Source organism: Drosophila persimilis, unplaced genomic scaffold (genome assembly GCF_003286085.1).
Source record: "Drosophila persimilis strain 14011-0111.01,24,50 unplaced genomic scaffold, DperRS2 tig00000124-arrow-pilon, whole genome shotgun sequence".
Lineage (NCBI taxonomy): Eukaryota > Metazoa > Arthropoda > Insecta > Diptera > Drosophilidae > Drosophila > Drosophila persimilis.
In genome coordinates this window covers 1966179-2110357 of record NW_020825294.1, presented here as the reverse complement: position 1 = coordinate 2110357, position 144179 = coordinate 1966179, and the positions used below count along the sequence as shown (strand labels likewise).

Genomic DNA, 144179 nt, shown 5'->3' with positions numbered 1-144179 from the left:
GCTTCTTCTTCTGCTTATTTTTGCAATGCGCGGGTGCTTCTCTGTGTGTGTGTGCGTGTGTGTGTGTGGGCTGCAGAGGGAATGACAATGTAAAACAGCTAAATAAATAGCGGTAATAGAAGCGAGTGGAAGAGAGAGAGGGAGAGTGGGTCGAGGGACCAGCTTCCAAGTTGTTGCTTTTGAGCTTTTCGTCCTCGTCAATTTGAAGCGTGACTCTCTCTCCATCTCTCTCTGTCGTTCTCTTCTCGGATAGGACTGGCGGCGGCTCCTTCTGCATCTTCTTCTGCTGATTGTCATCCCCCATCCCCATCCCTTTCTGCAGTCACTTGACATGTCACTCTTTGTTTTGTCTTTTTTCTCTCACTGCAGTTTTCTTTTGTCTCCTTTTCGTCGTCGTCGTCGTCGTTGTCGCTCAAGGGGTGGTGGTTGCCCCGGGGTTGGGGGTGTGTTTTTCTGGTGCGTGTGGCACTGCACTTGGATGGAAAAAAACTTGAAGAAGTTTTTCCCTTTTTGGCTTTTGGCTGGAAAAACAATTAAATTAGCGGCACTTGGACTTTGGGCATGAGGGCTGTAATTTTCTTTTGAGAGGCTGAATCTGTAAAATGTTACATTTTTACGAGTTCAAGATGGATTCTATGGGTCGAATTTCGTTTTCAAAAGTTGCTGATGTGATTTATGAGGAAATTATGTTGCAATTTATGCTTTAAATATGTTTTTTCGAGAGGGAAAATCAGGAAATAGGCCTTTGGAGGGCAGAAGAGTATGGGTTTGCTTTAAAATTATGATGGGAAATCAAGAAACTCAGAAGAACTGGGGCTATTCCATCGTATTATTATGCTACAGCGCTTCCTCCTCCTCCAATGACTATTCTAATTGTGTTTATTCTAATGGGTATTCCTCTATTCCCCACTCAAGACAATCCCCCATAATGCCAAAATTATGATCCATTAAGAGAGCTGCTTGAAAAGCTTACATTTATCTGGGACTTAGAAGCCATCGAATGATGCCCGGCTTGACGAATGCCTGGAGAGCCATAAAAATGGATGCCATCGATGACGAGTGGAAAATGGTGGACAGCTCTCGTGTGTGCTTCTTCAACGGCTGTCCGGTGTGATTTTATTGGCTGAGAGCGGGAGTCCTGGCCTGCTGACTGCACTTGTTGCTCCCAAAAGGAGCCATCGTCAGCCCCAGTCCCACTTAATGCCCCCGACGGTCGAGGGGCGAATGAATCGTAAAAGTTTTTACGATTTACCAATTAACCGATAATAATCAAATCACTTGGAACCCACTTGACAGACAGAGACGGGGCCCAAGGAAAGAGAAAGAGCACAGCACAGCCATTGCTTCTGACGGTTCTCGCCTGCCAACACTCCTGTAAAACTGAGACAGAGAGAGAGAGAGAGAGGGAGAGGGAGAGCCCCCCACTGATGAGGTCCCTGGTGGTAATAAATACTTTTACGATTCTATAATTTGATTTGGGCATTTCCTTTTTTTATTTAATATTTCTTCTTCTTCTGCCACTTTGACAGAGAGATCTCTCCTCGAGAAGGCCTTCGGTCTATCGCATCTTTTGTCGCCGCCGCCGCCGCGGCCGCTCTCGCAGAACATTAATTTTTTTATGTGTTCGAGATCGTAAAATTCCGTTTGATAAATTATTATTTGGAATTCTTCTTCGATTCGATGCTAAAGGTATCCGCTGGATACGCAGGCATCCACGAGCATAATCTCTGTGTGGATTCTGCATATTTTAGAATGCCACAAATCTAGTTTTCCCCCGTCCGCCGGGAGAGGTTTTGATTAGTAGAGAATTATGATGATTGCTTCAGTGTATAAATATTGTTTGAATAGAAATTGTGTGAAGTTTTCCGAACATTTGGGAGGGGAAAAGCAGAGGAGGAAGCCTGAGAAACTACCTTAATTTTACATGAAAGCTTTCTTTTTCTTCAAGCCAAAAATGACCAAAAAAGAATTGCACGCTTTTATTTTTCAAATTGATGGCAGAACACAGACAATCAAAAAGCTTAAAAACTCATTAAGCAGATGCTTAAATGCATAAGGAAAAAATTTGAATATCCAACAAAAAAATATATACACAAAAAAGATCCCCGAGAATCGCGAACAAAACGTATTATAAAAGAGACTTTTTGGTGAACGGCATTCGTCATTGTCCGAGTGTCAACGCTTCCGTTCCAAGCAGAACCCAAGCAAAACCAGAACACAGATACAGATATACTATATCTGCAAGATACGTATCTGTATCTGTCGCCCACGAAATGGCGCGGGCTATGAGTTATTTATTTGGAACGATCTGCCCAAAGATTTTGATCGCAGCATTGCCTTGGATTTATTTTTAATGGCGGATTTCATGGGGCCAAGGGATTAACCCGTACCGTTGAAATTTTGATTCATGGACCAACCGTAAATCTCCAGGCTGATATATCACAAAAGATATTTCTATATATATATATTATTGATCCCCATAAAGCGGTGACCACACGTGGGGGCACTCTTTTTCGGGTTTATTATTAAACTAAAATCCAATTCCAATTTTTGCGCCAAAACTCGTCTGCGATTGGTATTTATTAATTCGATAAATCAATCAAATAAATTACAATTAACAAAAACTCATAAAACTGAATGGCATACAAAAAAAAACAAAAATCAATATATGAATATGAAGAAATCCAAGATCCAAAGCGAAGAGACGCGAAACGAACAACTTTAAGAAGTTGTTAATTATAAATGTGAAATTTATGGCGCCACTCAGAGAGCCATAGAAAAATTCTACAGATTGATCATTCCGCCGCTCTAAGCTCTCCCCCGACAATAAAAAAATTCCACAGACGGATTCTCTCGATGACATCTAGAAATCGAATCGAAAACGAAAACGAAATCTGGTTTCAAACAATTCAGATCGTAAAACATTTATTCAAATTATGACAAAGAGACGCGCAAGATCGCAAAGATTTCATTCCGTTTCGAATGTCGATCGGTGGCATTAATTAATGCACACACACTCTAAACAAAAGATCATTAAAAGACATATATCTATATAGTATTTCGTTTTTGGTCAGAAATGTGTTTCGGTTTAAATGGACGGACATTAATTTCCAGCAAGAAAGAGAGCGAAAGATAAACCTAAAGTTTCGCATAAACGGAGATCATTAAATAGAAATTTGTTCCAAGTATCGGGTTTTTATGGTCCCCGAAATCGTGGCTAATGGTTGGTTATCAATTCACGATGAAATCGAGAAGGAATCAAACATTAAATGTGGGCCAAATGCTGAAAGGTAACTGTGGCATTGATATATAATATTTTTCTTGACAAATAATTAAAATCATGAATAAATCTATGAAAAAAAACCGTTCTTGTCGAGGCACAGGTAAACTATTAAAATGTCCAGTGTATAAATGTTTTACAACCAATAAATTGATATATTTTAAGCTCTGGTTTTACGCCCACAATTAACCCAAAAAAAGCTTGCAAAATATGTAAATGTTAACCACGAAAATGACGACAAAAATCGACACGAACAAATGAATTATTCGTACTTTATGCCTCCGGCTTTAAGGTCTTACAACATGCAAAATGTTGACCAAAAAAATAGTAAAACCATAGCCTATAAAAAAGAAATATCCACTGAGCTTTAAAGTTATGAGCGGCACTGTAAAGCTCTGCGGATCAGTTGACAGGCGAAACGGTAATTGAAGCGGAAGCCCAGCCAGAAAAAGGCAGAAAAAGGGATTTAGGATGCTTCCAATTTTTATAGTTTTGGTCTCGAAAGCCGGGACGAAAACTTACGACCTTTTCGCATCGATTATAATCGATGCGGGAAGGGAGCCCCCGGGCGTCAGAGAAGTGACTCTTGACCAATAAACAATCTTAATTTAATGCAAACGATTTCGATTTCGGACTAAATGTAAAGCCGGTTCAATATTTGTTGACTTACTTTAAGGCACAGCAGAGACGGAACATGGACATTCAATATATTGTGATGCCTCGTTGTTTTTTTCCAAGCAGAATTTATTACTTAAATCTATTTTGAGGGGCATTTGTGAGTCACTTTTAAGTGGGAGATGGGAGCACGTGGAGGAGACACTCTTGGGTGTCGTAATTGAAAAAGAAAAGAAGTTTTCTTTCTTTGACTGACTATTCTCAGTCCTCTCTTTCTATTTGTTTTTAAAGCATTTTTGGTTATTCCAACATGTAGAGCATTGACCACGTAATAAGGATAACACAGTGTTGGAAGGTTTGGCGTAGTGTTGGAAAACCAAGTGATCCTCACTCTATTCCCTGTTTCTTGACTTTCCAAAGCAATAATTGTTTGGTTATTCTAATATGGACAGCATCGACTCATGAAGTAAGGATACCACAGTGTTGGAAAGCACAGTGTAGTGTTGGCAAACTTAGTAATTATATTTATTCGTATTTTTCGTAGTTTTTCGTAGTCTCTTGATCGGAAAGGAATCACATTTCATGTTTTTATTATAAAAAAAATAACATAAATAGAGACGGATTTTATGAGTGACATTTTAGTGCTGGAAAACGGAGTAAAGATTACGGTAATGTGTTGGAAAAAGACGCGGATCTTCTTTTGTTGAAATAATGTTGAAATATAACCTATTTCTGGTACGTTCTTCGTTAATCCTCGTACTTTTAGTTCTTTCCAATCCAAAAACCATCTTTCTTTCACTGCTTAGCAATCACCTTATACAGCCTTCCTCCACATGAGCGAACAATCAACAACCAGATGCACATCTCAGCAGTCAGCATTCAGCATTCGGCATCCAGATTCACATCCTCAATGCCATACATCGTTGACATGATGTTGTCTTTGTCTGTGACTGCGCCTGCGCGCCTTCGTCTTTGTCATCCTCTCTGGATCTTCTTCGGGATTGAGGCTCCCTTTCTGGCTGTTTGAGGCTTTTGTTCTTGGGGTCGCAGCCACAGCGTTATTTATGTGCATCATTATAAAGTTGCCCATTTTATTGGATCGCCCTCGAATAAATAAGGTTCAATAAAGTTGTTACTTTATATTGACACTTGCAGGCGGCAATCGCTCGTCACTTTCGGTTGTCCCTTCGCTCGGGCTCGGTCTGGTGTTCTCTGGTGGATTTGGCTGCAGTTCGGTTCGGATATTTATGTGGAAGTCTTGGGAAAGTATTTCCCCCCTCCGATGGCTGCTGTCCGATGATCGTGTTTAGTGCGGTCGTAAAATCTTGAAATGTCTCCAATATGTTTAACTTTTTATCAAAGCCCCCTCCATCTGGCTGCTACGCCCCGAAATTGGACATGCTATGCCCCATGCCCCATGCCCCAAGCCCCAAGCCGCAATGCCCCATGCCTATGGCCATGTAACTCTGATTTTTACGATCATGTTCATTTGGCTCGGGACTAAAACAAATACAAAAATTGTGAAATGTTTTTATTTAGTGTTCAGCTTTATGATTCTCCCGCTTAAATGCTGTAAAAAGAACCTATAAAAAAACGCCATGATCTCTGCCAACTATTTGATCTATCAAATATTCGAAGATAGTTAGTTCTTGATGTTGATGTTTTTGGTGGACATTAAAATGTCTTCAAGTTTCTCGAATTAGAATTCCAGTTTCGTCAACGTTTTATGACTTTATCAAATGGTGGCGAGGTATTTTATGTGGTTTCAAAGTTCAGTAACACTTCGAAATGGTTAAATATTTATGGGAAGTTTAACCTGTGTATCGAATGATCAAATATTTATGCTAAAAATGCCATTAGACTAAGGTTCAATATAGGAAATATAGACTGGTAACCTTTAGAACCCGACAAGCCTTCTACCGAGCGAAAACCAAGCAGAAAGGCAGCCCATCCGACCGAGGAGTGTTGCTGCATGACCCTATAATTGGTACTTTCTTTAAAATGTCACTTGAAATGCATTAAAATTTCCCCCTTGAGAGTTTTAGTGTCTGGCATACATATCGCATATCGAATTCTCGGTTTCCCCATGGTCTTCCCCTCAATTCCCACTGCTATACCATACGTTAATAATATGTATTTCACAATCTACTCGCACTGTACTTTTGGGCCGATGTCGATGTCGGAAAGTATGCGGCAATAATAACTCAGATTTTGTGGTTGTTAATTTTTGACACCGCCGCCATCAAGCCGCAAACACAACAATAACTTCGATCGGGGAGTATCGGCTGGGGGTCGGGGAGTGTGGGAGGGGCACGGGTTTGTTTATTTTAAATCAACGCCTAGCGCCGCCAATTATCGACAGAACGATAAAAATTGTTGGCAGAGAGAGTGTGAGAGGGGGACACAGAGGAGTGGGTGACAAAAACTATGAAGTAGTGACCCGACACAGCCATAATTATGACGTCAACTGTTGTACTACTTTGTGTTTGAGTACACTTCGTTTGGGAGGGGCATAACGATATTTCAAAGAGGTTTGGTATGCTAAAAATGATGACCTTTTCTAAGGCCATTCATGATATTTATATGATCATTAACAGCCACAAGAATTCAAATCAGAGACGGCGGTATTTCTGAAAGGTATATACACTCTTGACTTTTTGATCAGCTTCATAGCTGTGCTTTATAGCCCTTTCATCTGTTTAACAATCGATGGATCTTAGCGATCTTTTTCCATAACAAGTATTTCCTTATATATAAATCTATATATATTCCTACCACAAAAAATAATATTCCTGATAATATATATTTAAGGGGCTCTCAATAAAGTTCCTGCTGTTGTACAGAGCCTTATTGTTGTCGCAGAAAAAAATAAAAATATTTACATATGTATAAATTCAAATGAAATAATTTGCCGAAAGAGACTTTTTGGAAAGAAAACCCTGTTCTGTTCCTGAAGATAAATAAAATATACTCTAAAATTTCCTTATACCATGGATTGATTTTGAATTAACGCTTAGGATTTCATAGAAACATACTTTCCCAAGAGAGGTTTTCATGTATAAAATGTTGTCTATGAGAATAATGCAACCAATATTCATGGTTCTCTCCATGACACTGCCGAAATACGAGTATGATCTGAGTGAAACTTTCTTATAGTAAAGCTTTCATAAGAACAATGTTTTAAATTTCTACTAAAAGTCCAATGACACTTCAGATAGTGTACTTATTAGAATATATTACTACAGATTCCTGCTAAGAATACTTTCTAGAATTTTTGTTATAATAAGCTACTGCATAATCCTTCTACGATTTCCCAACACTAGACAATTCTATCTCTATTTGCCATAGAAAATATCCATCTTTAAGTGTATCTTCCGCTGCGGTCTTCCCCATCTTTCTTCAATCTTTTTGCTGTGGATGTTTTTTGGCTGTTGCGTGTGTGTTTTCGTTGTTGCGGTTTTTTTGGTTTTTCTGGTCAAAATGCAAATTGCGCCAGATGCAAATCCACACACACCAAAAAAGATGAGGGATCTCCCGAAAGTATATTCCGGATTATGCGGCACACGACACACACACTGGGCGCTGGGGTTGGGTGGGCGCCAGGCGGTGCGGCATTGCATCAAAGTTGAAGTGCGGCACGAAACCCTTTGATCAATGGTTGTCCGCCCTGACTGCCCTGACTGGCTAATTGCCACGATTGTGTGGGCGCTGCCTCTTTGTAATTGATAAAAGATAAAAAAGAACTACTCCTACTCCAAAGTCCGGTTGTCTAGTGCGTCCGGTGGTCTTTTGCCTGTGGTCTGTGGGATCCATCCATCAATGGTCTTAGCGTTTAAATCACTTAATTTTCTGACCAATGTCCGAGGTCTGGCCAGTGGGCCACCGGGCGGCGACTCATAGATCTGCTGACCGTCCCCAAAAAAATACCGTTTACCGCCAAACCAAATGCCCATTGATCGATTGTGAATTTGGCAACAGTCGGTGGCCCAGCAGTGGGCCCCACCGTTCAACCTTTTTGACGGATTAATTCTCGATTTGGGCCTAAACCGCATTATGATAGATGGATCACCAGACGATCGCTCTTTTTTCCTGGGCTTAAGTTTTCGCTTACGAGGAAAATTGATTGAGCAACGTGTGTCGCGTTTAGTTTTTCCAAATGCCGCACCGCACCGCACCATCCCCATACCCCCCCCCACTTGATTGATGTCTCAACAAAAGGAAACCTGTGGCACCGAGTAGTGCGAATGGGAATTAAACAAATAAACTGTCTTCGGGAGTGACGAATGGGGAATGGGGCATGGAGAGGGGGTTATTGTTTTAAGGTTTCTTTCTGCCCCGTGATTTGTGGTTCTTTGTGGTTGATAGTGGGTGGTTGCCTCTGGCATTGATCAATTGATTTTTGGAGCCCAATTGCCATCGGATGTATTAACAAATCAATTAATTTATTGCTGGCTTTTTTCGGTGGTTTCTTGAGAATTATTTGCTTTAACCCTTTCCTTAGGAAATTCTCTCTCAGTCTCACTCTCACTCTAAAAACAATTATTTCACGATTTATTGTGTTCCGTTGAACGAAAATAATCGAAAAGCCTCTCCAAAAACAATTAATCTCTTAGCAAATCAATCGATAAACATATCCATTTCTCATTTAAATAAAATGCCCAAAGAAATCTTTCAAATTCATGTCCGATTCCTGTTTCGGTTTGGCTTTCATTCGCAATGGGTGTTCCACCATTTCGTTGGCGTTAATTGGTTCAACAAAATATAATTATATACCCATTATTATCCCCAGAATCTTCGGCTAGGCTTCTCCGCTCTTCAGGTATTTTTTTTCTGTAGCTTTGCAAAAAGAAACAAACATGCAACATAATGTTTTTGTTCCCTCGTGTTTTATGCGCTTTTAATGGACCTAGGGAGGGCCCTAGAGGGGCAGGCCCCAGTGGGCTGTAAAATAATTTAAGAGTGGGCCATAAATACCAGAAGCATTGCTCATAAATCTATCAATGATTTCGCTGGCTAGCCAACCAATTGGATGCTTAAGTATTTTATTTTTTCAATATTTGTGGGGCCCTAAAGCAAGGGGTATATGGATTTGGAGGAGACCTAGAGAAAGAAGTGGCTCTAAGCGAAGGAAATATATAAATAAATAGGGGGATCTCTTTATTTCCATCCAAAAACAATCCCTCTTTAAGAGTATCTAACACTTCGTCTTTGACTTCCCATCGTCCCTGCCTTTGTTTTGATTTGAGAATGCCTTGGTATCTGCCAGATACCAGATACACTCTCGCACTCGCACTCGCTTGCCTAGTTGAAAGATGCCCCCGCACAAAATGGGGCCAAAACATCTGTCAGTCAACGCTCGCAGCCTGACAACAATGTTGAGATACAAATTATCTAAATTGTATCTGCTCTCGCCCAAGCCAAATGCATCTTGTGGGTCGGATCGGATCGCAGCGGATTTGTATTGTTTGTTTGTTTTCTCTGTTTTGCCTCTTTGCTTGGGATTTTCTTGTACTCGTTGTTCTGATTGGCCCCAGTCCCAGTTGAGTTTTCATTTTTCATTCCCCGTCGCGTGGCAGGGAGAGGGCAGATGGGGGGTAGGGAGAGGGTAGGGCACTTCAAGCCTCTGTGGCAGGCACCGTGGTGAGAGATTTCAATTTAAACATTAAACTGACAGATTTATCAGGTATTAGACGATACATGCGTCAACAGAGAAGGCCCCCGCCCGAAGGCTGAAGAATGTATAAGAAAACCCGCAAAAAGTCACACTGTTTTATAGTGTTGGTTAATGGCTACAAGTGTTGATGAACATGTGCATATGTATGTGCGTGCTTTCAATTACAGATAGCTTTTTGAGGTATGAGTATTACTATATTTCAAGAGATACTTTAGCAGTCTTAAACGTTCTTAAATCTTCTTCGTAACTCTGGTATTTCTGCGTTAAGTTTCGCTCGTTTTCTCTCGAAACAATTCCCAAAACATTGCGGTTCTATCAATCACAAAATAACTGCGCCAAATGCTTCCCATTGACGCACTGCCTCCGGGTTTTTAGGGGGCTCTGGCGACCCACTTTATGTTGGAGGCTATCTCAATCTCTCTCTCTCTCTCTGTGCGCCTAGTCCAGCAATCGTCATCATCCATCAATCAAAAAAAAAGCCCTGGCGGATGTCCAAATGACTAACTGCGTGGCTAAGCTGAATGCCGGGGCTGACTGACTGACTGACTGACTAAATGGCTGACTCTTGCGGCATTGCGTGACGCAGCGCACTTGCTGGCACACTCCCTCCCCTCCCCCTCTGGAGCGGTAACCCTTTCGTGGGTTAATCAGTCGTTGTAGGCTCTCGGACATTCGATCGATCAATCAGCCATCCATCAGTTTGGAAACATCACAGAAACTGTTGCTGCTTTTTTGTGTTTTTCTGTGGTGATTGATAGCTCAACGCAAAATTTACTTAACCGCATTTTGTAGCGCATTTCGGTTATTATTTTTTTCTATTTCTGGATCATTGTCCCCCCTCTCAAGATAATGAAAGCGTGGAATCAAAGGTGTCGCAGTTTTTAATTGTTGATATTTTTATTTTTATTGCTAAAAAGTGAATGAAAGGGAAACTTGAGCTACGAATTTTATGGGATAATTTTTGCATGAATGTTGGATTATTATATTACAAAAGATCTTTATTTTTATAAGAAAGATGTGAAGAGCTCTCTCTGAATAAAAGAGTTGAGAAAAACGCTTTTAAAGGGTTCTTTTGAATCAATTTAGATACAATTCCTACAACAAATATCAATAAATATTATCAAAAATAGGAAATTTCATTCATAAATCAAGTAGAATTTAATTTATCACACTCTTAAAGACATGTATTCCATTTCCTGAACGATAAAACTCTGCCAAATGTTCCATACATCATATGATATATCTTTTAGCAATCACTCATCCGCCAATCATATCCAATTGGTTATACAAAACCCCTTAAAAACTCAATTTAATTTCCTTAAAAAATTCTTTGATTGATTCACAATCATTCAGTGACTGCCAAACATTATCATTAATGAAGAAACAAAAAAAAAACTGACCAAAAAGTAATTTGATGACCGCTGACACACCTCCGCACACAAAAAAATCGATAGCCCATAATGAATTGATTTTACATAATATATCATCAAAAATATATATAATTTTTGACAAATGACAGATCATTAGAGCTAATGACAGTCCATTAATAATATGGAAGAGTGTCCAGACCATTGAAAATTAAGAGACAGTGTGAAAATGTTACTCAAAGTGAGTGGACGTCTACTGTATCGCATTGGTTGGGTCTTGAAGTTGTGTTCCTTTAGATACTGCCCACAAAAGAATAAATATGTTGTCCATAGATTTGTGTACTATCATATATTCCTAAGTTTGCTGAAGGTTCTGCTTTTGGGCTTTGATATACCCCTATTGATACTCATATTTTACGGCCTATACTCTGCCAAACTGGTGGATAATATTACGGTTATATTGATTGTGGGTCAAATTGTATTATGGCTGAGTCGTTTGTATGGATTAGTGGCACTGATATGCCTCACACATGTGCCCTACTATCAAGAAAAAATAGTACAATTACTGAATGCAATATTGCATATAGACAAAGAGTTGGAAAACTGTTTTCTAGATGAGAATTCGACAAAGAAAAAGTCTGGGGCATTAGTTCTGCTATTTGCAGTGACTGTACTTCGTGTTGCCTCCGATTTGCATTCAACATTTGGTCGTGTGGTGCATCTTGTGGCAGCACTCTACTACAATACCCTGCTGCATCTGTGCTATCTGGCTGTGGCCTTATATCTAGCAAAACTTATGGAGTGGCGGAGAGATCTATCCTTATTTATGACGGAATTTATGGAGTGTCTTCAGGAGGATGATTGCTACTTTGGCATTCAAAACGAGCGTCTCATCTGCTGTCTTCGCTTGAACTTTGCCATCACACAACTCCAAGGAAGTTTCTATGGCATTTTTAATACATTTTCCTTTGTGATACCTTTGCTGATCTTAAATTTTGTTTGCCTTTGGGATTTTGCTTTGATTTCGCACTTTTTGAGCATATTTTTATTGGGTTTTCTGAGCGATAAAGTTAAAAGAAAGGAAAATGAGTTCCTAAATCAATTGGTGGATATAGATCTGCTTTTAAATAGGAAATGTATCAAGGAACCAAAGGAATATAGATGTATGGTGAGTGTTTTTATTTCATTAAACTTCTTTCATTAAATATATTCCCCTTCTTTAGGCATTTCTAACCATTTTGAATCAACATTTGAACTGTGCAAAGGATCCCTACCATCGCATATTGAGTAGAAAATATGCCCTTTATTTAATCACCAGTTTTCTTATATATTTTATTGCCTATTGGTTTGGTATATTTATGAACAATAATCGCTTTTCATTTCTGCGTAAAATGAATATAACTTTAGTTTCATAGAAATTAAATATTATATATGGCCATAACAATCTCGAAAAACATCGTTTAGATCTAATACTATACGTAGTATACTATATTATTTCGCATCAAATTTAATGAGGCAGCAAATGTTGCATAAATGCTCGCTGCAGGGTGGGGGAGGCGTTCCCCCGATGAGAATAATTTCACATGTTGCACGCATAAAATAAAATTTTATTTTATTCATTTCTCAAATGCAAAAAAAAAGGAGAAAAAGAACAATTTCACTGACGAAATGAATGAATGAGGGAGAGAGAGAGAGAGAGAGTTGTATGCGTACAGCACAGAACATAACTTTAAATTTGTATTACCACCCAAGAGTCCAATGAGAGCGGGAACAAAGGAGCCCGCCCGCGTCCTGGAAAAAAACCTGAATATTTTCCACTCTTCCACACCCACCCACTCTCAACCGCTCTCCCCCTTCTTTGGCTCTAAATGAAATGCTCAAGTGTGCCTGGAATTTTGATTTTTTGCCAAAAGAAAAGCCCTCTTTCCCTGCCTTTCTTCCCTCTGCGTTTCTTTTTTGATAAGAAATTTTCCCTCAGTTTGTTCCGTTCGTCATGTCGCTGGCTTGCAAATCAATTTAATGTCAGTCATTTTCCTGCTAAGTGGGAAATTTTTTTGAAATTTCATCAAAAATCTGCCTCTGTCAGGGCACGCCCCCAAAGCCTTGCCCCATCCGCACGTCGAACATATGCTGCTCGGGGGAATTGGCTGCTGCACGGAGGTACTTCTTTTTCCCAGAGAACGATACGATACGGGGGTTTTCTCGCATCTAAAGCGAAACACATTTGAATGTAAATTTCCTTCAGACGCGCACGGCGCAAGGCATTGCATGTCCATGAATTCTCTCTCGCTCTCGCCGCCCCCGCAGGACCTTCTCTGTAGTGGAAAAAAACGAACAAATATTGTATTAAAATGCTGGAAAGCAGCTAAAACGCATAATAGTAAAATTTTATGTTATTGCCAGTGTGAGGAAAACACGTCAGGCAGTTAGTCAAATAACGCAGCGGCAGCAGCAACAGCAACGCAAAAGCAGAAGAAATGTGGCTGCTGGGGAAACTCAGACTCAGACTCGGAGAGGGGGGGAAAACTCGGAGAGCCAAGGAAAAGCGCACACAGAAGGACAATGAAAATTTAGATGATGACAGGCCACGGCACATGAAGAACTCTGAATGCGAAGAACGAAAAATGGTAGAAGATCTGTGAACAAGGTAAGAAAGTGCTGAGAAAGACCGAGAGTTGTCAGTGGAGTAGGTTACAGTATCTTTGGGTTTTGGCAGGGATTTCTTATGGAGATAGTTTATAATGATTGGCAGAAATTAGCTATTGAATCTACAAATTAGTTCTTGAAAGAGTATCTATATCTAAAAGGTAAAAAATAAATTTCTAGCTAGTATGGTTTAAGGGAAAATTGGCGGCATAAGGCCTTAATTGAGATAAAGTATTAATTAATAATTTTAAAATATTTTGTATAGTACTGTTAAATTTTATTTTAGTCTTAACTTTAAAAAGGGTTATGTGATTATTTTCTTATAAAATATGAAACTTTTACACAAAAAAGATTTAGTTAAACAACTTAATACATGGGAATTCCTGTATTGTGTTCTTAATACTCCTTAAAAGAAAGTTTTGGGTGCTGTTTGCGAATTGTGCGATATTGTGCCTGTGTCTGTGCCTCGACAAAAACGTTTCTACAGGTTGTGTTGTATGAAAACTTTAAAGAAAAGATTTAGTAGGCTTGGAAATGTAGAAAGTTATATCTTCGTCTTCGTGAATAAATTTGTTCCATCAACGTATCTGTAAAAATCTGTTTAACCATCTAATAAATTTATGTTTTAGGTGCAAAATTCTCCTTGATCCAAATACCAAAAGTTTTTTAAATGCATTTAAAAATGAACCGCGAAATTGAAACTAAAACTTACGTAAATCTAACGATTTTTAACCCGAATTCTAGCCACTTTTTATGGCAATCGATTCTTATAGCATAACCCCATAAGAAACCATTCAGAAGAAACCCACGCATAAACCTCATGTCAAGCATATGTAACACAAAAACACGCATATACATTGGTCGATTCTCAAATCATTTGCGTGCCATTGAACAGAGGATATTTCCTCCTCCTGCCGCTGAGAAAACTCCGAATGCAATTGGGGGAGAAGCGGAAAAAGGGTCGCTTAAGGAAAATAAAAAGGAACGCACATCAAATAAAATCAAACGCAAAACAAGCGAGAAAACATTGTTTCAAATTGACCAGCGCCAAAAACCCCCCCCACCCAGGCGCCTGGAGGTGGGCGTGGCAAATGTCCGCCAATTCAGGCGCAACTAATTCCCCCTCTGCCCTACCCTCTCTCTCTCTCTCTCGACAACCCATTCAGAGAGCTGTGAAACTATTGCCGGAACAACAACAAAAAATGTGGGGTTCAGGGTTCGCTTTCAGTATTTTATTGTGCGAAAAATGATTTTTTATTTTCAATTTTCCTGCCTCTGCCTCTGCCTGGCACTGTGTTTCCGAAATGTTTCCGAAATGGAAAGTAAAAGTTTTCGTGTGTTGGCCGAATGACGGGCCAAAAACCAATTTGATTTTGAATACGTTATGAGGCGCAAAAATAAGAAGAAAACAGAGTGTGAAAAAAATCCGGAAAAAGATCGTAAAAATAAACACCAAAAATGGTGCCCAGAAAACGCAACAATTCCGCAAAGAAAAAAAAAAGGGTTTGTGGCAATTTTCTGATTGTTTGCCAGGCGCCTCGCCACTAAAAACTAATGATTTTTCATATGTTTGTTCAATGAATCGTACGCGGGGGATCACAGGGCCCTCGAACGGAATCAGACGCTAGAAATACGAGTGCTTATAAATTGACCGAAATACGTACGAAAACCTTTTTACATTAAGTACAAACAGATTATACGACGAGGAGGGCTATGCCTATGGCCTGATGGCTAGTGAAAGGTTAACAATTGCAAATGTCCATTGGTTGAGGGAAAAGTTTGGCCTCATTGATTTTAATCTTGGATGTCAGCTGCTGCTAGTCATTCGAAGGGTTAGCATATGAATGCCGGTAGCTAGAAGGGCTCTTAAGCAGATTGTTGTAGACCCCATGAAAAAATATTTATTCAAACATCTTAAAATTTAAAATAAATTACAAATTTAGACCAATAGATTTGCTTGGGGTTAGTAATTAATTAATATGAAAATATACTATTTATATACATATACTTCATATTTGAAATAAATATTTAAATTAAATACATTTAATATATTAATTGAATTTGTTCTTATTTGGATAGAATATATTTCCTACACATTAAATTTATCACATATACATATTTATTTTCATATTTTATATTATCCATATTTAATTTAAATGTTTTATTATTTAAGCGAAATATATTTCGTAAAAATTAAGTTTTTATATTTTTTTTATTTAGATTAAATATGGGTCATATTAAAAAACCTTTTTAATACATTTATGCTTAAATCAAATTAAATTATATTTAATATAATTAATTATACATTTATTTAATTTTTAATTTATTTATGGGTGTGGTATGATTTTCTTTAATATATAATATATTTTATTTTTAATTTAATATGTTTAAATATATATTATTATGTGATTATATTATTTATATAGGAGAATTTATATTCCTTCTTCTAATCATCATTTCAAATGAGTAATTATAACCCTTTAAAAGCCCATCTTGTGGATAAATAACAGCGCTGAATGTCAGACAGAGAAGCCTCATCGGAATGCGTTGCATGTGGCATGTTGCCCTGCTGCATGTCTCATAATTCGCGCTCTTGGCCGTTATCGAACATTTCGCACAATTCGCATATTATTTCACGCACTTTTCGCCGCCGCGTCTCCGACCTCTGACCCTAGCCATCGTTCATGGCTATCTACCACGTCCCCCCCTTTGTGCTGACATGGTCGCGCTGGGTAGTGCATTGAAATCCACTTCATTTCATGGCGATGGCCAATCCGATTGGCCATGGCCAAAATCAGAGACAGAGTCAGAGTCACTGCCACATTCAGTGGCAGTGGCAGTGGCAGAGAGACACAGCAGCCGCCTCGTACTGCTGCCACACCACATTGAAGGGTATTAACAGTCATTATTCAATGATATCTGACTGCGGACATTGCAGGACAGGGACATCATCATTCGTGCGGAATATTCGGCTTCTCTTTGGGCTCTTTGGCGCCCGCCCTGTAAATGGATCGATTTTCCACCCCCACTGAATCGTTGAGAGGATCAAGGCCTGCCTGTACCGCCCGCCGCCCGCTCGTTGCATCTGCATATCCTTAATTATGATTATTGTTATTTTCGACTCTGAATGTCGCATTTAATGCCCAGGCTACAGGCTTGCAGGCCGAGCCCCAGCCTTTTCATCTACCCCCAGTGAGTGTCCATCGTCTGGCTCGTTATGTTGTCATAAATTTTGCGCTTTGGTGGCAGGCAGTCGCTCTCCAAATGGCGGACGGCCCCCCCAAAATGACGTCTGGCCCATTAAAATATCGAACGCAGTCAGTCGTCAGTCGTTCCAGTCCCTGGCATATCCCCTCCCCTCCCCACTCTTTGCCCATTTTTCGTATTGCATTATGACGCCATTTCAGGCTTTTTTCGCACTCTTTCCCTTTGGTATTCTTTCTCTCTCTCTCTCTTTCTGCCTTTCTGTCAGTTGTTTTTCACACAGAAATTCACATGTTTTACTGTTATTGATGGGCGCCATTTTGTTCGATTTTGTGTTCGAAGGAAGGACATGAACAGCACCCAAAAGGCCTACATGTTTGGGGAATTTCATTCTGAATATTTACTTAAGAATCTGATCCACAACAAGCCCCAAAAATACAGATGTTTTGGTGGATTTTACTGAGGAATTTCATTGTGCAAATCTCCTTAGGAATCTCTGGTATAGACCACCTCTCACCTTTCCTCCATCTTCCATTCCCTTTTGATAAACTTTTCAACGTAAAAGCATCAATTTATTAAACTTCCAAAACACGTTTCATCGACTTAATCAGCTTGACTAACAAAAGCGTTTGTTCCTTTTTCTACACACACAAAAAATTGGTTAAATCAACCTCCCGGTGGATATGTTTTTTTTTTACAGAAATGTAAATTCGGCAACTTGCATCCAGACGCATCATCCAGAGGTCGTACTCCCCGGACATGATTGCAGTTGTTTTTCTTTTTGCGACTCTCACTATGGGTTCTAGGTTGAATGAGAGAGGGAAACAGAGTCGACTAGGGGATGCTCTGGGGTTCTAAAATGGAGGAGAGATTCAAGGGATCACTTAAAGCCTCCTATGTTCATATTTTTATGATGAGAATTAATCAAAATAAGTCCCCAGACGCTACTATCTTACAAATATTTATTTATTCCCTTATTTTCTTATTTTTTAACATTCTTAACATTTTAAAGGCTTGTATTTATGGCCAGAATTAACAAAATAAATTATCAGGTGCTTCTCAATCATTTTTTTATCAGAAAAATCTCTTGTATTCCTCTTCTTCCTATATTACCCAGTCAGGTCTGTTCAATATATTCCTTTGGAAAATCATATAATTTTGGAAAAGGAACATATTTCCTTACAGTATACCCAAAGTCGTGTATCTGCAATATCCACTATCCCCATAGCGCGCTCAAAGTCGAAAATTGGTTTTAATTAAATCGAATTGAGCTTCTTTTTTGTTTGTTCTTTCGTTTTGCACTCGTTCCACGCGCTTCACTTTCTGGCATGGCGCTGGCGCTGGTTCCTCTTCATTTTGCTGGTCGCCTTTTTGCATGTGAATGAGGCAGGCAGGCAGTGGAGGAGCGAAGTGAATGAGTGAGTGAATCGCAACTCATGGCAGCCCGAAACGTGGACAGGGATGTGGCTGTAGCTGTGGATGTTGGACAGGGACATAGCCATGGACACGGACACAGACACGGACACGGACACGGACACGAACGCATTTAACGCTGACGCTGCCAGTTATATGTGCGTCATTGAGTTGCCCTCCGAACAGCAGCAGCAGCAGCAGGCGCATCGCATCGTTTTGGCTCCCTTGCCCCATTCGCAGAGCCACCTTTTGATTGAAATGTTGGCTGGCATTGCAGTCGGACCATCGAGAGGGGGAGAGAAGGGGGAGCTGCGGACATCAAAGCAGTTGAAATGTTGGTTGGTTGGCATTCTGTTTTTTTTTTTGTTCGCCGTGCACAAATGTTGCACCAAAATGGTGTTGCACCATCCTTTCGTTGAGTGACGGACCTGACCGCACACACATCCGTATGGGGTCCTAGATATCCTGGTCGGGGGTGATGTATGGTCGGTCAGTTTGCGGACATCCAGTGGACACTTGGATTAACATGACGTAATTGATGCGGAAAGTGTTGAGTGTGTGGCAGCTGTCCTGCCAGAGGAGGCTTCGTTCTTCCTTTTTGGAGGCTTCTTTTTCTATTTTCCGCCTGTGGAAAAAACTAAACGGAAATGGCCAAATAGTATAGAAAAACCTTGTTCAAATTGATTTTCATCAGCTAATCCCCAGGTAAATCGTTTAGGGAAACGGAGTTCGGGTGACTTATGGCGTTCATTGGATGTTGAACGATGGTTGGGGATGAAAATAAAACGACAAAAACATACTTCCAGGTATCTAAATGTCGAGGGACGTAAGCCTCGAATTGAAGATGAAGAATGTGGCTTTTGGATCGCATTTGGAGTGCGTTACGGCACACTCGGAGAAAAGTGAAACATTAAAAAGAAATACACCCATGTTTAAATTAATTTTAAAAATAAACTGAAAAATTAAAATATTAATTCAAATTAAAAATAAATTAAATACAAAAATTTTAATAAATCTCACTTTGAATTAAAACGTAATAGGGAAAATATATATTCTATGTTAATATAAATATAAATAAAAATATAAATCTAAAAAGAAATATAATTTATAAAATTTGAAAATTTCCTTTAGATTGATTTTTAATTTATATATAAAAATACATAATTTAAATATGAATAAACATAAATATAGATATAGATATAAATATAAATCTAAAAACAATTATATTTATAAAATTGTAAAATTCAAATTATTAAAAATATGAAATTATTTCAATTAGATTAATTTTAATTTATATATAAAATAGAATATTTAAATATTTGGGATAAATGGGATGATCTATTATTAGATCTGCAGAACATTTTTTTTTTTAATTGTGTGTTTTTTCTTTTTTAATTTTACGAATAAATATTAAAATTCCAGCTCTTTTTTGTTCTCTGGGTGTTAAGGTAGATTACTCTTAATTGAGCTTATATTTTCTTTACTCTATTCTAACATTTCTCCATTTCTCTTGGTTATATTTATTCATAATTTATGTATTATATTCAGGGTATAATCTTCTATATGTACAGTCCTTACCATGACTGTGATCCATTAGGTCACCTGCCTGATAAAAACAGCACATTTCATGGCTTCCATCCCCTTTCTGTGGCTGGACAGAATTAATTCTGTTCCCTTACCATAATCCCCTTTCCCCCTGCCATTCCACCAGTTTTCAAGGCAACATTTCGTGCTGTCGAGTGCACTCATCATACTTGCAACTCGTGTGTGGAGCGGCAACGGCAAGACGGTGGTGGGAGGTGCCTACCCTACCTTTTTATTGATGCCCACCTGCCAGGAGGGCAGGCGGGTGGGTGGTGGTTGATTGTTCGGATTGCATTGCAAATTTTTGTGCAACTCGAACATGCAACGTGCATTTGGCAGTCGGAACAATATCCAGAAAAGGATGAAGCAAGTGTGCCACAGGATGGGGCAGCAGCCACAGCCACAGACGCTGCCAATATTGACTGAGACCAGAGGTTCGTTTCACTTCTCTCTCACACACATATTTTTTATTCCTTTGCCACCACACACGTGTATGGGTGTGTGTGTGTGTACGGGAGTATTTTGTGTGTTATCCTTGCAATGCGAGAGATGCGATGCGATGCGAGAGTATTTTTAATAAAATAAACCCAGAAATGTAATCAACATAAAGGATTTCCACACAGCACATATGAAATTTTCTGCTGCTGCTGTTGATGCTAGCAGGGAAAACGCTTAACGAGATACCACGTAGATATCATTGACGATGTCCACCCAACCTGCTTTCCACAACAGATGCGCGCAGTGGGGCAAATGAGCACAAAAAAGGTGTACTTTTTGTGAAAAGAAAGCCGACAAATCATAACTTTATTTAGTAAAAAAACCTCTTTTGTGCCCCATTCAAACACTTGAGTTTTCCATCAATCCCCGAACCACTGTGCCTTCACAGAAAAATCCCCCAGCATTGAAAAGAAAGCACGAGAGCGAGGAAAACCCTTTATGAAATGTTGTCCGATGCGAAATGCTGTCAATGCAGTCAGCTGTATGTGCGCTTTGTATCTATGCCGCAGACGCTATGTATGCGTCCTGTGTGTGTGTGTGTATCTTTGAGATACATTTGCAATTATCGTGACTTGAGATGGTCAAAGCGGGGGCGGGAGGAGGACAGAACAGAATAGCAGAGAGCCATAGAGCCATACAGAACGAGAGCCACAGCCAGAGAGCCATCCTGTTGGGTCACATGTCGGTGACAGTTTATTAAATCGATTACTTTCGGTTTTTGATATTCTAAATAAACATATTTTTCCTCTCAAAAGCAACAAAAAGGGGGCGGCGAAGGGGTCTGTGACCACACACTGGGATATCATATCCATTGTTATAGCCAGAAGGGGGGAGGAATAGGGAGGACTGGTGCTCTGGCTCCTCTCCATTGATGAGATTTTCTGCTGAAAAATGTATAAATTCGTGACAGAGAAGCAGCAAACGCTCTGAGTGGCCGCCTCCTCCTGCTCCACCATTTGTCTGCAGGATAACAGCAACAACATTTGAAAGATTAGTTTATTGTTAATCAAAAAAGAAGGCAAACATTTCGCAAATTTTGCATTAAATTGACTTTGAAATTGACGTGGAATTTGTGCAAAAACCTTTACGACTTTTCTATAAACCTAACAAATGCATTGGAAGTTGCAGCAAGTTGCACGTGGCAGGTGGCAGGCGGCAGGTGGCATGGTCTTGTCTGCTGTGTCCTGTTCTGTTGTGCATAATTTGAGGTTCATGTTTTTGTATTTCGAATTTGACAATCGGTTGGAGGAGGTTCTTGTGGAAATTGATTTTTAGATTATGGTAATTGTTGAAAGATGTTCGTTTTTGGTTTGATTTTTGTGGATTTTTCTTGAGGGAATTCAGGAGTAAAGGTTAATCAACTCGAGGGCATTGATTTCTATATATTTAAGTTTAGAGAAGTCAAGGCTTTACCTTTGATTAAGTTCCATTTGTAATGGTTCCATTAGTCAGTGTTTGATTGCTGATCGGCCTTCAGTTTCTGTCCCAAACACCATCTCTCTCTCTCGCGTCTCGATGCGGTCTCTTGCACCCTATTCAGAGGAAAAGAATACCTCATAAATGTTACATATTAACACCAAATATTCTACTGGCTAGACGCCATCCCTCCTGCTGCTGCTGCTGCTGCCGGGGATGCAGTGGCTGGCGGCTGCCGCAGATCCTCCACAGATCTGCAGCTCTGTGCCCTTTGCCAATCGCGCGAGGGGCCACATGTGGCGCATTCAGTGGATGCCTCATTGCATGTTGATGATGTTGAGATGGCGGCACAACAGATTGCGTGCCCATGATGTGGGCTTCGGAGCAGCTCCCTCCTGTGTCTGTGTGTTGGCTGCGTGGCCGCTTAAAACGCTTCTGGGTTGAGACACCCAGCCATCAGGCCATCAGGCCATCAGCAGGGGGAAGCTAAAGTACAGCAAAAATTTACAAGCTCACAAACTAGAAAACAACACGTTCAACAAAAGGCCCGGGCATTGGTGGTGCCCGGGCCATAATTTAAACGATTTTTTGAATAATTGCAGCAGGCGCGGGCGCTCGGCAAACAAACTGCAACTGCAACAGAGCCAAGAGGAATATACATACAATGTGCAACAGCTTCAGACAGAGGCAGCATGAAGATATTGGCGGTCTCTGATGGTGATTCTGCTGCTGCTGCTGCTGGCGGCTAATCGACAGACATGCAACATTTTCCAATCTCATTGAAAGTAAAAGCAAAAAAAGAAGGTCCAATCCAGGGCACAGAAATCCCCCATAAATTGTCAAGCTTTATGCGCAAGGAATTGAAGGGAACGATCGCCAAGCGATAGCCAGAAGTGAAGTGAAGGCTTTGGCATCGCATGTTCCATCATAAAAATCAGAACAAACAAACAAAGACGAGGGATATTTCCATCTTTTATTTGCAATTGTGGCAATCGATTGAAGAGGCCTTCGATGGGAGGGAATGATTTGAGTAGAGTTGTGGCAAGACTATGGGTTTTTGGGCGGATCTTAGGAGACATAGAATATCTTTAGGTATTAATTTGAGTACTTGTATGATTTTTATGACATAGAATATTCCCACTTTTGAAGAGACCTCCCTCACTAATTGCTATACAATTCTTTTCCTAGTCTTCTAAAATCCCATTCCATTCATCTTTCAAAATCAATTTGACTGCGCAAATATGAATAATGGCATATTCATATACATATTCGTATTCATATTTGTGGAGGAGAGTAATGCCCCGTTCTCTATGGCACAAACATGTGTTTTACATTGTATATACTCGTATTGTATCTGGTATCTGGTATCTGGCAGATACCCCTTGTCTAATTGATTCTGTTTAGCAATTGTCTGGGGTCTGGTGCAGCGTCTGCAGTTGAGAGGAATGTCAATGCTAATAATCGTCATGTAAATTGCCTCTGAAATTGCCACATGTCTGTATGTCTGGAAAGTGTTTCCATTTGGCTCGTGCCCCTGGCTACAGCAGAATTTACTCTGTATATGTTGTACATTTTGAACTATTATAATCCATCAATAAATTCAAGTCACTTTGGTGACATTTATAGTTTGTTTTCGTCACTCCAAAAACTGGTTCTCTTTCTGCTCCAGACTCGGATTCAAACTCTGTCTGTCTGTGGCATTTGTGCGTGGGCTTTTGACCAATGCAATGTCTGTCTGTCTGTCTGTCTGTCTATGTCTGGTGTTCACTTGTCACCGGCCTCAAATATTTTTCTCATAGCGACAAAGTCCTAAATTATTGTCGAAACAGGTTTCGGGCTAATAATGAAGCCTGTCAATGGCAAGTGACAGCTGAGCTAATAATTGCAATTGCCTCAACTGAAGCGAAACAAGTTGTTGGATTGGTTTTTGTCGGTGGATTTTTACATCACCAAGGCTGGGAAATATGCGAGTTTTTGGTGTGGAAAATCGGTTTGAATATGATGAATGGTTTCATTGTGAGAAAAATTGGTTTTTAAACGGACAAGATCTGATCCTCAGAAGCCTTTGGAAATGAGAGTTATATTCTTAGACAATTTTGGTGACTCTTTTTGTATTTATTCAGCATTTAGTGGCCCATAATCCTTTTTTTTTTGTATTTATTAATCTCGAAATAAATTTAATTAGTTGAGAACACAAGTTTGGAAACGTTTGGAACCGAATATTATATTATATTTAAATATTATCATAAATTTATATATTATAATAATTATATAGTATAATAATTATATATATTATATATTATTATTATATTATTAATTAATATTATAATTATATTATAATATATTAGAATGCACTCTTGGTGATCCGTTTCGTATTGATTCATCATTTGGTGACCCATACTCCTATTGTTTTGCGTATCACAGGGCCATAATTTCATAGGTTAGCCATTTAAAATTATCCATACAGCTTTTTTTCAGATTTTTAAGCTTGAAACAATTCTTCTATAAAGTGACGACCCATCAAATTTCTGTTCATCATGTGGTGACCCATCAAAAGCAGACTCTGCAATTGGTGACCCCACACTTTACCATCTTCTTAGCAATTCCCAAACCAAAACTCTCAGATATACCTCTCTATCTCTCTCCATCAAAAAATACAAGTAAGCAATGTAATTTCCCAATAATCGTTTGCAGAAAATCAATATCTCTGCTATCTTTTAGATTGAAATTCGCTGCACAGTTTAATTTTGGAGTTAGGGAGACATTTAATATTGATTAATTTCCGTGGCACTCTTTTGCACTTTGCGGCAAAGACGACGACACTTAATAGCTTTTTCCACAGTGTGTGTGTGATGGTGATGGAAAAGATACAAGATACTTGGTACAAGCGAATCGTAGCGTAAATAAATATAAACATAAATCTGGAGGAAGGCGACACAGACAGAGACAGCAACACAATTCGAAAGTGCCAGAGCGGGATGGATAGACGAAAAAAATTCATTGAAGACAACATCCCCAATTGACGGTAAATCACTCAAGATGACATCTATCGATGGGTCCCGCCAGATAAGAAGTGTTTCGTCTCGTTTTCGCACTTTTACACAATCAACTCTCGGGCCAACGAACAGGCAGAAAAAAGAGAAAGACGACTAAAAGGCGAAGAAGGACACAAAGAAGAAGCTGCGAATGATATAGTATATTGGGCGGGGACGAAGGGACATAATCATGAAGCCTGCCAACTTGACGTCATTGCAATTTAAAGCTCAACTTGTGCCAGCCAGAACCAGAGCCGGAGTCAGCAGCCCATACAATACGACAGTAGAGCCACCCCCAGATGGTCCTCTGCCCCGCCCCCCCACAAAAAAAGTGTCGAAATCAAATCGAAGCAGAACCCAAGAATCCCAAAAACCCAAGAGTATAGATGGGAGTCCAAAACAACTCTGAAGTCCTCCAGTGACATACTGAGGCTGACAACAACGTGGCTTGGGTCTGACATTGATACGGGAACAGTGGTAAGAAGTGTATTTGAAATAATATTGGTTAGAAAGATATTAAAAATTAGGGATAGAAATGGTTCAAAGGAGAAATGAGGAGATTGAAGTGCAGTGAATGGTCCATTAAGGGACACAAAAAATCAAGATGAATTGCAGGCAGAATGAATCTACTGAGAAGCGCTGCCGCATGAGGCGTGAAGAGCGATTTTCTAAGATTTTCTTGCAATTTCTTATTGATTATTCCTATCCTTAAAGAAGTACCTTTGATTTTTTGAGTGTGATATCTACAATCGTCAGGGGCTATCTTCATTTTATCTTTACCTTTAACTACCTTCAATTTTATTATACAAATTTCTATCTTATCTGTGAATGAATGCCCCAAAAAGTGTATGATAGATAACTAAATAGATTGATATCAATATCAGTGAATATTTTTGCAATCAAAGAAAACAACTCTTAGAGGACTATAAGTTTGATTGAAAGTTATGCAAAAGATATACCTTTATATGTAGATAAAAATGTGTGGGAAAAGTAAATAAATCCCCAGTATTTCTGGTACTTTATCGCACACCTTTGTACCACTGTACCCCCTTCAGTGCCAGCGCCTTGTGGGCCCTGCCCTTCCACAGCTTTCGGGGGTTTCGGGCGTAGGAGAAAGGAAACCTACAATGAAATGAGTGATTTATTGGTTGCGGCAAATGAATTGAAGTTGATGCCGAAAGACATTGGGCAACACACAAGTAAATGAAAGAGATGGCAAGACACAGAGACTGAGTGGAAGATGGCTATAGAAAGTTGGAGAGAGAGGGAGATAGACCCAAGTGGAGAGTGAATAAGATGTGTGTCAGAGTTGACTGAGTGGCAGACTGACGACGCCGTTGATGGCGTCGAACGAACAGCAAAATGAGAAACAAAAACAAAAATTAAATGTGGCAAAGTGGTTGCAGAGAGTGAGACGGAAAGAAAGGGACCCCAAAAATGGACCAACTTCGATAAGCGTAAAATAAAAGCAAAATGTCGTTGCAGGACCGAGGTCTGAGGTCTGAGGACTGAGGACTGTGATATATCACACGCAACATTAAATCAAAGAAACCAAGAAATTGCTGCCCCGAGCAAACCCAAAGACAAGGTGATGGTCGAAAATTCCCTTTTATTTGGTTTTCTTTTACTCTCCTTCTTTTTTCAGCTGTCACTTTGACAATTTACTGGCGAAAAGGAGAGCAGAGAGAGAGAGAGAAAGAGAGCGGGAGGTAGAGCATACCCGCACTTATCTGATGGATTCCTTGATACTTTCCCTCACATGTAACGAAAGCGAGAACTTTCCTTCCACGTTTTTTGAAAGCTCAGCAGTATCGAGGCGGGTAGGTGGGTGGTTCTGTGGGTGGTGTCTGTAAGGTGGTAATGGCTGGGGCTGTGGGCCCTTAAGAGCGAACGAGGGCATGAATAATATTTATGAGGATGAAATGTTCCCAAATGCGACATAAATATGTCCACAGCACCCGCACATGAGACGAGAGCCTCAGCATAAAATGCGTTGAAATGCCATGCCATGCCGTGCCGTGCCCTGCCATCAGGGTAGAAAAGATAGGGGTTGAGGGATGGAGAGTGCGGAAGTGGACTGTTCTGAAAGCAATGGCAAATTATAAAGCTCTTTTGGCCAAGGACCTTTCCTTGGAATGAGTACGGACGGATCACATGTGCAGTAATTAGGAGCGGAAAGTGGGGGATGCTAGCAGGAGATATATGATGCTCATAAATTGGGATTTGGGATTGAGCTAAGGGCCAGAAATATAGTACATATTATACGGGGATTATAATTGAAATATTATATATCTAAAAAGATAGTTTTCCCCAAAGAAAACAACCACTTTTATGGCCTGCCATCTTTTCTCTTTCGACAGAGATCAATCACATTTTAAGGGTGAAAATTTCACCCTGGTTCGAAGGAAAAACTACCCCTAGAAGTTGATGGATTGCTGTCATTCAAGAGTCTGCGATGGGATGCTAAATGAAACAGGGAAAATGGAAACAAAACAACGAAACAAGAACCAATGGAAATGAGTAGCTGCCACAGAAAAATGGCTGGAATTCTTCGAGAAGATCTACTTTAGAACAGGAAACTCCCAGAGAAACCCTCTAACTTTCAGCACAGGAAACTCCCAGTAACACTCTTCAATCGATCGATCTATTTTAGCACACAGGAAACTCTTACTTATAAAAAATCAATCAAGAATATAAAACAGGCAGCATGCAAATGACTAATTCGTTAATTGAAATGCCAATCAAGCAGCACAACAGCAAGAAAAAAGAGAGACTGCGAAACAGAAATGAGTATAAATATAAAATGCTACGTTTTGCCGCATCATGTCAGAGATTGATAGCCAGAAGCCACCGATTTGAAGTCTCTCTCTCCCTCTCTGAGACTTTGCGTGAAAGGAAAACCTGGGATACCTTCCATCCATCCATCCATCCGACCGACCGACCGACCGACCGTCTATGTTTTGTGCAGAGTCGACTGTCGACTGTGTGTCTGTCTGTATGCGGACTCATTAGGCAGGCAAACGTAAATCATTTCGATATCGATTAAGAAATCCACCGAAAAGCAGGGGCCACCGCACGCAACGAAAAGACGTTGGCGCTCGATCGCCAACATCCGAGGGGAGAGAGCTCTTGGGGAGCTCTGAGGAGCGGAGCTCGTGGGGCGACAGTGTGCACATCAATTAATGAACCTGTCGCACCAAGCGTAAATTTGTCGCCAGTACAGAGGCAGTCAGGCAGCAGCCAGCCAGCTGGCTTTAGGCCTCAGTCTGGCTCTCTGCAACGGAAGTCTTAATGCCGCGATCGTCGATCGCCGATCGCCGATTGACTTGACCTGCTTGTCAATCAACTCAAATCATTTTGGCTGGACATTGGAATTCGCTTTAGCCTCAGACTCTGGCTGTTGGCTCCACACATGACTGGGCACACCTGTCATAATCAATCACGGCTCAGGCTCAGCGATTTGAATGCATCAATTATCATTTCGAGCTGCTGCTTGGACTGGAGCCCGTGTGAACATTCCCCGCTTGCAATTCCAGCAGATTCGATCCCTCCTTTCCGCCTTCCTCGTGCGAGCGAGCACTTGTCACTATTGATGGACTCCGAACAGGTTGGGATGGAATGGAAAATAAAAGTTTGTGCGTAAGCATCTGGCAACCGGTTCGAGAGCAGTAGGTTACTAAAGTTTCAACCTGGTAATTGATCTTAATCATGAATGCATCTACTCGTATATATGTAGCTCTGTGGCTCTCTGTTTGGTGCAGTGAGTGAGCAATCACTTTGATTGATGAACAGAGATTGATTATGAAAGGAATTAGTTAATTGATTTTGAATGTACAAATAAATTAAGGTTGAACTAGGAGTTGAACAACGACTATGAACAAAGACTAAAGGCAAAAGTAAATAAATCCATAGAAGATGGTACTATTTGAGACCCAATCTTCATATAAGACCTGTTAAGAACTACTCACTAAAAGGAGAACAAGGAAAATCTAAAACTCAAGGAAGATGATGTTTCAGTACAAATATCTTAGAAATATGCCAAAACAAGTGCCATTCTATAGTCTTTGATAATGTACATTTTTAACCACTCTTTCCTTTAGAAATTTATTTACTTAAAATACAAGTCGAACCAGCTCTTGTTGGAAAGGATTTCTTATGGTAAATCTGGGCACAAAAATCATTTAAAATTAAAGTAACCTAACCTATATCTACATCGTTTCTGTCCTTTCGATCAGGGTGAACGAGGCCTAGGAGTTACTGCTCCGAAACTGAAGAATTTTGAAAAAATGAATCCATTGTAGATTAAACTATCTGTCACCGAAAGATCTACAGCTCTAATGACTATGCCTTTTATGTACATAGGATATAATAGATTGGATGTTAAATTCCATCAATGCTTTATTCAATGTAAAGCCATAAGATTATAAAGAGAATTTTAGTATAAATTTAAACATGGAAATCAAATATTAAACTCCTGAAAGATAGTTTTTACATCCACGTTTTGTTCAAAAATTTAGCAGATTCTTCAGTAATCCTGATATGCCTTGTCTGTATTATTTTTTATTCCAAAAACATTTATAATCAATATACTAATCTCTTAATAATTATTAAAAAACAAATTGTGGCACCAAAAAAGGAAAGTTTTCAATATTTCTAATACAATTTGATAACTCTAGGTCTATTTTATAATTCAAGCATACTTTTGGGGTATGAAATTCTGAAAATGTTCAAAAATCACAAAAATTTCAATCACTCCCCAGAAAAAGGAAATCCTCTCCCTTGATCTTCGCACAGCAGACCTTTCCTTCAAAGTGTCTGGCCCCTGCAGATGTGTCAAATGTGGAGAGAAGAACATTTCGAACAGTTCATGCAGTTCTTTGGCATTTCTCTGCTCTCTTTCTCTCTCGCTCTCTCTTTTTTGTGGGTTGACAAGAAATTTATATTAATTTATTACAGTTCAGATGACAGAGAATTAAGCGACAGACAATTTATGGCTTTGTTTTCAGCGTATTAAGCAGAGGCGGTCGAAGAGAGTGACTGAAGAAATGGCAGTGGCAGGGGTGGAAGGGAGGGGATAGTAGGGAGGGGGGAAATAAAATCATTTATGTAAATATATCAAGTGCAGCGATATGTTGGTCTCGTCTCTCTTGCTGGGGTCTGAAAGTCGATTATATTTCCCACTCTTTCGATGGATTTTATGCCAGATATGATGGCCTCTTTCGATGGATTTAATTTTTTATATGATGGCCTTGCTATAAGGGGTTTTTGTCAGCCAATGATGACCTCTTTTTCTGTGTCTCATCAATCGTTATAATGTAAAATTACATATCATTTTTAGGAGGAGAGTGAAAGCTCTCTTGAGTGGACATTTCAGGTAGAGAAAGAGAGATGTTCAGAGGATCATGCAAGGGTAATGAATACTCAGAAGAGCTTTCCACTTAAAGAACTATCTATAAGACTCTGAAATTACTTCTTAGCAAAGATTAAGGGTTCTCAATTCCCGTAATGTCAAGAAATATGAATAACTTGGAGGCTTATATACAGATTCTGTGCGAAAAATGGTGACCCATCAAGGAAAATGTACTATTAAAGATGCTATCCACTCACGGGGCTGTCCACTCATGAAGCTTTCCACTCATGGCTCTGTCCACTCCTGGGAAGCTATCCACTTGTACAGCCGCCTTTCTTTATCCCACATTACCTGGACCGTGGATCCCCATTCAAGAACAAGACCATCCTAATGACAGAGACAGAGGAAGAGACCAAAGAAAGAGACAGCCTAGCGACAGCAACATTTTGTCGCGACAACATTTTTCGGCAGCGACGGCAACTGTCGCCAACTGTTGGCAATTCCCTTCCTCCTTCTTCCTCTCTCTGTCTCTCTGAAGTGGCAAAAAGTTGTCGCTTGATTTGGGTACAGTCAAACGCCACTCAAAAAAGGCGCACACACACACTCACACATACTCGTACTCGGATTCGTAGTGCGACGTAGAGCATCATCATCATTAGCAAAAGAGCAGCGGCAGTGGCGACGGCGACCGGCAACGGCGACGTTGATGCTGTGCTGTTGGCAGCCTTGTCGCAGCCTCCGCTGTCAAAAGTTGATTTACCGTTTTAATTTTAAGTTAAAAACCTGTCAAAAATAAATCATTCAATCCGCTCGACTCTCGACTCGACTCGACTCGCTCATTCATTCGCTCTGGCTCTCTCTCTCTCTTCTTCGCACTCTCCACTGATGGGATAGCTCTCGCTTTTTCCACTCCATTGACTTGTCTCTCTTGGCCTGCCACCCTTTACTCTTCTTGCCTTTCCGCTGGAAGCATATTTACGCATTTAGGAGCGCCATCAATGCGACGCCTAGATAGTGACCCAGTTGCCAAAAACTCCCGTCTCCATAGCAGCCCCCTTTCTATGGCAGTGCTCCGTTCTTCGTTCTCCATCTCTCCTTCATCTTCCGTCTCTTGTTGCGCTCACTGTTGATTCATTAAAGAGTCGTGGAGAAAGGGGCATGTACATATGTGGAGTAGTCTCCATTCATGAATCGCTTGTGGGTCTCGTCTCTTCCGTAATTGAAGTCCTAGACGACAGTGACACTTTTTAATTAAATGACTAATTTCCATGTGGAAGTGTCTTTTATGATAAAGATCTTAACTGGAGATCAACTGTCTAGATAATCTACAATCTACATATGTAGATCTTGAGATCTAAAAGAATAAATAATGAATTTCAATAGAAAAATAAAAACAAATATTAATAATAAGTAAAATAAAACAAAAAAATAAAAAAAGGAAAACCATAAATATTAAAACAAAATGTATACAAAATTTGTTTCTAAATTTATAAAAAATTAAATTAAAACTATTCGTACTATTATTTATTATAAAATAAGTTAATATAAGAAAAAAATAAAGTAATTAAAAAAATAATAATACAAAATATTGTGTAATAAAAAAAAAACAGTCAGGATATAAGTACATTTTTAGTGTCATAATTAATGTACATATTCTCATAGCACTAGGATAGAAAAACAAAAAAATAAAAGCGAACTCAACTTCCAGATCTCCAAGAATAGTTCCCGGTTGAAATGTAATATAAAGACTTCTCTTAATCAAAACCATTAACCCACAAAATCAAACATAATTTTGCTCATCAATGTCAGATCTTAGAGTGCTCCCCCAATGTCTTGCCACCTTATAAAGATCATTGTACGGCCCTCCCCCACCCTCTGATGTTCCCACTCAATTTGTAAGAAGACACTTTGCGGCGACACTCCCTCAAAAGGCAAGGGAATGGGCAATCAAATGGGGTTTGGGGGAACTGGCTGATCTTAAAAATTGAAATCGAGAGCAGGCCATAGCTCATGCTGACCCCAAACAAATTAACTATAAATTTGCATAAAACACACATCCGAAACGTGGATCCAAACGGGGGGCTAGACCAGCCGGTCAGAGCCATAGAGCGAGAGAGAGCGGAAATAATCTTAATTTGAAATCAAAAGTCACGATATGGGTATTTGCAATATGTAAGCTCTGTAAGAGCCGCAGAGAAGAGACTCTAAATTGGATTAGAGACAAGACGAGACGAGACGAGACGAGAGGTTCGGTCCGCGCTCTCAGGTGATCTTTTGGCACATCGCGATTGGGGCAGAGATGTGGAGACCTGAGACTTGAGAGACCCAGCAAGAGATCCAAGCACGCGCGTGAAGAGACATCCGCGACAAGGCGACAACCGACGACGACGAAACCACAAGCAACGCGGACACAACGCGGACGACGACGACAACAATCGAAAAATGAACGAGCACCCAAGGTGAATAAATCAAACTGATTTATTGGCATCGACGACAACGACGGGCACCGAGAGGGCGAGAGGGCGAGAGAGAGAGAGAGAGAGAGAGAAGCCCCTACACTGGAGGAGGAACAATGGCAACCAACGGCACAAAAAGGGGTGCCAATGTGGTGGGAACGCGTGACAAATCAACAGAGTAACAGCTGCCTGGGCCAGAGCCAGAGCCAGATCCCACTTGCCTCTTGGGGCTGCACTTGGCCAATTGGATTGGCGATTGGAAGGGAGAGATTGGCAGCCAAATAAAGACGGTGACTGATCCCCGACTGATGCTCTGACGCTGTCTCTGGGTGACACATCACACAGCAACCACTGCGAGATCAGAGTATGGGATGGAGGTGACTGATGTGGGTACTGGACTGGACAACAGACAACAGACACATGTTTGCTAACGATTAAGTGCTGAATGATTGGCGGTTAACAGCGGTCCTTAAGTGGGGGAACAGTTCCCGGAAGTGGGGATAAGAGGAGCTGAAAACAAAGTATAGGAAACAGAAGTAAATTAGGAAGGAAGCGGGATTCTTATAAGAAAGGTTAGGTTATTTAGGTTATGTATTATTAACTTAGAATTCTTCCATGAAAGTTCTTAAGAGTTCTGCATCTAAATTTCTGTGCAATTTAATGTCTATTCAATGGTTAAGAGCCCACTAGAATATCTTCAAACTTTTATCGGTATTTGGAAGTATAATATAATCCCTTAAATATGTGTATAATCTTTTATATATCATAAAAAGAACTTGTCTAATTCAATCCATTTAAGTCCATAGAATTTGGATGCCAACATTTATCTCTTAATTATAGTTTTCTATCATAATTGTCTATATTTCGAACCCCTTAACCGAGTTCCAAAGAAACCATCACCTGTACCATCACCCATTCAAGTTCTCAATCAAATTGACACTTCTTTCACTTCTATGAAGCCAAGCTTTTCCCTCTCCCTATCCTATACACATTTATGGTGAAATCATGAGGTTCCCTGCTGCACTTGGGGCTTGGCCCCTCAACAAATTGTCTGTCTGCACTTGGCGCCCAAAAAAGGCAAACACTCCCAGGGATACACAAACACCGAGCGAGATAGAGAGAGAGAGAGACAGAGAGAGAGATCTGGCCTAATGTCACTGGCTACGTCATGGCCATGCCCACAAAGTAGAGGCTGGTGGGGGAAAGGGGGCCTGTCATTGGTTGCATCCGTGATTTGGTAGTGGAGCATTTCGTTTTTGGCATTTATGTGTGCCACTAAATCTTGCTCACTCACTCAAATGTGTGTGTTCTGGGGTCCTGCATCCTGCTGGGGCTGGGGGCACCCAGGATGCTGCCCAAATTAGCTTAAAAACCGACAAAACTTTGGAGCCCGAACGGCACACGCATAAATTCCTTTGGAGTGCCCCAGCACCCAGGCCACAAAAAATCAAAATCGAGTGCAACGTTTTACCAACTCAATCACCGAAGAACGACGAGGAGTCGGAGTCCTGGGCTCTGGTAATTATTTTGTGACGCCAAATGGGAGGCCAGCAGTCGGCCTATTCCTCCCCCCCCCTCCAACATCGTGTGTGTGTGTGTGGCATCCCAGGATCCATTCTGTCGAGGCAATCGAGTTTTTGGTGCAGCTGATGCCGCCACAGTCGACTCGTAAATATGCACGCATGTCCAGGGCCCATGTCCACCAGAAGAGCACAGGGTTGGGGGATGGGGGATGGGGTTGATGGTGATTGCTAGGGGATGGAGGATTGGTTGGACGCCTGGTTGGATGTGTGTACCGGGATGCAGACCGGGTGCAGCTATTTATGCGCTTTATGCATCGTGCGTGCTGTGCCTATTTGGTTGTGCGTTCTGAAAATCTGTGCGCCAGATAAATTCCACAACCCAAAAGGGTTCATGAAAATGCAATTTTATTTTCTAAAAACACAGAGACACGCACATTCCAACGCATGTGACTATACAGACAGACAGACAGACAGATATATATGTATGAATGTAGTCTGTGTACCGCCCACAGGATGTCTGGTATTCTACTGAAAGTGGAGCGCTCTCTTCCTGTCGGTGGAATTGGAGTCGGGCATGGGGTCTCGATGGGTTCAGCTGTTGGATACTGGGGTTGACCAACGTCGCCCGTTGTCCAATCGGGTATGAAATGATGCGTTCTAGGCCTGGGACGACTAATCTGGCATCGAGTGGTGAAGCGGTACAGTGGAAGCATAGATAAAAGATTTATAAAGAAATATATGTGAAGAAAGAGGATACAAATAATCGATAGGCCTGAACATTTAAGCATTTTTATGTCCATTAGAACCTTTAAACTATTAGGTTGATATCGATAAAGCTGATTTATTATCGATAAATGGTTTAACGAGAAAAACATCATGGAATCGGCAGTCGATAAGACTTATTTATTATCCATCAATGGTTAAGAGAACAAAACAGCAATGAAGGCAATCGAAAATAGTGATTTTTTATCGATAAATGTGCTAGAGATGGCAGAAGAGAGCTAGAGAGCGATAAAGCAGGAAACCAAAGGATATTTTGTCATCGATAACTGAATAAATGGAGAAAAATTCCTTCGAAGTAAGTACTAACGGCAATCCATAAGATTGTTGTCAAAAATATACTAACGGCAATCGAAGTTAGCTGATTTATTATCGATATATGTGCTAGAGATGGTATATGAGAGTTAGAGAGCGATAAAAGAAGCAAACCTGGAATAAAATAGACGAAATTTTAAGGAGAAAAGCAAGAAGGAAGTGGGCTTAGCCTATAAGAATGGTATCATGGGTATTTCTATCCATCAAATGGCCTATTTTCTATTGAATATTTCGCCTTTTCTGAACCACCGTTGTTTCTGGTTTTTTGCTGTGTGTGCAACGCACTCGAACCATTTTTATTCCGGGCCAACACACGCAACACGATTGACGATTGGAACAATCCTGTCGCTCTGCGAGAGTGTGCCTCTGCCTCTGCCACACCGCACCGCACCACACCGCGCACCACACTCATGTGGGTTTAGGCCAGCGAGCAGGATGAGGACCAGGACTATTCTGTACTGCTGTTGCCGTTGCAGGACTCCTAAATATCGGCAATCAATGACAGTCACTTGTCCAGCGAAATTAGATTTACTCCACGGAACATTTTACGGCGTTTTATGTGGCAGAGAAAGAGATGGAGAGATAGAGGGAGTGGGGCAGGACCGTGGAACAGGAGGCAATCCCCGAATGGAGCGAGGAACAGCAGCTGGAGCCACTGCACAAGGCACTGACCATAATTTCATCCTCCGTTCTCGTCCTCGTCCTCGGTGTAGTTGCAATATTTGCGAATTGAATTCGATTGGTCGCCGGGAAAGGGGAAGAGGGGGATTCAAAGGAGTGGGAGTACGGGAGGACATGTGGAGGATCCTTTCTGCATTGGGGAATTGAAATTGAATTTGAATTGAAAAACAGAAACAGAGATTACGATTTAATTTCGTCTTTTGTAAGCATAAGCAGATGATTTAGAACTCTGCCTTTATTTGTCGTTGAGGTAATTGACTGAAGAAAATTGCATAAATAGTTGCGGAAAATACGCGTTTCCGCGGGCTCTGCTTTGAGTTGGTGGCCAAAGGAAGCTACGAGTATTTGTGCTCCTTGGCAGACTCCTTTGAGTAAAAAACTCTTTTGCTTGTGGATTTCTTTGGTGGGTTTCAAGTTTCTTGAATGCCAGAAGGGCCTCCACTTCTGCACCAGATATTCGAGGGATTCCTTACCACCGAAGGGAAAGTTCTATCGTGGTGACCTGTGCCTTGGACCCTGTCTGAAGATTGAAATCCCCAGCAATCGATCAAAGGAGAAGGCTACCTTTGGCACAAATCATGGACAAGGTACTGGTGGAGGCGGAACGGTGATCCAAGACCGCAGCAACATTGGAGTCGAATGCTTTGGTCAAAAGTATGGCTGTTTTCCTTCTTGAGGAGAGTCCTGCATAGCCCGGAGCATAGCCAGAGGACTGCTACAGGCAGGACTGCAACCGTTGGACGGGTCAATGTGATCCTGGGGAAAGCAGAGACCTTCGGCGATAAGAAACGGTGGGAGTTCTGCCTGTCGGAGGACTTTAGATCAACCACGAATACCGACGAATGTCAGTTTGGATAGTAGTACGTGTTTATGGTGGTTCAGGAACTTCGGTAAGCCCTGTCAAGCAAATATTCATTAAGATTTACAGCCAGTTATGACTTTCAGAGATAGCAGAAGAGTCTCAGACACAGCAGAGGAGTCTCAGATAGAGATACAGATTCCTAAGCGTACTCCTGATATTAAATGCTTCCATAGACTTCTATTCCTATCCTCCTATTCTCGCTATTTATCTTTTATTCTCCCATTTCCTCTACCTCTGAGCTCTGTAGTTCTTTGTTGTATTAAACCCTTCCTCCATCATCTTTCTTTATCAAAAATCCTTAAAATAAACCTAAAAAATTGCTTGAATGATGCTTTCTACGGGAATCCCCCCAAATTTTAGGCTATTTTTTCTGCACTTTTTTCGCTCCTTTTTCGCTGTTTGCACTTCTATTCAATTAAACGTAAACGTAAAACCCACACAACAAACCATTTACGTTGCATTTTTTGTTTTGCTTTTTAAGCGAAAATCTTTTTTAATGGTTCCGGTAGCCGGCAGAGTTCAGAGTTCCTCTGCCTCCCCCGCCCTCCAGGTCTCCTCACTTCATCAACGAAATTTTGAAGGCAGGCAGAGGCAGAGAGGCCTGCCCTGGCCCTGTGTGTTTGTGTGTGTTTCGGCCATGGCCCCCATTTAAAATCACTTTGCGGCTTCGCCCTCGCCTCGTGTTATGCATAAATAAACGATGTACGATGTAGGCTGTAGGATGGGGGGTTTCTGGTGGTACCTTTGGCCCCTTGGAGCCGCCGCCTGCATCCACGTCATTTGCTTATCCCTTGGACTGCTGCTGCTGTTGGCCTCTGCCTTGATTGATGGCAACTTTTGGCAAGTGCTGATGGGAGGGGGGTGATGGGGTCCTGTTTTGGATAACTTTATTGGTAGCGGGTGCTAAGTTATGACGTGCTAATAATGGCGCATAAACACACCGCGAATTGTGGGCGTCACCCCGGACTGAATTTCAATGACGGATGCGCGTTAAACGAAAAAAGAGTGGAGGAGATCATTAAGGCCCAGCCCCAGAGGCTGTGCCACTGGAAGATTGTGTGTGTCTGTAGGAGCCGAAGACTGGCAGAAGATTGATTGAATGAATGATGAAAAGAAGGTTTGGAAGGGGAATCCTGGCGAATTATTGACGAATATTCTATAGGTTTTTGCTTTAATCTGTAATAAATCATGAAAAATCGTTTAGTATCTAAGGAATACTTATGCGGCTTTTGGACGGAAGATGAAGTTGTCATTCACACGTCAACGTTGAATGATACAACTCAAGCGAAAAGCTGTCATTTAAGAATGAAGAAAGAAATATCTATTGAAGACTATAAGAAACCTCTCTCATTAGTTTTTTTGGTATAAAAACTTCACTGAAAAACCTGATAAATATTTTATTTGCGTTTCTTTATTTTCTTGAAATTTCGCTTATAATTTTTTCAGGAAAAACCATCCTTAATAGTACGAAAATTCTTAAGATCTACTTCCCATGACTATCTTTTCTCACTGGCGGCTGACCACACCCAAAATTTCTTCCCCCTTTTCTCGAGATCATCGATGCATGGCTCCCACTGAAGATCTCGCGATCAGCGAGCCTTTCGTGCTGCGTTTTTTTTTTTGGGGCTATCAAAATATTTTAATCGCGCGGAGATTGTGCATTGGGGCTGCCACGAAGTTGTGAAGATTTATGAACATAATAATTACAAATTTGCTAATTGATTTATTGTCGAATGTATAAACACCTTTCGCTTAATTTATGCCGCTGCCGTCTCAGAGTGGCTTGGGGATCGGTTTGGTTCTTAAATACCTGTTTGGCGTCCAAAGAATTTATGCATTGGCTGGAGGAGGAGAAGGGGGTAGGGGCTGGGCTGGTGCAAGAGAGGAGTAGAGCAACCTGTGAGCCGAAGCAATCAGACAGAGAGCATCGAACATCGAGCATTGGGCGCGCTTTTTGGGATGGGATGATGTACGACGAATGTCCTGCCAGCACACACACACACACACACACCCTGGCATATCCCCATTCGAACCGTTCATTATAAAGGAGTCAGAGTCGAGAGTCGAGAGTCCAGGAGTCGTCAGGTGAGCCGCCGGTAGACCGACAACCGCAGGCAATCACAGGCAACAGGCAACGCAAATTAATTATTAATCAACGGAATGAACCTCGAGACGATCCACCAGCACCACCAGAGGAAGCTGAAGAAGAGCCATAAAGAGGTGGAGACTCGCCTTGACTCTCGATCTCCGAAGCCGAGAGAGTGATTTATGCCCGAGAGCCCCCGCCAAAAGCTAACGAATCCCTCATCCCTTCCCGCCACGATCCACAATCCACAATCCAACAACTGACACTGTTCTCTCCTGCCTGCCAAGATGGACGATGCCGATGACGACGACGACGACGACGACGACGACCGAGCAGACGACGGCCGATGCGATGGAGATGAAGACGAAGACGAAGCCACTCCAAGACGAAAGGAAGGCCTCATGCAATGCAATCAAGCCACCACCACCAGGCCCAACACTCTCCAGTCGATCGCATGGATCGTATATAAGCTTTAGACACTCAAAGAGAAATGTTGGTGGAAGAAAAGTAAAGGCTTAAAGTTTTGTATCGTTTGAAATGCAAGGGATAAGGGGGAATCCACTAAAGATGTTCCTCATTCCTATTTTCCATTTCTCCTATATGAATTCATAGATGAATATCTTATATTTATTATTACCTTCTTCTATAGTGGAAAAAAGACTAGTCTTTAAGTTTTCTAATACTAGAAATGCTTGGGAAATGTAGGAATCCACTAAAAATATACCCTATACATATATATTCCTAAATACCTAAAAGAATAAGTTTCTTAATTCCATATTCTATAAATATTTATTATATTTTTTCATTCTATATTTCTCTGAAGTAATTCTTTCATTCTTTCTGAAGTAAAGTTTTTATATAATATAAGATACTATATAGATATCAGAGAAATATTGAGAATTTTATGATGAAAATGCACTTGATGAAGATTATTCAGTGTCCCTTCATGTTGCCAGTCACATGACAACGTGGAATGATGGCACTTTGTGGGAACAGCAACATTCAAGAATGAAAACCTATTAACAATTTGTTGTTCTTTTTTTCTTAAATTGAAATGATATTTTATCTTATATCAAATATAATTAATTTCTTGAAATCCACTCAAAGATTATCCCAATATATTTCCTCGAGTCCCCAGAGTACCAACATTTTCGCTTGTCTGTACAACATGCTGCAGGCTTCCAACAACAGGCAACATGCGGCAATCGGGTTGCCTCTTTGGAGCCTCGTTTTTGGGTTCCACCCATATCAGTCAGCCCCCAAGTACGTCAGTCAGTCAGCGAATGCGAATGCGAATGTCCGTCCGTTGCACATGCAATGGGTCCCTCCTCCGTGGGGAGGGAATGTGGAGAGCGGGGCATCGGCAGCAGCATGCGATGGTTCGGCAGATACCTGAGAGTCGTCGTCGAGAACGTCGAGGGCACAGGGGGGGGGGGTGGGGGGTGGGAGAGACTCCATCGGGACTCCATCGGACGACTCCAGACACCACACCAAGTGGAGTCCAGGGCGAATCAGAAATGCCAGAATTGAAATCGCATTTTAAATCATCTCTCCAGCTCCCACTCTCCTCTGGCCCGTGGTCTCTGGGTGCACTGCAGCACATGATTCACAGTCACAATCGCCTCAAATCTCGAATAACAAATCGCATAATTACGGGGCAGCGGCTGTCCATTGCCTGCTCTCTCGCTTCCACCGGGTCTGTGTCCAGGTTCCATTGGGGCCTTCGAGCCAAAAGCTCAGAGACGACTACTCACAGAGATGGCGATGCACTGCAGATATGAAATATTTTAGCTAAATGGCAGCCAAAGAAATAAAAATGTGGGATTGAAGCGTATAAATCAAGGTGCACTGGCTGCTAGGGATTGGAGTCTCTGTCTCTGTCTCTGCCTCTCCTGCTCCTGCTCCTCCTCCTCCCTTGAGGATGAGAGAATGCGAATGAGAGGAGAGTCCATCAGAGGATAGCCATTGGAGGCTTCATTAATATACGGATACGGATATGTGTGTGTGTGTGTGAAGCATAAAATCAACCTGAGGCGATAAATTGAAACGATTTTTGCACTGAACACGCAATTAGTTCTCCTCTAGTCCCCCCAGTATCCCCACTCCCCATCTTTATAGAGGTCTCCCATATGTCCAGACGATCAAAAAAAAAAAAAAGCGAGATTGAAAGAAGTATCTCTGAAATACAAATGATTCCAATGACATTTGAGAAATCGTTTTGATTTCGTTCCAACAAAATGAGAGGTTCTGTTCGCTGTCTCTCTCTCTCTCTCTCTCTCTCTCTGTTGTGCTGTCTTTCTCCCACTAACTGCTGCTAATGACACAGGAAATGTGTAGAATTTTTTATCAAGATTATGCCCCTGGGATCGTGTTTAAAGATAGTTGCATATGTAGATTGAAATTATGTCAGATTAATTTCTAGATAATTATGGAGGTTTTGTTCAACCTGCTTGGTGGCCAGTTCTGTAAAGATGGAAAAGGGAAAAGTCACATTAATTGTCGTGTAAAACATAAAAGAGTAATTTCCATAATAATTCAAACTTAATTTCTACTGGGGTGGTATAGACTTTATAGCTTTTATTTTAGTTTATTACATATTCTAGTATTTTTATGCATTTTATAATGCATATCTGCCGGTCTATTTATTTATTATAATTATTTAAAGTTTATTATTATTATAATACTTGTTTTCATTCCGCTCAGAGTCATAAACACTCGAAATTTCGAGCTCACACTCACTCAATGTTTACCCGCTCTCATAACGCTCATTCACTCTTTCACTCCGCTCTCTCATCTCTAGTTTTCGATTGAACCCGAGTTCGAATTTCGAACTGCCGGCCAGCTGAAGCAACGCGTTGCCGTATGGTTGCTAGTGAAAAGTGCGCTGTGGCTACAAATTAGTGTTGTTTTTTGTTTTTATTGTTTAAATTAATTCAGTTACATTAAAGTAAACTAATAAATACAAAGTGCACCGCTTTAGTGAATGATTAACATAATAATCTGCTAAATTGCATGGCTAAGGCCGCTGCGGGCAGTAATTGCGTTTTTCGGTAAGTCATTTGGCAAGTTTCTTGATAAAAGCAATCAAATCGGCTTCAGACCAGGGTTCAACGGTTCAATATTGCCGCTGCTGCTGATTTCACATATTTGCTTATATTACGCTTTACCTCTTGTTGTGCAATTCGTATATTACTGCATTTATTTGTTTATTTGGTCTGAAACAACGCCGGCTGCAGAAAAACAGCTGATTTGTCTGTGGTTGCGTGTTTTCGAAAGAGAGACGAGAGCGTAAGAGTAACATGAGTTAGAGCGAGTAGTTTGCTTGAGTGGCTTTTGCTCTCGCGAAACGTTTTGTGAGCGCTTGAGTGAGTTCGAATTTCGAACACAAACCAAATGCGAAAACGTGTCAGTTAGGGATTTGAAAATTGTGGTTTGCGGTTTATTTTTATTTATTTAAAAAATACGCATTTATTTTATGGTAATGCATAATTTGTATTTCATAATCAAACAAATAATTACAATTTATTTTATTTCTATCGATTTCGGCTTTAAATGGGCTTTTCTTTCATTATTGCTTGAAATTCAAAACAAAAGACGAATCCCACTCTCAAAAAAGATTTTTATTTATAGTTAACCCCACTTTTAATCAATAAACAACTAAAACTCCACCATATGCACATAATATGTACTCATTACGTGATCAGATACTAGTTATTTATCTTCAAAAATGTATCCAAGAACCTGTTTCGCTTGGATATGAATGCAAGAGTCCACACACATGCGAATATGTTGTACATTCATATGAATGGTTCTCCGAATGGTGGTTCCTCCTTTTGTGTCGGGGCGGAGCAGCCGTACGTACGTATTCCAACCTCCAGAAAGAGCCAGAGCTGCCTGCGCCGTGCACCATCTCGCTTGCTCTCTGGGCGCTCCATCCGCCTGTCAATCAATCACCTGTCAACGTGGCCACGCTCACTGGCCATGAGCTTACCCCCGACACAGACGGACACAGACGGACACGAGGCACTTGGCCAATACACACACAGATACGGCACACAGCACACAGCATACAGATTCTTGGCAGCATCGGGTATACATTTATTTGTGTACTCGAAAGATACAAAACATGGCTGTGGCTGGGGGGTTTGTTGTTGGGAAATGGTGGACTTTGATTGGATTGCCTCATGGGAATTGCTTCAAAATATGTTTTGGGAGATTGAAAACCAAGAGCCTCGTTGGTCATTCTTCCACGTTTCCCTTTATATAGAATTTAGATATATTTATATCATTGTTAAGGTATTCCTCTATCACTAGTTCCATTAGTAATACTATGAATATGCATTCAAGCTTTCATCAGTGTCTATCCGAATGAATAATAGAGAAATATATGCCATTCCCAAATGGGTTTCTTCTCCATTCGATTTACATACTAAATAAACAAGTTATGCTACCATTTATCCTTATCTCATCTATCAAATATTTGGCCTAAGAGTACTCCCTAAGAGCTCTCCTTCCCGAACTCCCTTCTGCAAGTACTTCAATGATTCTCTCTCCTCTCCTCTCTCTCTCATTATCATTAGCTTTCGCTTTCGACTTTTCTCTCTCCTCCAATCCTGACACTTGTCTTTCCCCCTTCCCTTCCTTTTGTCTACAGTTTCCCTTTAGGCTGTTTTTTTCTTCTTCCAAAAAATTTATCGAATCCGCAGGACAATGGCAAAAGCAAAAGCAGAATGAAAGCAATGAAACAGAAGCGAAACACAAATAAATAAGGATAATAGCTGGGAAGAACAAAGAAGGCCAAGAAGGAGGGGAAATAAATGCCTTGAAAAAGGGGTGGTGGTGGTGGATGAGGGTGAGTTTCCAGTGGCAGAGGCAATTAAAAAATATTTAAACTGCCAGGCCGGTGGGGCGGTGGGGCGGGCAGGGGGGTCCTTGGGTCTACGGCCTCATTCCTGGCGAGGGACTGACGGACTGCTTGGAGTGCGGATTCTGATGGCCTTTCCTTGGAGCGGCTCCCCTCTGATCCCCCTTCTTTGGACCGGACTCTGACGCCTTGAGGCCGAAGTTGTTGCCCCCAAAATGGGGTTGTGGGCGAGGGTCTAAGAGAAATTTATGCATACTTTCTTCTGCATTGACTTTACGGCACAGCTTTTCTTTTGTTTTTTCGCCCTGAAAACGGGGAGGCAGGACGGAGCCTGGCCTGACGTTTCCCCCGTAAGAAAATCAGTTTGAGTTGTGTGATTGTGTACGTGAGCATAACGGTTAAAATGGCCATAGACGGAGACGAGGACTCTGTCCCGTTCTGGTCCTCGTCCACCCCAGAAATGGCAGGCGTCCAACCCTCGAACGAACGCTTTTGCCACTGCCACTGGGTTCCTTTGCTGCTGTCAGAATTGATTGATTGAATTGCCACTTTATGAAATTTGTGAGTCTTCAGAGATGTGCGTGGAAATTTCGTGTTCTCGTCTTCGTCTGTGCCTCACACTCCTTGGGGGTGCTTTGGGGTGGTATCTGGGTATCAGGGCTCTGGCCGTGGCCGAGGGTTGCTTTTGCTGCTGATTTGTGTTTGTGTATGTGCGGCGGGCGCTTTGGCTAACAATTTGCAGCATAAAATACATAAAATTATGTGCAGCGCTGAGGCGAGGCCGAGGCGGCCATTAAATGTGATAGATTTATGACAGACAGCCATCCAGCCAGCCATCCAGCCAAAGCGGTATCCAAAAACAAAGACCCACAGAGTGGGTGGCATGGCAGGACTCTGGGGGCTACCCAAACCCCCATAAAGATACAACTGATTAAAATTGCAAAATTGTTCAAATGAGATTTGGCTGTCGGAAAGATCTCTGGTAGGGAGGTCTCTGGTTGGGAGAAGTAAATTCCAGCAAATGTCGACGATTTATCTTGATGGAACGGAGCAAAAAAGTTTTGCGTGTTTTAGGGAATAGAAAAAAATGGGGTTTAGGAATTAAGGATAAAAAAAGAACGAAATAAATTATAGGTAGAATATTTAAAAATTGTAATAGTGAGAAATTAAGCTATATTTTTTTTAAAGTATAATTTTTTATCTGAAATTAATGCAATTTTTTAGCAGATTAAATATTGCAGGCAAACAAAAAGTATAGAAGAATGTATTTTTACATTCAATATTTTTATTGGAATAAAAATATTATGTATATTCAAATGAGCGACTCCTAACATGAACAGTAGTTATGAAAAAATTAATTAAAATTAGAGTTTAATTTAAAATAATATAAATAAATTATTAAATTAATTTAAATTAATATAAAATAATTATTTAGTTAATCAAAAAATAACAAAATAATTTTGTATTCGTTATTAATTTCAAGAATTAATTAATTTAAATTTTATTTATTTTGTTTTGAACGGCTATTTTTTTTAAATTTATACTACAATATTAATGCTATTAATCCATAATTAATAATTATGTTTGAGCAATAAAACTTAAATAAAATAAGAAATTCATGATCTGATATGCATAAAATTCAAAGCAGAATAAACATTAAATCATTACTTCTAAGAGCAGAAAGAAACATAGAAAAAAACATTAAAATTGTCAAAAATTGTATTAGAAAATATTTTTGAATCGAAGAGAATATAATAGAATAGTCATAAAGGATGTTTTGAGCTGGTTGTTACATTTCTAGTGCATACTTGTAACCACCTGTATGCCTCCTTTCCTACAACTGCTTAAACCCTCAACAAAAATAATTTCTCTATCAAAATCTATACACAAAGCCCCTACAATACCCAGTAACTCGTAGCTTCTCCTACCTCACACTCCTACCGGCAGAAAACCCTAATGAAAAAGGAACCAATTTGAATGCAAAATAGATTCGAAATAGAAGGCTTATTAGAATAGATTGCAGAAATTAAGAGAACAGAGAACCAACTACCAAATGAAATGAATCCCCCATCTCTCCCCTGGAGGCAGGCAAATTGAATGAGGTAGCAGGCCCCGTGCCCCGTGTCCCATGTCCCCCACACCACCCGTGCTCTCTCGCTTGAGGCAATTACAAAATGATTGAATGGTAATTTCAGGCGGCGAAAAGTTGGCTTCTGGCTTTTGTTGTTCTTTTCGGATTCTCCGATTCCGGATTCGAGTTGTTGTTCGTGGCATAAATTCCCATTATTTATGGGGGGCTGTAACTGTTTGTGATATTTTATTTCGCGCAAGGATAGCGAAGGATAATTTGCGCACCCAAATAACAAAAAAAAAAAAAAACAAACAGGAAAAGCCGAAAAACTTAACAAAGAAAAAGCGTCCCGAATGTTTGGAATTAATTGCCCAAGCCGCTCCGCCCGATCCTCTCTGGCTTCCTTTCTGCCTTTGCCTCCAATCACAAACAGAAGAAAAAAATGTTTTAATTAATAAAATTGAATGTGTGCGAAAATTGAAAGGATTTTTCCTGGCTCTCAGTACCCATTTTGCTGCCACTGCCTTCTGGGTGTTGTTCTCGCATTCATCTTCGACGCTCACTCGCAGGCCTCTCTGCTCTCGCATCGGCCTCTCATTTCGTATGCAAATGATTTATGCCAGAAAGTGTCCTGCCACCAGCGGCAGAGGAGTGGGAGGAGGCGGAGTCGTAGTCGGAGGATTAGAGTGAGTCCCCAGCTCCCAGTCCCCGCCTGTCCGCCCCCTAAACTTTTCCTTTGGCCCTCGCAAATGAGCGGACATTCGCTCGCTGGAAAGAGCGAATTTTTCCAGAGGTCGGTCGCCTACAATTTCTCAATTGCTGAAGAGGGAGGCTTTTTAAAATATTTACTTAACATCCTATTATCCTCACGCGGACGTGGATGTGGACAAAGACAAGGACGCGGACGTGGATGAGGACGCGGACGAGGACGAGCCACGACCCCGGGGTTGTTGTATCAACATTAAAAACGATAAACTTGCCGCACAGCCACGACGACGAGACCCAGTGAAAAAGAGAGAAATGCAAAAGAGGACGAAGGACACGTCTTGTCTGTCACACCGAAATGTCACCGCGGGGTGAATTACTGGCAAACCAAGAGAGAAAAAATGCTGCAACAACAAAAATACTCGTACTATGCGGGAACGAGAGAATGACAGTCGACGGGGGGAATACCCTAACTTTTTGAAAAGGAAGAGGGAAGAGATGTATGGGATGAATGGGAATTTGTGGAAGCAATGGTACTGTATACCACCATAATAATACTTATATTACAATAAGAATACTTTAATCGGGAGAGAATGACTTTTTTCTATAGAACTATTCTGTTCTAAGTTTAAATTTTCTGTAAAATTAGGGATATCTATTAAATTTATAATTCAAATCTTTTATATTCAAAGAGGCAACAGGATAAGTCACTTATTTTCACATAAAATCGATATTTTGATCATCATAAAAATACTGAAATTTACTAAATGGTTCAGCGAATTTTTTAGGGATACTATACTGAACCCAAAAGAAGCTAAAGAAAATCAACAAGTTAGGACACAAAACGAAAGAAAAGATATTTTTTATATCTTTTAATGAAATATCTCTAAAAACATATACCATTTCGTTTAGTTGGATCGTTCAGAAGCATTCTAAATGGTTTATTTAGAAATATGACCATATGTAATTAGGATGATTCACAATCCCATAATTTTCTATCTCTTTTAGACTCTCCTTATATCTGCTGTAAATGAAATAAATTGTATTATAATTTTAAATCGAATTGATGGTACTTTTGATCCAAAATCAAATCAAATCAATTTCCAAAACTGTCTTAATGGATACTTCTCTCTTATAAAATCCCCTCTCATTTCCCTATTTCATAATAATTCTTATACTACTCCCCAAAAATTTCCTTCCAAAAATTTCTCTCCTATTTGGAAAGAGTATTCAAACTTGTGATCATAACAAAATACAAAAAAAAAGAACAGATTCCCCTAAAACAAAGGAGAGTGTATCAGTATGTGTGTGTTTTATGTGTGTGCGTGTGGGAGCAGGACAACATCAGAGCAGAGCAGGACACGCGCCCCAAAGGCAAACAAAGCGAAACACACACACAACAAACGACAAACGAGATAGATAGAGCGGGCGACCAAAGAGGGACAGAAAGAGACAGGCATAGCGAGTGTGGGGGGTGGGATGGGGTGGGGAAGTATGCCAAGCGTGTGAGTGATTTATGGGCCAACGAGTGACGAGGACGAACCAGAATTCTTCAGGATAATGCCGACATAACGAGATTGTTTTATGTACACATTTTCTCCTTGTTTGCGCCGTCGTCGTCGTCCTCGTAGTCGTCGTTTCGTTCGCAGGCAGTCGTTCCGTTTCGTGGTGTCGGATCCCGGACATCGTCCTTGTCGGCAGAGGGACCCTCTGACGAGGAGAATGACAGGGATGGGGTGGGGGGGAGGCCTGGGAGTCGAATCCTGGGGTATATGTACACATAATGACACTTTTCGCTGACTATTCCCGATGTTGGTGCGCAGCCCGCACAGTGCTTTCCATTTGTATATACCTATACTCCTATACTCCTACTCGTACGTCTACGTCTGTGTGTGCGTTATCTGTTTATATAACTTTCCTAGTACGGGTGTGTGGGTGTGGGTGTTCCTGTCTGTCTGTCGGTGTGTCTGTGTTTGTGTGTGTACTTATGCCCAGAGGACCTTCAATCAAATCCGTAATCCTTATTCAGTGCGTTAATGAGCTTCACATTAATTTGTCACCCACAAGGGCTCACCTGATATTTTGTTTATGCACACCCCCCGCCGCATTCCCCCACCCAGACAGACGAGAATGGTGGATGGTCCTTGAATGTGGCTCCTGAATTTGCTAGGATCTCGGTTTTGTCTAATTAAAGACTGATGTGTTGCCAGTTTGGGAATGACAAATATTTTGGTATTTTATGGTACGAGTATTTGAAAAAAGGAATAAAAAAAGATATAAGTGATTAAAGACAAAAAATTTAGAATTTTAAGGTACTTACAAGGAATTTTTTAAGGTTTTTTCAGCTATATCCTTTACCCTTATTTTCTGTATCATTTTTTAATCAGAAAAGATATTTTAGACGAAAGAAATGTTAGTAAAATCATTGAAAGATATCTAGTATAACTTCAAACTAAGCGAATATGCTACAGATCTATAAAAATACCTATCCGAATGTAACCTATTCAAACTCGAAACATTCCTTATCAAACAAAACCCTTCCTTACCTTTCAGTATAAGAAAATCTAACAATGATTAAAAAACGAATATTTTATGGTAGAATATTTGAATTCGTTCTGCAGATTCCTTATAGATCATTTTATATTCTTCATTATAGATCGCTATACCAATTCCTTCCCTTATGACCGAATATTAGATCTCTCTTCATTTCGCTACATCCTATCTAAACCATTTTCCTCTGAAAGAAACCTTCAAGCCCTCCAACTTAATGCCAACTATTGTACAACAAGAAGATCCTAAATTATGTCCCCTAGTAATTATGACCCGCAAAAAAATTAAGAAAAACAAAACACAAATAAACGAATTTCATTTCGTTTGTTAAGTGCACAATTTACGACGTTTTCTGGCAATTATACAAAGGAACCCGCCAAAGATGCATGATTCATTCCTTACAGAGAGAACAGAACCGCTTGCGAGGGTTCCTCTGTCTGTGTGTGTGTGTGTGTGTCCTTCTGTCTCAGGGTCCTGTGTGATATATTCTTCATAATTTCTAATTTCCGGCTAAAAATAATTCTAAACATTAAGTAGAAATTATTTGAGAAACTTTTCGGGGGCTTGTTCTGGAAATTTACAACTAAAAACAAAAGCCAGTGGAAGGGAAGGGAGTGGAGTGGAGTGTGGAGTGCACCCCCCGGACTAACGTCGATACAAACAAATTCTCATTAATGGCCAAGAGAACGGCTGAAACCCAGAGCTAAGCGGAACCCAGAGATATGGCTGGAGTTAAGGGCAAGGGAGAGAGAGTAACCCAGAAATGGTACCCAGAGCGAAGCCAAAACGAAAATTTCGAGCATGTAAATGAGTCCGGGATTCGGGCTTTCGGGCTTCGAGGTTATTGGTGGGGGGGAGGAGTTTTTGGGGTTAGAGAAGTTCCTATGCTTTCGGGGGGGTGGGTGGTGGAAAACAAAATATGATTTTGACAGAAAACAACAAAACAAAATCCATAATTCAGGATAAAACATAATTCCACACAGCAACAGGAGCGTAGGAGGGGAGGGTAAAGAGGGAGAAGAGAGAGGTATATGCCACACAGATGCACAAGAAAACGGGAAAGGAACACGAGCTTTGAAGAACGACGGTTTGAGTACTCTTTATAAGGAGTGGAGTATGATATAGGGATACGATTGGGAGGTAGTAAAGACTATATAATAATAAGATATTGCCTTAGACAGAGACCGATGATTGGATCTGGTTCTTGGTCCTAGTATCGGAGGAATAAATATTCCTAATCATGACAATAGATACAATTTTTTATTTCATTATTGGACATTCCATTTGACAGGCAACGTATTTTCTTTTTGAATTCTCGGGACCGACTTTTGCGTTTCGCCAAAGACTGCGTAGAAGAATCTATTTTTCGGACCTAAAGGAAGTAAGTTCTGTGCATCTCCAAAGACTGGGAATATTGTTGTTGAATTCTAAGGACCGACCAAGGCACTGTCGAACAGAAGACCACATATAAAACTGCCATATTCAAAGGAATCAATTGATTGAAAAACGTTATTCCATGTGATATAGGTAACTGATTATCCAAGTTCCTAATTATATATTTATTTCACCTACAATATTTCTGATTACCTTTAGAAAAGAAGGTTCTTACCATAGTTTTATCGTGTCCCATGGGAATACCGGAAATAATAGTAAACTTATGGATAAAAACTGACGGATTTTCAGAGCTTTATCAGTTCGATCAGAACGTCTATATGTGGTTCCCTTTCTAATTTCCCTTCGTTGACAAACCTCTTCTCGAAACCATAGAACTCTACAAAGAAAAAGAGTACCCAAAAAAGGAAAAGTCTGGATGGAAAAAACAACAGCATTATGAATTACGGTACAATGGCGGGCAAAGGCAAATGAGCGCAAGAGAGCAAAAAGAGATGCTAAGAAGAGAGTGGGGGAGTAAAAAAGAAAGAGAGCGCAAGGGAGAGAGGGGTGAGGGTGAGGGTGGTGTGTGTGTGTGTGAGTGAGAAGCAGTTACAGTTATTTATTAAATCCCTTTACGCATTTTCATAATAATTTCACAAAAATATTTTAAATGCGATGGCGACGATGGTGGAGGAGGTGGTGGTGGAGGGGTTGGGGGAGGGCGGTTTCTGTGTGCCCGACTGGGCGACTGGCGAGGCGATGTCTGCCTGCCATCGGGTGATTCATGTCATTGCCCGGGTGTTTGTATCATTAAACTTTTATGCAAGAAGGAGGCACAGACTCGCCGAAGCGGAGGGAGGAGCGCAAACAGGGAACGGCACTCATCATAAACAGGACAAACGAGCGTGAATTTAATCCCTTTTGGCACACAAAAAATCATATTTTTTTCGCTCGCGAGTAGAAACAACAACAACAGAAAACAAAGCCATAGCAAACACTCGAAACAAAAAGAAATGGAATTGGATAAGGAGATATGCAGATGGAGATGGAGATGGGGATAAACAATTGAATGCCACTTTGAGGTATCGGTTTTGGTGACTTTTTTGATTCCGTGCAAAGAAATATATCCATAGATTAGAATATGAAAACTGAGGGATGTGTAGATATGGAAGGGATAGCGTATTTAGGAAATGGAAACTTAAGGAATATCGAAATGTATTAATTAATTTTTTCCTGCTGTAATTTTCACCAGATTCCAATATTCACAACATATCATTGAAATAGGAATTTTCTGAAAATCAGAAATATTCTTAGCGTACACAAAATGTGTAGTAGAGTCCCTAAGAAAAATAGTATCGATAATTATAGTTTTCCAATAAAAATGTTTTAAAATTATACAATTTTCCTTCAAAGATATAAGTTATACATTATTTTAATAATAATTTTAAAGCAAATCAGAGAGAGATCTTCATTGTGTACTCCCTAAAAAGTATTTATCAATCAATTTGATCATATTTCCAAAGATCAGAGACATCTTTTGAATTTTTGATCACTGTCTGGATATTAATATTGATATCTTGTTATACCCGATACTCAAAATGAGTATTGGGGTATATTAGATTTGTGGTAAAAGTGGATGAGTGTAACGTCCAGAAGGAATCGTTTCCGACCCTATAAAGTATATATATTCTTGATCAGCATCAATAGCCGAGTCGATTGAGCCCTGTCTGTCTGTCCGTCAGTCCGTCTGTCCGTCCCCTTCAGCGCCTAGTGCTCAAAGACTATAAGAGCTAGAGCAACGATGTTTTGGATCCAGACTTCTGTGATATGTCACTGCTACAAAAATATTTCAAAACTTTGCCCCGCCCACTTCCGCCCCCACAAAGGACGAAAATCTGTGGCATCCACATTTTTAAAGATACGATAAAACAAAAAACGCAGAATCGTAGAGAATGACCATATCTTTTAGACTGCAGAATCTGAACCAGATCGTATAATTATTATAGCCAGAATCAAGAAAATAATTTCACTCTTTCTCGCTCTGTCTCTCTCTAACACACAGGTTTCATGGTCGGTTTTGCCAATTGCAAAATATGAGTTCAAGGATCTCAGAACCCATAAAAGCTAGAGCAACCAAATTTGGTATCCACACTCCTGTGATATCGGACCTTGACCGTTTTGTTTCAAAATTTCGACACCCCCCTTCCGCCCCCGCAAAGGACGAAAATCTGGGGCAACCACAAATCTCAGAGACTATTAAGGCTAGAGTAACCAAATTTGGTATCCTCACTCCTGTTAGATCTCACTATAAAACGTATATCTCAGAATTTCGCCCCACCCCCTTCCGCCCCCACAAAGGACGAAAATCTGTTGCATCCACAATATTGCAGATTCGAGAAAACTAAAAACACAGAATCATAGAGAATGACCATATCTATCAGATTGCTAAATCTGGATCAGATGTCTCTCTCGCACGCAATCTTTGTCGTGTCGTTTAATATTAGCGGCGTCTGCCGGAGGAGAGCCATACTGACTTAGTATCGGGTATAACCGTAGAGTTGCGGTGTCCGCAGCAACTCACAACGTTCCCCCTCGTTTTTTTTTAAGTTCTGATATAAATTATACCATTGCATGGAGCTATATTCACAGTTTGTTCAGTTCCAGTTCTACTTTAATACCCAAAGAAGAGTATCCATATATCCATCGAAGTATCCATCATAAGAAGATTTCCTCCATTAGCTCGATCAAAATCCTTTCCTTTGAGATCTTTTGTCAGCACTCTATCGCAGTACCGTATTGTAGGGCATTCGGAGACGAAAAGCGCAGTAGAAGGTGGAGTGAAAATGAAAATGACAGCACGAAAAATAATTCTAATCTCCTCATGAATATTCCTTTTACATTTTCATTTTGCGAAGAGCGAAGCTGCTGTCCCGAGTAGAGCAGAGCAGAGCGTAAACCATCAACAAAAAAGGACAACAAACAGAGTAGCGGAGAAAGGAGAAGCACAGAAAGAGTGAGAGAGCGAGACAGTCTAGGAGGAGGGGCAGAAGGGAGCTGTTTCGGGGCGCCGCCTGATGCGTAAGCTGAAGAAATACGATGGCGTCGCGGGTACAATGGAGGGAATACTCGTATATACACAAGCTGGCAGCCGTTTGTTATTTTATTTTATTCGAGCTCTGGAGACCCCCCAGTCCATGCATACCCCGTGACCCTGTACCCGTGTCCGTGTCCGTATCCGTGTCCGGTATTTCGCTGATGGGCAGTCGCCAGCTTCGTCGCTGTAGTCGTCGTCGTCGTCATCCTTGGGTCCTGCCTGCCATGGCCGGGGCATCGAAATTATAAACTTGGCTGCTAAAGAAGGTTAAGTGATAAATTAACGCCACTGGCCCCCCCCCCCCCTTTCCACTTTGGAACGCGAATGCTTTATGCACGAGTGGACCTTTTAGTTTATTGTTATTTTACAGAAAAAGCCGCCCCTCGGCTAAAAAGGACCTCTGCTTCAATCGAATAATTACGAAAAGTGGCCCAGAAATGGCCTCAAAAAACGGCAGTTGGGGGCCAAGAAATCAGTTTTTTGGAGTGGTACAGGGTTTAAGCGTTGATTGTTTGGGAAACTGAAGAAATGGATCAATGTTGTTCTATGATTTGATGATACATCAATGGGGATTAAAGATTTTGTTTAATGTAAAATGATTTAAGTTCAGGAGTTGCTTCTAGAATCATTTAGATTCCATCAAAAGTCTATAGAATTTATGAGGATTGCTTTTTCTAAAGATCTATAACCATTTCAAGCCTAATTTCTCATTCTTTTCATCATATTTTTATGATTATCCTATAATAAACAGGCTTTAAATAAAAAACACAACGAAAGCAAATAAAATATGAAGTAAAATTACTATACATTAACGCAAGAGTAGGTTCAAGAAAGTTGTATAGAAATTAATTGGATTCCATCCTCCATTTCTATACTCAAGATCTATGACCATTTGAACCACAATTTCCCATTATTTTGCATCATATTTTAATCGTCAGAGTCCCTTAGAATTTCCCTTAATAAAAAATTAGAGTATTGTCAAATATGAAATGTGTTTGGCGTGTTGTTGCAGTTGTTTATCTTTTGGATTGTTCTGCTGTGTCACCTTTTACTTCCTAAAGGATCCATTTCTCGATCGATTCGTGTACGAAGAGCACGCGATTCTAGAAAATTATTTTGTAAATACCAATGGCTGTAGGATTATGACAACGTCTCCTTACTGTCCGGATGTCCGGTATCATTGGTGGGAATTGAGGAATTACATCTGTCCCAGTGAGGGATTTGTGGAGAGCATCCATAATGAGAGTGGCAAGTATCTCAAGACGCGAGATGACAATAGAACGGATCTGAACTGCTCTTATTATGTGGTGGAACGAAAGACAGACTTTGAGAATCGGCTGCTGTATCACCAGGAAATAGAGATGTTGGATAGAAGGTCCTTTGAGATGGAAGTCCATGGGGATATTGTGCGTGCAGTGTGCTTCAATGGATCGGATTTCTATAATGGAGTGCACTTCTTTGTGAAGAAACCTTCAGTGAAAAGGAGACGCCGTCAAGGATTGCCCAAACTTCAGTCTGCCACCTCTCCGGATAGCCTTTCTGTGTTGATCCTGGGCCTGGATTCGGTCTCCCATCTGCACTTTCTGCGTGCCATGGTCCATACGTACGCTTTCCTGCAGAACCTGCCGCATGTGGAGTTCATGGGCTTCAGTCGCGTGGGCAGCAGCTCATTTGAGAGCATGATTCCCCTGTTAACGGGCTGGAACAGCCAGGAGATCAAGGACTTCTGCTTGGATTCCAAAAGAGGCCTCGATAGGTGTCCCTTCCTCTGGAAAATGTTCCAAAATGCCGGCTACGAAACGGCCTTCGGGGAGGATAATATAGACATGGGCCTGTTTACCCTGGATAAACCAGGTTTTGAGCATCAGCCCACGGATTATTATCTGCGTCCTGCGCTCCTGGAGATGTGGCAGCAGACCAGGAAGAAGATACGCCATGGGGCATACTGCAATGAGGAGGATACGTATGCCACGGTCCTGCTGAACTTTCTCTACAAACAGTTGCCCCTTCATGAGAGACACCGCTTCTTCTCGTTTCTCTGGTGGACTCAAGGGATACACGCCGTCTTCCAATATGGCAGGGTACTGGACAAACCCTTTCTCGAGATGTTTCAAAAGTTAATGGCGAGGGGAATCCTTAATAATACACTTATTTTGTTTGTGTCCAACTATGGCTTGAAGGATGGAGACTCCAATACCTTCTCAGCGACCAATCAGGCTCAAATGGAGGTTAGTCAGCCTCTGGCCATCATTTCCTACCCCGAATGGCTAGAAGAGCGGTATCCTTTGGCTGTAAAGAATCTGAAAATGAATAGCAGGCGACTGGTAACCGCCTACGATCTTCATGCCACCCTTTTGGACATGCCCCACCTGGCAGCCCTGGAGGATCAAGAGATTCGCCTGCGCAGCCAGCAGTTGGAGAGCCCTTTGTTGAAAGAGGATCTCCCAAGAGGGATAAGTCTGTTCCTGCCAATACCCGAACAGCGAGACTGTTCGATGGCCCACATACCCGCAGAGTACTGCATGTGCCACAAGCCCTCGAGTATCCCTTTCAAGGATATCAATGTTGTACGCGCTGCCCGTTTTATCATCCTGCAGATCAACAAACTGGTGGCATCCAATCATCCGCCGTGTCAGCTGTTGTCTTTGGATCGCGTGCTTGCCGCAGAGCTGTGGCATCGATCGCTGGATCAACATCAGTCCGAGATCAGGCTTCAAGTGCAAACGCTGCCTGGTTTGGGACAATTCGAGGGTGTGGTACGGTTTACGGACTATACTTTTGCCTTGAATGGACCCATAAGACGATTGAACGAGGATGCGAATGAAAGTTCCTATTGTATACAGAATATTTTGATAGAAAAATATTGCTTTTGTCGGTGATTGATATAAGAACATTGATTCCTTAATTCTGTATGATTTTTAGAGGGTTTTTCAAGGTTTCTGGATATTTTTCATAGCTAAAGAGTGGAGAATACTTCTCCAATTTTCATGCTTATTTCTTGTCATTCAAATCTCGCATATCTTTGGGTTTTCCAAATATAGATATCTTCCAGCTATAACTTCCCTGGATTCTTGATCGACTTTCCCCTAAATTAACAATAACTCAAACGCACATATCCGTTTGCTTAGTCATGTATCTGTGATGTAGTCTTTGAGGAGCTTAATTATCCGTATATCCATTAGACATACCCGTCCCCCTTCTATGACATCATTAGCCATGGGACGAAGCTGCCAATAGATTTAAAGGACACTTCTACACACAGATATACATGTGTATGTGTATATATTCGCATGCATATCTAAGGAGGATACACATCATATGTTCTGTTCTCCTTTGGAGGAACGACGGAGTCTAATCTGATGATTTATAGAAAATTTAGGTCGCCATATAGTCGTCGCATTAATTACGCCTCATAATGAGTGATTTATGCGAGAGCGAGAGAGAGAGGGAGAGACGCTCGCTCGGCGCTCCTGCCAGGGTTGCCAGGCTACGGGCTAGAGCCTGCATTATGGGTACTCCTCGCCCTGCTGCTGCTCCACACATCCTCCCACATCCTGCTGCCACGATAAGAAATGTTGCTGTTTGCCAAAACGGCCAACGCCCTGCGGCAGGGCGGCGGGCGGCAGCCGAGCGTCCAAAGGGAATCACATTAGCACAAAATGCCCCGTAATTATGCTTTTTATGATGGCAGACAGGGCCTCCTCCGCTAACCTCTCCCCGCTCCTGATAATGTGTCCTTATCAGCCCATCAGGGCGTGCTCTGTGTGCGCGTGTGTTTGTGTTTGTGCTGACTCCATAAATGTGTTAAAATTTCATGTCCTTTTAATTCCATTTTTATGAGTGCAGGCAGCGTCTGCACGTCAATCACACAAATATTTATAGTTTCTTTATAATGCCCCTTTTTGCTGACTGATTTATGGACTGCGTCCTGGCCATGTGGTCCTGCATTTGACGTTTGATTTATGCCCCCCTGATTGACAACTGCTCGCCAGAAGAATGAGGAGAGCATATTGCACAGAGGGTACGGGAGTTCTTTGTAAAATGTGGTTTACGAACCAGATGGGTGGCAGTTTTTATCGAGGTGCTCTTTGGAGTTTACGACGTTTGTTTTGATTGTCACTTTTTTGTGATTTTGGTTTATAGATGAAAGGAGTTAAAAATTGTGTGGGATAGGTCAGGAGTTCGTTGGAAAACAGTTTAAAAACTGTTTGTGGTTTCAACAAGAATTGTACGATAGTTCTCTTGTATCCTTGTATTTGAAGACTTGAAGCATTCTTGAATCCTTTTACTTGTACTATTAAAAATGTATATATGAACGTATCAGTTCTGATAATTCAATATTAAACAATATATCCTTAAATTTTTCGAGTAGCAGCTACGAAAATCCAGAGATAAAGATAAAGAATTCTCTGTGCTAAAGTTCTATGTTGGAAAATGTCTCAATTTTAAGCCAGAATTATACAGAAATTAAACATAACCATTTGAGATAACGATTTGGAAAGCTTCTAAGTTAAATATTATCATGGTCATGGAAAATAAGGCAAGGAATCAGGGAAGGTACGGATCAAGGTGTACTTCCGCATGATGCTCGACATTTTCAACCAAAAAGGTCGTTAACATGCGGCTAAAGATTTTCGGCTTTATGAGTAATGCTTTTAGAAATTCTAGAGGTTTTCGAACATTAAATCGATTTCTAAAATGCTTAAAAATATGCTTAGCCCTAGAAAAAAATTTTCTAATTTAGGTATAAATACCTCTGATACAGAAAATGTGGACAAAAAGTGTAGAAATATAGGTATCCTATTAAAAAATAAATATTAAACTATCCTATTAAATAAATAAAAAATAAAAGTATTTAATCTGTTCCGTAACTTATTGATGTTTCAAGTATGTTCCTTAATATGTTGATCCTCAAAATCCCCAAAAACGCTTTATAGATTATAAACAAGTATTATATCCCCAATTATAACCACATCCAAAAATTAGATAAACCTCTCTCTGCCCTCATAGGCACTTCACATTCTACTCTCAATGGTAATGTCCCTAAATCATTTTAATAAGCTTCTTCCATTGGCTGGGTGATGGCTGGCAGCAGCTCGTAAAAGCGGAAACGATTCCCTATCCATCGTTAGAGTCTGTCGTCGTAAATTCGGTAAACGCGCTTAAGTGATTTTCACACTAAAAACCAGCGGGTGGGTCACTTTGACTATTTCAAATGGTACTCTCTTTCTCTCTCTCTCTATGTGGCTCTCCGGGCCACACATAAAATTAAATTTTATGTACATATAACGCGTACGCGAATGCGAACGTCTGCGGAGAACACAGTTCAACAATTAAATAACAATAAAAGTCCGCTTTTGATGAGGTTGTGGTCGTTGGTCGTCTGTGGGGGGCTTAATGGCCATCATCTTCTCATCAGCGGAGAATTTTTTGACAGCTGACAAGCGGCGGACGGGCGGGTTCAAACGTCAAAGGCGACAAATCTGTCACGCCCCAGAGCTATCCACCTGGAAATGGAAAAACCCAGAGAAGCGGCTATACTTCTCTCCCCGTCTGTTGTGTTTACTCTTGTTTACTGTCAAATAATGGCAGAAGTCGTAAAATCTTTAATTTTATGAGCTGGATCGTAAAATCTAAGACAAGGCCAAAACACAGAGAGAGAGAAACAGGAGAGGACCTCAACGGACAAACCGGCTGTCTTTCTGTCTGTCTATCTCTCTGTTTATTTAATTATAAATTTTCTTTTGGTATTGCCGCAAAAAAAACTTGAAATGTGTGTTTTTTCCTCTTTGGGTGTGAAGGAACATCTGTCCCCTGCTTTTCAGATGGTATACGAGTATCCCTCGCCCACTTGATGATGTGCTGTGATGGTTACAAAATACTAATCAAAATTTATGGCATTCAACCAATTGAAAGAGCATCTTCTGAAACAAAAACCAAAGCCAGCAGAGAAGGTGCTCAACAAATTGGAAAATTTATGATCGGTTCGGCAGAGGGAGAGAGAGGAAGTGTCGTTGAAACGGAAGCGCCTCAAAACCATTTTCCAGTGTCCACCAAAGTCGAAGAGTCACGCGGCAGAGTCGAAGAAACATTAATGGGATGCACTTAACAGGGATTTATCACCGCCGACCGCCGACCGCCCACACACCACCATCCCATGGTTATGGGATACACATAAAGATCACAAGATCACACCAGGGAGGAGCAGGATCCATACGTTTGTGGTCAGCTTTTGAGTGGGATTTATAGATGTGATATGCTTTGGGTTGGGTTGGGTTGGGTTTTGGGCGATCATGTGTCTTAAGCGATGTATTGATGGGTTTTTATGCCCGGTTTATGATGTGTGATTGGTTGGTGAGTGTATATAGAGTGCCTAAGGAATTAATATGAAATTATTCAGGAAATATAGCCTAAGGAACATTGATTGGGTGGGTTCGGGGCTCTTTAGAAAGAGTTTCATGATGATTGTGAAGAAAATTTATACGAAATTATATAGGAAATACGTCTTTTAGTTTGTAGATCTACAAAAGCGTGGATCTTTTGGTTTACTTGTTGGTGGAAGAGTCTTTCGGAAGAGAAATATGAATAAAGAAATTATACAAGAACTAGATCTATAACTTTGTAGATCTACTGGAAACATAAACATAGATCTTTGGTGTTGAATTGGGTGAATATTCTATCGCAGAAAGATCTTTCAAGAATTTCTAAAAATTCCTAACCAATTTTATGGGAAAACATATTTATAACTTTGGCAACATCGATTGGCTTAGTAAGTGAGTTTTATTGGAAGAGTTTTATGCTGATTTTGAATGAAATTTATACGAAGTTATGAATGAAGTACTTCTATACCTTTGTAAATCTATCGGTTGATTAAGCTTAATCTATAGAAATAGTTCGCTGATGATCTTCAAAATAATTTATTTAAGATTATGGAAAAAACCAAGAAATCTTTGTAGGACTTTAAGAACTTGAGAGTAAACATAAACCAAGTGATCTCTAAATGAATATATGGAATTTATGATATTAGATTGCTTGAGGAGTCTATAAAACTAGTAAAAACGATAGTTTCCTCACAATTCCTGCAATATTTCATAGATCACATGGGTCGTTTGTTAAACTTCTCTAAAAGCCATTCAACATTCAAACACCATTCCTTTTAACCACAAAACTTGTTTCTCCGTAATTAAATAATATTTGATTCAAACTACGCGTACTCTTAAGGAGAGCCATCCATGAAACCATCCCCAAACCACAACCTACTCAAAATCTAAGATATTTCTTTTGCATTTCCTGCCTGTCTACTAAATAGCATCTAGCAGACGAGAAGAGCCCCAGCCGAAGAACGGAGATTTAGCCAGTCTTTGAGATTAACTAAAAGAATAACAACAAATTCCATATCATATTTACGAGCGAGAGGAGGACTGGGGGATCTCTCGGCGAAGGCAATCAGAATACTAAATCTGATGTACGCCGCTAATTGCGCATAGATTACCAGATGCATGAGCGATATTAAGAGAGAGGACGAGGCCGATCCTCTTCTGGTTATCCTCTGGGTGGAGATGCGTGTGCCCCGTTTTGCCGTTTGGCCAGGAAACTCAGGCGACAGCGCAATGAGAAATTGCGACAGAGACAACTCTATTTGGCCAATCGACGAGGACGACGACGAGGCTGAGGCTGAAGAGAGGATCGGATCGGATCGGATCGACTGGCCGGCGTTGCCTTATTTATTTCGAATTGACCCATTTGGTAATATTCATAATTTAAGGTGCGCACACGAAAGCCGCCGCAACATCAGCCTCCTCTCTTCGTTGTTGCTGCAAAAAGCTGCATAAATTCTCGCATTCGTTTTCTTCATTGCCATTTGAGTTTATTTGCGATGGCCGCGCTGTCATAAGTTGCCGCCAAATTGTTGCATTGTACCTGCTGCGCGTTGCAACAGCCAAGAGATGCAAGACGCAACGATCCGGCAAGGGGAAATCAGAGTTAAAGATCCCACTCTCCGGCTCTCTGGCTCTCTGGCTCTCGACTCTTGAGTTGTAACTCAGAAATCATTAAAAAAAAGTGCGAGATACTTTATGAATTCGTCGTGGGCCGAAGATACTCGTAGAGAAAGAGTGAGAGAGGGGGCAGCTGGCGTGAAATATGCCCATTAAAATGTACGATCATCCTCGCCTTAAATGCAAAACTAGTCTGCATCTGAATCTGTGTCTTCCACTCTGGGACTCTTCTTTCCGTTCCGGGGCGAGCTGTTGAACGAACTGTCCGCTGAATTATTGTTAACGATTTGCAGTTAATTTCGAGTCATACGTTTTCGTTTCGATTTCCATGGTTTGTCTGGTATTGACTTTATTTTGAATGCTAATGGCTCGATCAGTCGATCAAGGATGGGGCCTTGGCTTAAGACTGATATTCGATATGAATGGAGGGCATGTAGAAGATTTTTTGATTAAAAGAAAAGGATCGCTGATCAAAGAATAGAAATATAACTGTGTAAAATTGTAAATAAAATTACATTTAATGCACATTCTTCATCAGAAAACCTCTTTTGAAAACTCAAATAAAACATCTCATCTTTGTTTGTCCACAAAATTCGTAATTTAAAAAACAAAAACAGGTCAGGCCCCCCAACTAAAAATACTTAATTTGATGGAGCTTAAGTGGAGTGTCATAAATATATCGATTTAATGGAAGAACAACAAAAACTGCAAAAATTTCATTGCCATGAAAGCCAGAAGGCAGCCGGTGACAAACGTCATCAAAAAATTTTACGATGGCGTCTTTTTATGAACGAAATGAATAAGAAAAAAAGGCAAAAATTATATGCCACATAAACCTGATGACCAGTGAAGCCGGCAGCCACAAGAGCACTCAACAGGTACGATCCCCAATCCCCAATCCCCGAGCGGCAACGGCAACGGCAATGGCAGTGGCATCTGCTGGATACATCTCTCCTGCGGACCGTAAAAGAAGAATTCAATGGATGGCAGCTGACGAGGAGAAATCAAGAAATGCCAATAATAATAAATTCAATGTTGTAAATTATCGACTGAGGGGGGGAATCGAATCGTAAAAGCGAATATGCTAATCGATTGCATTAATTCGATAATGATGATAATTAGTTCTTTGTTTCCGTCCCGTCACCAAGGGTTTGGTCTTTGGGTGCCTTTTATGTTTCTGTTTTTTATTTATAAAGATCTCTGGCAGATCGATAAAGTATATAATTTATATGGTCCTTTGGAATTATTTATAGTTCTTTACCGAAATATCAAATCGAATTTCTTTACAGTAAGAAATAATAATGATATAAATAAAATAATTAAAATAAAAACAAAAAATTACACTAAATAAATTTAAAAATAAAATAGAAAAAAAAATAAAACGAAATCATATAAGTTACACTGAAAAATAATTTAAAATTATAAATAAAAATTTTAAATTTTAAATAATAGTTATTTAACATGTTGTTTTTTGTTTTTTATTTATATACAATATTTTTATGAATATTTTGTATAAGCGATTTGTTAATCTCATCTTTTTACTGCTAAAAAACTACAAAAAAAAACTCCCTATAAGCCTTCATAAATTCACCAAAATTCTCTACCTTTAACTTGGGTTTCACATACAAACTAATACTTAAACGACTATATTCCTATGTCTACATTCTCCTGCACATTCCATACAATCCACACATGTAGTAGGGTTCCATATTAATATGTTCATTCCATAGCATTGCTCTATTGAGGAATTAAATAATAAAAGCAGTTAAAAAGCTGCACAACACAATTGTGCCATTATTTGCATTTGTGACAACGTACGAGGAGGATTGGCCGAACCGAATCCCTCCCCCACCCCATCCCAGCCCCCAATCCTATACGAATGCCAATCCCTATGCCAGAATCAAAGGCAGTGGCAGTGGTCCATGCCACAGAGTCATCGTCAGCCTCTGCGTCAGCGTCATCAACAACAATAAAAGCAATGGTGGCAATAGCAACAACAAATAACATGACAATGTTGGGTATACCCCTTGCAGAACGAAGGGTATGATGATTTTCCATAGATGTTTGTAAGGCAAGAGATGTAGGGATTGCAGAAACCGTAAGGGAAGTCCTGCACTTGGAAGATATTTGGTGGAAAAGTTGATCCAGATTCTTCTGTTTTATGCGAGAAATTGCATAAAATCACTATAACATATAGTTCTAATGGGAACAGTAGTTTGAAATAAAGTTCCTTGTGATAAAAACCATGTTCTTTCTGAAGGTATTACCTATTCTCTAGAGCCCTGCCTGCATTTACAAGGAAACGGCTCTTCAAGTGATTAAGATTCAGATTTAGATGATTCTTCTGCAGATTCAAATACTTTATTGTTTTAAATATACAATTATTCAGTCTTTCATTGAATTCCGAACCGTCCGTAGTGAATGAATGGACCTGAATCCCTTTGATTTTTGATACAAATCAATTTCAAGCCGAAGTAAAGTTGAATATTCTTCAACATTTCTTAGCCAAAATCCATTCACACATCTTTTAGGTAATCTTTAATGTTCAAGGGATCTTCTAGGGTATCCACATCTTCTATCATAACAGCCAGTATCTATTTCTTTTGCTTTTGTTTTAATTTTTGAGGGCATCATCGGCGAAACACAACGCAAACAGCAAGAGAGACAGGATCGGGAACAAGTGTTTGGGGAGATACGAGAAATCCTCGTGGTTGTTTGATTCGAAAATTGAGTTTTAGCGAGACAAATAAAAATAAAACTTAGAACAACAAAGCAACAAAGCAACAGCAGCAACGGGAACAACAACCAAAGAGCCAGGGCCAAAAGAATTGCAGCCATTAAAAAGGAGTTATCACCCAATTTAGTACCACAAGCGCGAAATAACGCACACATCTGGCTGGAGGAGTGGTGTGGCAGGGGCCGTCAGTCGGAACAGTCGGCAGGAAGGTACAGAACAGAACCGAACAGAACAGAACAGCAAATAGACATACTGTACAACATGGCATTTAATGTCAAGCCCAAGCGGCGTTCCTCCATATGAATGGGGGCGCAGGCCATCCCCATCCATGGAGTTGGGTGATGATACTACGATGACGAGGCATGCCAATGGGGAGAATGCCCAGAGGGCTTACAACAAAAAGAGTGCGTAATATACATAGTTTTAGGAACTAAGGGTATATTTATACGTCTTATTATGTGAAGGATTCTTTGTTCATTTATTTGGAAGGAGAACTGTGGCTAATTGGAAGATGTTCTGCATTTCTGTAGTGTATTCTTTAATGTTTTGATAGTAAATGAAAGTTTTGAATAATTTTTGAGAGAAGATTTCCTGATTTCTTCTTGGTAATGCTTTTTTTTTTAAATATTTTTAGAACTTAAAGATCTATTGCTCAAACGAAGTTTTATGCATTTATGCTTGATCATGCACTTGCTTCCTATAACATAAATTAAGTGAGAATTATTTTACGATTTCTATAAATATATTCCAATAATCCTCAAATGTTGAACTTTTTCTCTCTTTAGATCATCTTTTCTTAGACAAGGCCTTTAATCAGAAGAAAGGAAGGAGGCATAAGTGAGAGCTTCGATATTTCTACTTGCCATTGGAGGATAGATAATGCTGTAAAGCATAGTTGGAGTAAGTATTATGATATAATTTTATTGTTTGTACTCCAATAAAGATAAATTAGTGAACCCCTTGAGGTGATCCTTCAGGTATTCCTACGCATAAACATTCACCTTAGCTTTCTTTCAAACTATCTTTCACTCTTAAAATATCTTGCTCTTCTCCCTTAAGAAAACCCTTTCTCCAGCTCCCAAAATGTTGAACAAATGTGCAATTAGAAGGCAATTACTTGGCTAAGGACTTACAGATACGAGTATACGATACAAATACGGGTATTTGTATATATCCTACAAGCAGACATGCAAATTATATACGAGAGAGAATGTGTTGTACGAGTAATAAGCAATTATCGTGAATCAGAGACACACGACGATGTGTCCTGTGTTTTTGGATTGAAACCGCCCCCACGATTCGACTAATTAGCGATATAAAAATGGTAACTGCTGGAGGACGGCAGGGAGAGAGGGAGCTCTAAAAAGGGAGAAGACTATAAATAAATGGCTGTTGGTGTTGCATGTGCTGCTGCTGCCACGTTAATTGTTAAACAAATGTACGTTTATCACTCAAAGGAGAGCCCGTAGATGGGAGTGTGGGAAAGGAGGAGAACAGCCAATATTGTCCTTGTTAGACGGATGGAAGGAAGGCGCAGGCCAGGCGCAGGCAGGCAGAAATCCGCGATGTGGATGCCCCATAACCCACATTCCCCCACATGGCGGGGTGTGTGTGTGTGTGTGTGTGTATCAGCGCGTATCCACGGGAATTGTTATGTTTTTCGTATTTAACCTCAGACATGGGCCTCGTTTGTATAAATTCCACGCGGAAAACAGCAGCAGTTGCCACTGGCAGTGGCAGTGCCAGTGCCCAGGGATTGGTGTTTGCTGCTGCAGCAATTGTACTATGAAATTATGAGAGGCAGCAACGCCCAACAGAGGCAGGGGCAACACCAGCGTCAACGTCGACTTCGACGCATCGTTCATCGCGTGCTCACATATGGCGGAAATGACACTTTTACATTTAGCATGGCGCTAGAGAGGGACGCACAGAGAGAGAGAGAGGGCGAGCGAGAGAGATGGCTCTACGCGGACATGTACGCCACACACAGACGCAATAAACTTCATTTCTGACAGGCCGCAACAACACACACGAGGAACAAGGACTACGGATGCGGAAAGCAGGGAGACACGGGATACGGATACAGACACGACCATGTCAACGCTGTGGTGAATGTGTGGAGGAAAGGGTTCGCTCCCGGGGATCGCTCTCTGCCGTGGCTCTGTGGAGTGTCTGCTAATGAATAAACTGGGCTTGAAATATGACCCAAAGGGAGGAAGCCCTCTCAACTGGAGTTCATTTCGTACAACTCTCTATGTAAAAGGGGGGGATTCTGCTACCAGACTGTGACTCCATAAATCACTGGATAAAGAGTCCATCTAAGCATATTTTTCATCTATTTTTTTGTGAAGCATAAAGCTCTAATTGTTCTCTTTAATCCACAGATCAAGCATGGACTCTGACGATCTAGATGACACTCATCTGTGCATTAAATGCAATGCCACCATCGTGGGGCTCTCCAAGTACATCGAGCACCGCAAAAGCAATTGCCTGGCCGCACAGAAAACCCAGAGACCCAAAACACCAGAGGCCACGTCTCCTGCCACTCAAGAGGTCTCGCCACCTGCGATCCTCAGTAGCAGACATTTGGATCACACGTACGATAGCTTTCATTTCGCCGAGCCAGAGGCCCCCAGCAGCTATTTGAGAAAGACGACAGCCAGTCATGGGGGAAAGTCCTCCAAGTCCTTGACAGAAGCCTACGATCTTCCCTACGAACTAGGGGCAGATTTGTTCTTCTCTTCCCTGCAGTTGCAGAGTGTTTCGACGGGCGGAAAAACTGTGTCCAGACCAAAAGAAGAGGCCTGGGATGGGTCGAGTCGAGCGGCCAAGGAAGAGGCCTGGACTGCGGCTAGAGATCCTGTACTAAAGGCAGTCCGAGAACACGATGAGGCTGTCTTTAAGCCTCTGAATTTCGTTCAGGACTCGCCGGAACCCAGCGACGAAGAGGATGAAGACGAAGACGATCCGGATGACTCGTTCGATGCGGAGGAAGACGAAGCCGAAGAGGAGTACGATGCGGTGCAGCACTCGCCACCCGCAGTGCCTGCCACACACACGGGGGGCAAGTGGAAGCCGGAGCATCGGCCCCAGTTAGGGCACACCCACATCGAAAGGATTTCCCCCAGCTGGGATGAGCCGGCGGAAGAGGTCTATGCCCATCCCCCAGAGGAGCACACTCACGGCAAGTGGGTGCCCGGCAGCAAGCAGCTGGAGTACCGCGAGAATATCGACCTGACGAAGCTGCAACAGCCGGGCGTCAGTTATTGGTGCAACATCTGCTGCAGGCGGTTGAAGAGTCGCTGCAACTACGAGCAGCATTTGCGATCGGCATACCATTTGAAGAGAGCGGAGGCGGAACGCCAGCTGGAGCAGGCCACCCTCGGGGGGAAGCTCCCGCTAAGCAAGGACTTCAGCCCGCCGGAGAGGGAGGAACAGCAGCCAACAGAAGAGGAGCCAATGGCAGAGTCGGAGATCCCTAAAAGGAAACGCCGTGCGCATTTCTTGCGCTGCGATCTGTGCCACCACACGATGGGCCGGCATTTGATGGGCAAGCACCTGATCTCGCACTATCACTACAGACGCCTCCAGCAGCAGACGCCGCTGCGAAGGCAGTCCTTCCTCAAGGACATACTCGACCACATGGGCAGCATTGTGCGGCAGTCGCCGTTCCAGTGCCAGCCCTGCAGCTTCTATGCCAACACGGAAGAGGCCTTCCTGCGGCACTGGCGATCCGCAGAGCACTTGAAGCAGGTCCAGGGGCGCAGAGGAGACAGCTTTTGGTGCAGCTACTGCCAGTTCGAGTGCGAGTCCAGCGACCTGATGTGGCAGCACATGCTGCACCCGTGCCACAAGGATGTGGTGCTGGCCCTCAACCGATCAGTGCCCATCTGCATTGCCCAGCGGAGTCGCCTCCAGTGCTCCGCTTGCGGCGAGAGCTTCCTCTACAACATGCAGCTGCGCCGCCACTTTGCCACGGAGCATCCGGGCCTGCCGCCCACCGACACGGCCGCCGACGACTACCAGAGTCGCTTTCGCTGTGGCATATGCGGAGCGCCACAGATGTCCCGCCTGGCGCTGCAGCGGCACGAGAAGTTCAAGCATCGCCTGGAACGGTACTACTGCGGCATCTGCCACCTGGAGTTTGAGACGGCGCTGGAGGCACGTCGTCACCGGAGTCTGTTGCAGCACAAGCTGCGGTCCAACCCGAAGGACAGGGTTGCCCCGCAGTCGGACAAGGTCCTGGAGCGCATGCTACGCGAGGTCCTGGAGGATCAAAGGCCAGATCCCCCGCCAAAAAAGAAGCGACTGGTCGTGGCCTGCAAACAATGCGCCAACTGCCAGAAGGTCTTTGACTCCCCCCAAGCCCTGGCCCAGCATCGAGCGGAGGCACATCCCGCGGAAAATCACGGCTGTCTGATCTGCGGCGAGAACTTTCACTCCCCCCAGGCCCTGGGGAGGCACAACCGCAGCTGCCAGCCCACAGCCAGCACCTCCTCCGCTGCCACTACAGGCAGCAGCAAGTCCTGGAGCTGCGATCAGTGTCCGTTCAGCTGCGAGTACGAATCGGATCTGCTATATCATCGATTCTTTCACACTCGATCGGGGTCCATTGGCCGCAACGAGATGCTCCAGTGCCCGCGCTGTCCAAAACGCTTCAAGATGTACTCCCTCAGGGCGCATCTCAGAACCCATACGAATGAGAAGATCTTCGAGTGTCCCGAGTGCCAGATGAAGTTTGGCAGGCGACACAATCTCAAGAATCACATTGCCACGATGCACAGCAAGAAGGAAAAGCCAAAGAAGGAGAAACAGGAAGTAAGGAAACCCTGCGATGAAGAAAGACCCAAATACCCGTTGGCAGTATTCGGAAAAAAGCTGGCAAATAGGTGAGTAGTCGCCCCAATACTCTCCCAATTCGGAAAAACCCCACCCAAAAGTCTGCTAATTAGAATCTCAGAATCGCCTGGGGCTCTCTCTCTCTCTGTGTGTTTCCCTGCAACGGAAGTGTTCTTCATTCTCTTATGGAAATGTCGCCCCGAAATAGTTTACGAAACAATAAAAAGTGGCAAAAGGAATGCGCCTGCAAATGAAATCCCTGCATGTGCATGTGTGTTGCATTAATTAAAAATTCCATGCTGCAGCACACCAAAAAATAAAACAAAATATAACTCATTAAGTTCGGGGCATTCCGCGGTGGGTCCCTGGATCCCCTGCCACCGCTTTCATACTTGCAATGGACGACGGGTGGCACGGGCGCTGCAGCCACAAAGTATGCAATGCACTCGCAAATCAAGAAGCCTCCGGGCTTATGCCACCCAAAAAACTGCAATTCTACCCCGAAAGAAATATCTGTTTATATATTAACAAAGATGCAGTCCGCAAAAAGACAACACTTGGTGTGCCCTTCCTCCTCTCACCCTGGATGCCACCGAAAAAGCATTATTACAATGGTTATTTTTGGGCAAGGCATTCGCATAAATGTTGCTGGTGGTATTACATTTTAGAAAATACCCAATGGCCAGTGGCTATTTTTTGGTGGGATTCTGTTGTGGGACAAGGAAGGAAGGCTATAGAGGGATAGCACATTTGTTGAGTGTTTACCCAAAAAAGGGATTAGGTTCTCTATTGTCATGGTTCTGAAATACTGTATACTGATCTTGAGCTAAAGTTCTTTCTTGTAGAATTTCGTTGTAGGTCTAGGATTTTCCGTTTTCCTATGGTTATAAGATTTTGTAACCAGATAGAAAATATATAGTACAAGTTCTGGAAAGATGCCAAAAAAATACTAGCAAAATAAATAGTAGAATAGTACCAGTATAAATACCAGACAGTACTATAATAATACTAGATATATACTACATATTGCTAGATCAAGACATCAGTCTAGTAAATACTAGTAAATTATCAAGAATGCTCAGATAAAATGCTGAAATGTTAAATAATACTAGAACAACTCACCAAACTTACGGTAGTAAAAATACCAAAAACAAATCATCTGGAAATGTACCATAAAACTACTATACAAATAGTATAACGAGGGGGAACGTTGTGAGTTGCTGCGGACCCCGCAACTCTACGGTTATACCCGATACTAAGTCAGTATGGCTCTCCTCCGGCAGACGCCGCTAATATTTAACGACACGACAAAGAGTGCGTGCGAGAGAGACAGAAAATCAGTCTGAGCGTGACGTCGGGCGCTGCGTAGCCACTGCAAATTGATTTGTTACTTTTGGCTATAAAAATGATCTGATCTGATCCAGATTCAGCAATCTAATAGATATGGTCATTATCTATGATTCTGCGTTTCTAGTTTTCTCAAATCTGCAATATTGTGGATGCAACAGATTTTCGTCCTTTGTGGGGGCGGAAGGGGGTGTGGTGAAATTTTGAGATATACGTTTTATAGTGAGATCTAACAGAAGTGCGGATACTAAATTTGGTTACTCTAGCCTTAATAGTCTCTGAGATTTATGAATATCCCCAGATCTGCATCCTTTGCGGGGGCGGAAGGGGGTGTGGCGAAATTTTGAAACAAACTCGTCTCGGTCCGATATATTTGGAGTGTGGATACCAAATTTGGTTGCTCTAGCTTTTATAGTCTCTGAGATCTAGGCGCTAATGTTTTACTCTAAGCAAAGCCGCCTATGCTACGTGTGTGTTAGAGAGAGACAGGGCGAGAAAAAATGAAATTGTTTTCTTGATGCTGGCTATAATAATAATACGATCCAATTCAGATTCCGCAGTCTAAAAGATATAGTCATCTTCTACGATTCTGCGTTTTTAGTTTTCTCGTATCGTCGAAATTGTGGATGCCACAGATTTTCGCCCTTTGTGGGGGCGGAAGTGGGCGGGGCAAAGTTTTGAAATATTTTTGGAGCAGTGACATATCACAGAAGTCTGGATCCAAAACATCGTTGCTCTAGCTCTTATAGTCTTTGAGCATTAGGCGCTGAAGGGGACGGACAGACGGACAGACGGACAGACGGACAGACGGACGGACGGACAGACAGACAGGGCTCAATCGACTCGGCTATTGATGCTGATCAAGAATATATATACTTTATAGGGTCGGAAACGATTCCTTCTGGACGTTACACACATCCACTTTTACCACAAATCTAATATACCCCAATACTCATTTTGAGTATCGGGTATAATTACAGAAGTATACAAATGTATATACTGGTAAAATACTAGAAAATACTTATACTGGATACAAAACTTACAGTAGTAAAAATACTAGAAACACACCGGAAAATACTAAGAAACTTATCAGAAACAGATAAGTAGCAAAAAATACTGGGGAAAATACCACAAAATACTAGGTTAAGACCGAGAAAATAGATAACCCTACAAAATTTGCTTGTTTCTTCCCCTTTTATTGATGGTGTACCGAAAGAACACTTTACTTTTGCAATAATTCTATATTCTTCAAGTACATCCTCTCCGTCCTTCTCCACAGATTTGATCTATCCAATTTTAAATTCCTGTACCATTCAACCCATCAACCAATCCATAAAAAAAGACTTGATTTACACCACTTTGATTTTATTCCCGACTTCGAGCGTCTGCAAGCTAACCGATAGACTTCTCTCCAGACGCGTTCTCTCTCTCCTGTCTCTGTTGCAGAGAGAAACCCATTAGCACTGACAGATCTAAATCTCCGTCGTGCATAACTACTCATAACTTGTGGAGTTTTTTCCATCTTCTTGCCAACTAATTCCTTGAGCAAACATTAAGTTGAATTGCAATCGGGACTCTGAGATGTGGAGATGGAAACGGGATGGCAACTGGAGAGTCGCTTGGGTAGAGAATTTTCCACTTTTCAAGTGATTATTTGAAAAATTTATTAAAATGCTCATTTGAAGTTATTGTTGTGCCTCGCTTGATGTAGATACTTTGCTTTTACGACTAACGAGACCAAGTGGCCAACAGTGGAGTGTGGAGTGTAGAGTGGAGTGAAGTGAAGATGAGCCCCAGACAAACTTTCAGTGTGGCTCAGTTCCAGTCCCAGTCGCAGTCCCAGGACGACTACGACGACGACGACGAAGAGCAGACCAAGAAGACGACATCGTCGTCAGTCATGTCAACAGTGGATGCGCTACACACGCTTCCGGAATTCCAGACTTGAACTAACTCAACTTTTACGGTTGCTTCTTCTACTTCTTGGAGATGGCTTCTGTTGGGGGCAGTGAGAGCTAGAGATGGCAGATAAATGCGACACGAATCGTAGTATATTTTGGCTCGGAAAGGATAATTTATTTAGAATACTAAGATGTATATTCTTTACACTTCCATGACGACTGGTATTTAGGTGGTTTCTTTCAGCAAAGCATCTCTTTTATATGATAGTGCTAGAGATGAGGTGTGAGATGTGATACGTCTGGAAGTATATTCAAAGATATCACGATATACTTACTGTTCTTTCTTTCAATGTATCTGGATCAATATATGAAGTTATCTGGAGACGGGGCTATGTTTTGCTTAGATATTGAAGCCTGCCTCGCGCATGCACTTCTTGTATGCATCGATCACGCCCAGGCAGTGCTCTTCTCCGTGCTCCACAAAGCACTGGTCACGTGCCTGCTTGGCCTCGGGACAGGCGCAGCAAGCCCCGCAATTGCCTTTTTTGTCACCAGACGCCGATACAGTATCTTCGACGGCCTCTTTTGTATCACCAGAAGCAGATACAGTCTCTGGGACGGGCTTTGGTGCAATAGTTGCAAATGTCTCGGCCGGAGCCGGAGTCTCTTCGACTTGCTGGGAAAATTGGTTGCCCATTGTTGAAGAAATTCAGAAAAGATTTATACGGATATGTCACCACGAGTGGGAAACAATAGAAGATTTTTACAGATTGAAAATGGAATACAATTTTGGTTTTGTTCTGATCTTTAACGTAACACAAATGAAACTCTTTTACTGTAGACACAAATCACACTGTTTCACTGGAGTTTTCTTTCCACGCCTACTTTTAAGGGAACATTTGATGCCAGAATCTGTGTACTCCCATCCCTGTCACGCTGTCATCTCTAAATGGTGTCCTTTGCGAATACTTTTGCCGGCGTTGAGAGCTGCTGGTCCTCCTCTTTGGCCTGAAGAAGTTTGAGGCGTCCGCTGACGACGTCGTCGCCATAGCCATCGCCATCGCCATCGCAGCGTCGGGCAATTCACTTTTATTGAAATGGCGTGCAATGTTCTGTTGGCTGCCTCGCTGCCTCGGAGTTGGATTCGGATTCGGTTTCATCTCCTGTTTGTCGCTATCTTGCTCTGGCCACTGCCTTTTCCAATTCGTCTGCATTTTCCACTGTCCCCTGGCCCCTAGCCCTGCCCTGCTTTTCCTCTGTCTGCACTGTTGTTTTTCTTTCAGTTCTCTTCTCAGCTATTTTTTTTGCCCCCTTCTTTTTGGTCTATTTTATTTTGTATTTTAAGTCATTCCTATGGTGCATCATTCGTTTCGTTTCGCCGGCAGTTGATTCTGTTGATGGCACAAAGTGCAGTGCAATTCATTTTAATGGTCGCCGTCGTCCTCCAGTGATCTCTTCCCAACCCAACCCATCCACCCCCTTGATTTGCCCCCCTAGTGGTGGCGGGTGGTGGTGCCTCCATCACTTGAGAGTCAATTTCACAAAACTTGATTTTCCATTTCCAATGACGCCGGTTTGGTTCGGTTTGGGTTCGGTTCGGTCTATCGGAGGATTTAGGTCTCGACTCGACTCTACTCGTCTCGTCTCTCGATTGCCTGCCACATTGCATTCATTCATTTTTATGAATCTGCGAAATTGAGTCGGACATTGTTCGGTTTGTGGTCGGTTGTGGACTGTGGATTGGACTGGGCGACGTGTTCTGTGCAAATCCTCCAGTCTTATGTCTCAGTGGCAATGCCAGTGCCTCCTCCATCTCCATCTCTCCATCTCTATCTGTATCCCGTATTCCTGCTTCTCCTTGTTGTTGATGGCTATTGGCAAGTGTTTTGTGTTCGTTCCAGGATCTCATGAGCGTATTGCCAGAATGCATAAATGTATATCAAGTGGCGGCGGCAGTCGCAAGGCAAATAAAAAGAAGTCTAGGTTGGGGTAATAAGCATGTGAATATGCTTTGTTTTTTCCTTTTTCCTTTGAGTTCCATTAGCTTCACCAAAATGTTGGGGTTTTTGGGGCTTGTTAGACATTGATTGAGATAGTTTTGGGGAGAGGGAAGCAAAGGAAAGTGGACTTAGAGTAGAAGGAATCGATTGGAAAACATATTTATATCTAGTGGGAGCTGGCAAAGACATTTTACTTAGATATTGTATCCTTTTATTTGTCTCATCAAGGGTATATGACAGCTCCGGTTGAAGTGTAAATATATAAAGGAATGCCATTCTAAAGTATTTAAGAAAACTATAAAATAGAGAACTTTGCAGCCCCGAAAAGTGTCTAAAAATAGTCTCTAAAAGAATAGGTATTTATCTATGGAAGAACACGTGCCTCGACGCTATGATAGTCGGTTTCATATGCAATACTTATATACTATTTTATGCTTAAGTATCTACTGATAGTGAATCATATCAATATCAGATTTATTTAAATTTTTACACACCTTTCAGGACTCACTTTACTTTTATATTCTTGGTAAAAGAATGTTTTAATAATATAAGTTTTAACACACACATTTATGGCCTTCCTTTAACCACAGAAAGCCCCTCATCATCATAGTACATATCACACCATTTTGAATGCCCCGTAGGGCTAATCCGAATAGACGAGAGAGAAGATGTTGGAACATTAAAAACTTCAAATTAAGACCCGCCCAGGCATTAATAACAATGCTGGAAACCCAAGCAACTCCTTACGCACACGTAGGACAGAGAGGGTTAAGCACGAGAGAGTGGGTTAACCATGAGACAGAGGGTTAAACGTACGAGAGAGAGAGTGGGTTAAGAAAGGGGGTATGGGGATGGACAAGTGCACGGGGTGACATTTAACGGTAATTTCCTGCAACGATTTTTGTTTAGCTCAAGTTCCTGGTGCTGCCACATTGCTGCCACGTTGCTGCTGCTGCTGCTGCTGTGGCAGATAAGCCTGAAGGAGAAGGTGTCCCCCAGTATCCCTGGCACTTCCCTAATTACACATGGTATATAAATGTGTTGTCACGCCCACACACACCACCTCCCCATACCCTCCCCTGCCCTCCTCTATATGAAACGAGGGGTGGGGTATGGATGCAACAACTAATTTCACATGCAGCACAAGGCGAGGCATCAAAATCCTGCTAATGTGGCGCTAGCAAAGAACAACTCTAAAAGTGAAGAAAGGACAGAACCGGCGGTAGAAAGCAGGTAGGATGGGGAAAATAAGGATAACTTTTCGCAGCGAAGCGTCGGATACCCTTGAAGATCGAAAAGCAGATGATAGTACTTATGAAACTATTGACTTTTAGGTGTAAAAACGTTGTTGTCGAGGCACAAGTGCAAAAGAATTGTCTTATCAGCGATTCTTCAGATTATTTCTATATGATATAGTGAACCGATAGTTACATTTATCCATCTCTGAGTCTCTGCAGCCATTTTGCACTCGAAGGTCCATTCCAAGTTCCACCCTCAGGAAAGAGTAGCCCAAGACTTACGTACCAATTACCAGAGAACGTAGCTGTGGAGCTACGGATCTGAAGCTGTGGATCCTTGTGTTTTGAGCAGCTAAGGAGCTGGGCGGTGTGCACCACAGACATCCTTGTGACTGACACCGGAAGCTGTCTGTCTGCCCTGGCTGTTGACTAACGCCCCGCGGCATACACAGAAGTTTTGCGCCCAAAAGACAAGACACAACGCGAGGCGACACGAGACACGGGAAAGACGCTGTCATAAATATTTATGCGAGTTTTGGGAACAACAACAGCGAAGAACGAGAACTGCTCCGAAACTACACATGCGATTGTCTAAGACACATCCACAGACAGGCAGGAGTCCTTCTCTTGGGCACCCACCACTACGCCCACCGTGCATCCTGCTGCTGCATCCTTATGCAGCTGACAATGAGCAGCAGGATACATTTTGCACCTGCCACACCGCACCCGCGACATGTTTGCTCAGCATCTTTGTGAGGGAGACGGAGACCCTCCAGCAAGGCAGAGCGGAGCAGGGCGGCATCCCTCTAATGGATGGTGTGCAAAAGTTGACACAACACCCGGACCCGGACACGGACCCGGACACGGGACAGAGCCAACAGCTTCGTCCGGGCTTGCAGCTGCTGCTGCTGCTGCTGCATCTCCCCTGTCTTGTGGGGGCGGGTTGTTTGATGACAGCTAAACCTTGGATCCCACTCCCCACTGGCGCTGAAAAGGGCAAAGTTTTCATCGCAAGGCGTTTCCAAACTTTCCGTTTTCGTCAACTAATCGGCTACGAAGCTCCCATGATGCCATCCTGCCACCCCATCAGCCTCATCCTTTGAAGGCGGCGCTCAATGTAAATTCTGTGCGCGTTTTGGATTTAAAATGCTTTTGGAAATGAAGCCCCTTGCTATGTGACTGTCTTAGCTGTAGAGGTTTCAAGTGGTTAATATCCTGATTTCTGAGAATTTCTGGGATTAAATTGGTTTGTGTTTTGGTGTAGAAAGAGCTTAGAGAGTAGAGTTCCTGAATGCAAAAGAGTTGCAGGAGAAAATATATTTAAAATAGGTGCAACAGAACATTATTATTCTTGGACAAACTTAAAGCCAGAGATCTATCATTACATCGTAAGATTAGCTGTCTTTTTTTCTTCATCAAAGGAGCTTTGATTTGTGAAACGATTCTGCTGAATCGTTGATGATTATTTAGTCTATTTTTCTGAGACATAGTTGTTGCTTTCTGCTTTCCTACTTTCTCTAAGAGAAATATCTTTTCAAAGGTTTCTCCTTTTTTGCCTAAGACCACCGTTCTTTCGGTTGCTTGATTCACTCTGAAATCTTTCTAAGAAAGTTTTGCCTATCTTGTAGTTCTCTTCTGGTTTCCTCTCAGTTTTCGCCCCGTTTATTCTAGCTGATGCTGTTGCCACGTATTTGAGTTATAATTGGTTTGTTTAGCGCCTCTGCCACCTGCCTCAAATTAGCTACACCTCCAGCTTCTCCTGCAGCTCCTCCCCTCATTGCAATCCATTCAATTTACAGGTAATGTTGCCTGTTCTGGACCCATGAACATATCTCTCTGTCTCTTTTTACTCCAGAGCAGAGCAGAGAGAAAGACAAACGTATTAGCGAGACGGACGGTTATGGGCCAGAGAAAACTGGAGAACTTACGGAAAGATGGGAGTCTGGAAAATGCATTTGAGGAAATAAAAGTTAATGTTTGGACGAGAAAATACAACTGGGGAAAAGCGCTGCGAAAAGAGAGAGATAATTCTGTTGTTGTTCCGCTGTCGCTGTCGCTGTCTCTGTTGTTGTTGTTGCATCTAATTCGCTCTGCTTTCTTTCAGCATTATGTTACGGGGGGGTTCCCGCTACCATTATCCTTTGGATCCTTCGCAGAACAGAAGCAGCAGCGGCAGCAGCAACAACAAGAGCAATTTACGGCAAACTCCTGCAGGTGAAATGGCATCCTTTTGTCAAGTCTTGCAATATCTTGGGAGCTGGAGAAAGGAAGGGCTTTTCCTTCTTGTCATCCTGTTGTGTCGCTGTCTCGCTGTCGCGTTGTCCCGTTGTCGTTCCTATTCAAACTCCATACAAAGTGACATTTCACATATCAACGACGACGCCCATTGCTTCCCCGCTTTCGCCCTCCTCGCCTTCGCCTTAGCCTTCGCGATGGCATCATTAGAAATGCATGACAATGTTGTCGTACCCCCAGAACACCCCCCATCCTCCGACTGGCCACGCCCCATAGCCCTTAACTTCACGCCCACCCACCTCACTCCCCCAATCCGTTGTCTGGGTGGCTGGTGGCTGGTGGCCGGGGTGCTTGGCCGTAACAGGAATTTAGATTAAAGATTGAAACTTTGTTAATGTCGCGCATTATTAAGAAGAATCTTTTTCTTCCCTGAATCCCAAATGAGGCTAAGGAAATTAGTGTGCTCTGATGGGATGAGCTGTCTGAAATTTCTGCTTTAGATGGGCGACCATAAAGAGAAGATATTGGGAACATTTTGGCTTCAGGAAGTTGATAAGAAAATTGAACTAACTTGATGTCTCAGTAGTCCTGACAAAACCAATGCAAATGTGCTGATATAAACCCAAGAAAGTGAGAAAGAAGATACTCAAAGAGCTCTAAAAACACTAATGAAAATATACAGAAATGATCCGTAGATAACGAGACAAAAATATGTTGAAATACACCAAGAAACTCTAAGAGAAAACGTTGATGGAATGTTGGGAATATTTACGACAGTTATTTGGCACGCGACAAAAAATCCTGTGAAAGGTCATAAAATTATTTGTTCCACCCAAACATTTTTGTAAAATTTTTGCAGAATTTTTAAAAAAGAAAGAAAAGAAGTAACCTGCTTATTCAGGCCTACAACCTAATTTTTGTCTAACGAAACATTCAAAAGTTTTCATTTTCCGCACAGTTTAATTAAGGAATTCATATCATATCATATCTAAAATTCAAAATCGTTCGATAAATACAATCAAAGAAAAGATTACAGGTTATAGATTATAGATTACAGATTAATGAACACATATCACGGCAAAGGGAATAAGTTTGAAGGCAACGAGATCTAAGAAGATATTGGGAACAGTTAATCGTTGAACAGTTGTGATTCTATGAGATTTATTGTACATTTCATCGTATATAATCTTTTCTTAAACTCAATCCCAAGTTCTTCAGTTCGTCAAAGAAAAGCTTGATTGAATTATAGGAAGAAAGTAAATATTATATCTACACGGTAGTACAGTAGGTCTTCCTGTTGAAACCACTCAGAAATCTCTACAATAGTGAACCCCATTACCCAATTACTTATACACAATCCATTTCAATTGCCTAATCTTCCAACTTTGGTTAATTTAAAGCTATTGTAGTTTAAGAATAAAGCAGAAAGAATTACCCCTCAAGCCCAAAACAAATGAGAGAAAATCAATGTTAAATCAATCCCATCACCTACTATACACAGACACGTAGATGCATACAGTTCTATTGACAAACTAATGCCTGTCTTGCCTCATTTAAAGTCGAACGTTGCCCCATTACCCCCACCCACAAAAAAAAACAAGCCCAAAAAAACTCCTCCATCAGCAACGCCAACGCCAACGCCAATGCCAACGACTCCAAGCGGGTTCTGTTCTCAGCTGTTTCGATTAATTAGCATCCGTAATTGATGTGCAGAAAAGTTTTTAGCCTACGAGAGAGTTTGCATTTGCATTTTGCGGGTCCTTTTGACTGGAACTAGATGGACACAAACGTGAACATGGCCCCAAAGCCTGCGACTGGGACTGGGACTGGAGCTCAGGTCTGCTCCATGGTCCATGGTCCACGGTCCATGCCCGTTTCTGGTCAATGCCTGTTCCGTGCCCAGTTCTGGTCTGCTGTCCAAGGTTTTTGTTGGATTTGAACGTGCCTCGTGTCGGAGTGAAACGTGACTTTGGTGCGAATTACTTTTGCTTTGATTTAATGTAATTAAAAAATTTCCCAATTCCAAAAGGAGAAAAAGGAAAAAAAAAACCTACAAGGACAGCAGAGATCTGCACAAAACGTAGGCCGTACCGAGATCTCTGCCGCACAAAAAGTGATGCAAATATGTGACAGACGTTCAAGAGACTTTAATTTTTGCTTCCATTTTGTATTCTTTTTTTAGGAGTTCCCAAAAGCATCACGAGCAGAGCCATGCCTCGACTGTGGAGCGTAGCTTTCGCTGTCATGTCGCAGACTGTACATATTCGGGTGCCACCCAGGTGAGCCTCCGCATCCATTTGGCCTCTCATTCCCAGGGAAAACACAAGTGCGACAGGGACCAATGCAAGTATGTGGGAAAGAGCGAAGTGCATTTGAAAAGGTGAGTGAAATTTCCATCAAAATATAGTTTAAATATAGATTTAACTTTTGGTTAAATTGGGGGGATAAGATCTTACAAATTTATGGAAATACTCGTAACGACTTACACTCAGAGAAAAAAACATTGAACTATTCAGCAAGAGTGCAGATTGTAAAAGGAAGGTGTTTTTCTTTCAATTAAATTTTTGTATTAATATTCAAATATTTTATTTAAATATATTTCAAATCTTTGTATTATATTAAAAAGTCGTCAAGGCCCGCAGGGGCTTGCCCACTAGTTTACAAAAACATATTTTGTATTTAAATTAAATATGTTTTCTAAAAGTTAATATTATATTTATTGCAAAGTGTTTTATTTATAAATAAAAATACTTTAATATTTGTATTTAAATTAAACTGAAATATATTTAATCTCCCTATTTTTGTATTTAAAACCAGAATATTTAATTTAAAATATGTGTGTGCATTCTTTTTTCTATGCCATTTTTCTCTGAGTGTAGTGGAAGGTTTTTTCGAGGCACAAGCGCCTGAATCTTCTGTTGATACGACACCATTTCCGATCGTTCAATAGTCCCTTCGTTATCTTCTAAGTAAAGCTCGAATTCTAGAATCAATTCTGGATATGATTATAATTTAAAAAGGATACAAATTACCATAAAGCCGCAAAGTTATGCCCTTTTAGTAACTCCCAAAATAGAGTCCCACATGAGGAATTACTAGGTTTTTTACAAATTTTATTTTATGGATTGGCATACTTATTATTTGCTGTATTTTTTAATGATTCATCTTTATTTCTAACATACTCACTTTCAGTTCCCTTAATCCCATTAAAAGATGACCTCGAAAATAGTCTGAAACCCCCTCTCCAATAACCCTTGGAAATAAGTATTATGGCACTCTCGATATTCCCCCGCAAAATGCATTTCCATTCAATTACTTGGCAATTCATTATCCTCTCCCACACACACACACAAACACACACAAACACATATTACCCCTGACTTGCGTTTTTTTTTGGCTATGGGGCGAGGTCCAGGCAGCACCGGGAGAGCTCCTCCGACAATGTGGCTGCCCTATTACTAATCTACAAAATGCTAATCAGGACTTACAAAGAAAGAAAACCCAAACCAAACCCACAAGGCAGCAAAAAGACAATTGCAGCTAACAAAATAAACGAGCGACATTTTCTACACGAATTTGAATTTCTTAAATAAAAAACCAAAACGAAGAAGAAGAAAAGGAGCAAAAAAAGAGGCAACAAGAGCAAAAATGTCATCCATAATTGCAGACTTTGAACGGCAATTGCATAAATTGATGAAAACAACAAGCGGCAGGCAGGCAGGCAGCAGCAGGCAGCACCAGGCAGCAGGCAGCAGCCAGTCCCAGTACCAGTCGCAGTCCCAGATCCAGTCACAGTCGCAACCGAAGAGCCCGGGTCCAGTCCAGCGACAGAGAAGAGCTTGCCCCAATGGACGTTGCATGTAGTAGGGAGTGGGAGCAGTCGTCTCCAACAAAATCGTGACTTATCGATCGCCTTTGATATGCGCATTGAATTCTTGTAATATTTCCAATGCTGCTCTCCGAATCCCGACGATCAGTTCAGGGCCAAATTGCCGGCAATATGGGTAGTGCCACTGTGTGTTGGCTGCAGCAGCCACTGTGCTGCAGCTGTCCGCCCCAAGAAAAAAAACAACAAAAAGGAAAAAGAAAGAAAAGAAAAGAGTTGGATACACAGTTGTAAGTGGCATTGGGGGACTTTACTCTGGACGTGGAGGATCGTCGTCGTCGTCGTCGTCTTCCTCGTCGCTTCGATCGCCTCGATCGCTTTGATGGGTACGACATTTGGCTTCTTTTGTACTCTGCCGTGCAGACAGCAAATTTGAATGTTGGGTGGATAATGGTTAATACCCTTGATCACCTTAACCTTTGGCTTTGGCTTTGGCTTGACGATTGAATGGGGGCGATTAAACATCAAAATTTCATAGTCGAACGAAAGAAAGGAATGTCATAGAAAGATATTTGCCTCCTGATTGATCTCTTTTTAAAGATTTCCCTGAATTTTGATTACTCTCCCGAATTTATCTGCCGCAAAAGTTAATGAATTCATTCAAAGAACACCACGAAATGTGGTGCCTCATTAAAAATACGCAAAACTTTTGACCTCAACCCAAAAAACCGGGCTTGCATAAATCTTCTCCAGATCCAGAAAGTCAGACAGACAGAGAGAGAGAGAGAGAGAGGGAGAGGGAGAGAGAGAGAACTGTGGCTCTGTGATGCGCTTAACTCCCTTTGGAGATCTTCAATTAGCTATCAAAAGGTTGGCCCTGCTGCTGATCCAGGAATTTCAAAGCGCAGCCAAAAAGGCATCTCTCGGCCTCGTTTCGAGGGGTTTCTTTCAGGCGGCGGCATTCAACACAGAGAGTGAGGTACAGGGAAAACCTCCTACAACTTCTGGGGCTGGCTGCTGCTGCAGCTCCTCCTGGAAGCTCCATTACTTGCCGCTAATTAAGCCTACCGCGAGTCGCGTTCGTCCGTTCGTCTCTCTCCCTACGCTCTGTTTCTGTTCAAGTTTTTCTGTTTATTCGAAGCTTGAGATTTCACACAGATTCCAATACCAAAAACAACAACAACAAAAACATTGGCAATTAATTGTGAGTCCTCGGTTTGGACAGTAGCTGATAAGTCGAGTGGACACAACACACACACACACACACACAGCGCAGAGGAGGAGCAAATGGAGCCTACAGTCCTACAGTTGGTTGGAGGAGCATTGGGGTATAATTGAAGGCGCGTAACTGAAATCGTGTGAGTGAGACTGTGCCTCCTGGGACTCCAAGATGGGGCATATTGGTTAAAGCATGTGGAAGGGCACCCAAATTAACGTTTTTGTCGAGGCACATTGTACAGAGAGCCTTCTAACACCTCAGGGATTCCTCTTGGGAGCTCTATTACTCTATACAAATCGTGTACCATTGAAATCTACGGTTGTTACTCATCTTTGCTCCGTAGTTACAACGTTTTTGTCGAGGCACACACGTGCGAAGAGAGCAAAGAGCAATAGCTCGAGAGCTACCGTAGCTCATCAGCACAGTCGTGTACGACCGAGCCATTCCCTCATTTCCCAATATTTGTTTCCCGCTCTTTGCCCGAAAAAACTGATCGCCATCTAAGCCAAGTCCGGATTGGCGGCTGCTGCTTGTGCTGCTGCTGCTTCAGCGGCTCCTGCTGGCCGAAAGGCAATTGCCAATTGCCAACTTACTCGTATTTTGATTTCGAGCGTGCGATTCGAATGCGAAATTAGCAATTAGTTCTGACTGCGGTGGCGGGACAAGCCGCCACTGGAATTTACCGCCTAATCAAGCGTTGAGATTTTAAATATGGCTCTGCTCTTCTTACGTTCTCTTCCTCTTTTTAGGCACCTCAAGTCGGTCCATGGCAAGGAGCAGGACAATTGGTTCCCCTGCGATCAGTGCGAGTTCAGGGCCCGCAGCAAGGACAAACTCCGACGGCACTCCATCAGTCATTCGGATGAGAGGCGCCACAAGTGTCCCCACTGCATTTTCCGATGCAAAAACATCGACAATCTACGCAAACACGTGATGAAAACGACCATGCATCCTGGCAAATTCATGTACGAGTGCAAAAAGTGCTCGGAACAGAAATCGAAGGAGATTTACAAGACCAACAACTACCAGGAATATAAGAGACATTTGACAACGCACCAAAAGAACTAAGGTGTGGCTTCCGATCATAGAAATGTAAAAAATTAAATAAAAAATGTAGCAATGCATCGGCCGGGAATCGAACCCGGGCCGCCCGCGTGGCAGGCGAGCATTCTACCACTGAACCACCGATGCTTCGGTGTCTTCCGCTTCATAACTTTCGATCTTGAACTTTGAACTTAATATTTTTCTTAAATATAGACTATAGATACCTTCGAAAGTGGCCTAAAATTAGCATAATCCACTCTTACTGATAATACTTTCAGTAGTCAAGGTATTTCTATTAGTTCCTCTGTATTCAGTAGTTTTAGATGAGAAGTGTATCCTAAGGAAAGGCCTGAACCATCAATACTTAGGACCTCTACTTCCAAATTCCCGAGAAAGATAGTAGCTAAGTAATTACCATCATATGTATACATTAAATCACCATCACCCTTAAATATTATTAAGTTTCCTGTTTCCTGATAGTTTTAGACGTGAAATTGATCTTAAGGGAAGGTCTTTAGGTGTCCTCTGCTTTCAAATTCTCACGGTTGAGGTTCTTTTTCCTCTTCTGTAAAAGGTTTAGCTGTAGAATGGATCTGAAAGGCAACAGCTCGCAAATTTGAAGCTAAACTTCCATTAAATTCAAGTTAATATTCTATACAATTATAACAGATCCCTTATGGATACTCAAAGAATAAAGAATATCCAAAAAAAGTACTGCTGCATCGGCCGGGAATCGAACCCGGGCCGCCCGCGTGGCAGGCGAGCATTCTACCACTGAACCACCGATGCTTATTGTCATGCTTCAACCCCAAACTTTTCATCTGGATGGGGTTTACGAGGGGTTCCATATACTCTTCGTAGAGTCCTCTTAAATCAATAACAAAAAGATTTTTTCATTGGATAATGTATTCTCTTTTAACCAGAATTCTGTTATTTTACAATTAGACCGACATTCAGATATATCAGGATTATAATTACAGATTTCGTTATAGAGTAGATTCTATCTAAATGAAATTATCAATTATATTTTTCAGATTTCTTGTTTTATTTAACTCTGAATTTCTTCAATGTGTGAAATCAATGTCTCGGAGCGAAGCGTGAAATTTTGGTGAAGTTTGCTTAGTTTTGAAGGTAGTGGGTGTGACTTTACTGTTTTAGCTGCTGTAAACGAGGCGTTGATCGATTTTTGTCGAATTAAAGAATTATTGCAAGAATAACAGAAATTATAGCTACGGAAATGAGTGAATTTCAGGCAGCACAGACAGTAAAGTAGCCCCAATCCAATCCAACATCTTCTTCTAAAGTGAACCTTTTCGCTTATAAGGAATCTGCAATGGAGGTGCCAAAGCCAAAGGTCTGCTTGATGCTATGCCAGTAGTATCGATGCCAATTGGTTTTCATTGCATCGTACTCGGAGGCGGGAATACCGGTCTGCTTGAGCGTCATCATGGTGCTATTGGACTGCGAAAGAAAAGGTTGGATGGAAGATGAATAATACTCTGAAATCATGATATTATCAGTGTCTGCTTACAGTCTCCTCTAGCTCTATGAGTACATTTGAAAAGTGTCCAGATGACCAGTTTTTCAGACGCCAGCTCTGTTGGATCTTCTTCTCTGGGATGAGCTCCTCGAATTTGCCCAAAACATTGCCGCCATAAAGAACAAATCTGCAAAAAAAAAGGAGGAGACCGTTTAGTTACCGTCATCAGGAGATCAACGGATTAGAAAACTCACTCTCCACCGCGCACTGGATCGACTTTGGCGGGCGCCCGTGTAAAGGCAGAGACCATATCGGGTTTGGTGAGGGCATTGTACAGATCATTGGCGTTGCAGTGGAACTCCTCGGTCATCGAGAGAGTGCGCACGTCCAGCTTACAGCCCACCTTCGAGGAGTCGCTGGCCTTGGGTGTTGCTACGGCAGCGGCCGCGGCTGCTGCTGCCTTTTGGGCCGCATTCCTGGCATTGTTAGCATCATTTAGGCTGGCATTGTTGATGGAGTTGCCGCCCTCGTCGCCCTTCTTTGGTAGAATCAAGTTCTTGGAGTACTCCTCCTTCAGTTCCTTGATGTAGACGCCCAGCTGCTTCCGAATGCTATCCCGCCCGACATTGTACATGAATTGCTTGAGGGTCTCAGACTCGTCGTTGGACTCATCGATGGTCACCGTGATCTCCACATCCTCCAGGTCGTTCTCCTCCGAGAGATTGGGAATGGTCAGCTTCCCCTTGTGCGAGAGCTTGCTGTTCTTCAGAAGCTGGCCGGACCACTTGAGCACCAGTTCCCACTCGTAGAAGTATATCAGCTTGCCCTTGCGATTGTTGACGGTGGCCTCGCCCTGGCACTTGTCCACCGCCTCGACCACGCATTCGATGTCGCTTTGGTCTGCAGAAACAAAACGCACGCAAACGCACGGACGGGTGTTTTAGGTTAGAATTTTTGTTGCAGTGCCCCCCTGCTACAGCGTGATGACTTGCCTATTTTGAAGTCCTTGAACAATTGATGCAATCTGTCCTTGGACCAAGGCGTTGCATTCTTTTCCGTCCAGTGCCAGTTGTTCACGTTGGTGGCGTCGGGACGCTCCTCGACAATCCAACGAGGATCTCCTTCTCCCCATTTGGCCATCGTTTATGCTTTGTTTGTCGGCGATTTGCTACTGCTGAATGAAAGGATGCAATGGAATTGGCTCGTCACTGGTCCGGCAGTGGTTTCGGTGGCTTCTTTCGCGTTGTTTGCAAGTCTTCCGGGAGTCGAAATTTCCAGAAATATTCTGTTCAAAAAATTGTAAGTAATTATCGATGCCTGCACATATGTTCGCAGAGTTGCCACCTGGTGATTGATTTTCGGCCAGAAAAAAATAGTTAAATCCGGAATTTATTTATTACTTTTAACCTTTCCTTTGAGTAATTATTAATCATTTGAGCAGGTTTTCTCACAGAATTTTCTATTTCCATATTTTACTTGTCATTTTTGGAAAGCTAGATATCGATAGTTCAATAGTAAAAATGTGTTTGAGGTATTCGATATATCGATACCTTTGATATCGTATTCGTCCCATTTCAGGTGTCGCCTTTGGTAATTACATGACAATGTAGTTCATTTGTAGCAAATGTGTATTTAGTATGTAGTTACCATGTAAGAAAATTAATTTAGTGTACATTTTTGTTGACCGGTATTGCTTAAACCTTATCTTATAAACCATTTATCAACCAGTCTAGTAGGAAATTGATGTTATAATCGGATAAAATTATGAGTTCAGACCCTCAGGTAGTTATATTCCACGGAATATCAAAAACGAAGGATATGTATTGTAGAACTTGAGCTCGTCAGTATATTTACGGTATATTTTTAAAGTAAGACGATATGTTTCGGTATATTTCTGAGGGTCAGACTGTATATCTTATCGATAAATCCGCGGTCACACTGGAGGTGTTGACTTTTTGTTTATTATCACAATAATCACAATGAAATTCAATGAAAATTGAAGGAAACTCAAATAACTTTAGTCAAATTATGTTTAAATAGTGTGTTCGCGTGCTTCACATTGTGCGTGTGTGTGCGTGATTATTTTGGACCGCCACAATGATAAGCGCCATGGACAACTTCGACAACAGATCGTATGGGGCCGTTTCAAAGGGGCGCAGTGAATTCTCGATGCCAGGTAAACGAAACGAAACGAAAGCAAAATCCAGTGCCAGAAGCCCCAGTGCGCGCGGATTATCCTAAATCCGGAGTAGCCGAGTGAAATTGTGTGAAATAAGTGGGAAAATGCCTTGAAAAATGCATGAAAATGGAATGGGGCGAGTCCCGTACTAAAAATTTAATGAAGCAACAAGCAATCTACGTGTGCGTGTTTCTGTGTGTGTGTGTCTCCCTCTCTCTGCATGTGTATGCGAGTGTTCTCATTTACTCTGGCCTTCAATTGAATTAATAATAATCCCCAAATGCTAAATTACAGCTAATAAGTCAATTTACTCAATTAGTCGCCCATTGTGCGTAAAGGAAGAGAGTGGAGATAAGCAAAAAAAAAGTTTATTGATTGAACGAAGCAGAGTTCTACGTCACAGGCCGCCCATTTGCCATCTCGCTTCTGCGCAGGCAGGCATCAGATGCAGCCAAAATGAATAGTGTATGCGAGAGTGCGTGCGTGTATTTCTGTGTATGCGTGTGTGTGTGTGTGGGTGCGTGCTGCTGGAATGTGTTGTTGTTGCTGCAGCTGCGCTGCGCTTGTGCTGCGTTCCAATTAACCAAAAAAGTGTCCCGTCTCTTTCTTTTGTTTGCAGAACTAACGCCGGAGCAGCAGAAGCTACTGATAGAGCTGCGACGCAAGAAGCAGGAACTTTTATTAGAAATACAGGTGAGTGGACAAACAGTGCAGCCCAAAGATTATGGCTTGAAAGAAGCTAGACGGTGTAACTAAGAGAATATAATACTACCTACTATGTTGGATATTCCCTTATGTACGTATATGTATGTATGTGTGAAAGACAGCGATGTCTTCTCGATGTATTATTATTTTCAGCTCTGGCTTGAAAACGGCTAGATTGCTTACTCACTTCGAAAAAGCTAAACTGACCGATCAGCACTGTCAGCACCGACCTATTCTTATTCCTCTTTGCCTCCCCTCTGCTGATTGCTGATTCATTTTTGCAGAGCCTTCACCTCTCCATGCAAATGTCAAGCCTCTCATCTTCTCTGGGCACCTGCCTGTCTCTCTCCATATTCTTCTTCTTCTACTTGTTCATCTTCTCTCTCTCTCTATCTCTCTTTGCCTGATCCCGTTCTTCCTCTAAAAGCTAATTAGTTTGTTCACATTTCGCTTTGAATACACACATTTTATTGTTGTAAATTTATTTGATTGGCTTTAATGGCTTTTAGCGGCGCTTCTTCTTTTTATACCCGTCTTGACATTTCCTCATTGGCATTCTTCTGGCCGCACACAGCACAGCGGGCAAAAAAACAATGCAGTAAAAATAGTGCCGTTATCGCGTGGAGTGTGCCGGCTCGTCGATGTCGCTGCCGCGAAGCTCATCTTTGAACTTTTTGGGTTGACATTTTATGGTTTTATGGCTATTTTTGCCATTTTCGCTTTTTATGTATTTGCGTTGACGCTCGCCAATAACAACGTGGGAGTCGCCGCTCTGCTCTCCGAATTCGAAGCCTGAGAAAAAGTAGCTGTAAATGCAGAGACACCGATCAGCCCAGTGGCGTATTCAAGGGGGAATAGTTGGGCCACCAATTTATGTGCAGCGAAAGTTGAAATGAGAACAACAGCAGTGACTACATAAGACGAAACCGCCCAGATCGGATCGGTACCACATCTGCAAAGAATTTCAAGAGTCCTGTCCTTATCTCTGTCGTGCTCAACATCTTTTATAGTTCTATCCTATATGCAGCCGGCCCTGTCTGTCGTCTACCTGCTCTTAAGTAAACTTCGCTCCTGTGCGTGAAACGCATGCAAAATGCATGGAACGGAATTGGCTCTGCCGCTCTCATAACATAACTCATATCTCGCGAGTCGCGACCCGTTTCTTTCGCTTAGTCATCAATGACGTTTTCGCGGGAGTAGGAGGAAAAGCAACGCTCGTCGATCGTCCGTCTGTACATATCGTCTCTCTATCCAACCCACGCTGAGCGTTCAAGTTGGTGCCCAGCGACTGTAAAATTGTTATTATTTTTGTTTGCTAAATAATTGTTATTTCCGCGTGTGAGTGTGTGTCTATGAAAGAACGTGATTAAAGTCCCAAAAATTGTTATTGTTGCCTCTGCCTCTGCTGCTGCTGCTGGGCCATGTACAAGTTTCTATATCGTAGGATTATAAACAAAACCAAAATCAAGGTGAGTGAATTAGTACGCTACGCTGCCAAGTGACTCAGTGAATGATAAGACCGTTTATATGTGGGCTATCGGTGGTAATAGGAAGTAAACTGCTGTTTTATGAATGAAATATAGCAAATAATTGTTGAGTAGGTTATGAAATTGATTGAAATCTTATCAAACTGATAAAGAACATCCGCAAAGCCTCAGGCGCATTCAATGGCTGATAGTGTGTAGTGCCTTTAATTAGGTCTAGGACTGTGCGAGTGAAGAAATGGCTATTTTTAGATGGCTGAAACTGTTTTAAACGAACACCGCTAATCCTCTACAATACTCAGTCCTCCACTACCGCCATGCCCTGGCTGGCCCTTTGCATATTTTCCAAAACATTTCGCTGATTCCGCACAAATTTTCGCCACGGTTTATTACGCATAATTTGGGTTTCATTGCCTGGGGTCGGGGTCGGGGCTCTCCACTATAGGAGTATATTATTTCTACCTGGCGGGGCAATTGACACCTCATCTGGGCCTAGGGCAACCTCTATAATTCCCTCTCCCTACCTAAATCTCCTCTCTATGCTGCTGTGTGTGTGTGTGTGTGTGCGCCCTTTACCGCAATGCATAAATTACTGCGTGCGCTCTTCGCTATTTATTTTGCTCTCCTCGTTTCTGGTGTCGTGGTTTTTGTTTCAATTTTTCGGCAATTAGCTGAGTTCAGCTTTCGGGTTAAGTTGGGTCAAGTTTTTTGGGTTGGCTTTTGTTTGCAGCGGCCATAAATTTAAGACTGGGGCTGACAAGAGTAGGGTAAAGTAGTGCTACCCGCAGGCAGCCCTTGCTTGTGTTGCAGAATAAATTTCTGGCGATTTTCTTTTGATATTTCCGGAGAGAATTACTCTCAATTGATCAGGGAGATTTGTTGATTGCAAAACGGGCATGAGACGTCCAGTTTAACAAATATAATCGGCAAAAATGAACAATTAATAAATAAATTGTACTACAGCCCATAAATAGCAACTCTACATATATTTTACACAATGTTTACATACATTCGACACCCAAAAGTATGCTAATTTTTTTGTAGCATGTTATTTTCATGTAATTTACTGCGTTTCATGTATTTAGGATGTATAATTAAATATGAGCAGCACAAAAAAATCCCAAAGGGGATTCTTCCTTTCCCTTTGGCTTGTGCTTATTTATCAGCTGTAATTCTTTTTCCTTTATTGGAATTACGGATAAATACTATTACAAAAATGGTTTCTAGGCCCCTTGGCATAATTAGATAACATAAATTCCTTAGCCACTATCTATCCTATGTAAGAAATATTCATATAAAATTCCCAGAAGTACTTACAGATATGTCCCATACTTACATTTTCCTATCTCACGAATTATGTACGTACCTTCCGGCGGCCAGAACAAGCGCCCAAAGCCAATATCAAATATTTGTATTAAATTGAATGATTCATGGCTGACGTACAGACTTCGCGGTTATCATCAGAACTGCTTATGCTACGGAAAGACCCTCTGGGGTACCGACCCTCGAGCGACGATTAGTTGCGCCGCCTGCATAGAGAATACTCTTCTATTTAGGCGTCGTTCATTGCGATTTCATCCATCCATCTATTTTCAGCCATTCATTCGTTTTGCCGCACCGCTGATAAGGCATCCATCCATCGCGTGGTTCGGGGTTTTCTTTCGGTCCGGTCCGGTCCGCTCTTCTCTTATCTGCCCGACTGGGCTCTTCTTCTTTGGCCCACACGAGTCACGCTCCTCTCCCATGACGATGGGACAGCTGTGCGGGCTTTTTTGCCGTTTGCTAAAATATACAACTTTTGGATAACAAACAAAACGAAATCAAAAAAAAGTTCCGTTGAACTTTCGCCATTTTTGTTTTTATAGCAGTTTCCTCTTGAACGTTCTGCTTCTCCTCCCTCATTCTTCGTGATCATTATTTGCTGCTGGCGACTGTTTAGTCATCTGATCCGTTAATGTCACTCTCTCTCTCTCTCGCTCTCGCTCGTTATCTCTCTTGAAATCTCGTCGTCTCTTACTCCAAGGAGTCTCTGGTTCTTTTTATTAAAACACTTTTCTTTCAATTTGCAGGTTTTGCAAATAGAAAAGTTTTGTTTTTCATTAAGTCTTGTTTAATATATTCCCACATCCCTCCGTCTCTATCTCCCTATCGCTCAGCTCTACTTAAACTTTAAATTATGATTTATGAGTGCAAAAAGAGCAAAACTTTGCACAACAACAGAAACAGTAGGAAACTTATTGAAAGCGCACTTGAAGTGCAAATTTGTTCTTTGATTTATGATGTCTGCTTTGAGGTTAGGAACGGGACGGGGCAGGACAGGACGGAACGGAACGGGGAACAGGAGGACGACTGGCAACAATGGCCATTGCACTGGCCATTAGCCTCCACCACTCCACTCCATTCTACTGGCTGGCCGCTCTTGTTTATGCCATCACTCTGCTGGGGCTCCGGCTAACTCCCAACAATGGAAACTAATCGAAGAGACCCAACAAAACCCAAATGGAAATGCAGAGCGGAGACCAGAGACCAGAGGATACGGGTGGTGCCAAGTGGTGAAAGGGACATACAACCAATGCAGTTTATGGCGTCTGCATGCAAATGGCTTCCACTTGGATCACGTGTTTCAATTTCATGTGTACAATACTCGTACATTTATGCAAACAGAAGCAAAGTAAATTGTAATGACTTCCTCCCATGACAGTTTGCCATTTGAGAGACCAGCCTCGAGGCGGTATTAATTTAACTATGGAAACCATTAGGACATATACATTTGTAATATCTTGTAATTAGATATCACCCCCTACATTGTACCAGTTTAAAGATTTTAGAAATTACTCATACTAAATGCTTTACATTCTTGGGAGAATGAATTGGTAATGGGAGCTTTCTCTTGGCCATTTTAATATCTATCTATGATGACTGTTCTAATAATCTTTTTCCCTGAGGAATATAGCTCCTAAACGATTATAAAGTGTTGGTTCATTCAATCCCCAAAAGCCGCTTTATAACCCACAAGCAAAACGAAAGAGAACCCCGAAGAGCAGGTTTTTAAAAACACTTGTTGACAGTCAGCTGTTCTCTTGTCGAGAAAGAGAACCGATGCTCATACTTGTAACGCAACTGAGTCGAGAGCGAGAGCGTAAACATGCCTAGCAACAAAACATAAACCTCACCTAAACTTGGGGACCTATATGCCATGAGTTCATAGTATGTTCAAAATTGTGGTGGATTTTAAGTTGCATGCCTGGTATTTTTAGTCCGCTTTGCCTTGCTGTCCACACCTTTTTTTCTCTCAGCATCACGCGTTTGTTGCCGAGCAACATTTGAAGGCGGGCGTATTTGAATGAAACTGTCACAAAAACTGTGCCCAAAAGGATAGTAAGGATTGGGAAAAAAGGAAACAGGAAAGGCACATAACGCAGTTCTCTGAGACCTCGAGAATAGGTACAGGGATCGAGATATATACCATAAATCGGTCAACAGCAAAAGTCGTGCCAGCTTACACTCTTTCCGAGTCGCGTCGAGTCGAAAATCGCGCCAAGTATAAAATCGGCCGCTGAACGTGAAGGGTGTACGCGAGGTCGCTCAAAATTTAATTTTACGATTTCGTTCTCGTTCTTCCCGCTTTTCGAGTGCCAAAAAAAAAAAAAAAAACCTAACAAGCAAACAAATAAAAGTAAAACGAAAAAAAGAAGGAATTATAAATATTCAGGGTGCACAGTTTTGTTATATTTTTAGTGATAGAAAAACCTCGCAGAAAGGAAAATTGATAATATTTATAAATAAATAGGTTTTTCTGTCTGTTCGGGTTTGTGTGTGTGTTTACGCGGACGGCCTGGCCTGGCGAAAAATCATCGAAAGAGTTGGAAAACGGCCAAAGAATTCCATTGATAAGGTGTCCGGGCTTATCAGTCGCCAGGCGATAGTGAAAAAAGTAATTAAAACCCAAAGCAAAAAAGAGCGAAAAGAAAACTCGTTATTGAAGCTGTGCTAAGTGGGAACAAAGTGCAATAAATGAATAGGAAAAATCAGCAGCAGAGCAGCATCAGACCCGCCGTTTGAATCATCGGAATATTCCATGTAAATATAATCTATATGTTGATTTGTACGATTCCTCGCTCTGTATATCTTGTTTGCAGGCAATTTACAAGTACAAAACCCGGAATGAGCGTCATGTCCCCCTTTAGATATTCAAGATAATAAATTATAAATAGATATGGTTCCCTCAAAGGTGTCCCCCTTTCCAATATTCACAATTGTGTAAAATACTAAATGTTGCAATCGTCGTTCCGTGACGTCAGTAGGCATTTACCTTTATCAATTATTGTCAGAGTTTGCTTAAATTATCAATATACAATAATATTGTATTTGTGTTTGTTCTGCCGACGATTTCTCATATTTCTCGTGACGCCGAACCTTAGCCGGTTTCTGTCTCTCTCTCTCTCTCCCTATCTCTCCCCTGTCTCGGTGTGGAATTGGAATTCTTATTTGTTTAAATTCTCATATGACTAATAATAAATATTTATGGGCACACTTTTGTTGTGAATTTCAGTTGCCAATTGGTCAGCGAATATTTTTTATTGTTTTTGAGAAAATAATTAACTAAATACAAGGTGTGTTTTTTGTGTTGTGTGTGGGAGGACGGACACACCGCGTGATTTCGACTCTGCTTTTGATTGATATACCCAAGGCGGTAATTGATCGGTAAATATGGCAGGCATTAATTCCGATTTAGATAACATAATTCTTTTCGAAGGTTCATTGAGATTTATGTGGATATTTCATTGCGAAATGCTAACCTATTTTCATTGTTCAGATACGGCTCTTAAATCAAATGTCAATCCCAGAGATGTTCCCCTTCTTTCATTCACCTTTTCTCCCTCCCCCCTCTCTGTCCAACTAATAATCGTTTAGCTTTAGAGAAACAATCAACTTTTTGTCGTATAAATAAACCCACCCAAAGAGTAGATACATTTTATGGCCACAGCATTTTATTTGCCAAAAGTGAAAAAAGGATGAAAAAGTACAAAACAAATCACATTCTATGGGAAAAAAAGAAAACGAAAAAACAAAAGGGTCAGACACAGCCCAATGAGCATGTCCCAGCGTCGGAGGAAGAACAGGCCTAACCTTCAGACCGCATGTGGCACAAACCCACAAACCCAGGAGTCAGTCGCAGCCACTAAACAGTTTGTTTGGGGGCACCCGACACCGACATTTGCCGTAGTAGTCTCCAAAAACTTTGGTCTAAAATAAATTTGAAGCGACTTTACTGCGCTGCGTCGAAATGCGGCGGAGGTGGAGGCGGGGACCGGGGCGAAAGGGGAAAGGGTCGTCTCCCAAAAAGGATACGATACGGACCAGGAGTGACGTTGGCACGCCATTGCAGTGGTACTTTTGACAACTGGTGCTCCTGTTTCAGTTCAGTTTCGCTTCCTTTTCCGCTCCATTTTTCGGTGAAAATATCGAGGAAAACCAATTGGTGCTGCGGGTGCTGCTACGACGGGCAGCATTTTATCAGGCGAACAATAAACACAACAGCCACAATCCACAATTGCTGTACAAAGCAATTGAAAAATGGGTGTGTAGTAACTCACTTAACTTGCCCCCACCCCATCCACCATCCAAGCCACTCCGCACCATTCCATTCCATTCAGTTGTGTGCCATTTCATTCCGCTGTGTCGCTCTTCACAGTATTCCACCTGCTGCGCTCTTTGGACGCGACTTTTTATACCCTTTTCTGCAGGAGGTTCTATGATTTTGAGCAGATGCTAGCAATGAGCAGAGAGAGGCCACAGTTGCTGAAAAACACTGTGAAACATCAGAAAAGTACAGTTCTTTGACTGTTTTATTCCCATATCGTCCCAAAATATCGTATATCTGTATATTGAAGTATCTTTCCATTATATCGCACCCAAATTGCACCCAAATATCCTTTATATACCATAAATACAGTAAGAGTATCTCCATCTTCGGCTTGAGAACCACACCTTCTTTCTTTCGTTTTTCTGCATATTTTAAGCGCGTTTCGTCTGCCAATGAAACATGCCAAAAACACACCGAAACTACAAGTCAGAAGGGAGCGGGAGGACGCGGGACCTGTGGCAGGAATGGGCCAGAGTGTGTTGCCAACACTTTTTTTATGCGAAAGTACGAAAGTACTCGGTACCCTCCTGCCGCTCCTCCTCCTGGCTTGGCGTCGCCCCAAGAATGCAAATGGCGCGCGCTCTGCTATCGCATCCGTAGGACTGTTTCGCACTCGGCGGTGACTATACCTATGCCCCACTGTAGTACCAGACCAGACCCCACTGTTGGCCCCAAATGTCTCGGCTGAGAATGCGAATGTTTGTGCATTGTGCGGAGTATTTTTGAATTTCCCAACTAGTCGCCGAATAAAAAACGCAAAAGAAAAAATCAATACTTTCTGCTGCCACTTGGGTTGACACTGGAATTATGCGTTTGCTCTTTTTTCCTCTGCCTTTCCCTTCCTCTTTATTTGTGGGATGACAACTCTGGCAATCCGGCTTTTGTGGCTTTGGAGAGTACTCGAAATGTTATTTGATTAAAAGTACAGAATACGCTGGATGGAGTAGGGTTCCATTCACTGGAGGAGGGTTCCCTTAAGATTGTTCTCTCGAAAGAGCTTCACCCGCACTCAGTGAAAGTTCTGTCAAAGATACATTTCTGAGAAAATAATCTTATCTTTGATAATACGAACATGAGAATGCAGTGAATGCTGTGGAAAAACGATAATATCTTTTATCTGCTAGAACCAAAGCTATGTGACTTGCAAAAATCCATAATAAATTAATAAAAGTTTGATAGAAATATTTATGAATGAAAGAAGTTCAAAGAAACGTTTGAGAATGCAGAAAAGTACAGCTTACCACTGTTCCATTGCCATACCCAAAGCAAAAATGATAAAATGCAAACAAAGATTATCTGGAATGTTTGAGAATGAAAACAAGTACAGTTTTCTAGTAGGTTTTTGCATTACCTTGCAACAAATTATGGAAAATATGTTAAGAAATTATAGTAGAAACATTTGAGAATGAAACCAAGTTTAGTTTTCCAGTGTTTTAATCCCATTTTCATAACAAACCACATACAAAATCCATTAAACCTTTCTGGAAGGGAATTTTCACAGAAACATTTAAACATAAAACAAAAGTACACTTAAATCCCGTTTCTTTGCCATTGTTTCTAATGGAAGATGCTAGAAATTAACGCCTAATGGAGATTAGTCGCTATAAATCCGCAAGAAAAATCAACAATGACTGAAGATTAGCTCGAGGGAAAGTCCAATGAATGGAAAGACCATAAGCAAATGATACAAGATATTGCATTGGGTTTTAGTGCAGAGAGCAGAAAAAGAAGAGGACCAGTGCCAGTCAGTCAGTCAGCAATTGTGGTTAATCAGGGGATAATAACCTCTACGGACAGCAGCAGCAGAAGGGAGGGGAGGGGAGGGGAGGGGAGGTAGAAGAGCGGAGAAGAAGCCACTAAAACAACATCAAAGTGCCACCCGGACCTCAACCGCGACGGACGACACCCATAATCAAGTTGAATGAATGAAGCGAGAGAGAGAGAGAGAGAGGGAGATGATGATGATGATGAAAAAGAAGCAACATGCAACAGCGGCAGCAGCAGAAGAGTTCAGTAGAGTGCAATGCATGATTGGAATTTTGCAGTGTGGATACCCTTTAACGAGGAGGCTACCACTATAACGATGTAACTTCGATTCTAGAAGGTCGTAAATGAACAGAAAATAGAGTTGGAATTTGGTGGGAATATCTTTCTGTGGTAAGAGCATTCCCTGCTTCGACCTCCTGGCTACCCACTGCTTCCCCCATTCTGTTGTTGCTGTTGTTTTGTGGCTGCAGTTTTGTGTCAACGATGCAGCAGCAGCCATGCATGCCCCAGCGGATGCATTCGTTTAAGTCATGGCTGGCTTTTGTGGCCGGGGGTCACCCAGTGACTGGCTGCCGTGCAAGAATTTCCCCCCGGCTTCTGTTCAGCGGTCTGGTCAGCTTTTCATAGTTGATTATCTCTTTGACTGCCGCCTTTGCTGTTTCAATTTTTCGTGTGTGTTGTGTCCGAGTTATGCGGAAATTAATGCAAAATTGGGCTCATACTTGCTTATGGGGTGTGGTGTGGCCCCGGACCAGGCCCAGGCCATTTTTAGACGCAGACAGCAGCAGCAGCAGCGCAGACCAGAGACTGCCACAAAAGAGCAAGAAAAACGGGCATTAATTGTCAACGAACATGCGCAACGCGTGTGCCGACGAGTGCTTAATGTGCGGTGTGTCCCCTCGGGTCGTTGTGTGTGCGAAAATAATTGCATTTTGCCATTAACATTTAATGCAAATGCAACGCCGCAGCGCAGACCTGGCCCAGAACCAGGCCCCCTCCCCACACCCTCGTTTTTTGTGACGTGGCAAAAATGCATTCAATTTTCCAAAAAGGTCCATTAGCCCACGAAAAACTGCAGCACCTCGGACACGTGTTCGCCGTTCACCGTTCGCCCAGTTAGTAGGCGACCGACCCGACCGACCACAACGTACAGCGCCGGCCATAATCAACGGCAGGCAGGTGCAAAGCAGTTAGCGGATATTGCCACCGGTAAACGCGCGGTTTTTTCCTGGCCAGACTACAGCCAACGATTTGTATTCGATTTTCGGTAACCAGAAATTACATTATTTTTAACGAACTTTTGGAACTCTTTTTTTGGGTCCTTTTTGGGCTTTAAGTTTGGATTTGAACAGAAATTCGACCAACTTCCCAAAAAGGTGGCTATAATTAGGGTCTCCTTCAAGTGGAAATTTGATTCTACATTTGCAGCCTCTTCCAAACACGACCCTCCATTTAACTGGCAGTTAAAACCCAAGTGGCTTACAAAATGAGGCTAATTTTGAGCCTCAACAACACATGGAAATGAAAATGAAACCTTCCTCAATTTGAATCTCAATTGTAATTTAAACATTCGACGGCTGTCTGGGAGACGCCTCAGAATACACACACACACAGAGACAGCGGCAGAGGCAGCAAAAACCTTGGACGCTGGCAAGCAAGTGTTCCATAAAAACGCTCTACAGACTCGTCGGATTTTGCACGCGCCAGCAATATTTTTCGGGTGTTGGATTCATTCAAAGGAAATCCAATATTCCGCACAAAACTAATGTCTGGGAAAAAGTCACGAAAAGTATCTGCGGACTCGTTTCGGGTTATAGTTTCATTTTTCTGAATAGATCGTGTGTAATTTGAATGTTTGTTGGTAATATTACAATATTTTTTCGGAGGCCAAAACAAACAGCATTTTCCTTGGGTCACATTTTGCGGCGAACTTGGGGCATTTCCTGTACATCGCACGAAATGGAGTCCTGCTGCTAAAACTGGCATCAAAACAACAAGCAATTTACATCGAGTTGATGGGCGGATGAAAGGCGTTACAAATGATGCCACTGCCACATAGAGACAGAGACACAGACTGGCTGCGCATTTCGGAATCAATTAAAGCGATGCCAACGAGAGATCTCAATCAATGCACACAACACGGAACCAAACCGAACCGAACCGAACCCCTCTAGGGTCTAGACAAAGTAAGGTATTATATTCATGGCGAAAACAGATGATTAACAAAATGCGAAAAAATATCAACAATAATTAGATTAGACGGAAATAATCAACTGAGGGGCATACACCTTTGTGTGTCTGTGATTTATGTCCTCCCCTCAAGCGAAAAGATTATATATTCCAGAGATAATCTCTAAGCCTAGTTTTATGGTCACTTCATGCGAAAAACAATTACAGATACTGAAGACTGAAGAGTGGCCGGCCCAGAGGTACTTCTCTGCGCATTTCATAAATCTATAAAACGGAGAAAAAGCCATTCAGTCGGGGGCATAATTAATTTAATTTCCCTCAGCACGGCACGTACCTAACGTTGGTCTCTTGTTTAAAGGGCTCTTTCTCTTTTACAAAGATACATATATGCATATATATATATGGTTTATAGATACAAAAGTATCTGTGCATATGCGTTTATCGCCGGAGTGCGCCTTGACTTTGGAAGACAATAAAAACGTACTTCATGTAACCTAACCATATTCTCTCCCTATTTTGAAGGGCAATGCAAAGTGAGTGGCGTGCCGTACGCCTCATGCCTCAAGCCTCATGCCATATTTTGGTGCATGCATGGCATGGCGTCGGACCCGAGCTAATTGCCTCAGACATCAGTCCAGGGTGCATTTTCAGACGGGGGGAGACCCTCGTCCGACGCGTGGGTGGATTGCACTATTGAATTTTCGTAAAATATCATGTTGTAATATATTGGGGGGGAAGCCCAATCGATGTTTAATTACAGGGTTGGCCGTTAGACGGGATGGGAAAGTGCATGAGTCATGAACGAAATGCAGGGAATACACTTTCAAAGCTGTAGATGGAGTTTTAAGCTTAAATGGAACAACGGAATGGAACATCATGTAAATGCGTTACGCTAAAATGGAACGAAAAGTAGAAAAATATGAGAACAAAGAACAAATACCCTTGATAAACGATTCAGCATTACAGAAGATACAAGTCTCAGGATACGTTCACCACAATTCCATTTAAAAGCAATTTCTTGGGTTTCCAGCCAAGTCTCTAGCCATAACAACAAACCATTACAATAAACAATATGTAGATACAAGATACGAAAGTGCAATTGTTTGGCTGTAAAGTGCACCACCATATGGTCTATGGGCTACGGGATATGGGATGTGGGACTGTGGGATGTGGGACTGTGGCTGTGGGGTCTAAGGTTTCCTCTCGCTCCCCCGCATTCAAACAGCTGCTGGCAGGCGGTGGCGGCAAATGCTAATTATACCCAAAAACCGATAGTAAAGGCAATTTTATTACATTTCAAAGCAACTTCCTTTCGCGTGCCACAGAATGCCGCACCAGAGGACCAGAAGGAGGAGGGTACCCACAGGGTTTTGTTTGCTCGGGGAAGAAATATATTTTGCATGCACAAACACCACATATGGCGTTAGAGAGCTCCCTTGCCCTGGCCCTTCCCCTTTCGTGGGGTTCGAATTTCAAATGCGCATCTGAAAAAAGCTGAAACCGAAACTAATAAAAATGTTTATAGAGGACCAACAAGGACCAACTGCTAACCCTCTCGCTGAGGGTATTCTAAACTCTTTGGATGTCTTTTCTTTCCTTCATATTTTGCACGTCTTTGCTGCTTCTTGAACCCTTCCCTTCGGCTACTGTCTGGTGTGTCTCTCGGGCGTGGCTTTGTCTTTGTCCACCCAAAACAGAGATCAATGACTGACCTCCCCGTCTTCCCTTTCGTTTCGTTTCGTTTCGCTTCGTTTGCTCTGGGCTTTGGACAGACTCCACTCCTCTCTGTTGTTCTATTGACTTCTCCACGACTCTGCCAATACCCATTGTAAGCAATTAACAGTCCATTTGAACAGTTGCTTCGCACTTCTCTGTGGCGAATCGCGAGTGTTGACTATTGAGGTACCCTTTAAGGAGGGTATTTCGACTTTTAGAAGATGTTTGCTTGGAGATGGTTCTACGAATACGGATTGGGGATACTCCAATGAAGAGAACGAACGATCCCACACACCTTTTCCAAGGTTTCTTTTGGAAATGATGGATCTCCTAGGACCTAGGGTATCAAATGCCCCTACGGCTAGTCTTTTATTGCTTACTTTCTGTACTCCTTGTTTTTTCTATTCCTCTGCTTTGTATTGGTTTTCCTCTTCTCCCCACCCCTTCTTGGGTGTCTCTGTTTTCGTTGCCATTAAATTAATTTATTGCAATTTCTGGCCCCCCTTTCCTTGGGTTTTTTCTTGTATTCAGCCCCACACACGGCGAGGGGGGAAGGGGGGATTTGTTGTTGTTGTTGGTCTTAATTTTGTTTACTTGTTTATTCGAAGAGTGGCGCAACGAATACAGAGATTGACAAAATTGAATAAAGCAATTAAGGTTTTCGTTCGCGAATTGCAAAAACTAGAATCAGAGTTCAATAAGAGGTCAAGGGAGTGGCACTGAGGCGCTAAAAATCAGGGAAGGAGTTCGAATATCAATTGCGATGAAGAGATCAAAGTAGGGAATGGTTCCATGGAGGGGAGGTTCCAAGGTAGCAGATCTTCATGGTTGATGGTTAGCTAATTGAATGGCAGAATGGCATCTAAGGGAATAATGGTTGTCTTACGGTGATATTCTTTAAGTTTTAGATCCTTCATTTCGTAAGTAGAGTAGTAGTAGAGATCGTTTCAATGCCCGACACTCTTCTCAGCTTTGTAGAACCCCCGTTTCATAAGATATCCGTAAAAAAAACCCCACATTTTGTTTATGTAAACATTTAATATGTGGAACCCCCCATCGCATATCGACAGAACTTGATCGCAAGAGACGGCATCCACTGTTCGTTCAGTCCTCCTCCCCCCCCCAACTCTCTGGGGCACAGTGTCAACTTCCGTTTTGGTGTCGTAAGTGGATTACGCTTGCCCCCCAGTCCGAATCAAATGTTGTGGCAATATTGGTGGCACTTTAAGAACTGCTAATATCTCTATCTTGGCAGTGCCACTTATCTCTGGTCTTCTGGACTTGGTGTTGTGCGTGTGTGTGCGTGTGTGTGTCTCTGCCACAAATGTAGTTGCAATTTTCTTTATCTACTTTCTGATTTATGCAACACACAAGTCAGAAGGCGAGGCACTGCCCTGCACTGCTCCTGTGCGTTCCAGTGACTGCCGCTGCTGCTGTTGCTGCTGCGTGTGTCATAAACATGGGGGCAAACAATCGTAGCAGTGGCAGGGCATGGCATAGTGCTCGCATGAGTCACTGACGGAACGAACGCAATGTATCTCCTAGGCCTACAATCTAGGCAATTTCATCTAAACTGCAATGCGCCACCGGGAGGAGCAGGAGGCGAATGCAGACTCAGATGCAAATGCGGCCACACACACAAGACTCCAAACTCCAGCAGGAGACTCCAGAGATGGAAAGACAGGGACGGCGAGAGATAGAGACGGAGATGGAGACAATGACGAGGCACTCAAGACCCACGAGGCGAGAATTGGGGAGTGACAGATAGATATAGCATCAGGGACTCCAAAGAGAGACAAAGAAAGATGACAAATGTGTTTCATTCCATTACGTTCCCATGCAACAAGTTGCTGTAGTGTGGCAACTGTACTTTTTTGTTGTTTATTTTTCGAATTATTTCGTCTTTGTTCTTCCTTCCTTCGCTTTCTTTACATTCCCCATTCGTTTAGCTTTTTCCTGGTCATTTGCATGGGGAAATTATGCAAAAATGTATCTTAAAGATACTTGACACAACGCTTTTTTGACTCCCAGGCTGTAATTAGCTTTTGAAATAATAAAACTTGTTTCCCTGTTGCCCCCCTCTTGCTGTCGGTCAGTCGTCTTGTGGCATTCTTCTCGATTACATTGACCTCAACTCTGATTATGCAGCAACAGGGAGTTCTCTGCCTCCCCAGCTCTCCCTCTTATATAGATACTCTGTGTGTGCGGACGTTTAGCTACATTTTAATTCGATTTTTGAACTCTTGGCACATGAATGCGGCGTCTCATTAAGAGTCGAGTCCGAGTCCGTGTCCGTGTGCATTGTACTATGAATCATTGAATCCATTCATTGTTGATTCACGCGAAGCCTAATGTTTTCCAGCGTACGATACGAAATGCAAAGTACACACGAGAGCGGGCACTATAACACTCGCTATAGAGAAAGCGGCCCCGACTATTGTCGGGGGGGGGGGGGATTGATGATGAGGTGGAAAAGCTGGAAACTGGAAACTGGAGCAGTCGAAGGAGGCTTTTAGCCAGCCCACCCCACCGACGGGTGGATATGTGTGTCAAGGGTCTTTTCGAGTGGGATTTTCCTTTACGTTTCGCGCGCACTGAACGAGCGACGACGCTTTTCATCCCACAAAAGTGCTCGATTTTTAAGTATCGCCGCTTTGTAAATGGTTTTTGCCATTAAGGCAAAATATGCCTTTGGAAACACTACAGTTCCTTTTGGTATGAAAGGAGTACGAGTGAGAGCAGAGAAGGTGTGTTTTCTATTGTCAAGGAGCTAAAAGGATACTTGGGATCAAAAGAAAAAGCAGCTAATCTTCGATTCGGAGTCTTGGTTTCGGTTTTATTCTGAGATTTTATGGAGAACTGAGAACTATCGCTGCACTTTTCATTTTCTTGGAAATTGTATCGCATTCTTGGGAGAAGTTTATCAGAACTTTTCATTTGCTTTGGAACGCGAATCATTTCTGGGATTTGAATGATAAATATATAATATTTCCTAAATGGGAATAATGGAAAGGAATCATTTCTTGGAATTATTATAGATTTTTGTATCAAGAATCGTTTCTGGGATGGGAATGAAATATGTGAAGGAAAGGGATAATGGAAAGGAATAAAGGAAAGAAATAGTTCCGAAATAGGAATGATGGAAAGGAATAAATTGTGGAATGGATTGAATGAATTCAAGGAATGAAGAGAATGAATCATTCCTAGGAGTGATTAATACGAATAAAGGAAAGGAATGAATGAAATAAATTTGTTAATAAAATGATGAAAAGGAATGAAGGATCGGAATAATGGAATGAAATGAGGCAATTTATCGAAAGGAACAAAGGGAAGGAATGGAATGGAAATAAATGAATTAAGTATCAGAATGATTCCGAAAAGGAGAACTTTAAGTAAATTTTCTTTAAAATTGAACTCTTCCACTCTTCATTTAGTCGCCAAATAAAATGTAAATTCAAGTGCCATTTGTGGTCTTAAAATTCCACTCATTAAATAGTTTTTATCTTAGTTATTTTTTTGCGACCACAAGCATTTGCCACACCACATTCTGGGGCCAAGATTAAGATCTGTGTGTGGCCAAAAAGCGAGACCCGAAACCCAATTCCCATTTCGTTATGCAAATAATAACAAGAGTCTGAAGTGCAAAGTGCTTTTCTACCTGCTAAAATGCCAGAGAGCACACTGACACATGCCGCATGCCACATGCAGCATGCCCCCTGCCCGTGCCACATAGATTCCAACTCAATTTCCAAACACAAATATGCATTAGAGAGGAAGGGAATCAAAATCAAATGAAGAGAAATAGTCGTAGACACAGGGCCCCAGAGCCCAGTCCCTGGGCTAAAATCTCTTTTTAGATGCGAAAGACAGAGAAGGAGAGAGAGGGAGAGTGTTTACTCTTTCGTTTTGTATCTGTATCTTAAAAATAGAGTAGTCCAACCTCTGGGAAGGCGAATAAAATCTAATTTAAAATAATGTTTCGAGGGGATCGGAGGGAGGGGTTTGTGGCTGCGTCTCTGGTCTCTGGTTATTTATGTTGTGAATGGATCTAAAGTGGCACTAATCCAGTGGCTGCTTAAACAAACCGCAGCTAGCCATAGATACATAGATGTAGATGCAGATACAGATACAGATAAACAGCCAGTTGTAAATGCCCATAAATTAGTTGCTCCTCAAAAAACGTGCGGCATCCAAAACATTTTACGGCCTGTCCGCGAGAGAGCATCGAATGCCGGCTCGGGTTTGGGGGTGGCTGGTGGTCCAACCCCCTGTTTGAACCCCCTGTTTTAAAAGGGGGCAAGATCTCGGTGCGATCTCCGATCTGTGGGTGGAAAAAGTGATTTGAATGCACGTGGGAAACACAGCACGCAAATGCCTTTGTGTGCCACTTTGTGGCGTATAATCTATGGGATTGCACGAGGTATATTCTGCTCTGGTTGACTCTCGCGGATTCCCACACACTCGGTTCATGCGGTTTCGGTGGCTAGATACAGTATCTAGATACAGTAGCTGTCATGGCTATAAAAGAGACGTGGAAAGAGCGAATGGAAAACAAAGGCTTTAAGCAGAGACCATAAAAATCATTCGGTGTGTTTTGTTGTTGGATTCTGGGGACCGACGAAGCTGCCTTACCTTTATGAAACGCACTGTACAACCCCTTTATATGCACAATGATCGCTTCGCTTTGTCGCAGGCGGGAATGTTGATTCATTTGTGGGCGTACAAATTGAACAAATTAAAAACATATTTTAGGCCCCCCAAAAACATTCAAAAAGTCGATGTTTTTGCAATTTATTTATGCGCGGGACACACGGGGGGCGGGCAGGCACCACACGAGTCTTTTGGCCATAAAATAAATAAACATTAAAGAAAGGAAACGAAACGAAACGCCAAAAGAGAAGCGCAAAATGTTTGCCAAAAATCTCTCGTGTCAAAGCAGAAACAAAAACACGAAAGAAACAGTAGAAAATTCAAAATTAACAATATTTATGTTCATTAATGCATGTCCACAGTGAAATTTATTTTCCCCCCACTTGTGTCCTCGAAAATCAAACGAAATTAATAAAAGAAAAACGAGACACGAAAGAATGCTCTTGGAAGGCTTAAAGAATGCCCAAAGAACTTTTGTGTCTGTCTGTCTATAAAGAATATTAATGTTAATTAACCGAAACACAACAATGTCTGCGAGACATTGGAATTTCATTTCATTTCAAGTACGAAACGAAAATCAGCCAAAAGTTGAGTCATTTTTCATTTTTCACTGAAATATTCCACTAGAGAAATGAGAGTGAAAGTCTGCAGAGTGGCTGTGGCCTTCGGGGGCAGTATATATATCATGTATATTGGAAATATAATCGATAAGACTTGCCCAGAGATAAGATATGCAACCGAAAATCGATTTCCCACAGGAAAAACCATCAACGTGTGCAACAGGGAGGAGGGAGAAGACAATTATAATCATTGACACACTAAATGAGTTTTCGTTTCTCTCAATCCGAAACATATGTCAGGGGAAAAATCGTGTAGTGTATAAAAATAGTCGAAAATTCTGTAAACGGGAAAAACCGAAAAAAAAGAAAAGCGAATGCAAGCTGTCAGAAATGTGTGTGTGCATGGGATGCATAAACAAAGATACAAATGTATCTGCGACTTGAGAAGGCATTTTAGTTATTAACACCCCGCCACAAAAAGATGCACAGATACAAAGAGGGAGAGAGAGAGGGAGAGGGGCGTGTCGACAGCTAAACCTATTCTCAAGGACCTCACGAATGCACACACACACACATGTGGAGTGTTGGGAAAAGGAGAAGGGAAAAGGGAAAAGCCAATGGACTTTCGGTTCCATAAAATCTCCAATTTATAAACAAAAGTCGAGGAACGAGAATAAAAGTAAGCAAAAGATGCGCGTGCTAGAAGAAGCCGAAAAAAAAACCATACACACACAATATTTAGGAAGCAGCAGACAAAAGAACCCACAAAAAAGAAAAGAAAAAGTGCCAACAGACAGACAAAAAGATATAGATATTTAGAGAGAGAGATAGAGAGAGAGCAACAGTGCGGATATATCTTTTGCGCGTTCAAATCACGTCGCCGTCCGCTCTGGCAGCGGCAGCAGCAGTAGCAGCCAGCATTCGCAGACAAGGCACGTCTTCCCCTGACCCTGCCCCTGCCCCTGCCCCCTTCCGGGGACTGGAGTTCCCTTTTGTGGAGGCAAGAGGGGCTGGGGTCTGGGGGCTGGGCTTGCAGACTACGATTATGCGGTCCTTGCCGTGTGGCTCTTCCTCTCTCTTTTTGGCAACTCACTTTCAAATGTAGAAAAATGGAAAGTGTTTTTTTTTTCTGTTGGCCAACAAAGAAACGCATGTTTCTCTGTAGGGGGTAGGGGGTACTTTTACGGCTTTAAGGGAAGTAGGAATGAAGGAGAATGTGTGTAAATGGTGGGTACACGTGTTTGAGATCTTTGGCATTATGAATATTCCTGAATTTAAGCATGGATCTCTGATTTTGTACGTCTATGAGGCATACTTAGATATATGTAGATTCGTCTGGATTCTAAAGCCAGAAACAGTCATGCTTGATTCAGATACAGGTTCTACTTCAATGGCCAGCAAATAAATCTTTTGTAGCGACGTATATTTTATTATTCAGAGAAGCTTTAACTTGGGGCTCGGACTCGTTTTAATCGCATTTTATTCCCCAAATCCCACATCCAGACGGATGATGATATCCGCGGCAGCAGCTGCGATAAAACCCAGAAGCAAACGGCGGGTATACGAGTACAATGTACATCCGCTAGAATGTTGCAATGACTGGGGCTTTGTTTTTTATCAGGGTTTATTGTATTGTACTTGAAATGAGGGAAAACAAAAGCCACTCATGGACGGACTTTGGGCTCAAATCAAATCGAATTTGGGTTCTTCTCAAAGGCCAGCGATGATTCTCCGAAAAACAATCTTTTCCTAAGTTTGTGCTTCTCCAGCTTCAAGCTGTTTTTACGCAGAAAATATTGTATCTTTTGGAACCAGTTTGTGGTTGGTTTAAAGTTCAGTTTTATTATTCCAATAAATGAACACCGAATGAATGTTTTGAATGTTAAATACATTTAACACCCTTCTTTTCAATGGAAATGGATTGGAACCTGTTTATTGAATTATTCATAAATATATCTATCACATCGTTTAGGCCTAATGAACTTCATGTTTTGCTCTAGATACGGATGTATCTTTGTGTGAGACTCAGTTTTTTAGTGGAAATTCATTTGCTAATTAGTTTGAAACGTTTCGAAGAAGTTTTCCTTGAATTTGGAAAAGTTTTTGCTGTCCAAAAAAGGAGGAAAACTTGGGAAAAATTCCCAATTTCCATTTCGAGTTTATTTTGAGTTGAAGTTTTCTCATAATTTCCACATGGCCTTTAAGGAATTTCGCTTTGATGTTTTGGCTCCCTGTCAAGCCATTGATATCAGTCAATCAATCAATCAATCAATCAGTCATAGATTGAATGGAAATTTCCAATGAGAACTCTTTCGCCTTGACCCAAAACCAGCCTCGTGCCAAGTGCGAAAATGCCAGCCGTAGAGAGGAAAAGCCAGACAATAGTTAGAACGTGTGTATCCACAAGATACACAACAATTAGCCCGCGGGGCCCCGAAATTGGGGCCACAATTAGCAAATCGACGGCAACAACAGACACAGAGGCAGCGGCAGAGGCAGAGGGAGCGGCTGTGAGGCAGAGGAAAGCCCCACCAATCAATAAACAGTGGCTATGTGCACCTGTTGCTATATAACCCCACAGATACGTGTATCTTTGTATCTTTTTAGTATGCAAAATGCGTGCAACAAACATTTAAAACGAAAGACATTCCATTCCATTCCATTCCGAATATGTGACTAAAGTATTAATATCTTTATACCGAAAAAACAAAAACAATGCCTTCCTCTAATTACATTGGAAAAAACACTACACTCCACGCTCGCATTCTAAGACAAATTTACCGCCCCCCGACCCTCAGACGGCATTCTAATGAAGGGCATTCTCTGTGGGAAATGCCAAAAAAGATACACCAAAAAAGGGCCATCAGGCAAGGGCAGGCAGGTAGGAGTATCTGTCAGATACGTGTCGTACCCGCACCTTCATTTCTATTTTGTATTCGACGACTTACCTTTTGTCTAGCGCCACGAACACGGGCACGGGCGCGGGATGGGATGGGACGGGACGTTCTTCTGGATAGAAGAAACAAAAGGCATTTAATTAAAAACACATTTATTCTAGACATTCATTCTCTGCTGGCGGACACTCTGCTGAAGCGGACACGGACACAGAGACCCAGACACAGAGCCAGACACGAAGTGGGCCAACGAACTTGCGTTCTTAATGGTTCACTGGATGGAGAATAGAATATATGGCGGATGGAATACGATTTATTTGTATTTATTTATATGAGCATATAGAAGATGGGACTATATTTATTAAGCATCTTTTGTGGTCTTGGGATGTGGGATATAGATACAGAATATCATGGATATAAGATGGATAATGGTCTCTATTAATTTTCAATGAAATTTGTTTGGTATTCAAATAAGAGCCTTTGTCTGGCATGTCCCCTTGATTCCAGATGCTGTCTCTTGGGTTTCAAATGATTTTCGAGAGATGAAAACTATATTTCAGAGTGGTTTGGGCTTAGAAAAAGACACTTAAGAACTTGGATAGACACTATACCCAATTTGTTCTATGTATTTCATGGTTTGCTTTGTCTTAGACATCTCCAAATGCAATGAAATTCTGCAAAAGAAAACCTTTAGACCCTCCCTCTAGCATGTCTCCTGGCTTGCCATAGATCAAAACTATCTTTTAAAGTCGTTCGATCATAAAAACACTATTTTTCAGAGAACAGATCTTTTAATTGATTTAAAGATTGCTTTGTTCAAGTCTGGAAACCTCTAACAATTATGCGAAATTTCTTCGCATAAACCCCTAGGACCTATCCATCCCTCTTTCATATGTTTTCTCTTACATTTCAATGGATTTTTCCTTTAAATTTCCATAGATATTTGCCAGAAGAAAGCCCAACATCGAAACGAAATAAATCATGTCATAATTTTCGAAGCAAAAGGGCAGGCGAAATCTTTCATCGTTTTGCGTCTAGAAAAATAAAAAATGACCAAATGCCAAATAAAATAAATAAAGTATTGAAAATGAACAACAGATAAAAGGGGAGAAGCGTCCAGTTTGGACAGCCCAGCCAGCCAGCTGTTAGCCCCAAAAGGGAGGTCATACATTAATATTGTATCTGTATATTTATCTGTATCTGTATCGGTAGTGTGTGTATCTCGGTGTCTGTTTGGATATTTTCTCATTACGTTTATGGGCTGCTGCCCCCCTCCCAAGGCAGACAACCGTTTGTTTGCTATAATATCTATTTGTTTTGCTTTTTATTTGTTGTTTCGCTGCCTTCCATTTAGGCGCAAAAAACCTCCAAAAAACATCAGCAGCAGCAGCCACATGCCACAGGCACAAATTTGCATCTTTCTCGATTTAGCCAAATGACGCAAGTATCTCAAAAAACACAACAACTAAAAAAAAACGTGGAATATATCCTACATATGGCGAGGTTATGCACACCAGCGCCGGGCGATTGTAAAACGCTTTATGTTTTTATATGGCAATTTTGTAGATTTCTTTTTTCTTTTGGATCATTAGACAAATTAGGTATGTTTTTTTTTCTCCCGGCGAAAAACTTGAGAGGTTTCTCTGCCCTCGAAGCTCGAAGGGGAAAGTGAAGTCATTCTTTTCTTTTCATAAATATTATTCTAATTTCACTTTTTTCCCAATGAATGAACAAAACAAAAGCCAAGAGTCTTAGTTGTGTGCCGGAAAATCCTCTTAAGTGCAGCAAATGTTCACACCAAAAGCGAGCATTGACCCAAAACACATGGATACCCGTACACTGGGAGAAAAAGTACAGAGAAGGAGTAAAAAGAATAAACCCATATTTACGTTAATAATAGGGTTTTAAAATATTAAAAAATATAAATATAAAAAATATAAATAAAAAAAATATAAATATAACAAAATAAAAATATAAAAAATATAAATATTTAAATAATAATTAAATAAATGTATTAAAACCTCTTTTTAATACAATTAAATATGGCTTTCAAACATAAAACACATTTGAAATAAATATAATATATTCAATTTGTATGAAATATATTTATTTTAAATATTAAATGTATTTATTAAATATTAAAAATATGTTCATGTCGAATTGTAGTCCAATCCAAGTCGAACTATTCGATTCTCAGTGCTTTTTTCGCTGGGTGTACTCGCAGATACATTTTAAGCTGAAAGATACAAGTAAAGGAAAGGAAAGGAAAGAGAAGGGCTGGGCGCGGCAGGGCGGGGAAAAACTGTCGCCAAACACACAGAGCTTGCATTTAATTGCATTTCGTTCGAAGGAAAGTAAAAGTCACTTATGGGAAAACTCGAGTCCCTCTCCGCCGCCGCAGACAGAGACAATGTCTGGCTGTGTGTCTGGGATTTTGCAGCATTATCTTTCCCTTTTTATACGGTCGGTCGGAGGATGTGCGTGGAGCTCTTTGTTTATGTGTCTGATCTTCTAATTGGTTTGGCGCTGCACAAAGATGTTGCCAATCCCCTCGCTCTGGCCCAGAGACCAGACAAAAGGGTTAAGAGAGCGCAAGTTTTCAATTGTTTCCGTCTGTAAAAAGTGTGTGTAAAGTGTAGATTAAATTGTCAAGATAAATGACTGGAGACACGCCTCTCCTCTCCTTCTGTGGCAGCGGCTACTGTTTGGAGTTTTTCCTCTTTTCAGGGGGGAAAACTTTACGAGTTTTCGGCTTAAATTTCACATTAGTTTCAAAGCGCATTTCCTGCCCACACACACAGATACGGCCACAGATACAGAGGTAGTCTTTCCACAGGTAGCAATCACAGCTTTGATGGGTCTTGGTCTTGACACCACTTGAGAGGTTCCTCTGTCTCGTATCTTTGTATCTGTGGGATCTGTTGTTGTATCTTTATAGCCGCCTCTTGCGTGTGTGTGTGTGTGTGTCGGCTTCGTTCAGTTTGATTGATAGTTTGTTTACAAATTTAATTTCATTTTACTTGTTTTTTCCCCTTCTGTTGGTTCTTTTTTTCTCTTCTCTCTTGACTTCTTTGTGGCATTCACCTGTGTGCTCTCCTTGCCACTGCCACTACCTATCCCTAGACATCGTGTGCTGTTTGTCTTTCTGCCTCTCAATGTTTTTCAACTTGGTCAACGACGCCCGGCAGGGCCTTAGGATGGGACTGGGTCTGGGACTGGGACTGGCCGCGCCTTTTATGTGGTCGCCGCCTCATTACAAATACCCTGGGAGGAGTGTGTTCTGATTTGGAGAAGACGCTGGACGAGAACAGATCTCGGAAGCCAGGGAGGAGTTCCTTTTCCATCGTTCCTTCCTCGCTTGCTCTTTTGCCTACTTCTATTCCACCGTTTCTTGCTTGCTTGCTCTCTGTCGCTTTCCTAGTCGTTCCCTTTCCACCGTTCCTTTCGTTCTTCTGCCTGGGTATCAAATACTTCCTTTTCTCATTGACGGCTAAGCTTCCTCTCTGTAGCCTTTGTTTGCCTTTTTTCTCTCCCTCTATTTGGCTATTTGATATATAAGGAATGTGTTTCTATATGCATATCCACACGCGAAGCAAACAGAGAGGAACAAGAGAAGAAACCAACGAAAGACAGACAGAGAGGAGACCCAAAGTTGGACGATGGCGAGAATCACATTAAATGCAATGCCATTTGAATGCCTCGCGCAGCACTCTCGCACTTGTGAAATCCAATCACGTACTCCCTCCCGTACTCCCTCCGGTGTGACGTAGAAAGGATGCCCAAAACTCTTTCAAAAGACTTCATTTCGAACTTGGCTAATGCGTGGGCGTGGCACACAGCCCCAAAGGAAGAGGCAAAGCCTGGCCGGGAGGGGGGACCTTGTCATTTGGCTAGTCCCCCCCAATGGGCCATCACGGGCGTCTGATGCCGCGTTTACAGGTTGGAAATCCCCAAAGGAATTTCACATTTGATTAAAGTAAATATTTTTGTAGGAATTTAAGATAATATTTATTTAAAATCAAAGGGAACTCTTGATTTACTTTGGACAGCGGAAGGAACCCTAATTAATATTGAAACGCACTTTTTGTTGGGTCTTAAAATTGCCTTTTCTTTTGGGGTTTGAATTTTCCAAAGGAAAAGTCGTTTTAAATTGCCAGCAGCAATCTTTGACCTTATTTTCTGACAAATTGCATTACGTCTGATGGAAATTGAAGTAAATTTTCACGGGCATTTCTTAAAAGAAAACCCCTTGGTCGCATTTTAGAGTGTTTTTTTTTTGGTACAGTTGGAGCCATTTTTGGTAGTTTAAATGTTCCTTTCTAGGCTGTTCCTGTTGCGCTCTGTTTCCGGTGATTCCATAGTTCCTGCCTGGCTCGTGGCGGCCCTGTTCTCTTCATTTTCATTGTTCCTTTCTTGATTTTTTCTGTTTTATCGCTCCATTTCCATAGTTCCTGTCTTGGTTGTTTCTACCTTTTTTTTATCCTTTCTTCTTTTCTTGCTCTTTCCTGTCTTCCACAATCCTTTGTCGCCTTTTCTTGGGGAATCTCCCCCTTCTTATTGACTCTCATATTTCCAACCCCGAAAAGATTAGTCAACAAATTCGTTGTAAAAAATGTCATAAATCGTCCCCCGAGGATTTCTCCTTCGTTTCGCTTAACCTTTTGCATATTCGCTTGAGTGATTCTGATTTCTCTATCTCTGGCTCTCTGGGCCTCTGGTGTCTGGTGTTTGCAGCTCCAATTAGAGAGTTTTTGTCGCCTGTTCGGGGCTGCTGTTCGGAGAAACAATTCCGCAAGCTTTATCGTTCCGACTTCCTCTTCCTGTGAGCACAAATGCACAAAGCAAACATTAGACGAAGGAACGAAGCGAAATCTCAATAAATCACAAGACAAAGGAACGAACACGCAGAACACCAGATGTAGAGTTCTAGGCTGGAAGGGGGGTTGCTTGCTTAAAGCCGCAGAGTCGACAAATCACACACGAAGACATACGGAAGTGGTGTCCTTGCCACAGCAGCGGCAGCGGCAGAGTGTCCCGTCTGCATGTGCTGGGATTAGGCTAAGGAACGAACGCCATCACCTTGTTAACCTGCCAGCCATTAGCTTAATTCGTTTTGTGTCGCCGCCGTCTCGGCTGGAAAGGAAACCACCAAAAGTGTGGGTAATTTTTGTGGTTGTACCCCGAGACACTTCCTGCCTCTACCTCTGCCTCTGCGCCTGCCCCTGCCACAGCACTTTGTGGGGCTTCTTTCACACCAAAGAAGAAGACACTTGATAATTAGTTAATTAATTTATGGGATGGGATATGGGATATGGGATGCGTATCCCCTCGAAACCCCTCGAACCGAAAAGGAGACGCTGCCGCTTTGTACTTGTAAATTGCCTGAAGCGAGGTGCCACAGAGGCTGCCCCGTGAAACCCCAGAGACTAAGAAACATACAATTTTCAGTGAACCCTCCAGCCCCCAGCCATCATGGAGGGTGGCTCCCGATAGAGTGATCCGATCCACAAGGAACCCGTTCTGCCAGCGGAAGCCAAGCGATGGCCTCCCTGCAGCAGAAGCGCCCCAGCATCTCGAACTGGTTCTCGTCGCTGCGGCGCCCACCAAAGGACAAGAAGGGCCCCTCCCTGGGGAACAGCGGGAGCTTTGGCAGCAAACAGCAGCTGCAGCGGAGCTGCGTCGATCTCCCCTCGAGTTTCGTAGGAGGAGGCGGCATACCAGGATTCAATGTGGAGGGAGTGGGATTCAGTGTCGATCGGAGCAGCAGGAGCAACAGCACCTTCTACATCAATCCGCTGAAGGCCTCCAAGGAGGATCGCCGCCGACTGGTGGAGACTGGCAGCAGCAGTGGCGGCAGCAGCAGTCGGAGCAGCAGCGTCTGTGTGCGATGCTTCTGCAATCTGCTGTCGAAGAGCGAAGAGAAGACACCCACCCCTACGCCCACGCCCCTGCCCACTCCCCCGCCCGCTAAGGTGCCGCCCAAACCCCCAGCCAAGCCCCGTTCCCCCTCGCTGGCGCCCTACACGAGTGTGGCGACATACAACATCACGACCTTGACGCCCGACAGTCCCCCGCCCGCCAGTCCGACGCCGAGCAGCGTGACCGTCAGCTGCAGCGACACGAGCCGCACGGTGGAGGTGAAGCGCCTGCCCTGCGACGAGCCCCGCACGGAGCTCTACAGCAAGCGATCGGAGTACACGCACGCGACCACCACGACGATCACAAGGACTCTGATAGTCTCGCGGCCCGTGGAGCTGCTCCTCAACGACAAGGGGGAGATCATCTCGCGGAGATCGCCGCGCAAGACGCGCTCCAATTCGCTAGGATGCATGCTGGATGTGGTGGATGGCGATGGCGATGCCGATGCCTATGGCGGCATGGATAATCCCTGCCTGCAGCTCGATACGGACACGGATGCTCCGAGCTCGGTTCTGAGCTCCCCGCTGACACCCGATGCGGGGGACATGCGCTTCATCGATGACAGCTCCCTGTCCCAGAGCGAATCCGAAAGGAATTCCATCAGCATCAACAACAACAACAACTCCAAGGAGCAGCAGAATAACAACAACTGCAGTAGCAGCCCCAGGAGCAGCCAGGAGTCGAATCTCTGCGAGAGTTGTCGCCATTTGATTGAGAGAAACCTCAGCAATGCCGAGAAGCAGATCAACAGCGATGTGGTGATACTGAGGCAACACCCAAAGGTAGGAAGAGAAGAGGGAAATGGTACACAGGGAGGGTGCTAGAAGGAGGGACGTACATAGGGAGATCTTCTAGACCAAAGCATCCCCAATGGATGTCTATTGCAGAGCCATTCATTCATTAATTCATGAATAATCGCACAGGACTTTCCCTTGAACACTCAATGGAGATTCCCTTGAAAACTTTGATGAAAAATCCCCACCAAAATGATTTCTGCTTAAAAATATTGAAAGCGATTCTTGCTTTCGTTTCAAATTGGATTCCCCCTTGGCTTTTTGTTGATTTTTATTGAGAGAATTTGCATTGTGGTGTGGCGTAAGAACAGGTTGTTCCGCCGCTGCTGCTGTGGGACTTCCTCGTGGCATGTTCTCACACTCCAACACTCCATTCCATCCATTCCATTCTCTTACCTGTCGACAGAACTCTCTGGCCGCTTACCCCGACTGAGAGATACTCGCATTAAGCCCCCGCCACGCCCCGCCCCACCCCGCCTCGAGTTTATTTTTAAGTTTGACGCTCATTAGCTTTGTCTCTCCGCCTTCACCTCCCGCGTTTCCTCTCCGGTTTCGCCGTGGTGTTGATATCACTCCAGACACTGCCCTGACCAGGTCCACTTGTTGGTCTTTAATCAATTGTTGGTCTTTTAACGACATGCGGCCTCCTCTGACATGCCGCAAAACTTGTTGCGTCTCTCAAGACTCTTCTTAGAGCGTCTCCCATCATGAAACCCCTACCAAAACCCCTTTTCAGAGAGTCTCTTTTTCCAAAACCCCGTTTTCCCGAGCTTCTCTTCTCCATTAAACCCTTCCTTAAGTCACACAACTTTTGTTTCTTCTACATTTTCTTATCTTTTATGTGGATTTTCCTTTGTTTTATGTTCATTTCCATTGATTTTTATGGGGCGTATCGTGGTAGCCTCTGGAGGATAGGGTTTATTGAGTTGTAAAGCTCTGATCATTTTATTGATTGGAAAATTAAAGAAAAATTAACATAATTTTGTTTGGGGGGGAATTCTAGGGGCATAGTTTTATGGGAATTTAAGGGGCAAACGGATGTGGTGTGTGGCATTGTGGATAATGAAAATAAAAGAGAGAAAAAGCGGTGGAAGCCTGGGAAAATATTTTGAGAATATTGAGACATAAAATCGTCAAGCCATAAATTATAATAAAAGATATAAATATTGTATGTTGCAGATACACTCGTATATTTGGCCATAGAAAGATACATGTATCTTTTGGTCAAATGTTTGTTCTATGACAGCACTCCGACGATCATCACTTTTTATAAATAAACATCTTACGGGGAGGCTTCTCTGGGAGCACTTCTATCTGCTTATGCGACACGCTCTGGGAATTAAAATACCTCGAAATCATTGACGAAAGTCAATGAATTCTAAAACCTTGCAGCACCCAGCACCAGCAGCGTTGTATCTAGATACTTTTGACAAGTCACTGGCATCCCCTCGGGGAGCAGATACACAAATCCGCATTCAATGATGAGAATTTCAATCGAGTGGAATGCCCAACCGACTGCCGAATGATCTCATCTTTTGAATCTCAACTGCAACTGTTCATCTATCTGTATCTACATATCGTATATGTATCTTTTTATTACAGCCCATGGACATGGACATGGCAATTTGTCAATTGTATATTTTATAGTGTTTAATTGACATTCCTCTGTGTGCCTCCTTCCACGTCTTGGTCTCCCCCCCTCAGCCCCTTTTTACATACGATCGACTCATTCCATGAGTCAGAAGGTCATTCATTCATCGGGTGGGGAGGCCTATGTGTCTCTGAGGGCAATTGATATGTTCCGGTCTCGTGGGTCTCCTCATCATTCATGCGTCAAACCCCCACAGCTACAAGATACAAAATAAAAGATACACATATTCGTATCGTTTTCCGCTTCTTTGGGCATTACACGACATTTGCTTTGGAATGGAATGGAATTGGAATTGGAATTGGCATGGAATGACCCTTGCGATGGCACTGCCATTCCGCGACATCTCCTCTAGGGTTCAGTTCTAAGTTTCTTTTTCTAATTCAATTAAATCACAATTTGCATTAAATTGGGGGGTTTTTTCCCCTCCCCCCTTTTTTGAACAAATTTGAAAACTGTTTTCAAGTGAGTTTTTGTCATGTGTCCGTCGTAGGTTGTTTATTTGGCGCCAGTCGACAGGCGACACGGGCAATGGACAACGGACAACGGCACTGAGGAAATGCAAATTACTCGACTTTCAACTGTCTCTCCATCGCTCTCTGCTGCCATCTGTATCTGTATCTGCGAGTGTGAGCTGAATTTATGGGAATTTTTATAGAGGCAGTCGCTGTACGCAATTTAAATTTAAACACCAGCCTAGCCTAGTCGCTCTAGTCGTTCGCTTATGTTCTGTTCTGTTAACTGTGTACTCTAGAGTGTATCTAGATACATACGCGTGTGTTAGTGTGTGTGTGGGCATGCACTGCCATTTCCTCAATCTATATTTATAGTACCAGCCAGCGATGATTATGATGTCATGATATATGCCATTTATCACCTTTATAATTGGGCTTTTCTTCTTTCTCTCGTTTACAGCAAATCAAAGATGAATTGTGCGAAGTTGTCTCGGAAATGGAGGTGCTCGATGTGCCCGAAGACTGCAAGCATTCCAACAAGGACAAGCAAATGTCCATTGGTCGCAAAAAGTTCAATATGGATCCGAAAAAAGGTGAGTGTATAGATAAAGTATTTCCAGAGATCAAAACTAAGAAAAAGATGGCGATATAATGATTATTCCTCGTTTATGCAAGTCGCGCGTAATGCAGCAGCGTACCTCGGTCGGTTTGATGGGTGGATGCCTGGCGTTGCATGGGCCACTTGATGTGTTGTTCTAGAAAGATGACAATTCTGTGGATACTGTACAAATCCTAGTAATTTCGCAGAAACTTTGAGTGAACTTTTCCTCTTATTCGCCCGCCCAATGATTCACCCCGAATCAATATGCAAATGTAATATTTGCTCAATTCAAGAGAGGTTCCTCCTCTACAATCAGTGGAATCCCAATTCGTGGGGAGTGTCCCTCAAAAGTCGAGAAATGTAAACTTTGCTGATGATTTAAATGAAATCTCAATGACGACGACGACGACATGACACCAGACGACGACAACAACGACAATGATGGAGTCAGATGAAATGCTTTATAATTGAGCTGATGACTGAAGAGAAGAGAAGAGGAGACATCGTGCTACCATTGGAGATGGAGTTGGAGATTGTGGTGGGGTGTGGTGTGGTGGTGTGGGGGGCTCTCCATGAGAGCGTGTCGCGGCGCCAAAAGGCAAAATTACCATGCAAATTTCCACGCAAATGAAGAGCGCAGGAGAGAGGTGTAGGTGCTGGTGTGAGGGGGAGGGGGAGGGGTGACACGTACGTCCAATAATAATTTCGACGTTAATTTAATAACGTAATGAGCCCGAAACGAAATGTAAATGCAACAGCGCCAGAATGTGCAGCAGGCGGCAGTCGGAAAGCAGCAATGGGACGGTGATGCGGGTGTCGGAGGGACGGAGGACAGGGCGTTCCACTATCTTAAAAGTCTGACAAATTTGACAGTTCGTTGACATCTGAAGTACGTGGTACGCGTACGCTTATGCTCCTCCTCCAGTGTTTAATTTAATGGAAATGAAAATGGAAATGGAAATGTCAATGCCGCAATATCCAGCAAGAACTTGTCTCAGGGGAGGACCCGGACCCGGACCCGGACCCGACCCTCAGACATCAGTTCGTTGACAGAAGGCAGGGAAGGGAGGGTGGCATGTGGGATGTGGGATGATGTATGGGATATGTCGAAAGATGAAGGCTAAACACATTTATGGGAGCGTGGAGGGAAACGTTAGCACCTCATTAGAAAAGGGATCCTCTCGTGTTAGATCTAATGCTAAATGGGATCTGTAATTATATATTTGACGTGTGACTCGTTGGGTTTTCGGAGAAGCATTTCGGTAGTTCTACCCCTCGGAAAGGTGCAAGATCTCGTGTTTAATGAGAAGAAGTATCCCATTTCGGTGTGAAATTACTTTTACCTCTCGAAGGGTGGAGTATTTATTGATATTGGAAGATTGTATCCCATTTGCCCTCTGGTAAGGCGAAAGATCGACTGTTGAATGGCAGGTTATTTCGTAATAGAATGACTCCAAACTCCAGACCACATCCCACCTTAAATTTTGATAGCACTTTTCATGTTTTCCGTGTTTTAAAATGTCTCTGGTCGGAGGGGGTGACCCACATGTCGGCGTGTTTGCTTATGGAACACGTCTCTCCAAAACATCTCAATTTCTTTGGCCTATCAGAGCAGCCCTCCCTCCACCCTCCAGCACACATTTTTAAAAGCCAATCAAATATTTACGTCAACCTCTCTTGGCCATAAATTAACGTCGACAAGTCAAAATTAGGCCATGCAACATCTTCCCGCAACACACACACACACGCACGCATCGGGGGGTGGGGCATGAGGCACATCCTGTACGGAATGCCAGATATCTAGACACGAGTATATGTTTACATATATACGGCAGAGGGAGCACAATAAAAATGCTAATCCAAAGAGGGACGACGACTGATGGGTGGGTGGCGGCGGTGGGGGTGGAGTTGGGGTTTAGCGACCCAATAACAAAAGCCAAATCGAATCCCGGCCAGAGACGAGACATTTTGTCGTCGCTTATTAAAAAACTTCCACACGAGAATGTGTGGTGGCTACCTCGGCCACCAGGAGGTGGAGGCGGAGGCGGAGGCAGCGGCAGGCAGGGTGGCAGGAGTGGTGTCATCGTCATTTGTCGCCCTTTATCGGCCGATTATCAGCAATATACGGAAACACACGCACATATAGATAGACACAGACACACACGCACACAAAGATACAAAAGCAACACACACAAACAGATACAGATACAGATACAGATACTTAAATTAAATAGCACACAAATGTGCCATCCATAACGCGCAAACGACGTCGGGGAATGGGGTGGGGTGGAGAGGCAAGGGGCCTGCCCAAGGTATATTCCACAGAAAGGAGGAGCAGTCCCCGAGCAAAGAGCGTGGCGGAGGACCCCCGTTACCTTCTCTTGAATCTACCTCGGGGTCCCTCGGGGCGATGTTAATCGCGCGTGATGTCCTCCGAAGTCACGCAAAAACTTTTTGTTTACGAAAAAGTCGAATATTGTGGTGCGGTTGGTGGGGGCCATAGGCCACAGACCACCATTCCAGCCCTGTTGGGTACCCCTCCCTTTTGCTATTTGCAGATTTCTCATTATCGATGCCGTTTGTGTGTGATTATTGTCGCTGTCCTTGGAAGTTGTCATCGTCAGCGTCAACGTCAACGTCATCGCAGATTTCAATCGGCAAATCCAATTTCTACAATGCACGCCCGGGCGCCACCTGGCGTCTTGAAGCCGCAACAAGCTATTGTTGTACCGTAGAATATTAGGAGAATCGAGGGGTATATGGTATTTGTGGGTGTCTATGTGACAGGCAGAAAGGAGCGTTGCAGAACCCTTAAAGAATTTTTCTATCAGAACTAGCAGATGATTCAATACAGATTTCAATTCCCATCAAAGGGTATCTGCCAGTCGTTACATCTCGCGCAGATTCCATTGTTTGTTTTGTTTACTTTTAATAATTCCATCGAGATTCTATAGAGACTCGCATTGAACTTCTCCGATAGCGGCGTTTCCTCCTCCGCTCGTCCGCCCTCTCTTTGATTGGCAAATAATGACATCGTTACCGACCCACCGACCGACCGACGGGGCGCTCCTTCTGTTCTCGCTTTTTTTCCTCGTTGCCCGATGTTTATGGAGATTGCGCTTTGGTTTATGTTGCGGTTCGCTGGCTCTCCAATGGCCACAAAATGGTCGTATATGGGGGCACATTATATGATTTGATTATTGCTTCGTTCTTGGGCTTCCGGGTGCGCGTTCTTATCGATTACATTACGGGGAGTTACAGTGGAAACTTCTATGGGGAGCCTCTATGAAACTCCATCTCTAATATTCCTTACTTTCTTTCCCTTTTCCAGGCATTGAGTATCTCGTGGAGAACCGACTGCTGCGTCACGATCCCCAGGATGTGGCGCATTTCCTCTACAAGGGCGAGGGCCTCAATAAAACGGCCATAGGTGAGTGGGGAATACCCCGGCCTGAAGTCATAAATCGACCTTCTTTTATGGCCAACGCGAAATTCAATTAAACGCATAACCAACATTTATTTTAACTGCCTTTTCGGTGCGTTCTTTCCAGGCGATTACCTCGGCGAAAAGAACGATTTCAACGAGGATGTCCTCAAGGCCTTCGTGGCGCTACACGACTTTACCAATCTCATTCTAGTGCAGGCCCTAAGGTAGGTCCACCCTCCAGCCCACCTGTTATAATTATCGCTAATGGGAATTTCCTCTTCTTTTCTCTTCAACAGACAATTTCTCTGGTCGTTTCGACTGCCCGGCGAGGCGCAGAAGATCGATCGAATGATGGAGTGCTTTGCACAGCGCTACTGCCAGCTAAATCTGGACATCTTCACCAACACGGACACATGCTATGTGCTCAGCTTTGCCATTATAATGCTCAATACATCGCTGCACAATCCATCGGTGGGTACTGCCAATTGCTAGGGTATGCAGTGGATTGGATAGCACCTGCCTTTAGATCGCATTCAGATATAATTTGATTCGAACAGGCCATTCATCAAGGGGTATTGTGTGGTGGATTCATCCAAAAATACCCCCAGATCTGTTCTTTTCAATTTATTTGGCCCTCTTCCCACTCCCAACCGGATGTTCGTACTGTTGGCAGCACGTCAGGAAGTTGTTGCTTATGCCAAAAAACCGAAAGAACTGCCTGAATCGACTCGACTCGACTCGACGCGTGGCCCGGCCCATGGGCTGTCCTTCAACTGCGAAATTGAATTCCTATTTGCCGGTTGTCAGGCCACAATTATCGACGTCGACGTCGCCGCGACGCAGCGCAGCAGCGATTCACTTCCGCATGCTGCGTCGTGAGTGACAGGGCGTGCGTCCGTCCCGTCCGATCGTTAGAGAAATTACACCACTCGCACGGTCTGCTGCCGTCGCTTGGGTTGTGGTCGCTATTAATAGGTCAAGTGTAGGGGAATCCACACACCATGCCACAGCTCGTGGCATATTCTAGGGCACTTCTGAAAACGATATCAGCGGAGGCGAATTGCTTGCTAATTAAGAGCCATTACATGCCATGCAATAGTTGAAGCCATGCTAACCCTTGATTCTTGACTCTTTCTGTCGTCATTAGGTCAAAGACAAACCCACCGTTGAGCAATTCATCTCGATGAATCGTGGCATCAACAACGGCGGGGACTTGCCCCGCGGCCTGCTGGAGTCCCTCTACGAGTCCATACGCACCGAGCCATTCAAAATACCCCAAGACGATGGCAACGATCTGATGCACACCTTCTTCAACCCCGACAAGGAGGGCTGGCTGTGGAAGCAGGGCGGCAGGTGAGTGACTGATCCATGCCTGAGTAGCTATCCATACTTACGTGTATATGCTTCCATTTGCAGATACAAATCGTGGAAGAGACGCTGGTTCATATTGAACGACAATTGCCTCTACTACTTTGAATACACCACCGACAAGGAGCCGCGTGGCATTATACCGCTGGAGAATATATCGGTGCGGGAGATACACGATCGCAGCAAACCGCATTGCTTCGAGCTGTTTGCCACTGGCGGTGCCGATATAATCAAGGCCTGCAAGACTGATTCCGAGGGCAAGGTGAGTCCTTTTCAATATAGTACAATAGAAGAATGTGCCACAGAAGTATGTACTAATCATTTGTTCTCTCTCATTCGCATTAGGTGGTGGAGGGCAAGCATACCGTGTACCGCATGTCCGCCGCTACGGAGGAGGACCAGCAGGAGTGGATCAAGCGGCTGACGCAGTCGATCAGCCACAACCCGTTCTACGATATCCTAGTACAAAGAAAGAAAAAGGCGCTCAGCAAGAGTTAGTATTAAGACAGAGCTCGGCCTAAACATATTTGTCTTGGATCTCAGTGAAACCCTGCAGCGCGTGTGTGGCAGTGGCGGCGGCGGCGTCGGCGGCTCTCCCCTTATATATACATCTACATATACTACCTTTTACAAATATATATACCATTTATTGTTCATTATTGTATGTTTGTGTGTGTGTGTGTTCGCATGCGTGAGATTTTGCAATGTTTAGCCAATACAAGAGAGTATCTGTAGTTTGTTCACCTTGCGGTTTGCCCCAATTCGTCCTCTGCCGCCCCGCCCCCGCCCTGCCACACGCCGACGCACTCCGAACCGCAAACTTTGTCTCTATTGTTGTGATATAATTTATTTAAGCATTAAGCAGTACAATACGGAAGAAACAGAAACCGAAACAGAAACAGAATACATGAAATTGCATCGTTAAGAAATACACATCTGAAAAATCTTCAAATTAGTGCAAATTACCTTTAGTTTCATTGTACGCCTAAGTCTACGAATATGTCTTTTCAAAATAGAGCACCTACCACCTAAGTTGTCCCCACCCTCACGCCCCACCCCCCACTCTATGATAGATGGATGGACGGATGGATGGTCCTTAGAGCTATGAAACATATCCCAGCAGTCGCCAAACTCCTATTTGATTATCTGTTTGTTTGATGCGAATGAAGAAACGGCTCAATAACTTTTGCTTGGCAATTATTATATGTGTATCGTATTGTATAGACAAAGGCCTTTCCTTTCCTTTTCTGAGAATTGTATTTGTATTGTAAACGCTAAAACAACGAATGAACACAGAAAACTGAAACTGAAAATTGTAAAAATCTGCACTCTTAAATTAACAGATCCAATACAGAAATGCATTTATATACTCGTACATAGGGGAACAATTGTTGTGTAGACAAAGCTAATTGTAATTGTAATCAACCAAAGATCTGATTTAATGTCTGCTTCCACATCCAAGTCGAATGATTGTCGTATATTGTATATTCATCTGAATTGGAATGAATTTATTATTTGTAATGTTTTCCGTAAATGCATTTTGTATTGCCTTTTGTTAATTTGAATAGTTAAGAGACGACGAACCAACCACAAAGTGTTCCTGCCAGATAGATGAAAACGTTGTAGCCACAGATCCACAAAGAACTCCGATGCCAGCATGACTCTTATGATAGCTGTAAGACGCTGTTATCCATAATCGTAGATTGTGATAAGCATTGATGGATGCCAGATCCTGTGTGGTTTTTGTTTGTTTCGCGACTGAAGGATACTACTTCGTCACATCACATCGCACAGTGCAATGTCATTTACCCAACTTGCCTTGTTTCTCGTTGTTAATCGATATCCAGCAAGCATATTGTTTGAATTTCACACTTGGGACTTTCTTGTCATATGAATTATTTGGAAACCATACAGTCCCAAACATTTATGCAATATTATAATTAATTTAGATATCTTAACCGTGTACTACCATCTTTATTAGCACATATGTATTCACTATATCATAGATTAATGTAATCATATGTACATAATGACATATTGGATAGATAAAACATATGCTTAAAAACTCTTCGGTGGGGCTCATCCGCGCCTCAACGCGGATACAGTGCCCCACGAAGTTAATGTCCCGCAAGGGCACTAAATCGAATTGTATAGGTTTGGCGTACGACTATATAAACGTGCGTTTTAGCATTATTAATAAACGGAAATCAACATTTGTACATAATACGATGTTATTTGTATAAGTATGCCAGTTAGTAATACCATAGCATAGTATTTTGTATTGCTTTAGCAGTAACATGGACAGAATATTATATAATGCAACATATATACATTAAATATATATTGTATAGTTTATTACAAAATCAAAAAACAATTTCATATGTTTTAATCGGATTGGGATGGCGGTCAGGGACTCTGTCCATGATGTTTATTCGATCTCCACAGCCCCTGGATTACAAAGAAAATATCCTTGATCCTTGGTCCTTGTTAAGGACTTCATCAGATCAGGGATTTTTTTCCGATCACAGGAAGCCGTCGCACGACCGGATCAGCCCATAAATAGCGGAGAAATCAACATATGTATACTGGGATGTCGTTACATTTTTAAATTTAAATTTCCGTTTTGAAGCCCCCGAAGGTATGCAACAATTTTTTGCATTCGCTAAAGTTTGCTTGCTGCTGATTTCTGTTCGCCTGGTATCCCAGATCTGAGTTACTCGTTTTCTGCCATTTGAGCGGTCGCAAGTTGAGAGTTGTTGTTGTCCAAAATGTTGTTGTTGTTGTTGTCAATTTTTGTACAACAAATTTTTGTTGTTGTACAACAACAATCGGACCGCTCAAATGGCAGAAAACGAGAAATTTCAGATCTGGGATACCAGGCCAACAGAAATCAGCAGTAGGTCGCTGGTTTTTTTTTGTTGCACGGTGGCGCCCCCACTTGTCGTCGGGGATTTTTTGAACTAAATTGGCGGTTCACCTGATATCGACGGACACAGCTGGAACTACATTAGCGTAGTTCGAGAACTCACCGCTGATCTCAGTCGGGGCGCTAACAAGAATGTAGAATGTAGAGTTCACCTAAAAACGTAACGCCTTTTTAAATATATAAGCCAATTTTTGCAGAAATCGCTATAACTCCGCCATTTCTCGTCCGATCTGGGCGTACCATGCCTCCCTATGATCGGAAAAATGTCCCCAATCGTTCGGTAGCAAAGACAGTAAGGATATGTGGTTTTAATGGTATATTTATGTTAGATATCCATAGCTCTGTGATTTCTCGTTATATGCTATAAACTCTGGCATTTCCCGTCTGATTTTGGCATGCCATCTCGTTTTAAGATCGAAGATCTTCTTGATGCACGGATCAGAGCCATTTTACATTCATATACTATATATAAAATATTGTACAAATCTCTTAATAATTAACATCAAAGATATAAGTGGTTTTTATTCTATTGTAAAAAATTTACTTTGTTAGTTCGTTTGTATTTTAGTTTTCTTTTTGTCAAAAAAGCTCTCGAACACTTGCATGTATTAGAGGTAAAACAGTTAATATTGTGCGAAAATACGCGCGAAGAATATATATTCTATAACTTAAAGCTAGGCAAATTAATCCAATAACCCTATATATACGTGTTGGCTGCTTTTGATTCTGTTCCTGGGCAATATTTGTGTTAGTAACCTGAGTATAATAATATTCTATCCAGTCCTATGATTGCTTCTTCGAGCTCAAGGCAAGCCCTTCTTTACTCAACTTCGTGTACTCCGTCTGCATGATCGAACGACAGTTGTCGATAAGCTGCTGCATATCATCCTTCTCGTACTTCTCGGTCGACACCTCGGGCAGGATCTGAATCAGGGCGTGGCCCGGACGGAAAGTCTTCTTCTCGTCGTCCATAAATGCGTACTTTGAAATGACTACCGGCTGAATGGGACACTTGCTCTGCAGAGCAATGTGAAATGAGCCCTTCTTGAACGGCAGCAGTGTGTCCTTGGAGTTGCGCGTGCCCTCCGGGAAGAGCAGAAGCTTGCAGTTACGCTCCTGTATCGCCTTTGCCTCCTTTTGCAGGGAATTAATCGAGTCCGTCTTGCGGGAACGATTGATGTACAGAGTGCCCCAGAGCCAGGCACCAAAGCCGAAGAATGGTAGGTAAAGGATCTCCTTCTTGGCCACAACCGTGCCTCGTCCGATTACCGGCCACAGATAGCTCAGCACACAGAGATCCAGGGCGCTCTGGTGGTTCATTATCACCACACTGCCGTGACCCGCTCTTACATTCTCCAATCCACGCACCTCCATGGTAATGCCCATCAATCTGCATAGCTGTCGGAAGCACCAAGAGGGCACCCTATAAACAGGAAAAGATGGTCCATTAGATTGGAAATAAGATTCTAGAAACATACAACTTACAGAGCATTTCGATAGTCCCGTGGTCGTAGCATCATAAAGGGCACGCACAGCATCACAATGGCGCCAGCGCCAAAGAATATGAAGAACATGCGCATCTGGTAGGGAGCTTTGGCCGAAACACTAAGGATTAGAGCCACCACGCAGGCGAGGCCGATTATTTCGCAAGTACAAGCCATTTTTAATAATGTGGAGATCCCCTGAAAATATTTAAAAAAACATCAAAACTCTATGAGAAATGAAGGCACTACTGCAGATACACATATAAATTTTGATCAAAAGAAAAAGCCCTAATCACTTGAAATTGTGTTCTGTGGTATCTATGATGATAGATATACAGTGTGCTACTATATACATACAGTTTATGAAAGACCATAAATATCGCTCTAAAAATTGAACTAAGTCTTACGCTTTTCAATTAAAACTGCCGATTCGATTGTTATTTATATTTATCCTTACAATTGTGGATACAAAATTGCACTTAAATGGAGATTGCTTGATTTTCAACTGCACGGAATGTTCTCCCCCCAAGAGAAACGTCGGAGTAGAATACCCCGATAATTATTCAATTTGCAATCATTTGCATACTGCCTTGATTGGGTCATGAATTTTCATGAAGATTATGTACTTATCGTGCAAGTACCCATTTTCGTAGTACCAGATAAGAGTGGGGGCCCCCTAGTGGCACGAAATCTGCCTTAGATTATGTAATTTGATAGCCTGGAACCCTTTTTGAGTTATTGGCTGTGCTTCCAGTTGATTGTTCGACAAATTTCCCGTCTAAACAAACCTCTATTCGAGCCCTTAACTAGACCGACACACGTCCGATGCGGCCGATGGCACAAACCCAACTGAAAAGAGCCGCATCAAAGGTGCGCGGGTGTCGAATCTACAAATGGCAAATCGGCTTATCAAAAACGAAACTTCCAATCGCTCTTGCTTGGATTATAGCAGCAGTGAACTTTGATATCTTGCTGACACATTTCATTTGATGTTGTACGTACGTATGCTACTCCAGGTAATCTGAGCTAATCTACTGTGTTTATCATTGGCTATATTCTACTATGGACTATTGATTGCAAAGATCAGAATACGCAGCGAGTAGAAAGCACTTGAAGTACCGATGAGATTGTTCAAAAGCAACCTTGCCCTGCGCTTGCAAAGGAGGCTTGTGTTTTCCCATTATTTTTTTGCTAGCTTGAGTTGGCAACATATTCTTTATCGGATTTCTTTATTTATGATTTCGATAATTATAAGATTACGTTTCTAGAGCTGTACACACCTCTGAGGTAGGGGCAACAAAATATGCATTAGGCTTTCAGGGAAATGTACTCAAATTGTCCCCAAAATGAGAGGCATATGTTAAAGTTCCAATTGCTGTCAACTGACTATAAAGATATATCTACGGCACAGAGTATAAACCGAGTAATTAGACAGTATTCAAATAACATTTAGCCTAAAATCTCTGGCGGTCATGGCCAAGTGGTTGTCATGCCATTGACTTTTGGGGCACTTGTGAGTGGAGTAGAGGCACAATCGGATCTTCGAATTATAAATCTACTCTAGAATAACCCTAAATATGGCTAATAATAGGCGCTACCAGCTGTGGTGTACATATGTATGTGTATCTTTATGGCCAGATTATGTGTTAATACAAAGTTCCCCCCAGCAAAGAAAGAGGGGTTCCTTTTTGTTGTTGTTTTTCTAGTAAAATATTCATGGCCTGGCCCAACCATTATGGCAATTATCTTTATAGATAAATCTTTTGGTATTATTTGAGGCCTGAATGAACAAACCTTTGCGGCCTAGTAGAGCGTTGAATGAGTGTGTACTAAAAACCAATCAGATATACAAATTCGGTAATGTTCAATATTATTGGTCTTTGATTGATTCTGGTCTGGGCCTTACTTCTCTCTATTTAGCTTTCTTTATAGCCCCAATTGTAAATGTTTACGATATTTGATATGTGGCTTTCGTTAGAAAACTGCCTGCCGATACAAATTCTTGGTAGCTATGGATATGCAGTTTTCAATCTAGGTATTTATTTATTTGGTTCAGAGTATAAACAGTTCTCAGCTTAAGAGTCCGCTGATTTCTTGGGTATATTTGCATTTTTGACAAACTACTTAACGATTTTTGAGCAAATATTTGGGGTTTCAAACGCGCTAACAAGTCACGCAGCTTTCATTGTTTTCGTGGAAAAATAGTCCAGTATGCTAAAATTACTCTTTCATGGGGTATTCCAATTCTATAATATTGGCCCATTACAGGCTCTTGATCAGCTATTGATTAATCAAACTAATCAAAAATCAAACTATACAATATTTTACAACTTTAATTGGGAAAAGATTGCAAGCCCTCATGGTAACAGCTCTCCTCTGACTGCTAGAGTATATAAAACTTCGGCACCTACTATCGAATTTTCCCCTGTGGTCTTTTTGTTTGCTCGCTCACATTACGTTGGGGGGTGCTTTGGAGCCGGCTCTTCTTATCTTTTGCGGCAATCGCAGCGAAGCTTTCCATATAACAAAACCCACCCGCAAGCGATTCATTTAGCAAGCATAAGCTTCGCTTCGCTGATAAGATTATGGCATGATTCTGGGCTAGTATTCCATGACCATAGAATAGAAGTATTACTAGTCGTAAACATATGATCGCACGCATGTGACAATCTGACAGGCGGCTGTGCTGGAAAACGGCGTGCGCCTCCCTGCAGCCTCCAATTTGCCAACCAATTTACGGTAGATCGCTACGACAGAGTCAAGTTCAAAGTCAATAGGCGAACAGTCTACGAGACTACGAGAGCGGAAAACTAGACCCCGGACTCATGATTGACTCACACTGCACCGATCTGCTGATCGGGCACTCTCTGATCGAATGATTAGACATAGTTGTGCTATAATAAATGGATGGATGGAATGTTTAGAGCTTTATTCGCAACCGTTAAACTAAAAATATTTGATGTTTTCAAATCGTATGGATGGAAGGCACTTGTTTACACCTGTATGCTTCCAATATCCTGGCCATTTGTTTTTGGCGTAAGCAACCAACCTTATTAATTATGTACAATGTACATATACAGTGTAACAGTGTGTAAAAATCTTGGTTGTTGGTAAACAAGAGTGTTTACAGGTTCCCATTGCACTCCACAGGTACCGTTTATGGTAAAACTAATGAAAGCTCTAATTAAAGCTTTGGGAGAGGGATGGTACCTATGGGGCAATAAAGATGTGCATAATTAATTTCCTAAAGTATGAGTCACTCCTGTAAATAACTTGGGGTTACTACAAATTTCTTTCACTGTACCTGCTGCTCCTCCTTCAAGTTTAAGTTGTTTTCTTCAAAATTCCCTTAGACGAATTCGGTCATGTAAATTATTAATGCAACCAAAATCATTACTTTTTACACGCAACAACAACGATGGAAAGTACAATACCCCACGTATCCCTACAGACTACAATTAAAGGGGGACAAAGTTCAAAAACAAGAAGAACGGAGAAAGGGCATAACTGTAGATAGGTTAGCGGAGCAAAGCACAAAGGATGTCAAACAAGGGTAAGAGACAGAGAGAGAAAACACGCCAGAAGAGACGCAATAAATGTACACGGGGTGGCTCTTCCTATTACACTGCTAAAATAGAGTATGTACATATTTATTTTTATTACGATTCTATTATGATGTTTGTCACGAAGAGGCTCAAAGTATACCCACCATGGGAGCAATTGACTTGTAAGAGCATCAAACGCTTCGGCCACAGAATCGAACATCCCTTTTCTCAGAGCTAAGAGCTCACCGCATGGGAGAAGCAGTAGAGGAGGAGGGGTGAATAATAAAGACAAAATGTGCGTAGCAAGGCAATTGAACCCAATGTTGGAAGAGGGAGAAAAGGCGACACACCACACACAGAGAGAACAACTAAACTAAAGCTTAAATAGTACAAGCACTCACGAAACAGTTATTTTCACTCACTGAGAAGTTGATGGAAAATTGTTGCTTTGCCGGCACCGTTTTACGCGTGGGAGTAACAGTTATACCGATGTGTGCGTGTGTGTGTATATGAATTTTTGCACGTGTGCTTGCGCGGGCGTATGCCTTTGCAGCATCAGGTCACGGGCTTGCTCAAAAATGCAATAAATGCCACTGCACTTGAACCTGAACCGGCGCCAAAACAAACACTTGTTAGATCGATGAAGGATTGCAAAGGAATTCGCGGAATTTCGGGCACCACCAAAATCCGTACAATTGCGCCGCCAACGGGTGGTGTGACAGGGGGCCGACGCCACTCTCGTTTTAAGTGTACCGTTTCAGGCAAAAGTCGAATGTGAATGAGCTTTTTTCCGAGTTTCTTGTTGCTGCTGCTGGTTATGTTCTATCGCGCTCATCGTAGAGAGCCTCAGAACATGAGTTTTGTATGACCCAAACTGCCACAGATAGAAAAACTTATAGTAGCAATTATATTGTTTTGTTATAAGCTAATTTTAAGCTATAAATTGCACGAATTATGGAAAATTTCGAGAAACTTAAATTCACAAATTGCCGATAGTCGAACTGGCGCCTCGGTACTCGATTTCAATCGAGTGGACTATCGATTGCCACATGTTGCGAAGTACTATTTGCTGCGGTGGCGTATGCTTATAAAAAGATGCATCTTTGAATAATTTAAGTATACAAAATTATTTATGTTTATTGGATTCTCGGCAATTTCTGATACAAATATTTGGATATATATGTGATATTAAAACTGGCGCCATCTATTCATATTTATTGAGTGGACTATCGAATGCCACATGTTGCGAAATACCAATTTCATCAATATATTAAATTTCATTTTCAACGGTATATAGAAATCCAATAAAAGCAAGTATTTAGAATAGACTAGTCAAGTAGAAAATTTATTCATTAATAGGATAAAATTATGTGGGCATGGTTGAAAGTTCTATCTAGCTAGTAATATTCCACGGAAGATAAAAAACGAGGAATATGATACATTATCGGTATTTTTTAGAGTGAGACCGTATATTTTATTGTGACTTGCTCTCTTTTCTTTGGGACTTACTCTCTATTTTGTGGTGTTACATTTTCTCATATTAAGGGAATTTCTTAAAAAGCAAGAATTTAAAATAAGCTAGTCAAGTAGATAATAGGATAATTAATCGTATAAAATTATGTGGGCAATGCAAAATGTTTGATCTAGCTAATAATATTCGACGGAATATCAGAAAATGGAATATGTAAAAAAGAACTTGAATTCGTCAGTATATTTACGGTATATTTTTTAAAGGAGACGGTATGTTTCGGTATATTTCTGAGGGTCGGACGGTATATTTTATCGACAAATCCGCGGTCACACCGCACACCACTGCACCCCCGCTCAGCATAAAAATGCAAAAATTCGTTTAAAATTCATAAACACAATATTAGACCTGTGCAATTGCGATAAAATGTATATTACACAGATGGAAACTCCACGGGCCCCGCCAAACGAGAACACTGCCAGCTCGTGTCGCCTGTGCCATCGGCCGGCGTCGACCGCGACCACGCCAAACATTTTCAATGATCGCGAGGGTTTCTGGGATGGCGACAAATTCTGCATTGCCGATGTCTGCCAGAGCGTGTGGGGAGTGCAGGTAAGTGGAAAGCCTTTCAAAGATGTTTTCCTAATAAGATTTTTGACTTTGCAGTACGATCGCCATGAGTACTTGCCGGAGCAGATATGCTCTGAGTGCTTGGAAGTGCTGGAGGATTTCTATAAACAGCGGCGGGGAATGAAGCAGCGGGAAGCAGCCTTGCAGGAGCAACTGAAGGAGATCATTAAAAAGGATCCCAAGTATCGACCCGGATTGAACGGAAATCCTGGTGTATTTGAGCCCGGAGACGATTGCGAAATTGTGGAAGTGGATCCGGATAAGATTGCGGAGACGAGCGATGATGAGATTGGCTCCGATGAAGAGAACGAGAATGCAGAGGACGAGGAGGAAGAGGAGGAGTTCGAGGACTTTGAGGAAGATGAAGCAGATACGACGAATGTAGAAGACGCTGACATGTCCATGCCCCTGGGCATAGATGCGGCTCAAATGGCCCAAATGGCGGTGGAAATGAAGTTAGAGCAGCCCAGTGCTGTATCCAACACTGGAGGACCACGTCCCAAGACCGCTTTTCTGTGTCAGTACTGCGACTTGGGCTATACGCTTCCAGCTGAATGCCAGCAGCATGAGAGAACCGCCCATGATCCCCATGCTCCGTACTGTTGCACATTTTGTAGTTTGCTTTTCATCACGCGAGCCGCCTTAATTGCCCATATCAAGTCGCAGCACGATATGGATCGTCCCTACGTGTGTGCCCAGTGCAGGAAGGGATTTGTACGCCGCTCTGACCTCAAAAAGCACGCCATCGTCCATACCGGCGTGCGGCCCTACACCTGCACTGTCTGCACAAAGAGCTTCTCCCGGAACACCAATCTGACGAAGCATATGCGGATTCACAGCGGAGAGAAGCCGTTCGTGTGCCAGCAATGTCCACGCTCCTTCCAGACCGCCCAGGAGATGACAAACCACTCGCGTTTGCATTCCGGCGCCAGACCCTTCCAGTGCAACCGCTGTCCGTTCTCCTCATCGCGCAAGGACAAGCTTGTTGCCCATCAGCAAATGCACACTAAGCGCGACGTTGAGCAGATCTTGCAGCAGCAGCAACAAAACGCCCTGCATCCACCGACCCCGGAGGAGCTGGCACAACTACAGCACGAGCTGACGCAACAGTTGATGCCGAAGCCAATAACTCCTCAGAAGCCAGGACGAAGCTTCCGTTGCGACGTCTGCGACAGGGTCTTTCAACGGGAGCGCGACCTTCAGCGTCATCGTGCGCTTCATCTGGACACGCTGCTGGCCTGTAAGATATGCAATCTAGTCTTCAATCGGCGCGAACAGCTGCAGCGTCACACACTGGAGGCTCACGGTCCTACCTATACGTGCGCCATTTGCTGCATTACCTTTTTGCAGCAGATTGAGCTGGAGAACCACTTGAAGGTCCATCAGCTGCAGCACAAGGTGGCCCAAAGCACCCAGCAGGCCATGATTGCTGTTGAACCAACAGCGGTGCCCAAAATGCTCCCAGTGCCACAGGTGCCGCTACAGATTCGTCCTTCAGCCGCAGAGCTTAACTTCTACAGCAACATGATTCCCACTATGAACCTGGGCTTCTATAGTGAAACGCGGCCCGAGGAATAAATCCCTCTAAATGCCTATTTTTTAGTTGTTAAGATCTAAAAGTTGTAGTTTAAAAGGTTATTCAAGAATATTCAGTAGAGGATTATATATACGATATATCTAATTTTGTGTAGTTATTAAGCTCTAAAACGTTTAAATGAAGGTAATCAGATTGTGAAAAGTGGTTCTTTAAATTATTATTTATATGAAATAAATTGTTTTTAATTTGCATTTAATGCACTTTTTGTATCAAGTACTGAGGCAGTGCCTAACAAAAGTTGCACAGGCTATAATCAGCGGCTGTCCTGTCGCCAAAAACCCATCAGAATCAAAGCCGCTGCTTAGATAATCATGACACAATCAAGCTCAAACTTGTTTGGATCCGACCTCAAACTTGTTGCATTCTATAGAACAGTGGGGCAAAAATATGTTCAATTTTTTATAAAATTCAATGGGGAAATTTCGTATAAAAGTAATCATTTAAGATATTAGTTTGTACTTTATAGAATTAAACAGTTAATAAGAATGAAAAATACTTCCCGTGGCTGACTCCAATGCCTCACCCCTTTTTCTATCTCTCTCAGAGTAGCTTAGCAATAAAAAGTGAGTGTTCAAGTCTGGCATGTACCCAAGAGAGCGTACAATTTGCCTCTCTCTCTTTATTCTTATTCTCCCATCCTAGTAAGGCTCGCTGGCCCTCTCCTTTCTGCCATCGCACCTTAGATTAAAGATACATAAATGAATACACATATGGAAAATAAGTACCAGGTATCTTGATGTCGAGGCACGTGTGCTTTGCCAACTGGTTTGTGTGTGCCGTCTGGTGGCGGCGCGATAGGCTTCCCCACAAGTGCAAGTGGTCGCGCAGCCGCAGATCGTTTCTTGTGGTCGGCTCGTGTAGTCATGCTCTGCTCCTGCGGTTAGTGCGCGCTTGCCATCGGTGGAAAAATCTCGTAATTCGAAATCTTCTTGGCCCATTGGCCGTATACTCTGTGGATGCTGACAGTGTAATGCTTGATAGAATAATAAATAATATTGTATAGAAGAGGGAGGAAGAGAAATGTGCCCGAGCTGCCATAAATAAAGTGCGGATTTCAAACGAGACGATAAATCTCAGTATTCCCGATTCGAGCACGCAATCGAAGCGGCATCCGAGACAAAAGGAATCCGCGCAGCCAGGTTATCACCTTACGGTTCGGCAGAGATCGGTAAGTACGCAATTACCCAGTCCCAGTCCCAGTTCCAGGCCCAGTAAAGGAGAAGAAGGGTCATTACGAGTGTGGATTTATGTGCCCTGCCTGGCTAGGGGTCCAAGGTGTTGGCGTTGCCCGCTGGGCGCCCCCGGGTTGCCGTTCCTCTGCCCCCATGACAAATGAACATGTAGCGCTAGCCCCCATCCGCGCTTTGATTGAATTGAAATATCCACAAAGTCGGTGCAGCCGGTGGAGCGGTGGACGATGGGCGATGGAAGCACCTGGTGGAGGGGTGGACGATGGACTATGGAGGATGGAGGATGGGAGCACTCTGTCGCTTGCATGATTTTAGTAGCAACTTTTGTCATACCCAAAAAGATAAGAGGCACGAGACGGACATAAAAGGCAGCTGCAGTCATTGCAGCCTTCGTGTCTTCGGCTTTTTGTACATTTAAAAGATGAGAAATGTAAGGAGAATATTTTGTATGGCCGTGCCACTTCTTGCCATATGAAGTGGAATCCCAAAAGCCAAGTCTTAAACTCAAAAGAACCTGAAAAAAGCGAGGTATATGATCGGGGTTTCATTGACTTCGTAGTTAATTCAATTCCGTTCTCATTAGAATCTATTCCTTACTTTTGCTCCTAACTCTTGCGGATTGCGTGTCTGGATCCAGAGATGTGTCTAAAGCCACCCGTTGTGCAATCCGAGAGCTGTTGATTCTTTCGACAAGCATTAACTTTTACCCATCCGATAGCTGGAGGGCAAATGGTTCACAGAGGAGCCCTGTTCCTCCACGCACTTTGGTGCTGTGGTTCTCAAGCAAGCTCTCCCAATCCGCGTTGAGAGCCGATGGCTATGAATTCAATAATTATATAGTGGTTTTCCAAAGCTGTTGCACGCACTACAGCTCTATTTAACCCCCCAGAATGGGGCCCACCAAGGATCCCGAAGCTATACGCAACAGCTCGACTCTTGGCCCGGATAAATCATGTCAATTGCAACGATTCAATCAACCAGTAGGTGCAGCAATAAAGCCCAAATGAAGCATGGGATTCATTTGAATAGAAATTGAATGGAATCAATTCGTGGACAAATGGAAGACCAAATGTAAAGCAATCCCTCTCTGGCTGTCAGGCATCCTCTCCTAGTGAAGAGATCTCCACAAAGATAGTAGGACAACCGTATACGCATTACCCGCACCTTCATCTCCATCTCCCATTGCCATCACACATCACCCATTCCCATCTCCCATTCCCAACATTGTTCTGCAAGTATTGCAAATTGTCGTCTGTCGATGGACTGATGGGAATACGAATACATCAATGTCAGCCCGAGAGACACACGACACTTTTACATCTGTCAGAGGGTCCCCCTCTTCTGCCTGGTCGCTCTTCTGTCCCCAGCTGATTTTTCATATTTTATACAGTTTCTCTCCTTAAAGTTTTTGTGTCTCTCCAGTGAGAGCTGCTACTACACAACATACTTGCATCCCCACATTTCCGTTGCACATCCGTTTCGCGTGGATTTTGATCAGATGCAATTGAATTCACAATTCACTTTCTTTGCATTCACAGACAATGAATGCCATGCCATGCAGTGCAATGCAATGCAATCCACGAGCAAAAATAATGCATGTATAACGTTCCACTTGGCTGACAGGTTAAGTTGGACCGAGGTCTCAGCCGAGGCTTTTTCATCATCCTCCTCATCCGTAGTATCATTGTCGTTGTCGTTGTCTTCATCCGTTTACTGTATCATAAACATTTATGCCAATTTTTTGTGTGTTTCTACACCACACAGAAGGGTATTAGCTTTCAGCAAAGAGTTGGTCAAAAGGGAAACACGAAGGGGCTTAAAAAGAGTGTAGGTTTGGGGGAAAGTCATTGATTGTTTGTTCAATTTGTATCCACAGATTTGTTATCCCTAGACCTATCACTGGCGTAGATCTGGTTGATCATTAATAGATACTAATTCGAGGAGCATTAAAATGTCTCAAATTTAAAGACACTTCACATAAAAGAATCTACATTTATTTTCACATCTATAGAAATGATATATCCCTTCAACCTTCAGGGTATTCCTATCTTCGAAGCAATGCCATCTGCATTTTCTTAGTTATTTTCGCTGATCTTCGCATAGCTGCTGCCAAAAACCTGTTCCCTGTTTCCCTGTCCTCAGTGATTTCTTGAGGTATTTGTTTGGCACGACATTTGCTCCTTGCCTTCGACTTCCAGCCGCAGCCGCAGCCGCAGCCGCAGCCGCAGCATTGCCCCTGACTGGGACGGTGACTCCAACGACGCCGCCGACTCCCTGCTCCAACTGCAGCTCCAACTCCAAGTCCGACTCGTCGGTGGCGATGCTCTGGTGACGTCGTCGTCGTTGTTGTCGTCGTCGTCCGGGACTCACTTCATGTCGTCACGCAAACTTTAATTCGTTCATTAATTCAGTCGGCAAACGGTTAGCCGGTTCGGTGGGCGTGGAAGTAGCTGGAAGTGTTAATTAGTTGTTAGTGTCTCTCCTCTCCTTCTGGTTTATGGTTAATGAGCGCCTTTGGGAGCCTCCCTCCAATGTCAATCGTGAGTGCTTCTTGGTTTCGGCTCGCCAAAAGCTAACTGCTTATTAATCTCCATTGATAAGACAGTTGGCAAATGGATTTCCCCATTAGATGATTTGTCAACAGAGCAGCTCCAGGTATTCCTTGGCCAATAATTGGCTTGCAGCAGTCCAACGGGGTGCGACTGCAACTTGGAGCTGCGATTTCCATAATTGTTTAAATTGCCCGATCAGGAACCGCTGTCGAATCTCCATTTCCATTTCCACTTTTTGAGAAATTCCTTTTGTCTCTGGCTGCAGCAGCAGCGAGGACAGGCTACAAATTAGTGGAGATTCTGGCCGTTGCATGCGTGGACCTGGACGTAGCAATCGCAGAACTCTTGCAAATAAATTCTTACAAGCAATTTTGACCCAAGTCCCGAGACCCGAGCCGCAAGCCCCAAGCCCCTACTGCCTTCGACTGCGACTCCGATGCGCAGGTGATGTTCGAGGTCCCAATCCAGACACAGCCCGAAGGGGCAGCCACTCCAATCTCCAGTCCATGCCACACTCACTCCGCTCCTCTCCGCCTTCGACCTGTTGTGGGTGTGCAGCTGTGCTGCCCTGTCAACTCGTGGCCTGATCCATACAGACACCCATACGGAAATAGTGGGCTACGAGCTCCAGAGCTATGGTCATGGCAATTTCCATTGCGATTGCTATTGCATTTTCTTTATCGCAGCCTGCACAAATTACAAAAATATTTCACGTGCCGCACGGCGTTTGGGTTTGGGCAAACTTATGTCTGTGAGGGGCCTTTGCAGGTCACTTGCCCATCGAACGTGTCCACATTTGCTGCTGCCGAGACCCCATCCCATTGAGGAATGCCCTGGGAAGGTTTGTCCCGTCTGTCAGCCTGTCTCTCTGTGTTTTTCGCGCTCTTTGACTTGCCGCGTGGGTGAGAGACGTGTTTTCCAATAGAAGATTTTCCATAGCATCATTTTTGGGTGAGCCTCTGATACGAGTAATGGGATATTTATCTTAGGACTTCTAGAGATATCCAGAGTTTCAAGGCATTTTGGTTGAGATGTTAGCCATAAAATATGGGCTATTCCTAGCGGGATTTATGTATTTGCCATAGATGATTTCTGCAATAGGTTCCTGGGGTTCTGTGGAGTTCATCTTCACTCATATTCTTTGAGTTAAGATCTCAGGCATCCTCCCAAGCTTTGTTATTTATTCGGTCTTCCATCTTGTCCAGTCTTTTAAAGAATTTGGGTGAGATATCACTCAAGATTTCCCCTGATGGATCCTTTCGTTGAGTAATGATGCAATCTCTGGCGTCCCAAACAGCAAAGCTCCAAGTTCCACACTCAAGACAGAGGTCAACTTGGGATGGTTCCCCCCAACGACAACGACCACAACCACGAGACGATGACTGACTGATGGCTTATGTAATCGTGAGTTTTGCAATTCATAAATTTTGAAGAAAAAGCTGCAGGAGAGCTGCAAGCTGCCTGCAAGCACAAGTCATCCTCTAATTGTTTGCTGCCTTTTATTGGCAAGTGATTCCAATGCCAATGCCAAAGCCAGCGCTAAGATGGTGAGGACAAGTTTTTTTGTGTGGGGCTCCGATCTTGCTCTGGCCTTAGCGGGGTGCACGTGCTGGCATCCGCATCCGAGTCCCAATCCGAGTGCGAGTCGCTGCTGGCCTCCAACTGTAATGTAATGTCCATTGCATCTTGATATTGCGTAACCTGCACGCGACAAGAAATTTAACGCAATGTTTGTGGATTGTTGGATGGATAGAACGGATTGTTGGATGGACGGATGGTTAGATGGATACTTATGGAGCGTTCTTCGTCTTGGCTTCAAATTGGTCTGGCTGGCAGCTGGGGATGGGAGGATGGGAGCTGTGAGCTCTGAGCCTTGTTAGGGCTTAATGCAATTAAGATTCGATTAAAAGTTTTCACACGCCTTTCTTTGGCTGAGAGCGAAAGAGCTGATAGAATGCGAACGGAACGGGGTAGAGGGTGGGACACTTACTCCCACATAAATTATCACCGCTCTTTGGCTGTTGAGAGTGCGAGTGTGTGTGTGTGTGTGTGCTGTGCTGCCGTTTTCCGTTTCCGCTTCTCGGTTTCTGCACAATGAATACGGAATACGGAATACGACCTGCGAGTAGCAAGTACTTTCCATTTTCCATTCGAGACTCCTCCTCATTCTCCTCGCTGCTTCGTGACTGTTACTTCTGGGCTGCTGCCTGGCTGGTTCTTTGTTTATGGCTGTGAAATTCGTAAATTGAATCTTGCAACCTGTGCACCAGGCACAGCCACTCCTCATCCTCCTCCTCATCCTCCATCCTCTCCAGAAGCATCTCCTCTCTCTCTCTACCAGCTGAGGCGCGCTATGCACACGTAATTATCCTTAAAGCCAGAAACGTGACGATATTTGCAATTTTCATGCATTTAAGTTCCGTTCCTTTGAAGCGGCTCAACAAGAATGCGAATATTAATGTGAAATGCGAAACTTCGAGGAGCGAATGGAATCGAAATTCGCGCACAATCTTGCGGTTCTTCCACGGTACAGTCAGCTGGACAAAAGCTCTTAATTGCAGGTCCCCGGGCAATCGGTAATCGAAATCGTGATATCTCAATTGGCAGCTGTGCTTTCGATTCGATAAAGAAAAAGCCACAATAGGAAAACCTTAATGTTAAAGAATTTTTGTCCTTTTGTGTGGTATATTTAAATAGAAATGGTTAAGGCGTCATCAACACTAAGACACCCGGTACTCACATTCTATATACCAGAGATCCCAAAGGTAGAGCTTAAAGGATGGACAAATAAGTTTTCCTAGATTGACCTTTATTTCTGTACTGTGTATTAAAATCCTAGAGCCCTATGGCCTGATGTTTCTCTAGTGAACTATATTTTATTAAAATTTCTTGCCAACTTACCACAAAAATATTGTATTCCTTGCCATCTTGGTCTTGCCCTCTTTTAGTCTGCTAAAAAGAAAGACAAAGCATGAGATTTCAGTTGATTTATCATCATATAAGCCATAGCCTCCACATACTACTTATAAAACACACACATAATCGATATGGATCTTTGTTCTTAGAAAATGAATATTAATGTCTGAAATTTGCCATCCTATTAGTACGAGCATTTTTTCCCCCAATGCGCGATACGTGCATTTTTTCCCCCAATGCGCGATAGAAGGACATAGACAATTGGGGAGAGAACAACAGGCCAGAGAGCCAATGCGAAGCCAACGAAAAATTCATTGAGTTTCGACTGCCTTCGTCTGTCGACTCGATTCGTAAAAATATTTCTCAATGTCTAACCCGAGGCCATGGCCAAGGAGTCAGTCGGCTGGGCCACGGCCTCGATCGCCAACTGCAATGCGAGAGCTAAAGCTCCAGCTCCAGCTTCAGCTCCAAAAGCAAAGGCAAACCAGGCAACCACCTATTAATCAAAATCTCTTGATCTACACAAATCCGTGCACTGAGAGAAACGGCAAAGCAATTCGGGCCACAACAAGGTATCTCTCGTTAATTGGATTGGGGGTAAGCATTCTTGGAGTGTGGCCTGGGTTCGAGGACAGCAGGACAGCAGCCCCACCACGTTGATGGACGACCAAGACGCCAGGTTGTGGCTCTGAACCGACTCTGGTTCTGCCTATCGATGGTGCAGTCTGTGTGCTCTCGAGTAGGCGGGGGCGGTGTCCGACCCTTGGTTTTATCCCGGGAGAGGTAACCAGAGATCGGAGGGGTACAAAAGCGGTAAATCACAAAAGCGAGCCACGAAAACCACGCCAAACGGATACCACAGCGATACTCGGTACTAGTTGTTCCAACCCAGAGTTAGTGCCCCTGGCTCTTTATTAAATTAAGTTAAATCATGTAATTTCCATGTAGCAAAGTCAAAAGTGCACTTCGAATGGTAGAAGGGTGCAAGGGAGAAGGGCGAAAGGCTTCAGCCTAGACGCTCAGTCTGTAATCATTTGCTGGCCTGGGAAATTGCTCCAACGATGGCTCCAAATTGATTGTAAATGTTTGTCCAGCTGCTCTAAAAGCAGAAAGGATCCTAGAAGTTCTAGACTAACACACAATTCAAAGAAATATTACACAGAGTCAAGCTAATCGACCTCTGAAGTTGGAACTCTTTTGGGACTCTTTCAAGCCAGATCCAAGGCTGTTTATAGTGTGTTCCCAATAGAAACCCCTCAAAGAAGGTATTCCCAAAGAAAAGACTTCAAAAAAGTTCCTCACTTTTCTGAAACCCATTCAAATATTAGTTACAATTGTATCTTGCAATATTTTTGCCCACTAATTAATTCATATCTCAGCTGCAAATGCTGATTTGTTGATCTTGCTGGAAAATGCAAATTACCAGGCGGCCCCCCACATGAGAATGCGACCCCACATCCAAAGGCAGCTACAGCCAGAGCTGGAGTTGAAGCTGGAGCTGGAGAGTGGACGACCCACAGCAGCGTTTTACAGATTGGAGTGGAAATTGTATATCGTACTCGTAGTTAGAATAAATAACTTTCAGTCCGGGAGAGGCCCACAGAGCCACAAACATTTCCACAGGTAGCAGAGATCCGCAGTCGCCAGTCCCCAGTCCCCAGTTCCCAGTCCCCAGTCCTCTATGTCTCTGGTCCGAGGAGCCTGCATATTTATGAGATTTATTTTATTTTATGCGATGTCGCTACCTGATACTGATACCAGCAGCAGCAGCTTCTCTACCTTCTACCCCCTAGCCCGGTGTGTACATTTATTAGATGACATATTTTATTCATTCTAAAAGACCCCAGCTATGCGATTAGCCATGTTTAGATAGTCAAATTGTTTAGACCGGGTCCTGATTGCTGCTTCTGCTGCTGCTGCTGCTGTTTCCGTTGCCTAAGCCGATTTATGGCCAGACATTTCCTTTGATGTGTAATCTGTCAGTAATCTGCAACAATGTTCTCGTCGCGGGGTAAAGCCAATCAGTATCAATAAATTGACAAAAATCAAAGTACAACAAGATTGCATTGCAGATCCCCTCCTGAATAAGAAGTTCTACAGCCTTTCCGTCAAATCCATCTGCACTCTATCGCACACATGTTGCGTAATCGCCATAATAAACCAGAATGTGGAGCGGGGGGGAGCTCCAGCTCCAGATATCGGGTTGAGCTTAAGAACTGCTGGGACTGGCTGCTTCCAGCTCAAAGTCTGCCGCCGCCCGCTGTGTTGACACTGAAAAATGCCGACGCCAGCGGCTGCGACTGCGACTGTTGCTGCTGATGGGGTCCCCGCCGTCGCCGCCGCCGCCCCACACACAGAGAGATCCCAACACAACACTTTATGACAATCATTTGAGTTAATTGCCAGGCAGCAGCAGCAGCAACAGCAACAGTGGTACCAAGGACCACACTCCTCGCTCTCTCGCGTGTGGCATAAATATTGCGTCTCATTTGGATTGGCAATCATCTATTTACGCTCTTGCCAGTTGCAACATGTTGCAAGCGAACCTGGAAAGGCCCCGT

General features: G+C 42.4%; 7 protein-coding genes and 2 non-coding genes across 12 annotated transcripts; 4 read left to right on the top strand and 5 right to left on the bottom strand.

Moving 5' to 3' along the window:
* Nucleotides 1–41762: 41762 nt before the first annotated feature.
* Nucleotides 41763–83989, top strand: LOC6593943 (zinc finger protein 700). Of its 2 annotated transcripts, none has more exons than XM_002018973.2 (5): nt 41763–41835; nt 64963–65077; nt 66562–69066; nt 79920–80117; nt 83532–83989. In XM_002018973.2, the coding sequence occupies exons 3-5, from the start codon at nt 66569–66571 to the stop codon at nt 83848–83850; spliced, it is 3015 nt and encodes a 1004-aa protein (XP_002019009.1). In that variant the 5' UTR covers nt 41763–41835; nt 64963–65077; nt 66562–66568; the 3' UTR covers nt 83851–83989. The 2 variants fall into 2 exon arrangements, with proteins under 2 accessions (XP_002019009.1, XP_026843728.1); XM_026987927.1 differs by lacking the exon at nt 41763–41835 and adding an exon at nt 50449–50502.
* On the top strand, nt 51034–56322 carry LOC6593942. Its single transcript, XM_002018972.2, has 2 exons — nt 51034–51126; nt 54505–56322. Exons 1-2 carry the CDS (start codon nt 51034–51036, stop codon nt 56320–56322), a joined length of 1911 nt encoding a protein of 636 aa, XP_002019008.2.
* LOC6593944 (cytochrome c oxidase copper chaperone 1) lies at nt 72409–73005 on the bottom strand. Its single transcript, XM_002018974.2, has 2 exons — nt 72600–73005; nt 72409–72534 (listed from the first exon to the last, which is right to left on the bottom strand). The coding sequence occupies exon 1, from the start codon at nt 72959–72961 to the stop codon at nt 72665–72667; it is 297 nt and encodes a 98-aa protein (XP_002019010.1). The 5' UTR covers nt 72962–73005; the 3' UTR covers nt 72409–72534; nt 72600–72664.
* On the bottom strand, nt 83903–83973 carry Trnag-gcc. The gene has a single exon. It is a non-coding gene; the product is annotated as a tRNA-Gly (tRNA).
* Nucleotides 83990–84544: 555 nt separating the features above from the next.
* Trnag-gcc lies at nt 84545–84615 on the bottom strand. The gene has a single exon. It is a non-coding gene; the product is annotated as a tRNA-Gly (tRNA).
* A 232-nt stretch (nt 84616–84847) lies between these two features.
* Nucleotides 84848–86591, bottom strand: LOC6593947 (activator of 90 kDa heat shock protein ATPase homolog 1). Its single transcript, XM_002018975.2, has 4 exons — nt 86299–86591; nt 85561–86206; nt 85358–85493; nt 84848–85287 (listed from the first exon to the last, which is right to left on the bottom strand). The coding sequence occupies exons 1-4, from the start codon at nt 86444–86446 to the stop codon at nt 85144–85146; spliced, it is 1074 nt and encodes a 357-aa protein (XP_002019011.1). The 5' UTR covers nt 86447–86591; the 3' UTR covers nt 84848–85143.
* Nucleotides 86592–87345: 754 nt separating this feature from the next.
* On the top strand, nt 87346–124272 carry LOC6593948 (cytohesin-1). 3 transcript variants are annotated; one of them, XM_002018976.2, is made up of 9 exons: nt 87346–87482; nt 88105–88178; nt 118375–118507; nt 121847–121945; nt 122067–122166; nt 122239–122413; nt 123090–123295; nt 123359–123572; nt 123656–124272. In XM_002018976.2, exons 1-9 carry the CDS (start codon nt 87404–87406, stop codon nt 123806–123808), a joined length of 1233 nt encoding a protein of 410 aa, XP_002019012.1. In that variant the 5' UTR covers nt 87346–87403; the 3' UTR covers nt 123809–124272. The 3 variants fall into 3 exon arrangements, with proteins under 3 accessions (XP_002019012.1, XP_026843103.1, XP_026843102.1); XM_026987301.1 differs by lacking the exons at nt 87346–87482; nt 88105–88178 and adding exons at nt 93430–93754; nt 114547–115799; XM_026987302.1 differs by lacking the exons at nt 87346–87482; nt 88105–88178 and adding an exon at nt 89381–89659.
* A 2591-nt stretch (nt 124273–126863) lies between these two features.
* Nucleotides 126864–132057, bottom strand: LOC6593949 (1-acyl-sn-glycerol-3-phosphate acyltransferase alpha). The gene is made up of 3 exons (XM_002018977.2): nt 131688–132057; nt 127722–127918; nt 126864–127659 (listed from the first exon to the last, which is right to left on the bottom strand). Exons 2-3 carry the CDS (start codon nt 127895–127897, stop codon nt 127020–127022), a joined length of 816 nt encoding a protein of 271 aa, XP_002019013.1. The 5' UTR covers nt 127898–127918; nt 131688–132057; the 3' UTR covers nt 126864–127019.
* Nucleotides 132058–133102: 1045 nt separating this feature from the next.
* LOC6593972 (zinc finger protein 436) lies at nt 133103–135100 on the top strand. The gene is made up of 2 exons (XM_002018978.2): nt 133103–133345; nt 133400–135100. The coding sequence occupies exons 1-2, from the start codon at nt 133160–133162 to the stop codon at nt 134939–134941; spliced, it is 1728 nt and encodes a 575-aa protein (XP_002019014.2). The 5' UTR covers nt 133103–133159; the 3' UTR covers nt 134942–135100.
* Nucleotides 135101–144179: the final 9079 nt, after the last annotated feature.

What these genes read in the sequence shown, in the direction of transcription:
- LOC6593942 (XM_002018972.2), top strand. Translation starts at nt 51,034, where the DNA reads ATGGTGGAGGAGGTGGTGGTGGAGGGGTTGGGGGAGGGCGGTTTCTGT. An exon ending in CGATGTCTGCCTGCCATCGG is followed by an intron (nt 51,127 to 54,504) that starts GTGATTCATGTC and finishes TACTTCCTAAAG; the next exon opens with GATCCATTTCTCGATCGATT.
- LOC6593943 (XM_002018973.2), top strand. Translation starts at nt 66,569, where the DNA reads ATGGACTCTGACGATCTAGATGACACTCATCTGTGCATTAAATGCAAT. An exon ending in GGAAAAAAGCTGGCAAATAG is followed by an intron (nt 69,067 to 79,919) that starts GTGAGTAGTCGC and finishes TTCTTTTTTTAG; the next exon opens with GAGTTCCCAAAAGCATCACG. An exon ending in AGCGAAGTGCATTTGAAAAG is followed by an intron (nt 80,118 to 83,531) that starts GTGAGTGAAATT and finishes TCCTCTTTTTAG; the next exon opens with GCACCTCAAGTCGGTCCATG.
- LOC6593944 (XM_002018974.2), bottom strand. Translation starts at nt 72,961, where the DNA reads ATGGGCAACCAATTTTCCCAGCAAGTCGAAGAGACTCCGGCTCCGGCC.
- LOC6593947 (XM_002018975.2), bottom strand. Translation starts at nt 86,446, where the DNA reads ATGGCCAAATGGGGAGAAGGAGATCCTCGTTGGATTGTCGAGGAGCGT. An exon ending in GTTCAAGGACTTCAAAATAG is followed by an intron (nt 86,207 to 86,298) that starts GCAAGTCATCAC and finishes TTGTTTCTGCAG; the next exon opens with ACCAAAGCGACATCGAATGC. An exon ending in TCATAGAGCTAGAGGAGACT is followed by an intron (nt 85,288 to 85,357) that starts GTAAGCAGACAC and finishes TTTCTTTCGCAG; the next exon opens with TCCAATAGCACCATGATGAC.
- LOC6593948 (XM_026987301.1), top strand. Translation starts at nt 114,639, where the DNA reads ATGGCCTCCCTGCAGCAGAAGCGCCCCAGCATCTCGAACTGGTTCTCG. An exon ending in CAATATGGATCCGAAAAAAG is followed by an intron (nt 118,508 to 121,846) that starts GTGAGTGTATAG and finishes TCCCTTTTCCAG; the next exon opens with GCATTGAGTATCTCGTGGAG. An exon ending in CCTCAATAAAACGGCCATAG is followed by an intron (nt 121,946 to 122,066) that starts GTGAGTGGGGAA and finishes CGTTCTTTCCAG; the next exon opens with GCGATTACCTCGGCGAAAAG.
- LOC6593949 (XM_002018977.2), bottom strand. Translation starts at nt 127,897, where the DNA reads ATGGCTTGTACTTGCGAAATAATCGGCCTCGCCTGCGTGGTGGCTCTA. An exon ending in CGGGACTATCGAAATGCTCT is followed by an intron (nt 127,660 to 127,721) that starts GTAAGTTGTATG and finishes TCCTGTTTATAG; the next exon opens with GGTGCCCTCTTGGTGCTTCC.
- LOC6593972 (XM_002018978.2), top strand. Translation starts at nt 133,160, where the DNA reads ATGTATATTACACAGATGGAAACTCCACGGGCCCCGCCAAACGAGAAC. An exon ending in AGAGCGTGTGGGGAGTGCAG is followed by an intron (nt 133,346 to 133,399) that starts GTAAGTGGAAAG and finishes TTGACTTTGCAG; the next exon opens with TACGATCGCCATGAGTACTT.